Consider the following 144,179-nt stretch of genomic DNA (forward strand, 5'->3'; position numbering starts at 1 on the left):
CCTGAACAAAAACATTGTAACCATTTGACATATTTAGAAAAAGTGATGAAGGACACAATCCTTACTTTAAAATATACTGGGATGAGAACATACAGAGATAAAAGACAAATTTGGGTTACAACAGCCACCATCTTTTGCCAGTTAAAACCACATGTTGACTAGTGACTCCGATATCTCCTAGCAGAGAGATTTACATGTGGAACAGGAAAAAAAAAAAGGCAAAAAAGAAGATGAAAAAGGCAGGACAGTAGAAGAGGAAGATTATACCAAAATCCAGGTGAGAGAAAAACTCACATCTTCTATTCCCTTCTTCTGTCTGGGTTGAGAGGCATTTGTATTCAGCCAGTATAATATTAGTTCAAATCGCTCCTGGATAAGCTGATCACTCAGGTCCAGTTGCAATCTTATATACACATATTTACCTGTGAGGTCTACTGAAGAGAACAGGGCTTGCCTCTAAATAATAGGTATAGAACTGCATTCAAAATATTTTTCCAACTTAGTATTCCTGTTTTCTTTTTTAAAAAACAGACTTTTCTCATTTTACCATGTCTTAAATAAATGATGCTGAAATATATTATAGTGACCCATGCAGCTTAATGGGAGGGGAAGGGGGAATTTGAACCAGGCATTTGTGAGCCAAGTCCAACATTTCATCCAACTTCTGTATCAAAACTCTGAGCTTTGTAGTGCTAGAAAAATTCTTTCCAGCATACAAAACCAACAGTTGGGGTGGGAGAGAGGGAAACTGCCTGTCATGCAGCTGCTAAATTCAGAGGGAAGACTGTTTTCTTTTGAATAAACCACTTTAAAATTCACTTTAAATTTCACTTCATCTGAAATGTGATGAATATCCATTTTATTATTAATTTACACAGATTTCACAAATGAGCCCTGGTATGTTATCACAAATTCCAGCTCCTGGGAGCCCTTACTCAAATTAGCCCCATTTTTTCTTTGCTAAAAAATATAATTTAATGAACATTTATCTTGCACAGGCTTTACTGGAAACAACTAGATTTTAGACTGCAGCAGTACTAGTCAACACCAAGGTTCTCACTGCTGTGTGCCTGGGCTTAAATCAGACTGGAATTTGAACAGTCACTAAATTTATGAAAAGCTTCCACCAAAAAAAATGTCATTTTAATTTATTTTTATCACAGAGATTCCAGGTGCTAGAAATCCAAAAGAGCTTTTAACAGCCCAAGAACAATGTAAAGGCAAGGGTGAAAATATTTAAAGAGGATTTCAAATCCATTTTACAGCTGCAGCTGTGGTGACAGTTTATTAAGCTTGCAAGGAAAAGGATATTTTTAAAAATGAAATATTTACTATAAGCCAAATAGAATTGTCACAATGTCTTGACTAACTGCCATATAAAGCTGAGCATTAACATTTCAAAATGAGAACATTATCTGATTGATCAGATTTCTGCCTCTTTTCACTTAAAGAATCAAACTTAAAATATTTGGAAAAAGTACCAATATACAGAAAAATGGAGGTTAGAAATACAGTGAAGAGTGTAGAGCAAAGACAATGAGAACAGTATGGCACTTTATTCATCATTATCCACTTTTTTCTTATAGATGGAAGCATTATTTATTCATTTATGTATGAATTTAATAAAAGGTATGCTTTGCACTATTGTACTAGAGTTCTTATAAAAATCAATAGGTGACATTAGTTAGAAACCAATGGTTATGTTTGAGGCATAGTTTTTGATCAGTTGTTTATTTCTGATAATAGAAGAAGGGCAACATGATTTATTCCCTTCTGAAAACTACCTTCACATCAATGTGCAGGTAGTACTGGGTTTTTACCAGTGTGGAGGGAGAATTAGACAATCCTCTTGCTTGTATCAGAAGCACCTGCAAGATCAGAAGGTTCCTTGCAATAGAAGTGGTAAGGATGGCAAAGAAAATTTTCTTCTCTACCTCCATTGCATCTTCTCAATGTCACACAGCAGAACATGGTGGAATCTGGCCAAAATAAAGAGTTTGTTGTACTTTTGGTGGCATGCTGTGAGAAATTTGCAAAACACTTTGAAGATAAATTTTATTTGCCAGTGTTAATATAATTCCAGAAGTAGAAATTTACAGAGCACCATCCTGGCCTGTTTTATTGGATGAGTTGCAATAGTTGAGGCCTGAGGGGGTGGAAAGGTGCTTGGACTTGTTCAGTCTACTACTTGCATGCTCAGTACTTACCCTCCTTGGCTTATGAAATCAAGTAAAAAGGAGCTGTCTGGCTGGGTCCAGGAGGTCACGAATGCCTCATTGAAAGAGGGACTGGTTCCAAACTCTTTAAAAGAGGTAGTGATTAGGCCACTTCTGAAGAAAACAAATCTGGATCCAGAGAATGAAAACAACTATAGGCCAGTGTCCAATATTCCCTTCCTAGCCAAGATACTTGAGCAGATAGTGATTGATCAACTCCAGGCTCTCTTAGATAAAACTGATTTTCTATATTAAGGGGCTGGACTAGAAGACCTCCAATGTTCTTTCCGATACTATGATTCTATGATATCCATTTACACCTGTTTTCAGGCATGCCAATGCTTTGGTCACCCTCTGGGATGACTTGTGCCACAAAAAAATGGTGAAGTGCAAATGTACTGGTTCTCCTGAACCTTTCATATGCTTCTTATACCATCAACCATGGTATCTTCCTGGATAGACTGTCAGAATTGTGGTGTGTGTGGTGGGGGAGCATTGTACTATGATGGTTCTGCTCCTAGTTGGGTGGAAGTGTCCAGAAGGTGCTTTTGGCTCATAATGGTTGGATTATGCAGTCCCTCAGGGCTCATTTTTTCCCTGTGCTTTTTAGCATCTACATAAAACCACTAGAATAGGACAGCCAGGTATAGTGGGTGAGATGCTATTACAATGCAGATGATACCCAGCAATACGCCTCCTTGTCCTAGATGAGGTAGTTGGCATCCTGAATCAATGTTTGAGCAGGGCATCCTGAACCAATGTTTGGGCAGTGTAATGGACCATACAAGAGTCAATAAACTAAGATTCAATCCAGAAAAGATGGATATATTGTTTATGGGTGGTGTCCTGCCAGTCCTGGAGGGGTTCACACTCACCCTAAGAAAAGAGGTTCATGCTTGAGGATGTTCCTAGATTCAACATTGTCACTAAAGGCCGAAGTGCTTGGTGGCATGGTGTGTGCTTTTCATCAGCTACAGTAAATCCTTCTTTTTAAGAATCCTATGTTCTGTCTCATTTTTAAAAAGAGCACTTTTCAGGTATTGCCTTTGCTAATGGCTTAATTGTAGAACCTTTTAGGATGAGTATTTACTTCAGATGACTGATTCAGCTGTTCCAAGCTGAAGCTGTGCATTATTATGGTCTCTACTTCATATATCCAAAATTGCTTTTTTTATTTTACAATATTGCTGGATCAGGTGGTATTTCTATTGCAATAAATCACAACAAACCAGGTGGATTATGATTATCTAACTGAAGTTCTTTACATACATGAAATAGAGAATGCATACAAATGAAATGCTTTGAATATGTATATGTGCATATTGCAGTTTTTAGTATTTAAATCTCATGGAAGTGCTGGATAATAAACTCAGTGCTGTGTTTCCAATTAAAATTATCCGCATGTAATCACATTAATAGATTCAGCCTCCTAAGCATCTGTGATTCTAATAGTTATCGAAAGAAACCAGTAAAATGCCACAAATGAAATCTAAAACCATAGCTACAAAAGTTGTTATACTATATGTTTAGTTACTAGCATATTACATTTAACAATACAAAAACAGCATATTTTGCATCACTTATGGTACAGAGATCTTGTCTGAAGTGGAATGCCATGAGAATTGGAGAGAAGAGGAGAGGTGGCACCATACCAACATACTTGTGAATTTGCACAATTATTTCAAGAACTCAAATCAAACTAATGATTAAAAATCTTGTATCTGTCCAACAGAAGCATCTGCACTCTGTTTCCCTTCCACAAAGCTTAATCAAGTAAATTGTAAGTCCTGTGCAAATGAGCACAACTATGCTGCCAAGAGCTCCCTCACTGGAGCAATTTACTTAAAGGCAGGGAGTCTTGACACAAAAAATGAGCCATCCACCTTGGCATCTCCAATCAAGGCAACAGGAAAGGCCATTTCTGCTAATTACTCTATTTGGCCCTGAAGTGAAGTAAGTGCTTTGAGCCTCCAGTAGATATTGAATGACACTTTGCTTTTTGGACCCGTCCCAGAGGCTTAGTTCAAATCACCCTTCTATGGATTCACATAGTCTTGAAAACTATTTAATGAAGCTCATTGTTCACTTATACAGTATGTAGAAATCAAGAACTATAATTTGCAATTATTAAGTTTATTGTATATTGCAATCAAAGTGGTGAATAGTAATCTTAGTTTGGGTAACAATAATCCAAACATGATGGTTTAATGAATCCATAATTTGCCAACCCTAGTGCAAAAGAAAGCTCTGGTTTGGTCAAAAGAATTACTCAGTGTTGAAGCCACAGACATATGAGGTAGGGAGAAGTGCAAAAATCAGAAGGAAGACACAACCCTATTTTCTGATCCTCATAATCCTTATTTGATGCATCCTCACTGACTAGCTATCCTTTCCATATGTTATAATTTTGCTACTTTTGTTCAAAGACAGGAACCTTCCAAGGGACTTCTCACCCCAAATGTACCTATTTGTCATTGTTTGGAAGATTCTAAGGACATTCTGCTTATTCTACAATTTTTCCTTCAGTCTTTTCTATTTATAAAGGTATTGGAAAACATGTGTAGGTGAAAAAGGGAATAGGCCTCCAAATTATGCCTAAAGGAGGTTCTTCTCAGAAAGAGGAATAGAGTTTAATCTTATATGGAAATTTTTCTTCATTATATATCTTCTTATTTTATTTTATTTATCAAATTTATATGGCTGCCCATCTCACACTAGGTAACTCTGGGAGGCATACCGTGCTGATTAGTAACCTACGAATCCCACAGTTTGACTGCAGGATTGGATTTTGTATATTTATGTACTAAAACCAGTTCATGGTCTTTTTGTCAGGAAGAAACATGAAAAAAAAAACCTTTTCAGTGTAGAAAAAAACATACAGTCAAAGTTTCTGGGTCACTTGGCCTAAATAAAGAGATCTTTGAAACGCAGAGTGGGAAATAGATGAACAGAAATATATAATAGCAATAAACTTTTCTTAATTTTGCCACATAAAGGAAGCTATTTCCCATATGTGCTGATAGAATATTCATATTGCTGTAAAACTATAGATTTTAATGTGATTACACCACAGCTGCAGATGTTCATAACATAAATCTATTTTGAGGTTCTTCTGTGTTTTGTCCAGAGAGACTGAGATCTAAATCGTTTCTTTCAGAAGTCCACATTATGGAATCATCCTGGACTGTAGAATCTGAATAGTTTTAGTTAGGCTTTGATTGCCTTCATTGCTACAATCTGGAAGAGTCAATTTGTGAGTATAGTTGCAATGCTAGGAATTCCAGTTATAGTCCCATACAAATAGCCAATGAAGAAGACTTTTTCCCCACCTCAGCATTTAGAGCATGCATTTTAAGGACACTGTTGAACTGTGCAGATGTTCCATTCAGTGCTGTTGCAATGAGCATAGGGAAATAGGATTGTGTCCATTGTCTTAATTATTCTTTGTATATTGTATATTGATCATTGAGGAGAGGGCTAAGCTGGCATGTATTACCAAGACTTGGCTAGGCCCTGAAGGGGGGGTGCCCCTTTTGGAAATGTGCTGAGCCGGGTTCATAGTATGGCACCAACCAAGACCCCAGGGCAGAGGAGGAGGGGTGGCTATTGTCATCCAGGAATCTCTAGTGGCCTTCAGGGCCAGTTGTGAGACACTGTTTTTAAAGTTGGGCTCCCAAGAACAGTTGGGATTGTTGCTACTGTACCAGCCTCCCTGCCACATAGCAACCTCCCTGCCTGAGCTGCTGGAGGCCATCTTGGGGTTGTCAGTTTCCCAGACTCTGGGGGACTTTAACCTGCTGTTCCTGGGGCATGCCTCAGAGGCGGCTCAGGAGTTCATGGCCACCATGGTGGCCATGGGCCTGTCCCAGATTATTCAGGACCTGACTTGAGACAGTGGCCTCACACCAGACTTGGTTTTCTTGTCAGAGCAGTGGCAATGTGATCTGAGGGGAGAGTTAGATCTATTCCTCTTGTCATGGCCAGATCATGCCCTGGTGACCTTGAGATTCCCCTATGCCACCCCCTACACAGGGAGGCAGGACCTTCAATTAGTCCGCTCCTGGTGACTGATGGACCCGATGGGGTTTCAGAGGGAGCTGGGGATTATACACGAGGATCTGCTACACGGTCCAGCGGAGGCCCTGGCTGCCACCTGGAATAGGGAGGCAACCAGGGCCTCGGACAGGATTGCACCCATGCAACCTCTCTTGACCCATTGAACCCAACACTCCCCATGGTTTACAGAGGAGCTGAAAATTCTGAAGAGAATTAAGAGACGTCTAGAGTGCCGCTGGAGGAAAACAAAGATGAATCCGACACGAGCTAGAGCCGCTACTAAGGCCTATCTTGTGGCAGTAAGAGTGGCAAAACATCACTATTTTTCCACTCTTATTGCATCCACAGAATGCCATCTGATGGCCCTGTTTAAGATCACTCAAACCCCTTTTGGGGAAGGTGGGCACAGTGACTTGCCTACAGGGCCGTGCAGAGGAGTTTTCTGGGCATCTGAAGGATAACATAGCTCAGATCCATTCCAAGTTGGATGCCAAGCATGAGGCATGGCCTGTGGGGATGTCTGGGGAATGTATTGATCCTGTTGGGCCCAAGAAAGTAGACAGGGTCCTCCAGACTATAAATGCCACCACTTGCCAATTAGATCCATGCCCTTCCTGGCCGGTGAAGGCGCCTGGAAGGTGATGTATGGGTGAGTCCAGCCCATGGTGAACTCATCCTTGAGGGAAGGAATGTTTCTGACAACATTTAAAGAGGCGCTGGTGCACCCCTTCTCATGAAACCATTGCTGTATCCCACTGTACTGGACAATTTTCATCCAGACTCCCACCTCCCCTTTTAGGTGCACTGTGCCACACCACACCACGCCAACCCAACTCCCCCCCCCCAGCAGAAAGGCAAGTCCAAACCTGGTGCTCTGCACTGTGCTGCACCAACCCCCCCCCCAGCAGAAAGGCAGTTCAAACCCACCTTTTTAAAGGTAAGCCCAAACCCACCCACCCCCTAGAAAGTGACCAGACTGGCACAGCGCAGCACACCAAGCCCAAACCCACGCCTCTGCCAGAAAGGGATCGGCCGATTCCTCTCTAGCAGAAAGGCAAATCCAAACTTGGCAAGCCTATTTTTAATAGTAACCCTCAAGCAAACAGAAACTACATTTATCTGGCATCTACTAATCCCCATGGGTGCCGGTTAACCAAGATTCTACTTTATATGGCACTGAATTTATTTCAGGGTTTGTGGGAAATTCATTTTAACTATGTGATTTTTTTTTCTTTATTGCAAAGCAGCCTCATGGATTCCTTGCTAGCAGAGCAAAGACCACCCTCACTCTTGTAGTCTTCTTTTTAGAATGATCACCTAAGTATACTATGGTTATACAATCAGTGTAAGGAAAAGAAAAGAATTAGGATCATATCATACATACTTTCTTAGAAGTCTTGCTATGCCCAATGAAACTTACTCATTACAGGTCTATGTAATGAAGAAAAGTATTTATAAAAGTACCCTGCAATTACCAAACCCTGCCCATGACTTTTCAAAATCTAATAGTAAATATACATGAAAATTCTAAGTGGAAAAAAAAAATCACTACAACTACTCCATTGCTTCCTATCTCTGAGTGCCAATCTGTGTTTATTATAGTCTATCATGGGGTTAGACAAAAGTAGTATTAATAGAAAAACTAATTCAATTTTATGCATAAACTATCAGATGGCATATTTTAGGCCTTTGAAGTGTTTTCCTCTTTTCTGTTAATTATCAAATAGCTGACTGATTGCTTGAAACTGGTAACTGATGAGAGAGTTCAGTGATTGGTTAACCTAAGTATTTTTAACAGAGGCTGTGATCCATCACATAGGTCAGGCAGGCATTCTTACCGTTGCTGTCTCTAAAAGGTGCTTCCTGTGGTGATGATGAATTTAGGAATTAGCATTATAACCACCACCACTCCCAAAAAGTAAACATTCTTATGTTTCATTTTAAAGGGAACATTTTCTGTATCTGATCTCTGGTTACTAAAATAGCCACTCTGTTGAACTTTCAAGTGACACAGAAGACTAGTCAAGTTTTGTGAAAAAGTTTTAATTGAAATCTTTTTTTAAAAAACTGCTCTAAACAGCATTCAATATGGGAATATTTGGAAATATCATTTAATTGAAATGAAGTCCAACTTACTAGAAACTATCGAATACCAATAGTTTTCAAAAATACTGTAAGTCATGGGATCAGCAGCAGTTCTGACATTGTGAGAAGGGTATTCTTGGTTTTTAAAACGCCAATTCTTTCCACTCTGTTTATGAAGAAATATGTGAATTGTCCTAACTTCTTCTGGAAAAAATATTCTAAACAACTTTGAACCTTTGATTTTGAAAATTTTCTTATATTTTGACCATTTTTTGCTACTTAACATAATTAGGCTAATAGTTTAAAATAAATTCTATTATCTTTTCTCATTCATTTTAATTGGGTGGTTTTAGGTACATGTTTTATTAATGAATGAAGTCTGTAAAACACTTTTGTGGATTTTCTGTCATTTTAAAGCTTCATTAAAATTATTAACGTTATTGTCTTCTTTCCTTCCTTTCTTTTTCTAAAAAGGACTTATGGACTAGATACAATATAAGCTTTCTTTAACAAAAGAGCCTACCAAAAGTGAGTCATGAGAACTCCCTACTGTGAGTCATTCATGAAACTGAAGAAAATGACAAAAAAAATCAGTTTACCTTTTTGCACAGGGACAAGTCACAGAAAGCAGTGATCATCCTGCATGCTTCAGAATCAGGGGAAAATATTATCTAAATGCTGAAAGCACCAAGTTTTATGTTTATACATAAAGACACCCATATGCAGAAGCTTTTTTGATTAATTTTAATGTAACCACATTGTGATAACAAAATCTGTCACATATTTCTTTGACCTTTTAATCTCAACATCATGCAGAGTGAATCTTGCTTGGTACATATAGCAGTATCTGCCCTACAGAAACAAGTCAAAATAAAGAAAACTAAAAAATTGCTTCAGTATATATTAATCTTTCCAATTAACTAGCAACTACATATATTATGCTCAAATATATCTCTAACAGCATACTAGCTAAATATGTAATTCTTTGTATTTCATAGTAACTTCATCAATCCAAAAATAAAATACTGCATGTTATGTATTTTAATAATATAAACTTCATTGTTTATTAATTTCATTATTTAGAGTTGTTTCCTTTCTCTTTTGGAATACTTCTGTACCATTCTTGCAATGGGTTTCTAATATCTTCAGTTTTATTTATTTGTTTTTATTTGCTAGATTGATTAATTAATTGATTGATTGTGTGACCTCAAGTTAATGTCAACTATTAGTAAACATAGGTAAATTTTCTCCATGATGATCTGTCCCTAATTTGGTCCTTCAAATCTTCCAAAAGTGCACCCATCACTACTGTAACTGAGCCCATCCACCTTGCTGCTGGTCTTCCTCTTATTGTTCCTTCCACCTTTCCCAGCATTAGAGCCCTCTGTAGACAGATAGGTCTTCACATAATGTGTTCTAACTATAATAATTTAAGCCTTGTCATTTGTGCCTCAAGGGAGAACTCTGGTTGATTTGTCCATTTGTTTTCTTGGCTGTCCATGGTATTCTCAAGTATCACAACTTTATTCCAGATGTCAAGTTGTTTTATATGGGATTTGTTTTCATTTTATCTTCAAGACAGTAAGCATGTGAGGTAGGTTGGGCTGTGACTCAGTGTATGACAGAGGACTTCAGCCTGTATTTCTTAGTCCAACATCTTTATTGCTACATAACTCTAAGGCTCAAATCTGGGCTTACTTCTTGCCTTGTGATCAGAACTGACATAGATCTCTATTAATCTTCTTCTCGCCCTCCCAGTAATATCCGTATGTTTTGCCCCACTTCAAAAGTACATTTTTTCCCCTATGCCAGCTTGAGTGCCTCTGTCCATTTAGGCTAGAGTGTTTTAATTTGCTCCAGGCTAGAGGGTTCATTTTTGCTATCCTGGAGATTGGGATGAAATGAAAAACTTACCATATTATATATTACCTTATTTTTGGAATAGGCTGTTTTTCCTCCTCTGACTTATTTAAAATAAGTCCAATTTTTTTTAAAAAAAGAGGAGGAAAAACAAGTTGCTTCAAAAATATAGCTAGCTAGCTATCTGTATCAGATTTTGAACTGGCAACTTTTTCTCTGCTAAGTAAAGAATTTTTCAGCTATGCTATTTCCTTACACTCCTAAAGAGATTAGGTATAGAATCTATTAGAGTGCATGCCAGAAATAAAGTGTTTTTTTAAAGGTGCTTGTTGTGCCTCCATGTATCTTAATCTTATAAATGATAAATTAATATAATAATCTTGAATATAATTATAATTGTAACATTAAACTTCATTTTTTATAACTGTGCATTATATATGCATGTCTGTGTCCAGGAAGAGCCACCCACAGGGAGGAAAACAATTGGTCGTTGCTTTATTGGAACAGAAAGCTAGGAGGGCATACCATGCATTGGAAGGCCATGGTAGCCTGCACTCCAAACTGAATGCCTTGAAAGTTGCTGCCAAAGTTATGTTAACATCTATGGATTATAACTTTTCTTGGCTGCTGTATATATTTAATTTTTTCGTTGTTGTTGTTCTGTGATTGTAATTGATTTTATAATTGTTCACCACCCAGAGTCACTTGTTTGAGATGGGTGGCCATATAAATTAATTAATTAAATAAATAAATAGTCTCGAGATTTTCAAGCCAAGATTTTCTTTAGTAAGCTTAAATCAAGTCAGCATGAATACAGGACAGGAGCAGCTTAAACTCTAAATGTGGATATGCTGTAAGTCAAATTTATGTCCATAAAAATGTTGTTTATTAATGATTTCCTGAAGAGTTCATGGTGAATGAAGTGTATTTAAAATGTGGCTTATTTTTAATATTTTAGTACATTAAACTTAGTTGTCTAGTATGACATCTTAACCCTAACTATATCAATAAGAAAATAAATGATTACATCCCAAAATAAACTGAGCTGTTACCTTCTTTAACTTTTCAGAGCAATGCTCTATTTTGACTTTTCTCCAATTTCATCAGCCCTCCCCTACTCCTGACCTTGTTTAGTTATGCACAGAGATCTAAAGGGATTGTTATGTGCATTGACTTGAACGTGCATAGATTTTGTTACTTGATTAAAACCTGATAAGCAGGCATTCCCAACCATGTGGATGAGTAGAAGCAGCATCCTTAAGACATTTCTTTGTTCCCTAGCAACTAGTAAAGGTGTACTAAGTGGGCATGTTCTGCTTTATTTTGAACACTAGAAGCAACACACTCTTCTCAGCAAAGCACTGAAGTGAAGCAAATCTGCCTCAACAGGCGACCTCACTTTGAAGGAAATGATTTGAAGGAAGTGCTTCCACACATATCCACCAACCATTTATTTCACACCATGGACACATGGCTCAGTTTGCTCTAGGCATACACAAAGGCAGCTTCTGCACATCTTTTATTGCTTCTTTTCAAAAGAGGTAAGTGTATGATGGATATTTCCAAGGCAATCTTATGGGCAGAAGCCTGCCCAGCTGCTATTGGAAACCTAACTCAGATGCCCCCTTTTTGTGCCTGGCCATGAATTTTCAGAACCATTCATTCTCTCACAGAGCCAAAGAGCTATCTTCCACTTTTGCAGCCTGCATTCCTCTGGGGAAGGGTGAGAAGATATACTTCCCCTTCTTTTCTCCCCTGCTTCAATGGTTACCCATTGTCAGGAGAACTGGGGGATATTGCAGGGGGACATCAAGTCTCTTCTCTCTCCCCACCACAACCGGGTGGCAGGAACAGCAAAGGAAGAACAGTGGGGAGAAGAAAAGCAACCCTAAATTATTCCTTTGATATTATTTTTTAATCCCACCTGTGGAATTGGAGAAAAGATCTGCAGGTACTTGTCACAAAAGGAGGCATTCACCATAACCTCTCTCTCCTCTCCAGGTTCTCAGTGTGTCCAGCACTACTTTTCTGCTTTGTGCTGGAGCAAAATAGGGAGTCAACTTGCATTCAGCACTTCCTTGAACTGCCATCCTTTTATCCTGGCTTCCACACTTAATAACAGCATTTTAACTCTGCTGTCAGGAGGAGCCCTGAGTCTTCTTTAAAAGTAAAAAACAAAGCAAAATTTGCCTGAGAACTAAGTTTCACTAGTTTATTTTTACTTCCATGCAGTAAGAGAAGCAGCACTTAGGAATCAAGTTGAAATAATTAGAAGTATGACTGGCATCATCCCTGTTAACTTTCCATAAGTTCCTCAAAACTTTGTTGTGTCAACAGGCCTGGAGGTCCCAAGGGAATGGTGAGTTGATGAGGTGGCTCCATTGTTGTTAATATCTGTTGCTTTCTCACCTTTTGATCATAATATTAATGTTTTTGAATTGTCAATTGTTTTTTATATCACTATTTTATAGTTTTTTATTATATGCCACCCAGAGTCACATTCTGTAAGATGGGTAGCCATATAAATATGATAAATATATAAATAAATAATCCAATAGTTTCATGATGTGACATGGAGGAAGCTTTCTTTTTGCTACACAGATATATGATCTGTGGAATTGCACAGTGTAGCTTGGTTATAAAAAAATAATATTTGCACTATAAAGAAGGGAGATCATTCTGATTGACAACTTGGACAGTGGAAGTGTCTGTCCTGATTTTTCCATTGTTTGATGGCTTTGACCTAAATCTGTAGATTAAAGCTTTATATTTTATAAAAATTGGGATAACAGCTTAAGTGAGTATCTTATCTAAGGCATCTTTTGCTACTAGCCTAAAGAGTAATTGGCAATGTCAGTTCATTTAAACCAATTTTCTGCACAAAAGATGGAGATTCCTACATGAATCAGACAGAATACAGCCTGCTGTCTGTACTATAGTTAGACTTTAAAAAAATATGAAAAATAAAATATTCTCTTTCCAGGCCCTGATAGAAGACCCAAGGTTGAGGAAGACACATGCCACCCATAGGAGTGAGAAGAAAAATATAATATACAGTGCATGTGTGTGTGTATTGTTTGTGTGTGTGTGTGTGTGTATATATAATTTTTATTGAGAGTTTTAACAACAATAGTAAGAACTAATGCAAACTAAAATAGAATTAAAAAGAAGAAAGAGAAAGGGAGAAATAAAAGAAAAAGCAAGAAGAAAGTAAAGAAAATATAAAGAAGAAGAAAAGTAGAAAGAAGATATTAAAAAAATAAAGAAATGGCTTCCGATCTTCACAGCAGTTATAAGTACAATAATATTTAAATTTCTCTCTCTAAGGTTACATCATGACTCTGTTCTTTCTATAATCTATCCTGTCTAATCTTCAAAACCATAAATCACAAGTTCTTTTTTCCTTTTTTACACAAAAATCCATAAGGGGTTTCCAGTCATCAGTCCCAGGAGAAAAGTTCTGGTTTCAATTGAATATTAATCTTTAAAATCCTCTGAATCACTATATGTATTTGAACCCAAAATTTTCTAGTGTTTCTATATGTCCACCAAGCATGATAAAACAACCCTTCTTGTTGTTCACATTTCCAACATAAATTTGAAGTAGCAGACGGAATTATTTCAAGGTTCAGTGTGAAATCCAAGCCAAACAACAGCTGTGGAGGAAAAAATGAAGAAGGATATATTGTGACTGGGGAATTTAAGCATATTCTTCCTTCCTCTCAATTTTTTTCCTTAAAAATACTCCTGAATGTAAGCCTTTTTTTAAAAAAATAAGAAATAATCACATGCTTTCTTTTCTTCCAGTAATCTTTTTTTCTACAAATAGCTGCATCTGCTTTTAATAATGATGCCTTCTGTTGACTATAATGGAGAGGCAATCTCTAATGTGTGCATTCAAGGTTAGAGTTTCAGACTCCTCATTAAAAAATCTGCTGTTGTACCAAGATGATTCATGCTACAATGCTTTTACTAATTAAATTAATAGTTACACTTGCTTACTAAAGAGATTAACTTCTGTATCACCTTCACTAGATGGGTTAGTTGCTAGGCAGCCCACACTAGGGGTTTATTCCATGCTTCCTATCTCTAGGGATGAAAGCTGTAATACATCTTTCATGAAGAAAATGAATGCTTTTCTGCCCTCACTAGCAATATCCATCTTTATATCTTAATTGCCTTATTTTCATTATTTTAATCACTTTTTATATTGTAGCCTTGCTTTTATTGTTTGTTATTGTCTGGAATATGTATTAATGTATAACAATGTTGAGAATTCATATTTAAAATATGTCCTTTTCCTTACACCCTAGCTTCCATTTCCTACACTGTTCTCTTAATTCACTGTATCATTTATGTCAGCTGCTTGAAAAATACTTTTACATCATCAGAACAAGGATTGGTAATATTTTAAGGTTTGGGGTACAAGGGCACATGCACAAAAATCTTGTGATATTAACAAATTTCCCATGTCTTTGACAGTATCAGAGATATCATATAATCTCATGTGACAACACTGATATCGTTTGCAATATCTTGTAAAACTCTGAAATGTCACATTTTAGGGTGTTTACCTGAAATGAGATTTAACAGCCTTCTTAAAAAATTAATTTTAATCAGTGTTTATATTCCATGGAGGTCATCCATAAAGAAATATCATGTATTGCTGATCCCTGTGATAGCAACTTGGATTCATTACCTCCTTCTAACTGGAATCAGACACAAGAAAACCTATATGCTTTTTAAATTCAGTTCTATGAACTTGGTTAACTCTTTTTTAATGGTAAGGTAACAAATTAATACACAGTTGTATTTCTAGGCACTATATTCTTTCACATAATGGATAAACTCCAACCAAACCTAACTATTTATCCAATTTATTTTAATTGGAGAAATTTAAGCCCAGGATACTTAATTTTGCCTTGATTGCATCTGCATAAATCAAGAGATCTCATAATCCACTTTTTGCCAAAGTTCTGAACTTGCAAACTTATATATATATATATATATATATATATATATATATATATATATATAATTTGTAGAAATAAACATCTGGATTTATATTGTTTTTGCCATATAAATTATATTATGTATTAAGCGTTGTGACTTCTCTCTGACCTACAACTGTAGTCTTTATAAATATGGTTAATTATTTATTCACTTCTATTGTTCTTTTTATAGTGTCTTGCTATATAAATTCCAGGGCCCTGTTCAATAAACCAACAATCATAAAATATAATGTACACTTTCCCAGATATTCCCGTACACCTTACTGATTGAACACAGCCAGGAATGCTTCTGAAGTGACGTAGACAGGATTACATTGTACAGTCCTATGATTCTAATGGTTCCTGTCAGGTTCACAGTGTTCCAAAGGAACTTGGGAGGAATGAGCTTGGTGGGGATCAGCTGAGAATCTGCTAATCATCTCAGACTGTCCTGTATGTCCTTAACCTTGGACTAATTATAATTAGCTGAGAAAAGACCTAAATGTAACCCCTATGCACATTTTAAAAAGGGAAGGGAGGAAGAATAATTAAGACAAGTTATTTTTATGTTTGCCCTGCCAATCTAGAAGCAGTGGGATTATGTGGGAAGTATTCAGTGCTGGCAGCCATGTAATGGGATTGTTACAATATGCAATTGTTCTTAAATTACATCCACTCTAAATAAACTTTTTGCTTATGAATGAATTGGAATACAGAGGAAATAAACTTAAATACTTGCTCCTCATCTGTTCTCTCTCTTCTCTCCAAGTTTCTGAATGGATTTAATGACCTTAAGATGCTAAATGTCATTTAGATTTCTTTTAGTTAATGCTCAGGAATCAATATATAGTCCTAAAGGTCATATGATAATATACTTCAGACAGCATTATTTCAGTGAGAGTTAGGTGCTTTTCTTCACTGGCGGAGCATATTTCATGGTGCCATGCCTAGAAGACTGGGAATGAGAGGACTGTTTTTTAAAGATTCAATACAGCAATTATCAAATGTCTGAGCACTATGTTGTTTACCCTCAGTGGGCATGGGATCTTCCTTTTTTAAAAGCATACTTTATTGTATGTATTTAATTATAATGCCAATACAACTTTCCAAGGCATTTTTGAAGGATGATGTGATTATAACAGGAAAAAATATGTATAATGATTTATTGTTCAGTGCTAAGAGTTAGTTATAATTGGTACAATCTATGAGCCTTGCTTACCTGCTCGTTGGCTAGCTAAATAAATATATAAATAAAAACAATATTGTGGCCAAAAGCTTTTTTTTTTAAATGCTGATATATAAAGTTATGTATAGCCTCTAATAGTAAAATACTAACTTATTGTAACAGAACCTAATATATATCATACTTGGTTAACACGAGGACCTAAATGGTATAGTTTATTAAAGTCACATATTATTAGCGACAGTCTGGATTCAGTCTGGATATTTCTGAATGTGAAATATATTGAATACTTTTCATTCAACAAGATTTTAAAAAGAGGGCAGACCAATGTTCCCGTCAACTTTTTTTCCTTAATTTATAATACAAAGTTCTATTTTCCTGACACTCTTCAGCTAATTCAAATTGCATGTCAGTTTGGAATAAATGCTTAATTTTCATTACTGATGTTGAGAGTAAATATTATACTTAAAACTATTGCTGTTATTGTCTTGTTATAATGATGGGTCCTTCTATTCTACAAAGAATGGGTCCTTCTATTCACAATGCACATTTCAAAGCTTTGAGAACCATTTACAAGCTTAAGCACCAAAAGTGAATAACATTGACGTGTTTTAGGTCTTCCTTAGCCTTATATTTAGCACCTTAATATAACCAAAAAACAAAACAAAACCATGCTATTGCATTATTTTATACATGGTAGGTAATATGATCTCATCAGTCCTCCCCCCACCCCACCTTCAGAATAGGACTGTATTCTCCTTCATAAAGCATCTTCCCTTCAAAGACTTTTGGATCCAAGCTTATAGCATAATTCTAGAGAATAAACTGTATTAGATACACTTTGTATTAAAAATATCAGCTGCATCGAGATTCCCCTCCCTCTAAAAAAAAATAGTATTTCTGAATGTCCTTTTCTTTCTTGTGCTGACCAATTACTAATAGCAGGAATGTTTCTTCAGTGGAAATCAGTGAGGGTGCTTTGTGAATTGGAGAAAGGATTCTTCAGGTGGTTCCACCATTTAAAAAAATTGTTCCCTTACACTCATCTATCTAATTTCTAAATAAACTTCTAATAAGAAAATAGTGTTTGTCATTGTTAAGTGACTTATTTGCTGTTTTTTTTTACTTACTTTTTTTTTTAACTAGAGCTCAAATTTGTTTTCAAATTTAAGTAAGAAGGCAAAGATAGTGTATTTACTATGTGGATCTTCTTAAAATAACTTCATTGCCATGAAATAATAGCATTTTTTGTAGGAATTCAAAGTGTGAACAATTAAAGAACAGTAGACAAAGGCTTAAGAAGAAATGCTAACCATGATATCATAGTATGAAAGGACAAAATGCATTAACTTATACTCAGGTTGTAACATACTACCTTCTTCTGTTGGAGGGAGATCCACTGATCTTAGAAGGATTTTTTAAGAATTAATTACACAAAGAATTTTCATTGTTACTTTTATGAAAGTGATATAAATTCAAGAAATTTTTATTTTATAAAATGTGGCATTTTAAATGCAGATAGAATTTCCTTCTTTATGATTTTTAGTATTTGTTAATTATAGTTGAATTATATTTGTATTATTTGTATATTATATTTATTATTTGTTAATTATAATTAAATTTTTATTTCCTATACTTAAAAAAATAATATTATGTGAATGGAATTTTGCTACACATGGTTATGAATAAAAATATAACCTTTTTTAAACACCCACATTTATATTTAATTGTGCAAACAAAAGGCAGACCTTTTATTCTTTGTTAGTTCAATAAGACATACAACATTATATTCATCCTATACATAAGTACTGAGAATACTAATCTGGAATCATGGGAAAGAAGAGCTAGATGTGCCATAATTTTTGCTTGGAGATGAACTCAAAAGAGATGAAAACCCAACTGTGGATAGAAACTCCATTCAAAATGAACACATCATACCTCTGTATAAGGTCATCCAGTCCCCAGTCTCTTCACCTTCATTGAAACTTTTCAAAGGCAAAGAAAACAATAAATATCAAAGCCTTTCTATAGCTGTGTACTGCCTTTTCAACAGTTCACGTTTTGGACCTTTTTTAAAAATGCAATGTCAGCAGTAAATCCTTTATGGATACAGTAGGCTTTTAAATCAATCTCCCACAGAGCATCACACTACTGTGCTGTCTGTGGAGTATTTAATACATGAGGGCAGAAACAGGACTGAAAGTCTGAAACACTCCCTTCAATGGCTTTCATCTGCTTTTTCAATGCTGTGACCTTTGAAGAAAGAAGACTACCTAGTAACCATGCTTACAAACAGCTATAGAAAACTACATGGATGAGTCCATAAAGTCACTAGAAGTCAAGCTCTATTTGAAGGGACTTTATCTTGTTATCTTTGAAAAGGAAGTGGAATAAGTACAAATGTCCAATGATTTTGGTTTACTTAAAAGTTGATAAGCCTTAACTTTGTCCTTTGCTTTAATACTTGTTCTAAATTTTGGATTTTTAAAAACCCTATCCTTTAAAGATATTTTATTCTTATGTCTGAGGATGTTTGCATCATCAGATTAGTATTTTTTGATAAATAAATTGTTAAACAAGTCTGGTCCTGGTTCTATCATAAATCAACCAGTGATCTATAGAGTCATATATATCTATTACCTACTTTTGCCTTAGATAATGATGATGTTATTTATGTGATGAAATGCACTTAAAGTTTAATGGATCTTCTTCTTCCTCTTCTTCTTCCTCTTCCTCTTCTTCTTCTGACTATATAAGTCCATACTTATGATTTTAGGAAAACAATCCCCAGTTCTATTACCTGATGCCATCCACGTGGACTGGGACTTCTGGAACATCTTAAACCCAACTATATCCAAAGGCTGCTGAGTTGGGGATCATTTAAGATACTTATTTTTTTGACAACCACTTCAGTTCTGCTCTTAGGGTATTGTTACTGTATAAAGATATGTGAAACTGAAACATTAATGCGATGTTATTATAGTAATACACATGCAGGATTCATTGCAGAAAAGATACAATCTGCCCAGTACTTTTTGCACTTATCCTTAATTTTAAACAATGCAAGCTTTATACAACCAGAAGCGTCCTTCAGCTACTACAATGTAATGGTTGCCTAATCCCAAATACTCAGTCTCACAAGCTCGGGCTTAAAGATAACTGATTTATTAAAGGAATAGTATGCAAATACAGAGAAAGCTGAGAATGAGCAAAAGCGCGCCAAATACAAACTTAAAAGCATTGCCTGTGAGCAAGTTCCGCCCCCATCCCTTGTCAGTGCCTACCCCCTCCCAGGTGCTAGGAACCGTTAGACGCGCCTGGGAAAGTAACCTTGAGCAGGAGCGCAAACCCAAACATACATTCCAAACCCTCAAAACAACGGAGGGCGGAGGAATGGAAAAAGCCTGCATGGACGAAGTAACACGGAACAGAAGATGACATGTGAAACGTTACAATGTTAACAGAACACTGAAATGGGTAACATGACATATCACCCCCTCTCCAAAAGAATGCTATGGAGCAGGTTTGTCAGGATAGGCAGAGTGAAATTGGGCTACTAGGCGAGGTGAGAGTACGTCAGGAGCAGCGACCCATTCAGGATGAGGGAAATGTTTCCAACGAACGAGGTACTGCAAAGTGGAGCGCTGGCGGCGAGAGTCTAGGATAGATGTCACTTTGAAATGTTGCTGGTTATCAATCATGAGAGGAGGTGGTGGAACGGGTTGAGGATGCCAGCGGTCCGACGGCAGGTAGGGCTTGAGTAAACTACAATGGAAAAGAGGATGTAAACGTTTGAGGTTGTGAGGCAAAGCAAGTTTAAAAGTAACAGGGTTAATTTGTGCCACAATTGGAAAAGGACCCACGAACTTAGGGCCAAGTTTTTTAGAAGGTTGTGGGGACTTGAGAAATTTGGTTGATAAGTAGACTTTATCCCCGACAGTAAACGATGGTTCAGGTGAGCGCTTGGCATCGGCATGGCGTTTGTAAGTAGTCTGGGCATGGAGGAGAGCTTGTTGAATGTTAAGCCATGAGTGTTTGAGAGAGTCGGCCCAGTCAGTGAGGGAAGCTGGCAGAGGTTGTGGATGGGGAAGGTCAGGAATAGGAACGAAATCGCGGCCGAAAACTGTTTTAAAAGGAACTTGACCAGTGCTTTGATGAACAGCATTGTTATAGGCGACTTCTGCAAAGGGGAGTAAGTCAACCCAATTGTCTTGCTGGTAATTAACAAAAGCTCGGAGATATTGTTCAAGTGTAGAGTTAACCGCCTCTGTAGAGCCGTCCGTCTCCGGATGCCACGCAGTGGATAGGGCTTGCTTGGTGCCTAGAAGTCTCAAAAATGCCCGCCAGAACTGTGACGTAAATTGTGTGCCCCTGTCACTCACCAAACGGGCGGGGATACCGTGGAGGCGGTACACGTGGATGAGGAAGAGGCGTGCCAGCTGTTGTGCGGTGGGGATAGAAGCGCATGGGATGAAATGGGCTTGCTTCGAGAAAAAATCTTTGACCACCCAAATGACTGTTTTACGTTGACTAGGGGGTAGATCAACGATAAAGTCCATGGATATGTCCTGCCAGGGGACAGATGGGGTGGCGACGGGTTGAAGGAGACCCTGAGGTTTGCCCATTTTGCGCTTTGTTGCTGCACAAACAGGGCACGATGTGACATAAGTTTTAATGTCTTTAAGCAATGTTGGCCACCAGAATTGCCGGCGAACAAGGTGAAGAGTTTTTAAATAGCCAAAATGTCCAGCCAGCTTGTCATCGTGGCAGCGCTGGAGTATCATTTTTCGCAAAGCATCGGGTACATAGAGACGATCGTTGTGCCAGGCAAGATCGTCGGTGAAAGTTAGAGTGTTTCGATTAGTTTGTAACCAAGTATCTGTTTTAAGGTGGAGGAGCAACTGTTGTTGCAAATCTGAGGGAATTGACAAGCCTGGCGAGTGGCTGGGAGGTGGAGCGGCTGGAGGTTGTGTTTGCTGCGCTCGTGTCTGACTGCGCGTCACCGCTGCCAAACTTAATTGTTTTTCGGTCCAGACGGTTCCTTGGACCGTTGGCCCTGGGCCAGCATCTTGGGGTCGGCGGGAGAGCGCATCAGCTAAAAAGTTTTTCTTGCCTGGTATGAATTTAAGGGTGAAGTCAAAGCGGCTGAAAAACTCAGCCCAGCGAAGCTGTTTGGGGCTAAGTTTGCGACTGGTGCTTAGAGCTTCCAGGTTTTTGTGGTCAGTCCAGACTTCAAAAGGGTTGGAAGTCCCTTCTAATAAGTGTCGCCATGTCTCTAAAGCAGTTTTTACAGCAAAAGCCTCTTTTTCCCAAACATGCCATCTCCTCTCTGTTTCGGTGAATTTGCGGGAGAGGTAAGCACAGGGTTTTAAGGCGCCAGAGTGGTCAGATTGTAGCAAGAGTGCTCCAATGGAAAAATCAGAAGCATCCACTTGTACAACGGATGGTTTAGAGGGGTCTGGATGCTGTAAAATTGGCTCTGTGGTGAAGATTTGTTTGAGCGCTTCGAACACCTGTTGACAGGTCGGAGTCCATTTAAGGAGCGCTCCTGGGTTCTTTGAACGTCGCGTATCCCCCTGTCCTTTGGTTTTTAACAGTTCAGTAAGGGGGAGGGCGATTTCAGCAAAAGTTTGGGCAAATGCCCGATAAAAATTGGCGAATCCGAGGAAACGTTGTAATTGTCTCCTGGTACGGGGAGGCTCCCATGCCACAATAGCTTCCACTTTTGCAGGGTCCATTTCAATGCCCTTAGCGGAAATTCGATAGCCTAGATAATCAATTTGTGACTGATGGAAGGCACATTTTGATAGTTTAGCATACAACTCTGCTTTTTTCAATTTAGCCAGCACCTGACGCACCAAGTGGATATGTTCTGACATGGTTTCAGTATAAATCAATACATCATCCAAATATACCAGTACCCCCTTAAATAGGTGGTCATGCAAGACCTCATTGATTAGTGCACCCCAGGTGCTCCCGATAAACCAAAGGGTAAGACTTTGTATTGGAAAGCCCCGAGAGGACAGTTAAACGCTGTTTTCCACTCATCCCCTTCCCTTATATGAATATGAAAATAGGCTTCTCTCAAATCCAGTTTTGAGAAGATTTTGCCTCTGGCCAGATGTGACAACATATCTTTGATCAGGGGCAAAGGATATTTATTTAATATTGAGACCGCATTGAGCCCGCGAAAATCGGTACAAAGCCTTAATGACCCATCCTTTTTTGGCCTGAATAGGACAGGGGCTCCTACCGGGGAGTTAGCAGGCTCAATGAAATCCCTAGCCAGGTTTTTGTCAATGAACTCCCTTAGCGTAGTGAGCTCTTTGGGAGACATGGGGTATATTTTTGGGTGAGGTAACTTTACATTTGGTAAGAATTCAATGGCACAGTCCGTTTTTCGGTGGGGTGGCAAGCGATCTGCTTCCTTTTCCCCAAATACCTCAGCAAGATCCTGATACTGACTGGGCAGTCCCTCAAGCGGTTGAAGCGTTTGTACAGTAGTATACGCTACCCCTCCACCCTCCATGTCTTCCAGTAGATCTTTTTCAGGTACCTTGTAAAATCCATCCGCAAAAGTCACAGTTCTATGTAGCCAGTTGATAAAAGGATTTTGTTGTACAAACCAGGGCATACCTAATATAACCAGAGGACCCCCCACTGGAGCTACAACAAAGGCCAGTTTTTCCTGATGGGATCCCATCTGCAAGGCGACTAGCCCCGTGGAATGAGTGACTGCTTTCCCTCCCGCCGTAGTTCCATCCAATTGGGTGAAGATCATAGGTCTTGGCAAAGGAAACGTGGGCAGTTCCAGAGCCGCTATGACATCAGGGTGCATAAGGGGACGGGAGCAGCCTGAGTCGAGCATGGCCCAAACTTCCACAGTTTTGGTTTTTGATCCCAGTTTAACTTTTACAGTCAGTGTAGGGAAGTTTCCACTCACCGAATCGTGGTTACGCCCAGTTTCTTCCACCTGCCCTAGGGCGCCCTTCAGGGCAGGTGGTAGGCTTTTCCCGCCGGCTGTTCAAATTGCAATTCTTCTTCCTCTTCTCCGAAGGGTAGTTCTGGGGGGTCCAGTTCTGCGACGGCAGCTTTCAGTTTCCGCGGCAGAGCAGGCAACTTTACTGCAGGTTTCGTCTGTCGTTCTTCTGGACGGCGTCTGGGGCACGACGTGGCTCGATGCCCTTCTTTTCCACATCTCAGGCATTGACCTTTGGAGAACCGTCGTTCCCTTTCCTCTTCCCAGGCTTTTGGTTTGGGGCGGCTGGCAAGTCCAGTCGTGCGCGCTCCTCTGGCAAGTCGGGATTGTCTAAGCTCTTTGGTATGGGCATAGGTTTGCAGGGCATTTTCTGCGCTGCCCGCCAACTGAATCCACCCGTATAGTGTTTTAGGATCGTCTCTTCCTAGTGCCCAACGAAGGATTTCTGGTTCTAGCCCCTGCTTAAACATTTCAATTAAAGTTGGCTCAGACCAGTCTTCTACCTTCCCTGATAAAGCTTGAAATTCCAGTGCATAATTGGCAACTGAGAGGGACCCTTGGTAGAGCTTCCTCAGGGCGTTTTTAGCTGTCTCTTGGGCTAGAGGGTCTTCGAAATGCTGTTTAAGTGCCCACAAAAAGTCATTGAAGTCCTCTAACTCTGTTGCCTCAGTCTGGCACAGTTGCACATACCAATCAGCTGCCCTCCCTCTCAGTTTGTTGGCAATAAAATTGATTTTGCCGTGTTCTGACCGAAAGTTCTGGCCCCAATCCTCCATATAATGCTTAGCATTAGTGATAAAGAAGGAGAGTGTAGTGGGATCCCCATCGAACTTCACTCCAAACGGTGGGAAGTTTCTTACCGGCTCAGCTGGCTGTGGCAGTTCCGTGAATGTCAGCGTACGCCGAGCCCCCATGGGTGGCCGATCCCTAGGAGGTCTTGCCTCTCGCCCCCCCCACCTGATGGGATGATCGAGTCTTGCTTCTCCCCCTGGGTGGCAGGGTGCTATGCCTTGGGTACTGTGACGGCTCTTCCTCCCAATCTTCCGGGGTGGGCTCTGCACCCCTGGGGAGATCCTTAAGGATTGTCACTATTAGATCCATTTTGTCCTCTAATGCTCTCATACGAGCAGGAGTGACTGGCTCTTCCAGGGGTTGGTTGGTTACCACCACCCTCGGTGACAAGGGGATTTCGGGCTCCCAGGATAGTTGTGGAGACCCCCTCCCAGGTGCTCTTTCCATTACAGTTTTGTGTTCACTCCTGAGGCTCTCCTGCATGGATATCAGCAACTCATCTAATTGGACATCCCGCATCTCCCGACGTGCTGCTCTTTGTGCTCTCGAGGTTAGAGCTGGCCGGATCCTTGCCGACTCCTGCTCTTCCTCGCTCCCTTCACTTGCGCGAAGCTGATGTTCGGTCATCGCTAGCGTTCCCTCTTATCCAACGATTGGATGGGGCTAGCGGAAGATGGTTGAAATGATTCTCAGCTTTATGTAATGGTTGCCTAATCCCAAATACTCAGTCTCACAAGCTCGGGCTTAAAGATAACTGATTTATTAAAGGAATAGTATGCAAATACAGAGAAAGCTGAGAATGAGCAAAAGCGCGCCAAATACAAACTTAAAAGCATTGCCTGTGAGCAAGTTCTGCCCCCATCCCTTGTCAGTGCCTACCCCCTCCCAGGTGCTAGGAACCGTTAGACGCGCCTGGGAAAGTAACCTTGAGCAGGAGCGCAAACCCAAACATACATTCTAAACCCTCAAAACAACGGAGGGCGGAGGAATGGAAAAAGCCTGCATGGGCGAAGTAACACGGAACAGAAGATGACATGTGAAATGTTACAATGTTAACAGAACACTGAAATGGGTAACATGACATACATATTGAATCAAGTTTGCTTTATAGATTATCTACAGGAACATCTAAAAGTAGATTGGTCAGGAGTCAAAATAATCCATCACTGTAAAAGATACTTTGAACTATTAGTCTGGAGAAATTAACTTCATTCACTAGATATGTATTATTCATGAGGTGTTCTTCACAAAATCTTTGCTTTTAGAATCTTAAGAAATACATATGCCAAAAGGGAAAGGGGATTTCATGAATTATATCCTGTTTGCAGCTTCAAGATCATGACAAAATATTTATCTGGTCAATGGCACATCTTACCCATAATCAACATAGATCCTCAATCTTTCCAAAGAATCTATTCCATGATTTTCTTTCTGTTGTTCTTTTTAACCAATGATAGTCAATGTGCTGTCCTCCATACTGTATGGTGATAATTGCACTATATTGTTAATAGTGTTCTTTTATTTAAAAGTCCTTAAGATTTGACCATTGGAACTATAGAATATCTGTAATACTACTGTTCAAGTATTTATGGTATTTGGTATTCTACAATATTTCCTGTCAGAATATCAGACTAGTAATAATGTGGATCACTGGAAATTTGATCTGTATCAGTGCCACATCCCTTCAGAGTGTGTACCTCAAATACCATAGCAAATTATTTTTAAAAATGAGGAAAGTTACATACATACAGTATGTATGTATGTGTGTGTGTGTGTGTATGTGTATATATATATATATATATATATATATAGAGAGAGAGAGAGAGAGAGAGAGAGAGAGAGAGAGCGCATGCCTGGATTTGTCATAAATTTTTATTTATTTATTTATTTATTTATTTATATTTCAAATTTATATCACCACCCATCTCTCCCGAAAAGGTGACTCTGGGTGGTTTACAATCAGAATTAAAACACATTAATTACAACATAGATAATTCTATAAAAATAAAATAAATATAAAATATAAAATCCAAGCAGCGCAGATCTTGTTTGTTGGGGAGAAATCTATAGTACATTTACATTTATTTCTGTTTATCTTGCTTCAAATACTTTATCTAAATGCAATTTTGCTTTTTCATTTTTTTCTTTTTTACACCTTTCTGAAATATAACTTTATAAAAAAATCCATGTCATTGATATTCTATCACATTAGCATCATAACTATTTTGATATTCTATCACATTAGCATCATAACTATTTTGTAAGTCAAAACACTGACAAAGTGAAACATGTACCATTTCACCAAAAATAAATTCCACAATTTGATGTTCAAAAACTCCTAAGGCTATAATGATATTATCTGTTCTTATTTCCAAACAATAATGTGAGTGATATACATTTAAATCTAAGATGTGCCATTATAAGTCTCCAAGCAATAATTATGGAACCGTATGCTGATACTGTATATGAGAGCCAGTTTGGCGTAATAGTTAAGGCACCAGGATAGAAACTGGGAGATGTCAGTTCTAGTCCTACCTTAGGCACAAAACCAGCTGAATGAATCTTAGTATTCATTTTTTATTATGGAACGTATAACAGGTTTTAATCTTAAAAAATGTCTCTCACATAAATTCTGAGACTTTTAATAAAATAGGAAATTAGTGTTTTGTTGCTACATTTAATTTGATGGTTCTTAATGTGTCTCTTTATATTATACAAGGATGATACAAGAATAAATCACCACCGTGGGATATTTTAAGTATTTATAGCATCAGTATTGTCATATAAACTGTTAAAAAGTGAAAGCATCTGCCTCGAAGGGTCAGATTGGTGCCAAGTTAATAACCCCTGCCATGGCTTGTGAAGTATCTGCACATTTTTAGACTGCCTAAAGAAAAGTCATGTGGTAAATCTTCAAGTGGATAAAAGGGAAAGCAATCCATTGCAAAAGGCACCGTTTATCTAAATCAGCAGAGACACTTCCCACTGCATTGACCTTCATTGAATCTTGACTTCAAAAGCCTTAAGTGCTTCTTTTGCAGGAGGATAAAACCCTAAGGGATCTCCCTACTGCTGCCTTTCTTCCTGTTGTGATAAAATAAAAGGGAAATATCTGAACTAGGGATCACGGCAGCAAGGTATATGTAGGTACCTGTGTTTATGTTAAGAAAACAGAAGTCCATATTCATCCATATTCTCCTTTTTGTGATCTTGCGCTGACTGTTCAGTTCTAGCAAATGGTAAAAAACTGCAAGTTTCCTGGCATTTTTTCCTACTGCCTTCTTGCCTGAACTATAGCCATTGGCTAAAGAATCCAACTACTCTTAGCTGATCCTGTCAAACTTCAGGGAAACAGCATACAGTATTCAGGGTTATATTTTTGGCATCTGGTGCTATTCAACATCCTTCAGAATGAAAATATTTTCTCCAGCTAATATATGGCTAACTGTTACTGAAGATAACAACTATGAAGGAGTGTATGCATATTCATTCTTCATGGTAAGTGAGTTCAACTAGCAAGAAAGTTCTAGAATTTTTGATATGCTATTTCCAAAAGCAAGAAGCAGTAAATCCTGCTTCACTGCATATTTTCATAATATCTTCTAATATGTAGACAATATAGTACATAATGATCCCACAATTATTGCAACTAATAAAATTACTAGTAAATGGATAGGCAGCAATTATACATATGATTGGGAGTTATAGCTATACAGCTTTGATGTTTAATGGAAGCATTTCTCTTATTTTCTAACATGGCCATGTGTTTGCAACTCAAAATGTTAATACAAGTGCATTATTATAAAAAAAAAAAGCATGCAACATTAATAAAACAAAACATCAGCCCTGATATAAATACATTGTAATTAACTCCATATCAGATGTAACACTGACCAAATATGAATACATGGAATTTAAGAACTATAATTATAACTATAGCATAAATGATTGCATTTCAATATATGTGGTATAATTTCTGTCTCAGTACATGTTTTATGAGTTTGTGAATACCATTAATAAGAGCACCAGTGATGCATTATGCATTATTCAGCTTATGACTATTTCTTTTGGCTCATTATTCAGTTTGAGTTTTTGTTTATTTATTACTAAGTTTGGGAACATAAAGATTTTTTAAAAAAATTGTCATGGAAACATTACCAAGGCATTCAGATATATGGACAAACAGAAGCCTTGTTTAGAAGACTATGCAAGATGGCTACTGAAATTTAAGCTTTGTTTGAAAATGGTTTAAATTTATTGCCATTTATTATTGGCATCCAGCTTGTTTGTTTATTTGTTTGTTTGTGTTTTTATGCTGCCAATTTTTTTAAAAAATGAATCTGGCAGTTTACACATATAAACATATAAATATAAAATATAAAAACATAATAATATAAAAACATAATAAAACTATAAAAAACAATAAAAATACATGCAGTGATTAAAGCAGCAGGCACAGTGGCGACCATTCACTCCTCAAGGCCCCTGTAATGATTGCCTTAATCCAAATAAAACTCTCAGACTCAAAATCACAATTCAGGTTCTGGGTTTATTTAGAATAGAGTGCAAACAGGTAAAAAGCTCAGAATGAGAAAAGTGTGCCTAAACTCAAACTAAATAGCATTGTTTCAAACATCAGCCCACCCCCTCCTTCGCCTCCAGTACAACCCCACATTCCCAGGTGCTCCTAACGAGCTCTGCTGATCAACGGGTAAAAAGACCTTGACATTTAAGAGATAGCCGAAACACATTCCTCCCTGGCACAGTCCAGCACGTCTCATGTACAAGGCTCTCAGCAGCACCCTCCCAGCCAGCACACGTATCAGCACTTTGGCAAGTGAACCATTACGATGCAGAAACATCGCAACGGAGAACATGACAGCCCCTCTGTAACAACATTCGGCCCTGTTATCTGGGATCTATTTTGGTGAGTGAGGTTGAAAGAATGGTCTTCTGGTTAACCCTAGCCACTAACAGCTTGATTCCTGCCCCTCCTGGCTCCTTAGGAATCACAAAGAGTGGTGATACTTTGGATCTGAGATCCATCCATGCCTCACTGTGTGAAAAGATGTTGCCAGTGACATTGAAGAAGGTACACTCCCTCCTCAAGAGGCCCTCCCTAAATCCATCTGTGTTTCATAGCTATTGCCCTGTCTCTAATTGCCCTTTTTTGGGGAAGAGTAATGAGACTATGACAAAATTCAACTGCAGAGCACCCTAGAAAAAGTGGATTACCTAGACCTTTTTCAGTCCAGATTCAGGTCTGGACATGGTACTAAGACGGTATTGATCATCCTGACTGATGAGTTTTGTTCTGGCCTAGATGGGGAGAATGTATCCCTCCTGATCCTATTGCACGTCTCAACAGCCTTCAACATCATTGACCATGGTATTCCTCTGGACTGCTGGCAGGGGTTGGGAGTTGGAGGCACTGTACTGCAGTGATTCCACTCTTTCCTTACTAAGCAGGTCCAGTCTGTGGCATGAAGGATCAGAGGTCAGCCAAGCATCCCCTTGTTTGTGGAAGGCCTCTGGATTCAATCTTCTTTCCTCTACTCTTTAATAACTACATGAAGCTGTTGAAAGAGGTCACCAATTGCTCAAAGTTCAATATTACCAATATGCTGATGATACCAAATTGTTTAATACCTGATTATTTTTTTTTAAGTTGGAGTAGGACATTTTCTGCATTAGTGCACTGAGCATATTTTTAAGCAGTTCACTGGGCAGTTTGTAATTTCTCGTGATATCCTTTTCCTTGTCTATGTTATGTATCTGGCTATACATACATATATCAACACTTAGAAGTAACCAGCTGAAATGCGGAGAATGTAATGTCCTTTAAATATTATTTCAGCAAAGAAGAAGGAAAAGCAATTACGATTGCTTCTACAAGCATTATGATGCTTCTTTATTATTGCCTATGGCAAATCTTTTCCTTTTTACCTGAATCTTGAAGCAGTATGAATTGCTTCCATATTTCAAAGTGGAAAATCAAATAATACCATTTCTAAATCTCAGTTTGAATTGGATCCAATTTGTGTAGGCTATTAAGTTATGATTAGGTTTAAGGTGAGGCCCATCCCTGACTTGTTGGATAATAGTACCATCTGATTTTCAATGTCATTTCACATCTTCTAGGAGACATACATTCAGGCAAAGCGCACACATTTTTTCTTGCTTTGTTTGTTCATTTTTACTTCTTCCCTGGATTGCTACCATTTATAGATAGCTTTCCTGTGCTCCACTATTTGTGCCATCTTTAAGACTATCTCTTGTATATCATAAATATATGCAACTATGCAGGTTTTTATGGTGTATCTTGACATTTCCAATTACATTTTGGAGAGCCTTGAGTACAGCATTTCTCAGTCACCCACATAAATTTCCTTAGGTCCTATAGAGTACTCTACATGATTTATTTACTTAGTGGCTAGCTCTGGTTATACTGTCAAATCCAAGCTATGAGATTCTACTGATTATTTTGTATAAATTTATGTGTAAGATGGTATACTTAAATGTAAAGCAAAGACAAGGTCATATTAGTAGTTTTGTTTTGCATCTTTAAGATTAGGGAATATAAGGACTTAAATTCCTTCTATTCTTATTCATTTTGTAATACAGTGTACCTTATTAGGCTACTACAAAAAGAATAATTGGGCATTATCTAGTATCCAATTCATTTTTTTTTTCTAATTCACTGCCAAAATGCAAACAAGAAACAAACTTCCTGGATATAACCACGAAGAAGAAAGCACACTTCTCAAGATAGTTTGTTTGTTCCATACCCATCTGCTTTTGGTCCTCACAATATGAAGTTTTCCACCATCACTGTTCATATTTTCCAAAAGTGGACACTTTTGACTTCATTGACCCTTGCAGAGTTGAGAATCATTTCTACTGTTCTGGATGGGTAGATGTGATAAAAATATATCTTTGGTTGAAACTTGCCTTCCATGTGCAGAGCCTCAAATGATGTGTGAGGTTTGAGCCTGCTTCTGACTTCGAAAATGAAACTTATCCAGAGTCAGAAGGGGAAAACGAAACTTATTAGGAAGGATTTGGAGAATGAAAACCAAGAAGTGACTCAGCAGAGTGGGAGAAATTGCAGATGCTGCTTGGACAAACTCCAGAGGGAGATTTGAAGCCTCCAATCAGTGCTCGAGAAAGGAGAGCAGAGAAGCACATGAAAGAGAAAGAAGCCCAATTGGCTGCTAAAGGAAAACAGTGTGAAAAGGAGTGAATGAAAAGGCAGGTGTTCCAAGAGCAAGTTGCTGGAGACAACCAATCCTTCAAGCTCACAGCATCTGCAGAAGAATCCTTACCAGTGTCAGAAGCCTTGCCTGTAGCCAGTGTGGAACCAGAGCTAGTGCCTTTTGCCACCACAGACCTGGTTCCTGCACTAGTCACTCCAGTTGAGCCTCTCCTTGCCATCCCTGCTGAGCACAGCCTCATGTCCAGTTCCAAGCCTCGATGCATCGCTCCAGCATGATCCAGGTGTGCCTTCAGGTCTCAGCCTTGCCTAGACACTCCAGTCCAGTCCAGCTTTGCCTCCAGATCTGAGCCTTGCCTAGACATTCCAGCCCAGTCTAGCCTTGTCTCCAGATTTAAGCCTTGCCTAGATGCTCCAGTCCAGTCCAGCCTTGTCTCCAGAACCAAGCCTTGCCTAGACACTCCAGTCCAGTCCAGCTTTGCCTCCAGATCTGAGGCTTGCCTAGACACTCCAGTCAAGTCCAGTCTTGTCTCCAGAACCAAGCCTTGCCTAGATGCTCCAGTCAAGTCCAGTCTTGTCTCCAGAACCAAGCCTTGCCTAGATGCTCCAGCCAAGTCCAGCCTTGCCTCCAGAATCAAGCCTTGTCTAGATATTCCAGCCCAGCCTTGTCTAGCCTCTGTGTACCAGCCTGATCCAGCCTGTGTGCCAGGGCACAGATCTGAGTGTTCAGCCTCTTCTTTGCCACACACTCTAGCTACTTACAGTCTTGCAGCTTCAACCAGAAGATTGGCCGTGTCCTGCCTACTGTCTTGCCACAGTCTGACCCTGCAGTGTTGCCTGAGTGTCCTTTGCCAGCTGGGTAGACTTGATTGATTTACATGGTCTAATCTATTGCAAGAACTTTTACTACTGTAAATAATTAATTCAATAAAGAATTTTATTAGTAATTTTGCCTGGCCATCTCATTGTCTGAACAGGACCCTCTTATCACAATCAAAGCGAATATTTGTAGCTTAGGGTTGAACTGTGGAGTCCTTGGTGCTCTCTGAGCCTTGTTGTTTTCTTGCAGAGGTTTCATTGACAGATTAGGCAATATCTTCACAGCTCTTCACACTGAAGATGTTGCCTAGTCTGGCAATGAAACATCTGCAAGAAAACAACAAGGCTCAGAGAGTACCAAGGACTCCATTGATATCACAGTTTTACTAAGTGTTGTACCTTCCTCATTTTTTTCTACTTTTATCCACTGCCTGGTTTTGATCATTTGTATTATCTTGCTATGCTTCCTGCTATAAAATTTGCCAGTTCTCCCATTTTTCAACAATAACATTGGTTTCTTTCCCTCCCAAAAATCTAGACACTTATTGTATTTCTATTTTCAGCTCCTGTGATCACTACATTTTTCAATTATCATTCAAATTTAGATTGACGGCTGTGAAAACAGCTGCTTTTCAAGTCTGCCTTTAATTCTACCCATGTGGTCCAGTTGCACTGCATGTAAACTGGCTTAGCCTGTGGAGTGTTCTGCCTGTCAATAAAGTTAGTTAAGATGGAATCTTCCATGAGGTAGCTGCACTCCTATTTTCACTTACAAGTGAACTTCTGATCTAACATGAAGTCAAGAAAAACAGTTTTGAGAGCATAGGGATTGGGTCACTTTATTTATTAGGCTACTGGACTTGGAAAGAAATTTGTCTACCATGTGATTTGGGCTGCAGGCATATTATACTTCCAATATTGTGCTGACTTTTTTTTCTAAAGAGTACAACTATTTATGTTGTTGATTAAGCTAAAAACCCCAGCAGATTCTGCACAGTTGGGGGACAATAGTTCAGTAGGCTTGTAAAACTGAATTCCAAATCAGCTACAGCAGTATTTCTGAAAAAGGTGGGAAAAGGGGGTTGATTCTATGAAAAAAAATCCACATGTGATGTAAGGATGATAAGAATCCAATCATACTCCACTCCTCTCATTTCTGCATTCATTATTTTTTTCTGTTTTTGTTTACAACTCAGATGTTTTCATTCCGGATGCAAGTTAATGAGTTCTTCACAAAAGATAGGTTGGTGAATCTTTGATCCACAATTTTTTCTTGAACAGTTCACTTTTAGGGATATATTAATAATGCATATCAACATATATATTTGTATAAATATTTATGAAGCATTAATTCCTTAGTATTATACAAAAACACAACTCTCGTATTCATTTGAACTCAGTTTTGTGTTATCTACTTAAGCTCATAAATTTAGTCTTGAATAGCTTTTTCTATTTCAGAAGACATTATTCTTTTAGGAGACATCACTCATTGCCATTTCCAGTCTAATGTGATTTTATTTAAAAGTCAGAAAATAAATCTGATCCTTTTATTTTTGATCCATAAAATTTCATCTGATGCTGTTGATCTCAGCTTCTAGCATCACTTCCATGTTCATAGTATAATCCAGTGATGCTATTATTTAGGTAATATTATTCAAAGACAGAGAACATAATTATATTTTTACATGGAAATACCCTGATAGCTTAAGCTTCTATTGTAACTCAACTACCAAAAGCATTCAAAAACATCCTTTCCATTGGGAAGGAAGTTGATGATATTATATCCATGACAATTGACAGTGCAAAGCATTTCTCTGCTAATTCAAATATGCAAAAATAGCATCTGGTACAATTTTTCCTTGATTATACCATTTCAGTTTTCAAAAAAATCAGATATTTGAATATATTCCAGAACAAAAACTAGAAGTGCATGAGTCCAAAGTTATATTACAACTCTTATTTTGCTCTGCAGAAAGACTGATGCTATTGATAAGTTTTTTTTAAAAAAAATGTTTTTTTTTAATTGTATGGCATAGCAGTTCAGTGTTCTTGCTGCTTTTTCTTGCTGGGAAATCCTTGTGAGGTCCAGCAGCCAGATGTGTAGACTATTTAGCCTTGACAAGTCACATTGCCCGGGATGCACCATGAGGAGGCTAGTCTACATTGCACTGAGTTGGGCTGAGAAAAAGTGACTGGCCACCCAACTGGTTTTCATGCCTAAGGTGGGACTAGAACTCACAGACTCCTGGTTTCTTGCCCAGAACCTTAACCACTAGACCAAACTGGCTCTCTCTTGATAAGTTGAACGACTACTACAGGTTATTTTAGAAGAATGAGAGAAAGAATTATTAACATAGGATTCTTACACAATGAGATAGTCCACACTAGGTTCATGAGCATAACCTAGTGCCCTCCAGATATATTAGAACTCTAGTCTTACTACATTATTACAAGGACAAGAACAAATATCACAACTTAACTCAGAGTGGTCTGCTCGGTACTAACACTTTTGCACAGTTCCAAACAGCTTAGGATAAACAGATGACCTCCTAAAGTCTCACAGAGTAAGTACCATGAAGTCTACCAAACATCTCCCAGCACCATCGTTTGGAGATGGTCAGCCCAGTATAAGAGGAACCACTTCAAGGCTGTTCCATGGACACATCTTGGACAATCTCTCCAGAATAATACCATGATTAGTGCTAACAAAATCACTGAGAGTCCCAAGATAATCAACAGAGTTGTACTTTGACTGTACTACTAGTCTTTCTCTCAGAAAATATTATCCAACAGGTCAAACAAGACTATTTCAATGCCAAGGCAGGCAATGAATCATGCACATAAAATCCCTGGGAAAATGTAAACTATGAAATCAATAGAACAATTGATTAAATTTGATAAATGTCAGACTTGTAGCTTGAGAATAGCTGTCTATATTTAGAAACACTATCTTTATTGCATTTTCCACTGTCTACTATTCCGTAATTCTATCTGATATGCATAAGTTTATAAGAATAGGTTTTTCCTTTGGGCTTGATTCTATTATTGAACTTGTTTAATTTTGGAATATTTTTCACTAATTGCTAGACAGTTCCTATGAGAATATTACACTGCTCTTTAGGTTTCCTTCTTTATAAAGTCACTATTTACACTTTTAGTAACTGGACATTTTTAAATGCCCTTACTTGCTTACATTTTTAGATACATTTTCATTCTAAAAAGACACATAAAACAAATACATAAAACAAGTATGAATTAATTATTGTTTTCTTATGCCATCAAAGCAACATGAGGCTAGATTATATGCAAGCAGCTGCCCTACTCATTGGATAATTAGTGTTGTAGCTAGGACTGAAATCCATGCCTCACAGCCTAGAGTGCTCACAAATCTGCCCAGAGCTAGTAAATCATTGGAGAAATGGCAAAGGTACCCATGAAAGTATATGAGACAGGATGTGTATGCTGGGACTCTTTGGAACCCATATTAACTGCAAGAATTTCCTTCCTTCCTTCCTTCCTTCCTTCCTTTTTTCATTTAAAAAATATTTCCCAGTCAGAAATGGCTGTATGGACAGGCAAATAGTTATAGATGACCCTTTATTATTTTTAATTAACAATATATTAATAATATCTACAACCAAATGGTTTTATTACCAAGCAAATATTTCTAAAAATTAGGTCAGGAAAGACAAACACTATTTTAAACTCAAGTGGCAATAATGCCATGATTTACCTCAATATAAAATGCAAACATGCACATGACCTGAGTATTTCATCTTTAATCATTCAACTTTCCTTTTTTCCTCCTTTTCAGTGTATCAAGAATGCACAAACAATTGTAAACTGTTGAATGGTGATTGCAGGAGGTAGAAAAAGAGAAATGTTAATTATACATTTCACAATTGAAGTAGCAGCAATCTAAACAGTGTCCCACAAGACCATTCTAAAATCATCTAGCTGTTTCACTTAGCACTTTTCTATGGTGTAAGGACTTTGTATTTCTAATTTTTTTTCATTTCTTTGATTACTAAAAGCCTTTTATTATTCCTCCTATTTTGTGCATTATAGGCCTGTTATCTATTTAGAAGCTGTTTTCCCTCATCTCCATTGTTAGTAGGATTCAGGAATGTTTCATTTTATCATTTAATTGCTTCTAGTATGCAACTCTCAATTCATCATCTCTGTATTTCCATTTTCCATTAACAAAATGTGCTATATGTACATACAGTACATACATATACATGCACACACATATATATATACATACACACAGATGCATATATGTGCATACACATACACAAATATGCTGAAGGCTAGTATGTTAGTTACACATAGGGTTTTATAAGAGCAGTGTAACACTCCTTCTGATGAAAACCTTTTTAAAAGAATGGGGTATGCTTATTCATTCAGTGGTAATGACAGAAACTGTCAGGAGCCTGTACTTCATATACCAGTATGTAGATAATGAAATGCCTCAAAGCTAAACAGCAACTACAAAATTCTTCCACTCTGTGAAATGATAGTTTCTATATGCTAATGACTCAAAGTTTTTTTCTACTTTGAGGTTGAAAAAAGCTTTAGCTGTACTATTATTTTGCAAAGAAGAAAAAAGCCACCTGTAAAGTTCTTTGAATGTGTCAAGTGCTCAAAAGTATTCCATCTTTGGACAGCCCAAAGTTGGTCTTAGAATTCAGATAATGTTCACAAGCTCAGGATGGTGGAGAAAAAAAAAATTAAAAAGCAATTAGGACAAGGGAAAAACGGAAAAGCCCCATGTACAAGATACTCATCTTTTTAAAAAGATTTTTCAAATCAACTCTTACTTCAAAGGCTGGGCAAAAAGTGTGATATAGAAAATCTTAGGGCCAAAATAGCCTGCTTTGTTTTGCAGTAGCATAAAACATTTCATAAAACTGTTTGGAGATATAATAGATGAGAGAGGGGGGAGGAAGAGGGGGAGAGAGGAAGAGAGAGAGATCCCTCTTTTGTGTGTGGTTCTAAGAGCGATTACAATTTCATACTTCCCTCCTTCAGTCTGTTAGTTGTTGCTTTTCTTGATTTCACTTTCATCAGTTCTACATCATCAGCCACTGCCTTCCAAACAGGTATCATTTCAAAACGTACTCTTCGTTAGTTCAATCTACTTCTTCCAGTCTTATAATCTGCTTGTGATAGCTCGTCCCTTTTTGTCCAGGAACAAATAGGATCGTTTGGTAGTTTTACCTAGTTTTCTATCTGTAGAACTTCCCATCTCTAATTATCAGAAGGAGTCTGGAAGCAGTTTTTAAGACTATTAGATTTTATTAAGGCATAAGATTTTGTGAGCTCAGTAATAAAATTTACTAGTTTACTATTCTGAAAGTTAAGTAGTCTGAAAACCTGCTACCAAACTCCTTCTGATTTCTTTGGCTACCATAGTCTAACATGGCTATCCTCCTACCATATCTAATTTTTTCTCAGATGCATCATGATAGGCAAGAAATATAATTTATACCGTTATTGTTTCCTTAAATGTTAGGATATAGCTTCTTTTCTTTTCCTCTTAACCTAAAGAAGTTCCTGGTTATTTCCTTCTTTGAAATCTATTGCTGCTCTCCCTCCAAGATCCCACTGTTGAAATTCACAACAGTGGCACAGTCTTCTGTTATACTTAGATCTCTTATTGAACCTAGTTTTTACAAAAGCATACAAACAAACCCCAATAAAAGGGGGCGTAAATATTCTATCTCAGCCCCCTCCAGAGCCATCACTATGCTACCACCACAACCTCTAAGATTCTTGGCAATCTGTGAATAAACGAAGTGCAGTCCCAGACCCAATTAAAATAAGGGCAGGACATAATATTCTCTACTCTGACTCTAGTGTCTTCTGCATAGACAATACAGATGAGCAATGTCCTTGTTTGTGACAAATTCCAAATCAATCTTTTCTCTTGACTTCAACCTTTGAAGAGTATGGTAAAAACAGGGATACGAATTTAATTTATTTCCCATTTCATCTGTGAAGAAGAAAATGCCTGAACATAAAAAATTGTTCCATTTAAGTGCTGCTTCTCAGAATATGGTTTAGTTTGATAGAAGTATCTATATTAAACATGTCATCTAAGAAGGAAAGAGACATAGTGTATTTCAAGTGTATTTCTTCTTTTAAAATTGATACAATTGGCAAGCAGGTAACCACAAAACCCTAATGATTGCAGGCTTATGGAAACGTTATAACAAACACAACAACATATATCAAAATTCACCAATCAATACAGATACAGAAAGCATAAACGAAAAAACAATTCTGAAAAATTATGCACAAGTAATTGAATAGATAATATTTATATATAAAGAACCCTTCTAAATATGATGTGGTATAAAAGGATAGGTTTAATCTTGAGACAGAGAGTGACTTTTTTAAAAAGTCGTCTATATCAGAGGCGTATTGCGTATACTCAACAAATCTCCTAGGGAGGTTGAGTGACTTTATCTAACAGATGCCTAGAACAGTCCTTGCAGCAAGGGCTCAACCCCCTGCACAGGACAGCCCTAGTCTCCTGAAACAGGACCATTGGCAGGCCATCTGTGGATGCAACAAGAGTGGAGAAGTCAGCACTTCACTGCTCTTACCACCACAAGATAAATCCTAATAAAGGCTCATACTTGTACTTGGTTGGCTTCATCTCTTGTCTTCCTTCAGCAGCACTTTAGGCATCTCTTGTGTCATTTCATTTCCCTGAAGGCTGTAAAGCAGCAATGTTTAAATTGTCATCATGATCTACTATTACTAATTTTAGCAGTGACTACATTTTTTTTTTTTTAATTCACTGAAACAATATATTTTAAAATGTTTTTAGTTATAACAGTGTCTTAGATGATAAACAGCAGTGATCCCCTAGCAAGCTTATGATATGCTTTTGAGACCTGTGTCTGCCATCCACATGCACAATCTCTAGAGCCATTCAAGATAATTTTTAGATATCACTCATACAATTAAATCTTTAGGTTACATTAGTTATAGCCAGGCTTCTTTCTAAAAATACACTGAAGTAGCAAGGGAAAGCATAAGTTCCAAAGGAAGGCAAAAGTTGCTATTTTATAGTACAGATTTTGTTGCATTTAGAGTGGACCCTTGAAAAAATTACAAAAATACATTGCAGCAAATCAGTTATGTATATTTAAGCCTTACAGTGGAGTCATAGACCCAAGTATAGAGTACTTTTCAGATATTCATATTTCTCATCAACCATACAAGCAAAATCAGAAGTTAATAAGATGTTTGTATTCTTTGCCACTAGCTGGACAAAATTCATCAGTCATCAACATATTTCTGTTTTTTAAAGGAAGTTTTGGCAAATGAATGTCAGGTTCTGGAGCATACATACTTAATCATGATTGGTATAATATTTAAAATAAATTCATCTCCTTTATGGAAATGCATCATTTATTCAGCACAATAACTCTGAATATAAAATATTGCCAATTTTAAAATGGTGTTGCTATAAAACAATCAAAGATTGGAGCAGCATATAAGGATAGATGATAGACAGACAGACAGATAGATTTAACTCAATAATACATTTCACTTTTATATAGGGCAGGAAGGAAAATTCAACTGCTCATAGGTTATGAATATTTACTGACCCTGGTATTTATATTATTTTATTTAGATATGTAACATAAACGACATTTTTTTCTTTGAATTCTGTTGTCTATGTGAACATACTGTCATACAGATATTTGGTTTTAACTGAGCATATTACTATTTTTTTGCCTTACCTTTATGTTATGCTTTTTAAAATTATTATTTATTTGTTTGTTTGTTCATTTTTCAAATTTCTATCACTGCCCATCTCTCCCAAAAAGGGGGACTCTGGACGGTTTACAATAAAATCGAAATTAAAAACATATAAATTACAATATTAAAAAAAAACAATAAATAAAGATAAAATAGGGTATAAAGATAAAATCCAAGTGGTGAAGACCTTATTTGTTGGGGAGAGATCTATGGTACTAGCCACCCCCAAGAAGAACTGGTGCCTCTCCCTCCCCAAGCAAGGCAGCAGAACCAGGTTTTCAAGTTCTTCCGGAAGGCCGGGAGTGAAGGGGCCTGTCTCACCCCCAGAGGCAGAATTTTCCAGAGGGCAGGTGCCACTGCAGAGAAGGGCCACCTCCCGGATGCCACCAGGTGGAATTGCCTTATCAGCGGGGTTCGAAGCATGCCCTCTCTTCATGAGCATGCCCAGGTGGGATGGGTCGATGTTAAGGGGATGAGATGGTCCCTCAGGTAACCTGGTCCCATGGTATGTAGGGCTTTAAAGGTCACTTTTACATGTATTTCCTTTAAAACATTCTACATACTGATTAAATAACCTTTAAATAAGCTTTCCAAACAAAATTGAAATATAACAATGGCAGCATCTCATGAGATTGTCATTCTGAAATCTTCTGTTATTTCTGTGAGAATATCAACAACCATATAATTTTATATGAGAAAATTCTGTTTCACTACTCATATCTTGAATATCTATACCTATTTAGAATCTAATTTCTCCAGTTTCAAATAAGTAAAATTAGCTCAATCAATTTTAACCCCAGTACAAACAAAAATAAAGAAAAAAGGAAATGATTTATAAATTCTTATATAGGAAACTCAGATGCATCAAAATGGATTAAAGTAGGTTATAAAATATCACAGATAGACAAAAACAGAGACAGAGATAGAGATAGTTATGATATGGACATCAGGAGTGGAAATGTGGAAGCACTTCTGAGGATATTGAACTCCCACTCCCATGGTCAATGCTCATCACATTAAGAGCTGAGTATGAATAGCTAGAAATGGCCCAGGCTCAGCATTAACTCTCAGTTACTTATTAAGACTTGAAGATGTTTATGCCTTGGTGTGTACATGCCATGTCAGCACTATATTATATTCTTCTCAGGTTTGTCAGGGGACTGTAAGCAAAGTTTATACTGTCCAAATCCCTTCTGGATGACTTCATTGCTTTATTTATCAATATTTACTTGAATTTTATGCTACCATTATAAAGTTTATACTACTCTGATTGGTAATTTTAATCCCTTTTCTCTTTTGTGACATATGTGTAGCTGGAGCAGAATTTTAGGATTCTCTATTTCTAATATTGCTCTTAGCCAATTTTAAAATTTAATTTTCAGCCAATTTTTATCTAACTATTCTGATATTGGGACGCGGTGGCGCTGCGGGTTAAACCGCTGAGCTGTCGATCGGAAGGTCGGCGGTTCGAAACCGCGCGGCGGGGTGAGCTCCCGTTGCTCGTCCCAGCTCCTGCACACCAAGCAGTTCGAAAACATGCAAATGTGAGTAGATTAATTGGTACCGCTTCGGCGGGAAGGTAACGGCGTTCCGTGAGTCATGCTGGCCACATGACCCGGAAGTGTCCTATGGACAACGCCGGCTCTTCGGCTTTGAAACGGAGATGAGCACCGCCCCCTAGAGTCGGATTCGACTGGACTTTACGTCAAGGGAAACCTTTACCTTTTTATTCTGATATTGTCAATTCAGCTTTGGATATTTGCATATTGATTTTTATCATGCTGGTTAATGTCCATAATACAGTCTTTCAATTTCTTAGTTAATGCTAAGTGTAAAGAAATCAAAGATTTCTAAGCAAGTTCTGCAGCCCACTTAAAAACTTTGATTTCTTTTATATATATACATATATATTTTATTAAAAGTTTTAAAGAGAACACAAAAATTAACACAAACTAATACAGAAGAAAGAAAAGAAAGAAAAAGAGAAAGAAAAAAAAGAAAAAAGTGCAGAAAGAAAAGATTAAAGAAATAGAAGAAGCATCTGTTTCGTTTTGCAGCAAATACAAGTGTAATTACAACGTTCTCTCTTACTCTATAATTACAAAAAAGCTCACTTTTTTCTATTATCCTTTTTTTTCTAATCATCAAAAACATAAGTCAGAAGTGCATTTTTTTCTGTTTCATGCAAAAGGTTTATAAGGGGTTTTCAGTCAGACATAAACATAGATACCATTTTTTTCTCTAATCAAAGAAGTTAATTTGATTAGTTCCATCATCCTCACCAACCGTTCCTCTAATGTGGGTAATGTCAAACATTTCCACTTCTGAGCATATAATAATCTCACTGCAGTTGTCATGTATAAAAATGAAGTTCCATGGCTTTTTTCTAGCTGCCTGTCAATTAATCCCAAGAGAAAACCCTCTGGTTAAAATGGTACATTAATCTTTAAAATCTTCTGAATTAGTATATTTATTAATGTCCAAAATCTTTGGCTTTTTTACATGTCCAACAAACATGATACAATGTCTCTTCATGTTGTTCACATTTCTAGCAAAGATTCAAAGCTCCTTTACACATTCTAGACAATTTCTCTGGGGTCTATTTTTGTAAAATGATACATTATTTAATAAAAATTCTCTTTAAGGCTAGAACATAATGTAAATTCCAGTCCTTTCAACCACATATTTTCCCATTGATCCATTTGTATATTGTATCCAAATTTTTTAGCCCATTTTATCATACCTGAATGTGGTTAACACATGAGCCATGAAAAGAGAGGAATACCACTTTGAATGAAACCCGTCGTCTGGCAAAACACCACAGTCATGAACCTTTTCTTCTTACTTTGCTTAGAAATATTGCTAGGAATTCAAGATCTTGAAATGTCACCACAATAAATAGTCTTGCCTATATTCTAGCTTTCACACTGACAACAAAGGTCCACATAGTTAAAGCAATGGTATTCCCAGTAGTAACATATGGCTGCAAGAGCTGGACCATAAAGAAGGCTGAGAGAAGGAACTGTGGTGTTGGAGGAAAATTCTGAGAGTGCCTTGGACTGCAAGAAGATCAAACCAGTCCATCCTCCAGGAAATAAAGCCAGACTGCTCACTTGAGGGAATGATATTAAAGGCCAAACTGAAATACTTTGGCCACATAATGAGGACAGGACACCCTGGAGAAGGTGATGATGCTAGGGAGAGTGGAAGGCAAAAGGAAGAGGGGCCGACCAAGGGCAAGATGGATAGATGATATTCTAGAGGTGATGGATTCATCCCTGGGGGAGCTGGGGGTGATGATGACCAACAGGAAGCTCTGGCGTGGACTGGTCCATGAAGTGAAGAAGAGTCAGAAGCAACTGAATGAATAAACAACAACATATTATAGCTTGCCTATTTTCTGCCTCTTTCCTTCAGGGACTACACCCCACCAAGAACTTCACCAAAGTACAGCTGGGCACAAATTCCCTTTTCTATTTCTCCAATTTTGACCAAAGAACCTTTATGGATAATTATTCTAAATTAGTTCATGGGGAGAAGAAAATCATCAAAAATATGTTCAAGGACACCTTAGCAATGACAGTAATAACATGATTGACAGGAGACTTTCCTCAAAATGTATTCTCTTCAGATTTAATTAAAATATTTGCACATATCCAGTCACTGCCACTTAAGTAAACAAATTCAGGAATATCATAATCTGCTCTTTCAGATCATAATTCTATTAAATTTGAACAGAATGAGAATTTGTATGGAAAAACTAATGAGAATTTCTCTGAAAGCAGTAGGCAAAATTTGATTCCTAAAAAGTGAAAGTGCAAATAAACTCTGGGACATGTGACCCTACAACAATTCCAGGGCCAAATAAAATGGTTGAGCTTGACTTCAAAATATATTTGCCTATTTGTGGAAAAAAAAATTGTAGCTCAGTCAGATAAAGGTCAATCTGATGTACAGCTCTGACATGGATCTACATATTGCTTCTACAGATCACAGTTCACATGACAAGAAAGCCTTCCAACCTATATTGCTGATAATATACAGAAAGAAGACTGTTAAGTAACCAAAATACTGTAAGTCATCAGTAGGTTTCCTTCCAAGCAGAACTTATCTAGTGTTCCTCATTAAAACTCATACATTCCCTGTAGGATCTCTGTATCACTGCATTTCAGTTTAACTACACCAATTGCATTTGATAAGACAAGATGAGGTACTATCTACAGAAGATGCCTCAGGAAATTATGTGAGAGATTTTACACACACACACACACAGAGAGAGAGAGAGAGAGAGAAAGAGAGAGAGAAGGAAGAGCAAGAAGAGCACAGTGTGGAATTTAACATAATGGACAAATTATCTATATTATAAGAAATGTTAAGTAAAAATCTTGGGCAGTGAGAAAAGAAATTCAAAGCAAGTTAAATTGTTCTCCAATTGCATGAACCACTTAGAGCTGACAATTCAGCAGTTTTGTATTTTTGGAGAAGATTCCATATGCAGCAATCACTGTCTTGCCCTAGGCTGTGTGCAGCGAATTTTATGAGCATACTATGTCTGATGAGGAACAGGTGTTCCAACTTTTATTGAATAGCTTCATGCCTAGTACATGCACTCAAAATAGCAAAGACTTAAAGAACACTTCTAAAATATACATGGCTAGGACTTCCCAGCAAAATTCAACGTTTGCTAAAACAAGGAGATTCCACTATTCACTATTAAACTCTAAATAGCCCCTTCGACTTGGAAGTCAGGTAATGCTAACGGGTACATAAAAGTCACCATTTGCATTCTATATTTCGGTATCACTTGTCCTTTTCTGGAATCTTGGCAAATTGCTATCAGTCCATTCATATGATGTGTAGGCAACTTTTTTGCAGCAAAGGGTAGCACTTAAAAAAAAATCACTCTTCAGCCTCATTAGAGTGGATGTTCAGGGATGAAATTTTTAGCCCTTTTATTCATGATTATAAGGGAGAGTTGGAATTAAGAAAAAGAGGCATGTTAAGGCCACTGAAAGCATCACATACTCAATTTGCTTCTTATTTCCATGAAAAAAAATATTTTAAAGTACATTGATATATAAAGTACTTTATAGTGTAATACCTGGGTATCTGCAGGACCATCTGCTTCAGTCGGAATCAGCCCAACCCACTAGGTTTTCTAGAGAGAAGCTGCTTATAGTCCCTTTCTTACAAGAATTGGGGGGGGGGGTAGTTGTGAGGCTAGAAGACACTGCATTTTTGAATCTCTGGAATGGCCTCCTGATGGACATTTTGATAGCTTCCTCCCTGCTGGTCTTCAGGAAAATGTTAAAAATTGAGTTATTTCAGAATGCATTATCCTAACCTAAGCACTGTGTCTTCTTTTTATTTTTTTATTTTGTTTTTGCTGTTTTTAGGAGGTGATTATGCTGTTATTGTCAGCTTTTAACTGGATGTTTTAACTTCTGTTATATACTATGTAAAACACTGAAAGCAGGCAGATTGCAGCAGAGTATAAGTTGAAAATTAGAGAAGAACAGAACAGAACACTGATGATTTGTTGCAATGTTAGTGGCACAAGCTGAGGGAAGAAGTTCCTTGGGCTATTAACAAAAGGAGAATGAACGCCATGAATTTCCTACCTTGGCACAGATAATACAGTACATGATAGAGCAAAACTGGCAATCAGGTCAAGCCATTTTCATATGTTCCTGTTTAAAAATAGAAATTGCTTTTTTGTTGTGGTTGTTTTTTTTTCTGTCTCTCCATATGCATATGTCAACTCCATGCAGTGAACACACCTAATACTCCTGCCTCCTATTTAGCCAGAAACCAACTGAATGTATATGTAAAAAACATTTTTCTCTGATCTGAGAAAAAAAGAAACAATTAAGATTCCTAACAATTGGTGTTATAAGTTCTGTCTCCATTTATTCTATAGAGGGCACTCTAACAGTACACGTGAAACAGATTCATCTTCTGAATCAGAACATATACAAGTGCATTTTCATAGGGCTACTGATGTATCTACCAGTTACTGCCCTTTTAGTAATTTACTAATTCAGGTCAAGGTGAAGAATATTCTATGTAAAACATGGGTGATTACTGAGCTGTAATGGACATGGGAAACTCTTATCTGAGATCTAAATCCCAGATCCCCTGCTGAAAGGTAACTATGGCTTTATCAAGGGAGAGACTAACTAAAAAAGAAAAGCTGCAGTGTCAGGGATGTTATTTCCATGGCAAAGCAGTCTGGGAAATGTAAGAATGCGAGGCAGAGAAAAAGTGCTGTCTAATGGTCTGATGCAATGTCCAGCAATGTCTGATGCAATGTCCAGCAATGTCTGATGCAATGTCCAGCACAAGACAGTCACAAGACAATGACAGAGCAGGCTGATGCAAGGTGACATTTGATTGGCTAGCAGCCACATAAATATGGAAGCAAAGCATAGGCATTCTCTCTCATTTGTGAAAAGTCTTCCTGTTACTCTGCCGGTTTGTTTGACAATTTAACTGCTGTATTTGGATATTGGATTTACTGTACACTGGACTATGTTTATTGGATTATGGACGTTGGTTTCTCTATGGAATTTGTATCCTTTATATACCAACAACTTCTAGAATGCTATGCGTAAGTGTTATTGTTCTTTACACATTTTTCTGTAAATAAACGGGTAAATAGTGCACCACAAGGACTGATATTTTTTAACCCCAGGGACATGATGCTTAGTGGAATTCTCTCCTCAACAGGTTATGGGCCCAGAACGTGTATTTTGTCTGGGTTAATATAACTTATTGCGTGGCGAATTTTTTTTGTGGTGCACGATTTGTTTTTCTTTTTTGAGCACGTTATACGGAGTTGTGTGTTCACTGTCAACATGCAGGTTTTTTCTACCATGTCCAGTTCTTTCCCACTCACCCATTTGAATCGCACCAATTATCTTGTCTGGTGTGTTAAAATGGAGATGTTTCTCGCAAAGAAAATCTATGGCAAATAGTGCGCTCTCCCCCCGAGAACATGAACAATGAACAAATGCTGGCAGATGAAAAGGCACTTGCCAACATCATACTCACACTGGAAGACAATCAGTTAATGCACATCCGGGGGTTACAGACATCGGTGGAATGCTGGGAAGCTTTACGCCGAGTGTATGTTCAGGATACAGCAGGCAGCAAAGTTATGCTGATGTGGCAACTATATCGTGTGTGGCTCCAGGCAGGCGAGTCCATGGAGGAGCACCTCCAGGCGATGGGCAAGCTATTTGTCACCTTGGAGGAAAGAGGCATGCGGCTTCCCGAAGCACATAAGGTCTACATAATATTGTCCTCGTTGGATGAATCCTGGGACATATTTGTGGCAAGTCTCGAGGCTTTAAACGAATGAGACCTTACCGTTTCATATTTGGCTGGCTGTTTATTCGAGGCGGAGCAGAAACAGGTGGACAGAGTGTGTGAGCAGCAGCATATCCCTGTGTAGACGGGCCAGAGAGAGGTGGTGCAGCAGCGTTAGCGGCTGGTGATGGACAGCGTGAATACTGTAAAGCACTGTTATATTTGTGGATCGGCACAGCATCTGCAGCGGAAGTGTCTGAGGAAGCGCCAGGATGGAGCCGGACGGCGTAGGGTGGGTCCAAGGCAGCGGACGGACGGTGGCAAGATATCGGTAGTAAAGGCCAGCCACACAGATGATGGTGCTGTTTGGCTCGTAGACAGCGGGGCGAGCGAACACATTGTCAACGACGTAAAGCTGTTTACTTCAATGACCCCGGCCAACAGAAAATTTGTAAGTTTGGCAAATGGCCAACAGTCGTTAGTAACAGGGTTAGGCTCTGTTGTAGTCCCTGGCACTAAGTTCTCTTTCCATAATGTATTATGCATGCCAGAATTGGAGCAGAACCTAATTAGTGTAGCCTGTCTTGATGAAAAGGGCTATAATATCAATACCATTTTAACCATGGTATATGTAATATTGTAAAAGAGAATAATGTGTATGCAAAAGGTCGAAAGCACAACAATCTCTACATATTAGAAATGGAAAGGCAGGAGGACACAGCCCACAATTTGTTTACCAATAGACCAGAATATGATGAGTGCATACATATGCTCCATCAACGTTTAGGGCATGTACATTTCAAAGCACTCCAGAGGATGCCAGAGCTGGCGAAGGGGGTAAAATTGAAAGCATGCAGCACATTTCTTCGTTGTGCTATTTGTAAAGAAGTTAAGTTGCATGTATTCCCTGTTTGTAAGAAAAGTGACAGAATATCCACTGAACTATTTCAGCTCATACATGCAGACCTAATTGGACCTCTGGCGCCCTCTATGGGAGGGGCTCAGTATATCATGGTCATTATAGATGACTATTCTCGATTTAGCTTCTGCTATCTGTTAAAGAACAAATCTGAAGCATTCATGACATTTAAACAGTGGGTCACGTTCGTAGAGCGGAAGTATACACATAAAGTAAATGCTCTACAGACAGACAGGGGCTCAGAATTTATGGCGAACTATTTTCAAAACTGGCTAAGGCATAAAGGCATTGCGCACAGGTGCACATCACCGTTCTCGCCAGCCGAAAATGGTGTGGTGGAGAGAAGAGGAGGATGTTTACAGACCCTATGCACTCCCTGTTGACTGATGCAGGCATGAGCAAAGCCTACTGGGGAGAAGCGATACTCACTGCCAATTATCTTATTAATAGAATCTGGAATTAATAGAATCTGTCACCATACTGTTGGGGAGAGAATTCCACTAAGCGCCCTGTCCCTGGGGTTAAAAAATTCTTTCTCTGTGTCCAAATGAATTCTCCTGTGTGTGTGCGTGTTATCTCTAATCCTAGATAATTCTCTATTTTGCCTTATTTCTTTAGCTGTATTTCCTTTCCCAATTGAGTGGCAAATGTGTCTACTTGCTCCTGTAGTGCGTGCTCCCCCCGAGGACATGAATGATGAACAAATGCTGGCAGATGAAAAGGTGCTTGCCAACATCATACTCGCGCTGGAAGGCGATCAGGACTGATTTGTCTTCTTATGAAATATTAAAACCTAATAAGGTGAGGTAGACCAAAGATATTCACCAAGAATTTGCTTTGATTCAACAAGGAAAGAGTTGATCTTTCTAACTTTTGTGCATATATTATCTGACTGACAAATTATTGCTCAGTTCATGCAAGTACCTCTACATTAAGTAATCTAGAGTTTTTGCAGGAAGAATGGTCCAGTCCTGCAGTAGACCCACCTCAATATGTGATTACAGTAGTAGTCCAGCACTCCTTATAACTTTTGTTTTGCATATTATGCAATTTTTTTCCAATATTATGGCTTTTGAATTGGCAAATTATATTTAATTCAGTTGTCTTCTTCATCCTATGGATTGAATATCTGATCCCAGAATCAGACTGTGTGCCAGTAAGTTGAAAAGACCCTTTTTAATAAGTAATAAATTTGGCTAACTTGCAGGAGGCGGAAGGCATGAGCAGACAAATATATATAGAGGTACATACTTTCTGACTGCCTTGTTCAGCAACCAGAGTTACGACAGTGCTGCAAAAATAACTTTATGATCAATGCCCACATTTACAACCTTTGCAGCATCCCTCAGTCACATGATCATCATTATAGTCAGTATGCGTTGTCCTGTGCCTGACCTGTTGTTTTTCCTCCCCCCACCACCACTTGCAAAGTGGAGATATTGAAGAGGAAAGGATTATAAGAGAGTAAGCAGGTACACAGTAGGGAATACCCTGGGCTGTTTTGTAGCATGCACAAACCTCCCAGCCTTGAGCACACTTGGCTGCTGGTGTCACCACACTTCTTTCAATGTATATTTCCCATTGTGTGCCTGCTTACTCTCTTGTAATCCCTTCCTCTCCAATGAATGTAAATACAAACCTTAATTCCATTCTTGCTAATTATCCCAGTGCTAATTACAAAGGGCAGGGGAATGGGGAAAAGGAAAGTTCAGTTGCGGGCACATGATTTCCGACTTAGTGACCACTTCGCTTAATGAAAGAGCTGCTGGTCCCACTCGTGATAAGTAAACGAGACTACCTGAATCAATTTTAAACCCAAGCTATAACAGAATAAGATCAAATCATGTGACTTAAGATACCTTCAAATTTCTTATATCATCAGCATAAAAAGTTTAATGCCCATCCCTTTTTAAACATTACTGGAGAGGTCCAATTGACCCAAAATAATACTTTCTGATGAATTAGTTGAAGCTGCAAATACCTTGGAAGCTACTAAGCATCTGTTTAGTTAATGCAGTGCATATGCTGAAAGCAAGTTAAAAAATTATCTCTCAAAATTTCACTTATACCACAATCTGTGTCTTGTGATCCAGAATCAAATCATAATCACTTATCTATTATTAATCAAATATGCCTAGTTGCTTTCAAAGCAGGAGATGAAGATTCTGGTTTAAAATATCTAGACCTTAACACCAGCCATAGTTTCAAAGTTTTTGCACATTAGCTTGCCAAATGGGCCCATAGGAAAAAAAAATGATCCTAATAAGTCTCATTCCAGAAAAATATAGATGTTAAGATAAAAGCCCAATGATGTAGTTAAAAATCTGGCAGGTTAAAAGGTAACCTCAGTTTTGCCAAAGATATTCTAGGGACTTAGACTGCCATAAAAATTTTCTCATTAATTTATAACTCTGTGTGAAACATCTACTGAGAATTAGCATTGGAATCTCTCTTAAAATATACATTAATCTCATTGTAATATTCATTTTAATAACATTAATATTGCCTCAAAGGCTTAATGAGAGTTTTTACCATCAAGTTAAATCAACTGAAATTACATTAATATATTTAAACATATTTAATCCAACATACTATGGCGAACTTAAGGAGAGAAGTACAAATTGTAAATCCTAATTTTCCACAATAATTTATGGATATAGCAGATTCCAATGGCAACAAATTAGACTTATTCTAATTAATACTATAGCCAGAATGTAAACCATATTTCTATATAACCTCAAGATGTATTGTAACTTTGGTAGTTACAGTATGTTAAACAATCGTACAACCTTGAGTGGTTATCCTTAGGGCATTTTTTCCTGATTTTTCATCTCGAGGACAATAAACACCTTTAAGCTAATTAAGCTACATATATATTCTGCTTTTTCAAATTTATCAGATGCTACTTTCAGTATTAGAAAGTGCAGGCTTTTATTAGTTCTGTGGATAGTGGACAGTTAAAGTATATTTGCAATTTTAACTGCTTTAGGTTAACATGTTCATACTAACTTCTCCAAATACTGTTTTATCTGTCATGGGTTTGTCCTGTTTGAGATTACATTAATTGATTTCAAAAGAGAATTCCAAAGGTTTCCCCAGTGTTTTTTTTTTTTTAAATCTCTTAAAAGTGTTTGTTCTTTTTCATGTTGATTACACTGATACATTTTTCACCTTTACATGAATTTGTACTTATAGAAGTTAGAAAAAGCTCTAAGACGTCTGTCTTTTCCATTATAAGATTTTTCCCCCATATTCATCTATAGCTAAGTATCATATCAGCTGATAACAAGTAAGTTGACAGGATTGAGTGAAAGTCACATTTCTGTCCACATACAGTATATTGCCAGAAAAGAACTTTTTATGCATTAAAGTAATAGAAAGGTTTAAAATTCTAAAACAAGACAATATAAAGTTGGGAATAGTTCTGTTTCCATTTTTCAGGTCAGCATGCAATAGTAGAATCTAAGTGTTAGTGTCCTTCCTGGACATAAGCTTCTTTTTGGCCACATGATCTGCTTTTGAAACAAACAGAAATTTAAGTTAAGATTGCATTTCAGAGGACTGCTGTGGGGAAAAGATTTTGCCTATGTAATAGGTCATTAGCAATTTATCATAAAACAAAACTAAATTAAACTTTCCTCCCTCAAATGCACACTTATTTACAAAGGAATATCCCAGTTCCCAAACCTGTCAATAGGCTATGAAAAGTAGAAAAATGTTGCCACGTGCATTTTCTTACTTTGACTGCAGGATGGTGATTCTTGTGCCTAATCCAGCAGCCCAGCAATGAGTATAATCTAATTTAATTATCAGACATAGAAGCAATTAGGTACCCAGAGATCAGGAAAAGACTGAATTTAGCCCTGCCTCTCCCTCTTCCTATCACAAAGAAGTTTGCTACAATTTGTACATCCTGGCTGTGTGCTTGTATGGCCAGGCAGAAAGAGGAAATGAAGAGGACTTACTTACTTTCATAGTGATAGCCTCATTCTTGAGATGTAAAATTCTTGGAAATGACATCAAAAAATGTAAACTTTCCTTTCAGTTCTGACTTTTGCTGCTAATTTAGTAGAGCTTGCTACAGCTAAAAAGCCAAATGTTGCTCACTAGCATGTCTGTCTTATGTGCTGCACAAAAGAAGGTGGGGGAAGAAGAAAGAAAGCAAATTAACACATATGATATGGGGAAAAAAATAACCTACAGGCAGAATTGAGAAGAAGTGGCAGCCTAACTAAGAGAACATAAAGTAGAAAAAAAAAGATTGAAAGGGGAGTATTATTATATTTTATATATATTATTATATTTTAATATATTTACATTTTTATATTATTGACATTATTGTATATTATTGACATTATATTATGGTTAAATGTTTTTATTGTGAACCGCCCAGAGTCCGGCCTTGTGGGGGAGATGGGCGGTGATAAATTTGATAAATAAATAAATAAAGATGAAGTGACACTAATAACAGAACAACACATATTGTTCAGGGCTGGCACAGGATATTCCACTGAGGATGGGCTTGAACTTAAATCTCCCCAATTCTATTCCAAACCATATATCACTATGCCATACTACTTTTCAGTGAAAATGGAACTAAAAGGCAACCTACACTAAAGGCAATGAGAGTAATGAGGATGATTCCTTTCTCAGAATAAGGTATTAAGAGTCAAGGAGACCCTAGTAACTTTAGTTATTTATTTCGAATTAGATTTATACCCCACATTTACTTTGAACAACTCAACGCTTCATACATAATAGTCTGACCTTCTAATTTCTCTATAGCAACAACCTGTGTGGCAGGTTGGTCTGAGAGAGTGACTGCCCCAGACTCACCCAGCTGGCTTTCATGCTTAAGGGAAGATAAGCAGTCACAGGCTCCCAGTTTCTAGACCAGCACTTAACCTTTCTGAATGTAATTGTTTTTCTTGTCCCACTCATCCACAGAAAAACCAGCAACACTATTTTGTGTATCCAAGTCTTTGTGCAGGCTAATAGACTGAACCTAATAGAAGAAATCGGATTTCATTTTTTAATTCAGCATGACAAAGTCTGCTCAGAACACCCATTACAATCCATGTGACAAGACTGTTGTTGGCCAGTGTCATTGTTACATGCTTTAAATTAAACATTATTGGTTTTACTTGCTTGTTCTTAGTTTTATTTTGTTCTTTTGCGGATTGCCAGAAGATCCTCTGAATAGAAGGTAGCCTATAAATATTTAAATAAACAAATTTTGGAAGTGCTTTTTTCTGCCTCCCACAAGATGTAAAGTAACTTTTAAACCAACCAACATTTGTAAAAATGGGTAAAAAAATGTCATTTGTTACCCTTTGAGCTCGGAATTTCTTTTAAATTTGTTTTTTTTAAATTAGTGGTTAAAGCAATGGGTTAGAAACCAGGAGACTGAGAGTTCTAGTCCCACCTTAGGCATGAAAGCCAGCTAGGTGACCTTGGGCCAGTCCCTCTCTCTCAGCCCAACGCACCTCACAGGGTTGTTATTGTGGGGGAATAGGAGGTGGAAGGAGTATTAGGTATGTCTGCTGCCTTGAGTTGTTTATTAAAATAATAAAGGCAGGATAGAAAATTTTCAAAAAAATAAAGGACAACCCACAGGAAGAAAAATAATTGCCCATCCCAATATTGTGCATGCAGACATTCCTCCTAGTGATACATCCTCATGAACAAGAAATTTACCCCCAGAAGTGATTTGTTAGTTATAGCAGCCAAAATAAGTGTGCTATGATGTGCAAGCTGTTGTAAGAAATATGGGACCAAGTCTGAATCTCCAAGTCTGGAACTCATGTCTCTAGAGATGTAACATTTAACACATCAAATATGTAAAGCTGTGGGCTTCAAATGCCCACAGCTGGAACAGAAATATTATGCTAATTATGTCTTCAATGTTATCATTTCAAAATACATAATTGCATCTATACTACAGAAGTCATATGAAGCCAGTTGTTGCTGTTTACTCTTGTACTGTTGCATTTAATTATTAATTGTACCTTAATCTGTATTCAAGCTCCTAATACAGTAAAAAAGGTAAGCTTTTCCACTCCACCTTTAAGCAAACCTTTTTAAAAATTAGATATTTCTTTTCCACTCGTTAAGCAATATATTTGAAGATCTTAAAAAAGAACTCAAGAAATAGTGGAATAAAACATCTGTCAGACTAAATATGTAAATTATAAAGTTGAGACTCTGAGCTGGAGACTTAAGTCAGAGTACTAGTATATCAAGAAGTTGATGAAGGCTGTTATCACTGTTAAGGAGGCAGCTGATTTTATCTGTGACATTTTTAGCCTTCAGAAGCCTACTGATTTTTTTTTCTTGTGAGATCAAAGAAAATGCAGTCAGATTTGCATAGGGTTTCAGAATATATTTCTCTGCATGTATTCTTTCCTTCTGTTTGCTTCTCTCCTACTTTCTTACTTCAAACATTGCAAAATAGTAAAATCTTAACTAAAAATTGTGAAGAAAACAAGAAACTAACCCTCTGTTTCAGACAGGTAAAATGTCCAGTAAAATCATTGATAGGTATATGGGTTTATTTTTTAAATCAAAATACAAAATCCTCCTCCTCCTCCTCCTCTTCCTCAGAGTATTTTTAAAAGGACACAGTCTTTTAGTGCTTAGCAAATCTCCAGTGAAGATGCCCATTGCCAATTAGTTGTTTTGTTTAAAAGGATTGGCCATGGTAATATAAATCATACAGAGAAAGATGGAATATTTATACAGCATGGAGTGGACACAGAGCACCAATTGGATCTAGCCAGGATCCCAACCTTTATTGCCAGTGAATCCAATACATAACTAAACTCAAAGTACCTAAACACTGGAAGGCCTTTACTCTGGCACGATGTCACGACCTCCCCTCAGCTGTCCTTGTAGGCTGATACAGGAAGCCTCCTCACCTGGAGAGACAATGCCCCTGTGACTCTGGACACACAGAAACAACAGAGCATGTGCTACAACAGAGCATGTGCCTGTACTACAGAGACATTCATATTAGCCTCATCTCACCATTACTGCATAAATACCCGGGACACACAGGACACCTCCCTGCTGCTTTCACATACCAACCCTGCTACAACATACAATGTTGCCAGGTTCTGTGCAGCAGTGCTTAAAATTTGTTGGATGATGACCTGTACCATAAACTGGGCTTAATGAGCATCTAGTAGAGTTCTCTGTAATTTGAGATATAGTCTTCTACATACTAAACTTTATGCTCTCCTACACCCATCTAAGGGACGCGGTGGCGCTGTGGGTTAAACCGCTGAGCTGCTGATCGGAAGGTCGGCGGTTCGAAACCGCGCAGCGGGGTGAGCTCCCGTTGTTCGTCCCAGCTCCTGCTCACCTAGCAGTTCGAAAACATGCAAATGTGAGTAGATCAATAGGTACCGCTTCGGCGGGAAGGTAACAGTGTTCCGAGTCGTCATGCTGGCCACATGACCCGGAAGTGTCTATGACAACGCCGGCTCCAAGGCTTAGAAACGGAGATGAGCACCGCCCCCTAGAGTCGGATTCGACTGGACTTTACGTCAAGGGAAACCTTTACCTTTACTTTACACCCATCTAATGCTCCTATCCTTCCTTTTAGACTCTTTTAGACTCTTGTTTTTTATGTATATTTCTGTTATAATATATATTGTGTGGAAAAGAGAAGGAGGAAGGAGTATTAGGTACGTTCGCCACCTTGAGTTATTTATCAAAATAATAAAGGCGGGATAGAAAATAAAATTATTATTATTAATAATAATAATAATATTTCTTTATATCTTCTAGCTTTTCATAATTTTTTTAGACTCTGATGTCTTTTCTATGCTTTTTAATTGACTGTACCCCACCCTCCTTATGCTGGTCTATGACCATAAGAGCACAATTTAAAAATGTACAGAAGACAGATCTTTTTTATAACTTTCCTAAAGCTACACAAGATTAAACCAATAATTGTGGTTGACAGATAAATACACTTGGGTTGCATTGACTTATTTATTTCAGAACAATATGCAAACTAGAATAAATTATCCTTTTGACACATTATTTGGTGTTATATTAAAATTATAAGAACAATGTGTACATTCGAATAACTTGCATCCAAAAAGGTATATTCTCAACTCCCTTCTGATCTGCTCCTCCCTCTTAAAAATAGGGCCTCTGTGGACCATGACTAAAGTTGAGTGCCAGATTTTACTCAGTTTTGCCATTTGTCTCTTCTTGGTGCATTCTGCCTTTTGTCTCTTCACTTGAATGTTGATTGATACATGTTTATTCTTGATTCTCAGCTCTGTCCCTTACAATTTTGGGTTAGGGTTTGGATATTGGGCTAGATTGTTTGCATGGGAGCAGATATTAATCAGCCTGTGACTCAGGAACTGGGGGTCCCCATAATGGACCTAGGATGGGAATACCAACCTCCAACCCAGGAAGGTGTCTGAAAGATTAGCCATTCCCTAAATTTGCAAGGTAAAGCACATGATTGGTTCAAATCAAGATGGAGTATACAGCACTGTTTCTTTGGGGAGCCCCCAGCAGGCAAACAAGGAAGCAGGCAAGTTGGCCAATGATCAGATCAATGCCCTCTGCTATGTCAATACTTATATTTGATCCAATAGCTTTGAACTTCATTAAGACCAATCTTAAAAATAATGAGGTTCTTTTCTTTTGCACTTCCCTCACCTTTCCCCATGGCACACTAAAAGTTGTTGATGTAATTGGTAATTTTAAGAAATTAAAAAGATATAGAAAACAAAGCAGATTTATTCATTCCTGGTATAATCTCCATAATTTGAAATTTTCACACTTAAATTTCTCCTATAGAAAAGGCCCTAACTTGTAGCACTTAGAAAGACCTGTGAATAAAATGTTCATTTCAGTGCTCTCCTGTTGCTATAATCTAAATTAGTGTAATTTTTTTCTCTATTAGACCTTGTCATTGAAATCAGTGGCTCATTAAATTGGAGGATTTGTGGAAAGCCAACATACTTAAGCAACTTTATTTTATTTTAGCTAATTAGATACATATACTGACTTGGTTTTTTCTTTATAAAAATGATTCATCTGATCACTTCATTCAAAGAATTACATTTACCTTGGATGGAACACCTTTTATATGGAACCCCAACCCCATTCCCACCACTACTCCTAAAACACTCCCAGTCCATATCTTGTACCTACCAGCATAGCTTACTTCGATGATGGGACATATAATTGCACTTTTATTTTTCTGGTTATTTCTATTATAAGCATTCATTATTCTGGTTACAATTAGTATAAATTACTATTATTCATAAATATTATTCATTAGTCCACTTCCAGCTATAGACCATTAGTATGCATATCACTGTTCAAGATTATGGACTAAGGTTTATAGTTTTAACTACCAGTTATTTAAACTATAGTTTATAAAAGCTCTTTGGGGATTTAAAAAAAAAATTATGATACAATTTATGCACAAATTTGAACGATCATGCCATTTAAATTCTGTTTAATATAGTCACATTGCCATCTACTGACAAGGCTTTAGAAAAACTGCTACTTGGTGCTTTCTTTTGCAAAACCAGCCCTCCAACTACATACCACTGATTTAACTCTTGAATATAACTATGTGACAAAAACAATACATTTTATATTTTGTATCAGTATAATCACCTGTCATGATCCCAAAACAACCCATTCAGGGTCTTGTACTTCAGTTAGATACATATTAATTAATTAGAACACTGAACTGTATTTTAGAGGAGCAAAAGCAGGTTTCAGGCATTTAACTACAGAAGGCTGAATTAGTAAGACTGGGTTGTAGGTATACTACACAAGGGATGGTGAATAGAAATTTGTAATACCAATGTTTGATTGTATCTGGCCTTAGGGCTGTAATAAACTTTATTATTATCATTATCATTATCATTATTATTTATTATTATAAATAATAATAATGATAATGATAATAATAAAGTTTATTACAGCCCTAAGGCCAGATACAATCAAAATATCTAGTAGTAACAATCTTACCATATATTTTATACAATCACTGAAAATCTGTGAGACATTAAGAATATGATTTATGGATTAAAAACTAGTTGAACCATAGTATTTTATACTGAAGGCCTTTTGTTTTTATCTCTCTGCTTCAGAATGTAGATGCCCAAAATCTGCATATAACCTACTGCTCTAAATAACTCTGAGATATTGACCCATCATCTTTCTACACAGAAGGAAAATCTAGATCAAGCAAGTGGCCCTTGGCCTGAACTGTGTTTTCTGTTCAGATGCAGTTTCTGTTTGCTTACAGTTTTGTCTCCTGTGGCTGCTAGTAATATTAATCTCATGTGTAGTTTAGGTCCTATTTTCACACTTCTGCAACTCTATTCATCTGAATTTTCTATTGCCTGCTGTTCTGTAGATTTACACAAATGTACTAAGGTAACAGAAGAAAGAATCAATTACTGATTAACCATAGAGGTCTGGTTCAGTTCAGATTTTATTATGTTCACTGACCAGCAGTACAAAAATAATAGAAGCAGAATGCAAAATACTGATGATATAATTTTAAAAAGTCGTGAAATGGCATTCACATATAAATTAGTTCAGATGCTATTTACTATCAAATTCTATTAGCTGCCATACAAAATTTGGTTAAATATATGATATATAATATTAGTGCAGCCTAAAAATATTATGTGTGTGGGTATGCGTATGTTATGAGAAACTGTATGAAAGATGCAATAAAACTTGAGTTACATTTCCAGTTCTCTAAAGTCATGAGGCCATACCCATTTTTCATTAGGATTTTTTTTAAAAATTCTGCCTCTAGAAATGATGATTGTATGATATTAAAAGGTGTTATCATGAACATTCAACAGAATTTGGGGATACTGAGCAAGGTAATATATTTTGCTATTTTAGAACAATATGGTTGATTTTTTTAAAAAATAACATTATTGGAAATATTACTTTGTTCACTCTGATGTTCCAGTTGCATGTTAGCTGGAGGAAACTGCATTTAAAAGAGTCAACTCTTTTGTAGGGAGGAATAAAAGAAAAGCTAGAGAGATGAAGATGTTTTGAGGTTGACACAGAGCACTAGTACGTCTGTTGTAAGCTCTAGTTCAGAATATAATTAACTTTTTGTTTTGGAAATTGATTGTTGAGGTGCATCTAAAAAATAGGTTTTAATCACTTGTGCTCTGGTCTGGTCTTTTTTTTAATTGGCTCATTTCATTTAGTATGGTGGCTTTCAGTGAGACTGGCAAAAATTGGAAGTGAAGTTAAATGTTCTCTATAGCTTAGCAGATAATGGCTGCAAAGCACTGAAGAAGATTTGTACAAGAGCTCTTCCTGGGGGTGGCTGGTGATGTAGAGTCCTCCCTACCTTATGGAAATTTCCCACTTGGATTCCATATTTATATTTATTATTTTAGTATTGTAGGTGTTGATTTTATGATGTTGAGGTTTTAAGAAGAATTTTATTGTAAACCGCCCAGAGTCCCCCTTTTGGGGGGAGATGGGCGGTAATAGAAATGTGAATAATAAATAAATAAATATAAATAAATAAACTTCTATGGATCAGGGTCACAGTTTGATGGCAATGTGACAACAATATATTATATAAGGTCTGTGAGATTGATTTAAAAGGAAAAAAAAGAAAATTGGTGGACAAAAAGTTGAATCACCTAGAATTTTTATGACAAGAACTTGAAAGGATAGAGACATAAGCATTTTTAAAAAATATTTTAGTTGGGTTGGGTTAAAGAAATGTATTAGTAGAGAAGGTGTTTCCTAAGACAATAGGAATATCAAAGTGAATTGAAATGAAAGCAGAGCAGACAAAGAAAGATGCTCAGAGGGAGCACGAAATTGTTCACTGAAAGGGAAAGGACCATAACAGGATTCACTGAGAACTACATATCTAGAACACTCCAGCATCTTCAAGAGACTGTCACATACTGTATATCTATGAAAACACATGATCTATCAATATGCTCAGTTACCCTGGGAATATTTGAGGAAAATTTGGACCCACTTGCCTTGAGGGATGAGGGACTGGGGACTGCCCCATAGTATAATACAACAAGCTTATAAACATTTGAAAAATCTTGACATTCTCCAAGAAAACAAACCTGCTGAGCCACAGTTTCCTTACAGTTTTATTTTTTCAAACAGGTGAATTTCATTGGAGAAATTCACCTTCATATATTCTAATTTTCACACACTCTCCTCTGCATGTTGTAGAAGATTCTTCTTTCAAGTATTTATGCTTCAAAGAAAGCATGGATGAGAATGTTTAGGGAGGCCTAGAAGTTGTGGCTCTACTTCTTTTGCCACACATTCTTCTCTAAACAAAATTTAAAAAGCAATTTCATCTGTCTACAGCATTTCTAGGTGTATTGGCTGATCCCACTGAACTTTCATTACTTCCTGGACAAAAATATTAAAACTATACCCTTAGATTTTTCTCATGCTATTTTGGTATGTTTTAGCAATAGGTAGAAATATTAAAGTACTTGATTTATCACTTTCTCTGAATTTACACAACCATTTAAAACATTCCAAGTTTTTTCCCCCTTGATCTACATCTAAGATTTTTAATAAACCTATTAACATTCATGTATATCCTGATGATGTGATTCTGATGGCATATTCTCAAGTTGGCCTAAGAAGGATTAGTGATCTACCTATTGTGCTTGCATTTGTTGAAAATTAATAAGGTCAAGTCCAAAGTGGTAGTATAAGGAGTCTATAGTACAAGTTAAATTCTTTTCATAATAAATCCTTCTTCTATACTAAGGTCAAAATTGCCCTTCTACTAACCTCTGGGGCAGACTGGAGCCTATTAAATGCTACCCTATCTGTACAAAAGCAGAATCTTGGGAACGGATAAGAGCACCCCAGGCATGCATGTTATACAATGTCATACCCTAATCAAAGCCTTTAATTATTGGGAAGGACTCTACAAATGAATTGTAGATTATCCAAACTGCCTAGAACAACTAGTTCATTGAGACCCTTATATTATCTCCTTGTAAATGTTAATGTAGTTAGCAGAGCCACCAAGTTTATAGTTAAGACTGCCAAATGAGAGATCATTTTTAGAACAGATTAGAGTTGCTTGCAAAAGGAGATGAACTTATTTAAGCATATTTTATATAGTAAAGTAACTGTACCTATTCTGTTTTGTTTTTGATGTGACAGTGTGCCTTGAGTTTGATAAAAAAAAATCAGTAAAACTTCAATAAAAGCATACTACTGCTACCACTACAACTACTACTGTTTATATCTTATTTATTTATTTAGCCAATTTCTATGGCTGCCCATCTCAGACAAGTGACTCTGGTCACCAGACAATCATAAAATCAGATAAAACCAAGTATAAACACAATACAAATATATGCATGTATATATCAGCCAAGAAAAATTATATCCATAGATGTCAATAAAACCAGGAAACAGGATCCTTAACATACCCAGGCTGAGGCACATAACTAGGTATTCAAGGCCTTATGAAAGGCCAACAGGGTCAGGGTCCGGAGGGAGAATGTTCCAGAAGGCAAGGGCTATAGCAGAGAAGGGACACCTCCTAGTCCCTGCCAGCTGACACTCCTTGGCAGTAGCATACCCAACCTGCTGGACCAAATTAGACAGGTAGAAACAACTTGGAGAAGACAGTCTTTAGGTAACCCAGCCCCAAGCCATAAAGGGCTTTAAACCAGCACCTTGAATTGCACCCAGAAACACAATGGCAACCAATCAGCTCACAAAGTAGTGGTGTTACATGTATCAAATATCCGACACCATTTACTACCCATGAAGCTGTATTCTGGACCAGTTGCAGCTTCTGGATGATCTTCAAGGGCAGCCTCATGTAGAGCACATTGCAGTAATACATTTGGGAGGTGACTAAGGCACACTTGGCGCACAAGATGGATTTGTGCAAAGGATGCCCCTGGCCACAGCTGCTACCTACTCTTCCAACAGGAGCCATAAGTCCAAGAGGACCCCCAAATTGCACACTAGATCTGTACAGGGGTGTATTAACCTTGCAATAATCCAGACAAGAGGTCGTGAGGGCATGAGTGACTATGATCAAAACCTCCTAGTTCAGGAATGAGCACAACTGGAATACAACCCAAAGGTCTGCATAGGCCCTCCTAGCCACATCTTCCAGCTGCTCTTCTAGCAGGAGCCATGAGTCCAAGAGGACCCCTACTGTGCACAGGGTCCATCTGAGGCAAGTTTTTACTTTTAGAAGTAGAGTTATGCTTAATTATTCCTTACTGATATATCTATAATAAGTAGAATGGCTAGTCAAGAGGAAATGATTTGTTTTCCTCCAGTGAAGGAAAACCATTAGAAGAAAACAGAGTTAAAAATCATGGTGTCTACAGGTAACTAACACAAATACATTATATACCTTGAAAATTAGGGGATTGGAATGCATTTTTGAAATTACTAGTTAATGTTTTTTAATGTTTTAACTAATGACTGTTTTCTTTGCATTTTTAACTGTTCATCTAATAGATCAATGCATATCAGATCTGATCTGACTTGTATAGAAAGTCAAATCTATTTGGTTCATATTTATTGAATATGGACCATTAATTTGGATTGTTAATTTGCTTTAGAAAAAATTTGCTTTTACACACATGCAAAGGCCCCCCCCCCCAATTGAATGGATTTAGAGAATCTGATCTGATTCAATACTCCCAATGAATTCAATGATTCAATTTGGAAAGTCAGTTTGTTTTCTGGATTCAGTAGAATTACTTTTGAGTCAAATCTTCAAGTCAAATACACATCTATTGATAACTTTTTTTGGATAATACTCTAATCAAATAAAATTATAGCTAAATAAAGGAAACAGAGTTACAGTACAATAGAAGATAGATTATTTTTAAATGTTTGATTACTTTTTTTGGTAACATCTTTCACAGAGTTTGATCAAAGGCTTAAATAAAAATATTGGATATCTCAGAGTGTACGCACATGTGTATATGAGTGTGTGCACATGTGACAGAGAGAGAAAGTGACAGATGTAACCTTAGTATGTAATTTCAAATATAGACACTGCTCAAAATGCAGTCCCAAATGAAAGCAGGCTGAACAGATTGCACAGTATATGAACTTATGAGAACTGACATCACCTTCTTTCAACAGAATTGTTACAGATGTGCATATAACTAGTACTACTCTTTACATTTTCCTTGGCTACTCTAGGTGGCTTTCAAAACATCTACTTAATGATCTATTCTTTTTATTAAACTATTGGTAATGTGTTCCCAAATGATTTCTAGGCACTGTTAGCAGTGATAATTTACAAATACAATTAGGGTATACCAAGGAAAACAAGAAACAAAAGTAAATTTATCTATGAGAAAAGGAAAAAAAATGGTTTCTCATTTGTAATAAAACAACAAATACTACATATTTTGCAACACTCATGAAGATTATAAATGTAAAAAAAGAAAAAGACAGAAAACTTGGACATTTGGGAAACTCTGTATGGTTCCTTTTTATATTTTAAACACTACTCTTAGAAAATTTGCTCAGTCCAAATGGTAAACAAAGATAATAATGTACATGACTGTTCAGCAGTCTACCTCTAGATTTTCAGTTATAAGAAGTTTACTGTGACTGTTATAAATCCTTTACAACCTTCATTCTTAAGTACTTTATCAATTGTGATTCTTCAGAGGATCATCACTGATCAATAGAAGATTTGGAGCATGAAAAGGAAGGTTATATGCTGATATTTCTGACTATGATTGCATTTTTAGAGCTTCTGAGTCCAACAATACTTAGATGCATATATACAAAGAGAGAGAAAGAAACTTGAAAAAGGTAATATGCAAATAAAGCTAAACTAAAGCCAGAGAGTGGTTAAAGGCAGAAAAGAAATCCAGTGCCTCTGATTAAGAGTCTGATTCTAGCACAGCACAGAAACTCTTGACATGGTACACAATAACTTTCATTGTAATTTACCATGTCATACTATATATGTCACAATTACTTGGAATCATTCAGTGCCATATATAAGGGACTCAATAATACATTACAAGGAACAGAATGGCTGGGAATGATTCATGGGAAGAAAACGTAAGTATATTCTAGTCTAAACATTCACACTATTTTCAGCTATTTCTTTATGAGGAACAAATATATAGCTTCTTTTAAAAGAAAAAGAATATTGAAATAAAACTTTCCATCTAAGAAATACAAATTCTTCCTATCACATATGGGGACCACAATCCAATTATAATAATGTGGTGTTCTGAAGAAAAATTACCCCTCAGATGGAAGATGAATAGTAGCTTGCTAGTCCGTGATGGTGTCTGTAGAAATTCAAAGAGGAATTTAAAATTTTCTTCAAATAAAACACTGGCTGTAGTTTTCAAGGAACTATGTTCTATGGCTACCCTTGATGAAGCAGCCATGAATAAATATATTGAAAAGTCTCTGCTTAAATAATTTAATGGCCAATATAAACAAATATTATGTAAATATCTAAGTATCCAAGAAACAAAAGAGACAATAAAATTAATCAAACTTGGGAAGGTACTAGGTCCAGATGGGCTGATTGTTCAATATTACAAAGTACTCAAGGAGGAATTGTTGGAACCACTAACAAACACAACAAATGAAATTGTAGACAAAAGTGATACCGCAGACAGGGGAAGAAGCATATATAACTTCGATTTAGAAAGGAGGGAACGATCTGGAGAAACCACAGTCACATTGATGAATTTCTTTGCTGAATGTAGATTATAATATTTTTACAAAAATATTAGCTGAACAACTGAAGAAAAGTGTTCCACATATAATACATATCAATCAAACAAGTTATATTCCAAAGAGGAATGAAACGAAATGAAACGGGAAGGGGAAGGGGAAGGGGAAGGGGAAGGGGAGGAAAGGAAAGGAAAGGAAAGGAAAGGAAAGGAAAGGAAAGGAAAGGAAAGGAAAGGAAAGGAAAGGAAAGGAAAGGAAAGGAAAGGAGTCTAATCTTCCTAGATGCAGAAAAAGCCTTTGATAACCTGCAGTTGCCATTTTTACTTGTGGTATTGAAAAAAATAAATCCTGGAGAAGAGTTCAAAGCCTGGATTAAGAGTTTGTATCAATGGCAAAAGGCAAAGCTAATGGCCAATGGAGCACTTTCCACCTATTTTCCAATGAGTACAGGGACTAGGCAAAGATGCTTGCTCTCTCCCCTATTATGTTTAATCACCTTAGAAAATTAGCAGAAAAAGTTCAAGGTGAAAAGTCCCTGGCCTCAAAATTTGTAGAAAGGAGTATAAGCTTGAGAGGAGTATAAACTTAAATGTTACACAGATGATATAGTATTAACCATCACAGAACCACAAAGTGCAATAAGATAGCTGATGAAAATAATCTAAGGCTTTGGAGAATTCTCCAGATATATATAAAATCAATGTTAAAAAAAACAAAAATAATTGCAAGATATTTAACACAAGATTTCCTGATGAAAGAATGTGGCTGCCAGATAATTTTGTTGTTTATTCGTTTAGTCGCTTCCGACTCTTCGTGACTTCATGGACCAGCCCACGCCAGAGCTTCCTGTCGGTCGTCAACACCCCCAGCTCCCCCAGGGACGAGTCCGTCACCTCTAGAATATCATCCATCCATCTTGCCCTTGGTCGGCCCCTCTTCCTTTTGCCCTCCACTCTCCCTAGCATCAGCATCTTCTCCAGGGTGTCCTGTCTTCTCATGATGTGGCCAAAGTATTTCAGTTTTGCCTTTAATATCATTCCCTCAAGTGAGCAGTCTGGCTTTATTTCCTGGAGGATGGACTGGTTGGATCTTCTTGCAGTCCAAGGCACTCTCAGAATTTTCCTCCAACACCACAGTTCAAAAGCATCTACCTTCCTTCGCTCAGCCTTCCTTATGGTCCAGCTCTCGCAGCCATATGTTACTACAGGGAACACCATTGCTTTAACTATGCGGGCCTTTGTTGTCAGTGTGATGTCTCTGCTCTTAACTATTTTATCGAGATTTGTCATTGCTCTTCTTCCAAGGATTAAGCGTCTTCTGATTTCCTGACTGCAGTCAGCATCTGCAGTAATCTTTGCACCTAGGAATACAAAGTCTTTCACTGCTTCTACATTTTCTCCCTCTATTTGCCAGTTATCAATCAAGCTGGTTGCCATAATCTTGGTTTTTTTGAGGTTTAGCTGCAAACCAGCTTTTGCACTTTCTTCTTTCACCTTCATCATAAGGCTCCTCAGTTCCTCTTCACTTTCAGCCATCAAAGTGGTATCATCTGCATATCTGAGATTGTTAATGTTTCTTCCAGAGATTTTAACTCCAGCCTTGGATTCCTCAAGGCCAGCTTGTCGCATGATGTGTTCTGCATACAAGTTGAATAGGTAGGGTGAGAGTATACAGCCCTGCCGTACTCCTTTCCCAATCTTAAACCAGTCTGTTGTTCCGTGGTCTGTTCTTACTGTTGCTACTTGGTCGTTATACAGATTCTTCAGGAGGCATACAAGATGACTTGGTATCCCCATACCACTAAGAACTTGCCACAATTTGTTATGGTCCACACAGTCAAAGGCTTTAGAATAGTCAATAAAACAGAAATAGATGTTTTTCTGAAACTCCCTGGCTTTTTCCATTATCCAGCGGATATTGGCAATTTGGTCTCTAGTTCCTCTGCCTTTTCTAAACCCAGCTTGTACGTCTGGCAATTCTCGCTCCATGAACTGCTGAAGTCTACCTTGCAGGATCTTGAGCATTACCTTACTGGCATGTGATGCCAGATAATAGATTCAGTGAAATACATATTTGACAGGAAATAATCAGGAAATATATCAAAATAATTATGTCAAACTATGGACAGAAATTTAAAAATATCTTAAAAGATGGGGAAAAAGTAAGGCTTTCTTGGTTAGGATCTGTTGGTATTTGTTTGTTTGCAATGAGCAAGCCACTGAGTTACTATGGTAACAAATCACTTTGACAGGGTGAACAGGTCAAACTTAAGTATCCTCAGGTTGGGGTGTGAAAAGATGACCATGTAAGTTAAATCTGCTGCTTTGCCTCGGGGGAAGCTTGCCACCAGAAAGTTTTATAGTTTCTGTTTTAGCCCAGCAGCAGCAGCTCGTTTCTACTCAGAGCACATGTGTGTGTGTCTGAGCTTATAAATATGTTTATGTAAGAAGCTTTTTGAGCCTATCCACCTATGGATATGGAAACTGCTTATGTTTTATGCTGTCTGTAAATATACTTATTTTTATAGAAATGCCTGGTGTATGTTTTTTTTCTGATCTCTTGGGCCAAATGCTTTCCAGCATTCTGCCACAGGATCAAATATATTATTAATACAAATGTGCTACACAAGATAAATTTGTTTCAAATGGCACCAATTACAATTACAGAAAAGAATTACAAGAATGGTAAAAAAAAAATTATTAAATTTATAAGAAGTGGGGGAAAGTCCAGTTAAATTCAAAATTTTACAAGACTCAAAAAAGAGAGACAGAGAGAATGAGAAAGAGGTGGTCTTGTTCTTCTAAACATTAAATTATATTGTAGAGCAAGCTGTTTGTCATGGCTAACAGAATGGATAAACCCCCTGAATAGTAGGACATCTGCACTGGAAACCGCCAGTCTAGTCAATGGGCTTTATATAAATACTTATGATACAGGGACATGAAGAAGGACAAAAAATTAAAAGGACATATTATAAGACAAAGCTTGATAAAAGTATGGAACATTAGAGGAAAAATAATAAATCCAACAATCTCACTGCTAGGTTCTCCTTTAAATGCTTTTCATGTCAGAGACAACTATAGTAAGAAAAGTACAATTACATATTGATGTAGATTCCATGAACAGACCAAAACATACCAAGAAATACTTGGTGCAGGCTGAATCATACCATGATTGATGTACTTACAAATTTCTGGAAGAATAAAAACTCAGGGCTTCTTTTAAAAAATTATTTATTTTGAAATGTTCTTATAGAATCAAGACCACAGTTTAGGGCACATATTTAATTTTTTTGTCAGATATGACAGGGAGAACAAATTAATATTTTCATGATAGAATGTTTTAAAGAAACAGAACACAGCAATGGGAAGAATTATAGAACAAATCTATACAATTTACTCAAAGTTACAACTTAAGATAAAACTGGTATAAAATGTTATGGATGATATACTGTACAACTCTGTCAATAATTGCCAAGATAAGCAGATAATATAATAATAAATGCTGGAAATGCCAGGAGACAGAAGGAACCTTTTACCACATGTGGTGGACATTTAAAAAACTCAGAAGTACTGGAAAGAAATATATAGCACTATTCATAGAATTTTAGAAATCAATTTTGAAATGAAATCACAATTCTTTTTACTAGATATAATTCTAAAACATAACAACAACAACAACAAATCACAATTTACTAAGATACATGTTTACAGCAGCAAAGATAAATTGACCACAACATTGGAAAAGAGATACGTTGCCAAAGATATCAGACTGGAAACTTAAACTTGGAGAATATGCATTAAGAGCAAAATTAACAACATATATTCACAATATAAGTCTAAGTAAATTTAAGCAAGAATGGCTTCCCTACATACTACTTTTTTTTCTTTTCTCCTTCCGTGTTGTTATTTGAGTCTTTCTTTTTAAAAAAATATTTTTAAAAATATTAACAAACAAATTGAATGCAATGAGAAAAAAAGAAATAAAACATGTTTTAATAATATTCTTTACTATCCCTTTATATTTAATGCATTAATTATACATTTAATTTGACCTGTGAGCTTTCATATGATGGCATATTTCATCCATGTCTGGAATGAGATTTGTTAGACTCCACATAACTTTATTTTAATTATTGCTTTTAATTTTGATTTTAATTTTAATTGCACTGATTTTACTGCAGTTTTATACTTTGATTTTTATAGTTGAAAGCCACCTTGAGCTTTTCAGTAGACAGAAAATTGGAGTATAAATAAGTGAAATTAATATTTAGTTTTGACTTTACCATCTGCTGAAAATCCAAAGTAATAAAACCGTTTTTATTATTATTTATTTAAAAGTTCATATTATCTAACATTTTAAAGGGACGCGGTGGCGCTGCGGGTTAAACCGCTGAGCTGCCGATCGGAAGGTCGGCGGTTCGAAACCGCGCGGCGGGGTGAGCTCCCGTTGCTCGTCCCAGCTCCTGCACACCAAGCAGTTCGAAAACATGCAAATGTGAGTAGATTAATTGGTACCGCTTCAGCGGGAAGGTAACGGCGTTCCGTGAGTCATGCCGGCCACATGACCACGGACGGGTCCTTAGGGACAACGCCGGCTCCAAGGCTTAGAAACGGAGATGAGCACCGCCCCCTAGAGTCGGACACGACTGGACTTTACGTCAAGGGAAACCTTTACCTTTACCTTATCTAACATTTTAATCCAAAAGATTTCTAATGATTTTTTTTTCTGTTCTTTCAGTGTGACATCTAAGTAGGAACATGAACAAATTATTTTCATTTATGAATCAGTACTTGCTTGGTCTTGAATGGACCAAAACCTGGAACATTTCACACAGCACCTTCAAGTTATTTAGGAAATAACTTGAATATGCCAGCAAAGGAGTAAAATAAAATAAAATAGAACTGATTTAAAATAAGTATGCCAGCAAAGGAAACTTACTTATATGTTTATTTTGCATTTTACACCGTTATTTGTATCCTGAAGCAATGATGGAACATTGGGACAACTGGGTCAGACCAAACCATCCATCTAGTTTAGCATCCCCCTGAGGTGGCTAACCAGATATACTGTATCTATGAAGTCCACTTCGTAGCATAAAGCATGGTTCATCTTTGTATATAGCATACAGTGCCTTATTAACTCTAATTTTAAGCATCTTCAACTTCCAGCCCTAGCTTCTCAGACAATCTGATGATGGGACAAATTCTTCTTCCTTCTGTAGGCATTACATGTCCCCCATATCTGCTATGTAAAGTTAGAAGTAAAATTTAAAACTGATTTAAAGGAATACTGAATAAAGGAGTGAGGAGGAAGAAAAGTTCATTTGGACAATGCTGAATGAGCTCTCTTCTATGAAAATGCTTAAAGATGTTTCTAATCTATACATCATGGACTTATTGTAATGTAAAAGCAAGCCACAGTCTTCCTTTTTGTTTATCATTGCTATATGATTCAAAAAAGCATGTATTTATAAGAATTTCAATTATGTTTTAAACTGGTAACAATCATTTATTCAGAAACCAATACATACAGTAATTGAATGTATCAGATTGTGGGAAGCAGGACATCAAATTCCATAGATAATGCACAAAGCCATCAAAAGATGTGCAAGAAACTGTCAAAGAGGCTGCTTTACAAATATGAACTATTATCAGAGAGCAAGACTGGCCTACAAAGTTCAGGCATAATTCCTGCTTCATTGACGTATTTCCTTCACACTGCCTTGACAGGAGGTGAAGAGCATTCAACCTAATCAGAAATAATACAAAAATTGGTGAACACTTAACTCTAAGAGCAAAAGTCAACAAATCTCTTCCTGCTATCATTTGCTATGAAATCAACAAGAAGGCATTGAAAGAAAGTGAGCTGAATATGAACTACTTAGAGACACCCTTAAATGTTGATTACATTGGCACAACCTTTTAACTGCTACAAAGGTTGGTGTGTTTGCAGTAGCTGGCAAGTTTATTAGGCTACTGCCACAGAAAAGTTTGGGACAAAAAGGGGTCACAGCATATAATTTTACTGAAGCAAAGTAATAAAAGTCTATGCCTGTAGCACCCAGTGTGGTAGTCTCTTCTTCAGTCTCTTGCTGTATTTGTATTTGTATTCTTTCCTTTTGATCCACTTGCATCTCCTCCAATTCTTTTTAAACCTTTGAAAGAAATTTCTTCTCAGCCTTTTGAACTGAGTTAAGTTAGAATCTTTGCTGCTTAAAAGTTAAAGTTAAATCCTATTTGTTCCAGCGGAATGATATCATCTTCTGTTTATCAGTCAGGAGAGTATATTCTTTTCTCTTATGCAATATTCTAATGGGTATTTCTTTTCAAAATTACTTCTGAATTATTTATCCTTAACTTAGTATTAAAATGTTGTTGTACCTGGTCTCTTCTCTTCTTCCTGACAGTGTTCACAAGTATATTTCTTGGTACTTTTCTTAATTTTGCACATTTGATTTAATACTGTTCACCTTGTCCACTTCTGCATCCATATCTTCTTCACCCAATTCCAAAAAAGTTGTTAAAGATTCTACAACCCTCTCTGGTATCTTCACCAGGTTTCTCTGGAACTGCTCTCAATCTTAAATAAAATTATTTCCCTCTTAATTCAAATAGTGCCACATTATCTAATTCATTTCCATCTCTCAATTCATTATTTCATCTTATTTTCCAAAATTTCTATATTCTCTTCAGTTTGTTTAATCACTCCACTCATCTGTACTACAGATTCTTCAATTTTTTTATTCATCTTTTCTTCCATATTTGCAAATCTTTCCTCCGTTTTTCCTTCAAGTGTAGCCAGATCTCTTTTTACTAATGCAGTCATAGATGCCGTTACAGATTCATTCACTGATACTTTTACTGATTCTGATACTGTGACATTCTTCTCCAGTTCTTCAAACATCCACTGTAAAATCTCTGGGATAATCCTTTTTTCTTTTATTTGCTCTGTAAATAATGAAGCTTAAAAGCTTCCCCTCGGTAATTTTTGCTTCTTTTCTAGTACTGGCCATTTTTCTTTTTTAATTTATAATCCAGAGGGAGAAGTGAAAAATAAAAGAGCAGCTTTTCTCTCTCTCTCTCTCTTTCTCTCTCTCTCCTTAACCTTTTGGCACTCCATAGTTCTATAGACACATGATCTTCCACAACTTCCAGTCTCTCTTACCTCTTTTTTTTTTTATGAAATCAGCTAATAATCCTTCTTAATAAATTTAAACAATCTTCTTTCCCAGAAAGTTTTGTATTATTAATTGATTCAAAAGTACTTTAAAATAAACAATATTCCAATTTCATCTGTTCCCTTAATCCATTTTTAACTTTTATAATTAAGACTCTTGACAAGATTTTTGCTTTTGATTCTTTTTAAATCCATATAATTATTTCTTTACTTTTTGCTTTGATCTTGCCCATGGATTGAAGAAACACTCACCAGGTGGTTTAGGTGCTCTGCTGCTTGGAAGACCTTTGTAACTTTTAGAATTTTTCTACTCCAACATGTGGTAGAAAGTGGAGTGAGTGAACCAAGTGTCCTTTAAGCAGGCTGTGCTTGAGGCTGTGAGCTTGATATTTTCTTTTGCAGCTCACTGGCACTCCGCTCACAAGTCACCCACAACTTCCCTATGAGGAGCTGCCTTCCAAAGCAGAAGTGGGTGATCTCACAGCTTCTTTTATCTGGAGAAGCTCCACTAGTTTGGGCTTGCCACCTGGGTGCCAATCTCCAACTCAGCATTATCCCTGCTGTTTAGATATGTGTTAGTCCACAATTTTCTCCATATGGAAATCCAGATTTCATTAAAAATGTTATGTCCCTCAGCATTTCTGTATGAAACCTTAAGCCTGCATCCATTGTAGAAAGTACAAAGGTATGTGTTTGCCAACATACAGGTTTTTGCCCTATCTGTAGGAATAGAGCATACTTTTTTGTTCTGCTCTGTAGGAGATTGGAACATGGTTATAAATTTATCCAGAAACAAGGAGTAGTAAGATCAAACCCTAAAATAAAGTGTTTCACCATGACAAACTGATTTTGTGTAGGGATAACTCAAACGCAACAACAGCCCTTCTGTAACATGGATGTTCTGGATCATATATCCATTTTTGTGCTGGCAATAGGTGCACCCAGGAATGTCCATGGAACTATTCACATGATTGGAAGAATCCATATGGTAAAGTGGTGTTAGGAGTTACACTGAAAAAGCAGTAGTTGTTATGCATAAAAAGTTTGTTACATATGTAGAAAAGGAAATATGTAGCCAGGCCTCATTCTGTGCAGAACTGAGTCAGGGAAGGCAGGATAGTGAAGAAGATTCAGTGAGCAGCCCAAAGGTGACCAGCTAAAATTAAAACTAAGACTAAAACTCATAATTTCCACTGTCTCTCATTAAAGAAACTACTGAGTTAAAATGTTTTGGATATTGATTATGAAATATTATATCTCATATGCAAAAATTAAGAAAAACCTACCAAAGAAGATTGAGAATTTTAGAATTTTAGAACAGCTGAAAACTGGAAATAAAATGCTGAAGCTTGACAAGATTATTAAAAAAGAGAATTAAAGATTGCAAAAGGAGAACAGGGTTGCTTATTTTTAGAAAATTGGAATATTTTCCAAATGATAATAAAATGGAACATAATTTGGAAGAAAGAAATGCAATGAAGCAATAAATTATATTCCCCTCCTAAAGCCATGTATTATCAAGCAAATTGATAAAACAAACATAATATGTCTTTAAATATATCAGAAGAAAGATGGCTGGGCTGTTGGATGACAAGGATGTTAAAATAACACTAAAGAAGAATAAAGAGCCAGAACACAAACTGAATTAATTAATTTCATCAGTCTTCACTATATCTGAACTGATATTTTCATTAAGGGTTCTGTGGAACTCAGACAAATAAGCTCTAGGCAGATGTTACAAAACTGCAGAAAGAAAGAAAAAGAAAATCTTCATTGAGGAAGATTTCCGTATAGGCAAGTTTCCAAGCCTTTGCCCAAACCTTAATAGAGAAATATGAATGCATTTGTATATTAGACTAATACCTGCTGCTTGAGTGCTAAATTTGACCATTTTCGTAATACCAAAAGAGAGTTGTAGTGAGATGAGAATTTATATCAGCCTTTCTCAGTCAGGGATCCACAGAATCCTGCGGTTCCATGAGTAATAATGGAAAAAAACATTTTTTAACCTCACATACTTCACAATGCATTGGATTTTTTATGTGCCACAACTCAGTTTACTTATCACACTAATGTACCATGAGCTGTAGGTATAAAGATTTTTATGCCGGAGTTCCCTGAGACCAGACAATTATTTCAAGGATTCCTCCAAAAAAAAAAAAAAGTTGAGAAAAGCTGGTCTAAATGTTATTGACAAGTTAGAATTAAACCAAACAAATCTTGAGAGCTCTTTGAAGAGTTGGTGGGCTTTGGAGAAAAGGATTCTTTCTTTTCAACTTCTAGGACTAGTCAAAACACAATGTTAGTAACTATAATCATGATTTCATTTATTTACAAAGCAAGATTATTTATTTACCAGATTGACAAAGATTATTAGTGGTTCTAGATTCAGAAATTCTTTTTGGTATTTGTCACATTTTCATTTTTGGCATATAAAATTCCTACCCACTTTCCCCAAGAAGCCATATATTGATCTTGATAGGAATATATTAGTTTTAAAGTCCTTGTTTAAACTGAATGCAAAATATTTGCAATTTTACTTTGAAACATGATTGCCTTTTTGTATTTTCACTGTCCTGATTCAGCCTTTGGAGTTGATTCTTAGACCATATGTCAAATACATATCCTATAAAAGCCAGAGCTACTTACTGAAACATTTGTCATTTTCATACAGAGACAAATTTTCAGAGAAATTGATGACAATCAAATGCTTTAGCTTATTGCAGTTTTCATTTGTCATATAACCCATTATGTCTGATGATTTATTGAGTCTCTCTCTTTCTCTCTCTCTCTCTCTCTCTCATTCTCTCTCATACACGCACACACATGTACAAACACACACACACACTACTTACAGATCAGCAATAGTGACAGAGAAGCACAAGCTCTAAGTTCACCATACTAATCATGTCTTTTCCAGTCATGGTGCATACCAAATATGAACATGGATTTGTATGAGTCAGCTGAATTTATATATATTTTATTTACTTTATTTCCAAAAATAAACTTACTAGGTTGTATGCTTTGAACATCAAAGACCAGTTCTGGAACACCCAAACAAATTTCTCTTTTAGTGTTAAGTGCTTTGTCATACAAAAGGCTTAAGGTAATTACCTACTGTAACTAACACGTTTCATTTTTTAAGAAACTCAAGTATTTCTCTTAAATATTTGCACATAACCATACACAAAGCAAGTATTCATATGAATGTGTCAGAGGTCTACACCTACCGAAGACTGAAGATGCTAGGTGACCTGGACATCTTCTTGCCCTTTCCTTTGATCAACCTAGTCTGTCTCCATCTGTCGTTTATTGTTGTAACCATAAGATTTGCTATGAGGTTATTTTTCATTGACTTCTACCATTGTATCACATTTAAATATATTGATCAAGTCAGATTACATCTTGAGATAAACAGCTAGCAATTTCTGAAGTCTCATTTACCTTTCTTTCCATTGGGAACCTTCCAAACTATGTTGTTTGAAATGTGTCCTGGGGCTTGTCTTTCTTTGCTGTTTCACCAGAGACATTTTCAAACAATTAAAAAAAGTGTCAGGTGTAAAAGAAATAAGAAAGCTACCATTAACATTTGACTCTCATAACTCACAAAAATAAATGTGTGTCTTTATTTAGCTGTTGATATACATATACCTGGTAGTTCTCATGAATAGATAAAAACATGCACAAAGAAGCCATAACAGGACTGATAATGCTTAAGCCTTCCTTCAGTTCACTCTTGCCGAGAGCAAAAATTGAATCCCTGTGGTAATGGTTATGTAGAATCAATTAGCAATGTCCCAAGTAGCATTCAATATTGCTTTCCATATAAGTAAAAAAGAATTGTACTAAATATAAATGTTTATATCACTGAACCATCCTGAGGATATCCCTCAAGTATCACAGTTACAGCCTATATCAGTTGCAGTATAGAGTCCAAGAAGACTAGAATGTTTCATGAGAAGATTCTTTTAGAAAATATCACACATTTTCAACCGAGAAATCCATTGGCTACTTTTGCTTTCTTCTTACAGAACACTAAATCAAATTTAATTTAAATATAGTTTAGTGAAGGTTATAATTAGCTACAATTGGCTTGGTGTATACAGCATACTAATGCAAAACAATAGCTATGGTCTAAAAACAGCAAGAGCTATGTTCACAAAAGATAGTAAGCCAAAAACAAACTAATTACTTTATGACTTAGCATGTTATGTGAATGAAATATGGTCCATAAACAATTAGTGTGGACCTACCAATTTTTTTTTTTAACCATGTTCCTTAGCTACAACAGCAAGTTGGTCAGCCTTTCTGAAAATCTTGTGTCTTGTTTGGTGAGCTAGTAGATTCAAATTTCTGCACATTATGAAAAATCTTTGACAGGTTGTTTCCATTTAAAAGCTATTTATGGAATGGAAAAGCTATAAGATAGCAAGGCAAAAGCAAAATGTGTTAAATATAAAGGCAACCTATTGCAGTGGTAAGTGATAAAGACCAACTAACTTGGTGAAAAGGTAAACTAAACCACAATGTTAAAGATATATAGAGTTTCCAAGTTACTAAAAACATTCATCTCTCCAGAATATTCATTTCTGAATGACATATTTGGGCCTGTAGATGCTCCGCTAGCTTTTTAGCAAATGGATCAATAGATTATATACAGTAAGTATTACTATCTTTTTGTGTGTGTGTTCTACATATTTTCCAGAATAAGACAACTACTGATAGTCCATTCATTTTTAATGATCCTTACAAAAAACATATTCAACAAGATAGATAGTGTGAGGAATGCCTAAGCTAAATAGAAGACTCAGACTATAAGCAAAGTTAAGTTCTGGCTTTTATTCAGAATAGAGTGCACACCAGTAGAAAGCTGAGAGTGAGAGAAGCGCGCCAAAAGTTGAATTAAATAGCCTCGCGCCAAATAGCGCTCCACCCCCACATTCCCCAGGTGTGCCCCACGAGTTCCACGGGGTGACCGGCCATCCATGCTTGCTAGGTGAGAGGTCGTCCAGCCCCAATCGCCTCAGGCATTGCTCCGTCTTTCTTTCTGCAACATAATGGCTCATTACCGGGCGATTAGGCTTCGGAATTCCTCGAAAGCGTCCAGACGCGCCCTTCCGATCTTCGCCCTGATCTTCCCCTTGCTAATGGTGTTAATTGCCAATTACCGGGCGATGAGGGCTTGTAGATCTCCTAGACCCATTACTGTCTTTGTCCTGTTTTATCGCCCATCCCTCTCCAGTCATTAGCAAGCCTCCGTGCTTTGTCATGTGAGCCGTTGCGATGTCGCTAACATCACACCGGCGATCATGACAGATAGATAGATAGATAGATAGATAGATAGATAGAAGGATAGAAGGATAGATAGATATAGATATAGATATAGATACTGTATACTGTTGATTTAGATATACTATGATAAAGCCATTCCCATTCCCTAATTTATGTCACCACCCTTCCCTAATCTTATTCACTAGAATGCTAATAATTTAACATAATTATTTTAGCATTCATAGCCTTGGTATATTTGGAACAGAACTAAACATTGCTAGCAATATGAAGCTACTTGAAGATTTGGTTTGGATACCCCTAGAATTTTAGAAAACCATATGATCATAGAGGAAAAAACATCATTTCTTTGCCTGAACACCATTGTCTTAATAAACATTTTCTTTATATCTGTGATCTACCACTTGCTTCATTGTGCTCAAAAATTTTTTTTTTAAAAAAAAATCTTGATATTATGTTATCACTTCATAGACCCAATTCAAACATTTAACAAGATGTCTTCACTGTGATAGCAGATAAAGTCGGATCTAGGCTGTTGAAAGACAGATTTAAATCTACCCTTAGCCATGGAAACTCACTGAGCGACTTTTGGCCAATAACTCTCTCTTAGCCTATCCTTACAGGCTTGTTGTTGTAGGGATAAAATGAAGGAACATCTCTGTGTAAGCTGCTTTTCCAAGAGAAAAGACAAGATATAGATCTAACAAACAAAAATATAAAATACTATTTTCGCCCTCCCATCATTTTTGTAGAGAAGAAACACATAAAAGAAATACTTCTACTCAGAGAAAAGGCTTTCCATTTTCTATCTATACCTGGAGAAAAGGACTAGACTTCCTTTTTGAACCTAAGAATGAAACAATGTATTTATGCAGCAATATTCTAGAGTTCCTTCACCAAAGTATGCAAGTACCCTTTCTTCCGAGCCCAGAGGACTGTATCTATGAATAAAGCATGTAAATAGTGCTTGTCTTTGAATGAGTATGCAAATTACTGGTGAGAGTAAGAGTAAGAAAAAGAAGGAACTTTTTACTGTGTTCTTCCTCTCCTCATACCAATGCAATAAACTCAAATTTTGCAAAATTTCCATACAGATTTATAAAACAAAGTCTCTTGAGAATTAACTTTAAAAAGTATAATCAAATGTCAATCCTCCAAAGACCTCAACCTTGTTTTCTGCCTTCATCCCTTCTACAATGAAAAGTTGTTGTTAGGCCTACAGTAAGGATGGAGACCAGAACTAATTTGCCCAGTCCAGACTATAGTATTTCTTATTTGCAGATAAAGAATTTATCTTCTAGCATTTTTTTTCTTATTTCTGAGATAATGTAATTATGTTGTTTACATTTATATGATATACAGATACAGATATTCAGTTATTTGTAGAGATACAGAAAAATGGTTTCACAGCTCAAAGAATACATATATTTTACAAAAATGATCAGTGTTTAGGTGATAGAAAGCCAAGAATCACAAGGGATACTTGAACCCAAGGTGGTTGAAGGTTATTTATTACTCTATAGAAACCTTTGGAAAGTGAACTTTCAAACCTGATTCCTCAGTGAGTAGTTAACAAGCAGGACAAGTGAGAGCAATTTAAGAAAGAAGACTCCAAGAGATAAAAGATAATTGGAAAGTGTCACCATTTCCTTGCCCTCATGGGAAATGTTAAACACAAGAAACAATCTGAAAATGTCACCATTTTCTTGTACCCAGTGAAGTAAACATGGAAATTAGTGTTTTCAGCACCACAGATTAGAAGACCAAATAAAAAATATTTAACTGAAAGAAAGGCCAGCTCCTCAAAGGCTATATTTACCTTTCCTTCCATGCTCTGACCAAATAATTCATCCAGTAAATCAATTATGTCTTCTTGTTTGCAGAAAAAAAAATCCTATTGTTTGTTTGGAAGACTGGAGTACAAAGCCTTATTAAGCTGATTTCTTCCCTTAAGGGCTCATTATCCCAAACTGCATATTAGGTGGTAAACGTATTTCAGTGTTACGCTGTTTCAAACTATGGACACTGGTTCACACTATGGGACAAGTCCATTAAAAAAAAGAAAAGAAAAGATTCTTTACATAGAAGACAGATATAGCAGGGAAAAGGCTGAGCCAGGTTGGAACAATTTCTATTCTTATTTATATATTTATATATTTATTAATAAAGCATTCTAGCATGCAGATCTGTCATCTGAAGCCTGATGTCTTCTTTTGAATGTGTACCAATGTGAGTCTTCAGTGCATATTTATTTCAGATGTTTTGAAGGATGAAGGCATAGAGGACATTGCCCCAACTTTATGGGTGTACATCACCATACAGAAAAAACACTGAGATGCATACCAACAATAATAACTAGTCCTGAAGCAGAATCTTTTATGAAAAAATAATTGTATGTGTGTATGCTTGTGTATATATGGAGAGAGAGAGAAAGAGAACAATATACATATAGTATTGTACCAAAAATCAGCCCCCATAGACATTAAAGTATATTAAATGTTTGGATTTATTATCATGTTCCTCTAACCATTTCCTTGCTTGTATGACACATGACCTTTGAACATTCCTAAGTATGGTAATATTCTCTATCTATCTATCTATCTTACTCTAATTGCTCTACGGGGCCTGAATTTTGTAGACCCTGTATATGGATATGTCTGTGTTTGTGTGTATACACACATGTACATATATATGTACATGTACACACACACACACACACACACATACTGGTTAATACTCCTTCACATTGCAGGAGAATGCCTAACGAAACTCATCCGTGATTCAGGTATCTCTAGACCACAGACAAGAAAACTATAGATGTCCTTTCTTCTCAACCACTCTGAAACACACATTGCTTTATGCCCTTGAAGTGGCAATTTATTTGGGCAAGGGGACAATGCTTTTAGGGTTTTTCAGGCTCCAAGGTTGCTAGAGGCATGGCAGAAATGTGGTGACAATATTAATTGAGACAGAGCAGAATTTGTTACTCTTTTTGCATGTTCAGTTGGAGCTTAATGAAATGACTGCATGACATATTTGTGGAGAAAACTGAAAAACTGCGTTGTCATGATTTGTAAGTTTGCAGTTGAATTTTGGTGGCATTATTTGGCTCATATATCACTGACATATGCAGTGTTCATCTCAACATGAAACAGAGCAAAAGCAAGCTTAGACCCACAATATGGGATAGTTTATTGTCTCCAATCATGACAAATCAGAAAGACACTGGCTGTGGCCTAGCCCCATGCATATGTAGGAAGAAAATAGCCCTCTTTACTCACCATATCGCATCCCAATAAAAGTGTAAGTTATGATAATTTGATAATATGCTTAAATCACCAGCCATACAAATTAAAACTAAAATACACAATTTCTTTCCCAGTATGTTTTGTACTCAAGATATGCATAGTAAAAATTGAATTTACAAAGACTTGTTCAGCATAGCAGACTACTTAAGTTTAATGCATCAACATTTTTTTCTGCATTAAGATTACGTAACACTCCTTTTAATTTCATCTTTGTCTTTTCATATTATCATTTGCAAAAACTCATGGCCAAGACTTTGGCCCTGGTAGTAGCTGACTGTTCTCTTTGATAATATCACTTCTTGTTGTTTATGGGAAGGCCAGTATTAATTGTGATTAGCAAGGGACAGTCCTGTCTGTCTAGATTATTCATAAATAGTTAGCAGCTTACTACATTTATCATCCGTAACTGCTGGACAGAAAAGATCTGTATAGAAAGCAAGTGGGGGGGGGGGGAGGAAACCACATACATTTTCCTCTACAAGTTACATGGTAACACATTGAAGTCATAATACTTGCTGGATGTTATTTATGGTTTTCATTTAAAGGAAAAAAATATGGTTCTAGCGAGTGCCATGTTTCTTGTCAAGGCAATTTCTTCTCAACTTTATTTTTAACCCATGATTTTGAGACTGGATTTCCATGCTGCAAAGTTAACAAAGGGAACCAGCAACAGTCCTTGATCCACCTGTACAAAGTTGCCTTTTTCCCCTTCAGTAGATCTCACAATGTCTTAAGAGGCCAGGGAAATCTAGAAGATGAAGACACTCACGTTGTTTGAGCCAGAAATGTGTGTAGGAGCATGCTAAGTTATTATGGAAGGGAGGTAGTAGAATTAATAAAGAGCAACCAGAACCTACTGTAAATACAAATGTCTCAATAAGTCTAACTTAATTTCTTTTTGTCCAATAATAAGTGTCCAGACACTTTTTAGAATGCCTTCATACACATTTGCCAACATTCTAGAGGCATAGATTAGATCAGTTCTTACTGAACAGTTCTGTAGAATTCAGCTTCCATCAGGGTGGATGAGTTGCTTGTTGTTTAAAAAAAGACTTTGATCTTCTCCATATGAGGAATGGAACTAAGAATGTCTGAAATCAATAAGAAAACAGCATTTTCATAAGACATGTATAAGGTCACAAAGTACTGATCAAGCGTGTTAGCCTTTGACGTTGTCCAGACCAGGAAACAGACTCCACAGGAAGACTAGAACTAGAATTAAGCTTTATTAACAGAATCTTGTAATTCTGATTGTGCTTTTCCTCCCTTCCCTCTTATAACCCAGTAAGTTTGTATAGAGAGTAAGGAAGATAACCTTAATTGAGATATGCAGAAGCTGTTGTCTAGGCATTTTTAAAGTCCAGAACTATATAAAATATTCAGAAGTGGTTCACATAGCCTTCCCAATTCACTAAATTATGAGGAGGAGGAAAAGGTGCAGCAAAATCAGACTTGTAAGTTTCTGTTATTCTAGCCAATCTCAATAAAAGGATTCTTAGCATTCCTTTGGAGTTGATTTCCTGGTCTGTTCTACCTAGTGAGGTTGACAGTCGGGAAAGAGCAAGCCTGAGTCTTTTCCTAATACTGTCTCCCTTCCCAGGGTTCAAGATATGCTTCTGCCCTTTCTGGTTTTGCAACAGCTTCTGAATATTTCCTTCAAGACCATCTCCTGGCTCTCTGCAAGAGTAGTGATCATTATCCAAAATTCTTTCAGACTGGATGTTAGCCAAAACAAATGCAGTCAATGGGAAAGGAAAAGCTGAGCATAATTTTGCTTATTACATTTTTTCTTCTGCAATTCTGTATCTCATAAGGGCCCACGCATTAAAGTTAATGCTGGAGAAGGTATGAATAACAGCTAGGTTTTATAATATGTAATTGTGTGGGATAGGCCATTCATCTTTATTTATTCCTGAAGTTCTTAGTAAATATTCAAATGAAATCTAAAGAAGATTTTTGAATTTCATTTGGATTCTTGCAAACAGAAGAATTTGGAGCATCAGCATTGCACCCAGCCTTTTTTCTACTTGCCCCAGTTCTTTTGTTTAATAACCAACCTGAAAAAGAGATCTGTATAATTCAAACAACCCAACTTATTAGTTGGATATAATTTCCAAGAATGCTGTCTGACATCTGTACTTCATGGTGCAGGTTGAGACTTACATTAGTGCAAACCTAAGGCCCTCTTTCCTTTGTAGTTATAGCACATAATGACCATGGTAACCTCATGGAAGCTAGGCAGGGTCTAATCTGGCTAGTAGTTAGATTTGAACAGGACATCACCAGAAAAAAAGCAATTATATAGACTTGACTGGTTAAATATATATATATATATATTTAACAATTCAAAAAAGAAGGCAATGGCAAAGCATTTCTGTACTGTTGCATATACAAACATACATACATACATACCATGAGCTCCCTTAGATTCAGACTTGACTCAGTGGAGACTTTTAACATCCTATTCAGGTATTCATTTGAAATTCAGAGGATGGGGCACTTACACTAGCTTTATCTTTTACTGCGACCAGTTTCCCTATGTTCAATCAGGATATCTAAAGGAGAGCTGTACTTAGTTTTCTTTCTTTTATTAGTGTCCCAGATTGCATGAAGATCTGTACCCACATTCAAGAAAACACAACTACGACTCCTCTCTAGATCTTTTAACTGAATGGACCCTCAGCCCATCCTCTACCCACTTTCAGGTCCTCTTGTGCTGAGGCAAATACTGTAAAAGAGTCTGTATAATGAAGTATTTTGCTTGCATTTAGAATATCATTTTGAAATGAAAAATGATTTATTATGAGAAGGCAAGCAATCTTTTAATAAAGGTCTAAGAAGACCTTTTCAGTGATGCTTAACGTAAAGCTTTCAGATCTATTCAGCATCAGTAAGTGGTTTACTTTTAAAAGCCTACTATTTAGCAGCAGGTTCACTTAGTTGCTGGCTAAGTGTAGTTAAACTTGACCGTTACTGTCCAGAGGTGAATAAGAAAGAAAAGCAATCTTTATTCTTGTCATATTTTCTGCTGATGTATGTTTGCTGCTCATAATTGAAGTGTTCAAAATATTAGTAAAGAAACATACAAGTTCAAAGACGAATACAGTATATCATTTAGAAATCAGGAAAACAGGACAAGGTTTGCCAAATAATGGCATTTCCCATTATTATTGAGGGTCACTTGCTTTCTTTAATGGGCCAATTTTACTTTTAAAGGAAAATAACAGATATGCACAAAAGAAAGTATCAAAATTAAATTACAACATTCAGTTTGAGTTGTTTGTTGAAATAGAGTAATATCTGCTTTTATAGGCTTTAGAAAATAAAGCTATTTATTGGTTGCTAATATATTACTGTTACTGTAATGTATAATGGTAATGGTAATCTGCACAAAACATTGTTATAATAGTTTTTTATTTTCATTTTAAAATATATTTTATTGCTTTTACATTAGGGAAAATGAAGACCAAAAAGAGGAAAAAGGGGAAAAGTTACAAATACAAACAGAATTTAAAAACACAAAAGAAAATATCAGAAACATGTTATATTACAAACTGAAAATAATTTAATTTAATTCTTCAACACATCATTAAACATGGACCAAACAGCATAATATTGATCAGTATTTTCATTATATTGATAGTCAACTCATAAATGGAAAGCAAATGTATGTTGGTGATCCAGAATTGTAACTCTGGGGTTCTGCTATCTTTACAATACAGAAGAGTATTCTCTTTTTTACAGGCCATCTCTCATACTTGATAAATCCATAGTTTTACACATGATTCTGATTTATATATAATTCAGAAGTACAATCACATTTTAAAACCATATTAAACTTTGTAACACCATATTAACAAATGTATGGAAGTTAAACCAAAATAGGTAGTAGCGGGAAAGGCCCACATCATATGAATAAGTGTCCTCACACTTATCTTATACTTCCAACATAATGAATTTAGCAACAATCTTTTAAAACCATTCTCTAGGATGTCTCAATATATTCCTGGTTAAAACACATTCATAACGTCCAATATATTTCTGAGTACAGATTAAATAACTGATAATAATAACCTTTGACATTTTCAACATTCAGAATATATACATTGCCTATTTAGTCATGATTCTGCCTACTTCTATGATATTCTGAAGTAGATCTATTCTTCATCCCATCTCCTTCTGAGGTGGACTGCATCCACCACCACCAGTTCCTTTTTTTTTTTTACTAAATTTATTGTATTTTATAACAAGATTACAGAATAACAAAAATTCAAAATATAAACCAACAGTGAAATACAAAAGACAACTAATAAACTACCCCCCCAAAAAATCCCTGAACAAAAGATGGGGTAGGGGTGGGGAACTCAAATATAATAAATGAATAATACTAAGCCTCTAAATGTATGTATTATTATGTAGAAATTACTGGTTTACAGAAAATATCTTATAATGCTGTATTATAATCAAATAGAGAAAAAATAATAATCTGATGATACTACTCTATTGTAAAATATCATAAAAATCTGTAGAACAGAAAACATATTGCTTCCTTTTCTGTTGGGTGGAAATGCCTTTTGCAAAACAGATAAATTTCAAATTTCCAAAAGCTAATCCTTATGATCTGGAATAATGTCATTTTTCCAATTTGTCAGAATAATTTTTTTGGCAGCCTCCCTCCCATGTTTGATAATTCTTCAAAGAACATTATCTTCCAAAGTTTTGTGGTACAATTCAACATAACATTAACATCTTTAATCTTTAGGGATTCCTCCATAAATCTGTTTATCTACAATAAAATGTTATTTCAAAAAGATACAAGTAATTCACAAGACCAGATCACATGAGTCAGTGTACTCTCAATTTTGTTACATCTCCAGCAAAGGAACTCTGATGTCCATCTTTTTATTCTTTGGAGAGTTCAATAAACTGAAATACATTTTTGTGGTGAATAAATTTTAATCTCAAATCTATTGAAAACAACATTCTTAAAGACTTAAGACCAGTAATGTGGCAATATTGGACATTCTGATTCTTTAGTCCATAGTTCATACATTTCAGTGGTATCCACTTCAAAAATGTTCTTTAACTTTTCATAAAGATAAGATGTAGGTTTAAATTTGGTCATGGATTCAATAAAATAAGACAGATACCTTTGCAGGAGCCAAAGCATCTGGCCTATATTGAACTGCCAAAGCATGCTTGATTTAAAGATACTGCCACTGTGGGGAATAGAAGACCAAATTCAGTTTGAAGCTGGGGAAAAAGACTTGAAAGAATCATTACATATTAATTGATTTAAATAATTACCCTGACTTTCACTCATACTTTCCAATAAAGCACTTTTTCACCTATTATTACAGTAGAATTCTTCCAAAAAGTTAAATACTCATGACTCTCAAAATCAAAATTCAACTCATGTCCCAATAGAGCCCAAAGATTTCTTGCACGATACACCCCTGGAAATAAAACACCACCAGTGTCATCCCCAATGTCATGATGGAAGGGACACACAGTAATTGGTGGTGTGTCATATATCTCTTCTGCTCTGAGGCAACATTATGTAATCATGATGTCTCTTCCCCCCACCCTAAAGGTGGACAGGCTTGAAAAAACTTTTGCATACAGAGCCTATTGTCAGTGGTGCTTTTTAGCTTCCATTTAGCACAGCTTATTAAAATCATTTAGACTGTTTTTTTAGAGTTTAAAATCTAATTATGACCTGTAACTTCAAACAGTATATTATCAGTTAAAATGATCAGCAACAGCTGTCTTCTATTTAATGCTGCCTCACACAGGCAAATGAAGTTTTTTATAGATATCAGCAATTCATTCTTTTTTCCAACAATTAATAGATAAATGATTCAGCATGAACAAAACAAGTACTCTCTACTCTGTTAGACTACCTTAAACTTGGCTATGATTTTTGGACCTTCTGCTCCACTCCAGTCAACTCCAGTCAACTCAACAGGTAAACCACCTGTGTCATAAGACAATGTCCTTATCCATGACCCATTTCCCACCCCTGCCCATAGTATCACAAAGTTTCCCTTTCATTCTCCCCCAGCCAAATATTTAAGGGACAACACTGATACACTAGAATGAAATTACAAAGGTTCAATGAATGCTAGTTTTTTTTTTCTAGGAAGCTGTACCATCCGTTCTTCCTTGTTACACAATTATTACTGTATATGGCTACAATAGAATGTAGGAAAGAAGAAACAAAAAAGTTCCCTTTTCTTTCATCATTTTGTAATGGTACAAAAGGGGCAGGGGAGGAAAGGGTCTGCATTAGTGCAAAGGAGGGAATATGGGAAGCAGGTGTGAAGGCATCCCTATGTGCAAACTCCTAGGAAAGCAAAAGAAAAACAACAACAACAAGAGGAAATAGCAAGGAAGGAGTAATCCCTGAAATAAAAATAGCAGGCACTGGAAGACCTGCCCACACAAGCCCCAGGTAGCCAGGGTTGCCTTCACTGCACAGAAAGAAAGGGAAAGAAGCAGGGAATGACCAATGGTGCCATAATACAGACTGAGCACCAACACAGCCCAATTGTTAACCCACTGCAACCCAGATGAGAGTTTTTAAAGTCAGCTTCAGGAGCAGCAAGGAAGAGAATCAGCTTATGCTGCCAAACAAAAGAAAGGGCAGACAGGTAATCACAGGGGCAAGAGCAGATACAAAGACCTTGCCAGGATCCAAAATAGGAAGGTGGCTTTTTCAATATGCTAGTCAAAACTTCCATTTACTACAACCAGTTTGCTGTTTATTTATATTCACTGCAAATAGAAAATTATGCTGCAGTTTAAAAGAAAAAGCAAAAAAAATACTTCTGCATTTATTCAATGCACTGTCTGTCACTACTTGTAAGAATTGGATTAAGAGTTCATTATCACTTCAGAACTCTTTTTATTTTCTACATTTATTCTACCTAGGTAGTGGGGCTATGGACTATCTTGGCTCAGACTAATGCTATTGAATGCCAGCTCTACCAATAGTAAATCTGTATTTATTCATGATTTGATCCTAAATGAGATGCAGATTTGGTGTGTATTGCTGAGACCTTGGATCTGCCAAGACCCCAAGGTTAGGAATATGGGGTAGCAGTTATTATCTGGGAGATTCAGCAGGTAACCAGAGGCACTGGTAACTGAATGTAAGACATTATATGTAAGGTTGGACTTGAGAGACTAGATGGGTCCTGCTGTTCTATCAGCCTCCCTATTGTACAGTGTCATCCTTACCCAAGCTGCTTAATGTCAATTACAGCTATAGCATTAAAAAAATTAAATAGCATTTTAGAAAACACTCTTGCCTGATGTCTGTACTAAGAAAGGCCTTTTAACAACCATTTACTCAAATAACAGAGTCTACTGCACCTTGTGGCACCTCATGGCCAGAATTATGTCCCTGGGGCAGATGGCCCTCGGGGACACTGGGTCCACCATTTGAAAGCAGCCCCACTCTCTGGTCCCTGGTTCTGCCCTCAATGCCCAGCTATTAGATCCTAAGTGGGCCTGGACTCCGGCTGATGCTTTTGAATGCCAGATTAGTTTGTAATAAGGCTGCCCTCATCTGTCATCTTATCCAGGACAAGGGCATCAACCTGGTATGACTCACAGAATCCTGGCTTGGCCTTGAGAGTGGTGTCCCTCTCTCAGAAATCTGCCAATCCAGCTTGAGGTCTGGCATTGACTGAGATCCCACAGGAGGGAGAAAGGGGTGACTGTTGCTATCCATAAGTCATTGAAGGTTCTCAGAGATTCTTCTCCACAGTTGGGAACAGTTGGGATTGCAGCAGGTGTACAACTCTGCAATCGAGTCCCTGAGGCTATTGGTGCTCTGGGATATTAAATTGCCACTCAGTTGCCCTGGGCATTGAGTCCAGGGCAGCTCGGGAGTTTGTGGGCTCCTTGGCAACCATGGACCTGTCCCAAACTATCGATAACCTGATGCATACTGGTGGTCACACACTGAATCTGGTTTTAGTCTCAGGACAGTTGTGACATGATCTGGTAGTGGAGGACATTAACATCATTTTCTGATTGCCTTCCAGCTTACTGGTGCCATCCTCCCCTCAGGAAAACAGGGCCTATGTGGTCTACCTGTCCCAGGCACTTGATGGAGCCTATGGAGTTCCAAATGAAGCTTGGAGTTCTCCCTGAAAATCTGGTTCACCTGAGCCCCTGGTTGCACCCCTGGAATGGGCAGAATGGGAGCACATTGCCCCTGTGCAGCCTCTCCTTGTGTGCTAATCTCATGGCACTCTGGGAGATGAAGCACCAGAAGAGATGCTTAGAATGCCACTGGAGGAAGACTTAGAGCAGATCTGAACAAACATGGGTGAGAGCACACATTAGGGATTCTTCTGGGGCAGTAAGGGTGGCAAAAGTCAATACTTCTCTGCCCCTGCAGTCCTTTCTAGGATGAGCCATGGATGAGCCACCAGACTGTCTTCTGTGGCTGTTTGGTGGATAAAGTGCTCAGTTCTGTGCCAAGTTGGACTCTGACTGGGCAGGTCTGGCCAAGGCATAGGGGACAAGGCCTGATGGCATGTTCTGAGATGCATTTGAGCTGATGACTCTTGAAGACATGGAACAGGGTTTTCTGCACTGTTAGTTCAGCTGTCTGTTTGTTGACCTGGGCCCCACATTGTTAAGGTGGTCAGGGTGTGAAGTGTAGTTGGGTCAATGTGGTGGCATTGGCATCTTTGAGGGGGAGTGGTGCCTTCTGCCTTGAAGGAGGAGATTGTGGGCCTCCTCCTCAAGAGACTATCCTTTCACCTAACTATTTTAGACAACTAGTGTCCTGTCTCCAACCTTCCCTTTTTAAGGAAGGTTATTGAGAAGGTGATCGGGCTGCAGCAGCAGAGGATCCTGGAGTAAACAGATTATCTAGACCGATTTCAGTCAGGGTTCAGGCCAGGATTCCACACATATGCTTGTTGATGATCCATAGTGGAGCCAGATAGGGTTTGTGGGTCTATCCTTGTGCTCCTTGATCTCTCAGTGGCTTTTGATATCATTAACTATAGCATCCTTCTGGACCAGTTTCAGGAGTTAGGAATTGGAGGCACTGTATTGCAGTGGTTCTCTTCCTTCCTTCAAGGCTGGCTCCAGTCAGTGTTGGGGCAGCAGGGATCACTCCCTAGCCCCTCCTTTGTGGAGTTCCAGAGAGTTTAACACTCTCTCTCCTCTTGTTCAACTTCTATATGAAACCACCGGGTGAGATCATCCTCTGGTTTGGGGTCTAATATCATCAGTATCAGTAAGTGCAGCTCCTGCAGCTTTACCATTCAGGAGTGGTGCACAATCAGGGGGTCCTCTTGCGCTCACAGCTCCTGCTCAAAGAGAAAGTGGTGGCTGTGGCCAAGAGGGCCTTTGCACAGCTACATCTGCTGCACTTGTTGCATCCCTTCCTGGATTGGGTGACCCTCCAATCATTCATGTCCTTGTAACTTCATGGCTTGACTATTGCATTTTGTTCTACATGGGGCTACCACAGGTCCAGAATGCAGTAGCACGAACAATGGTGGGCCAGCTTTGGCATGCCTACATGACTTCCTTGCTTCACAAGCTGCACTGGTTGCCAGTATGCTTCCAGGTTCCATTCAAGATGTTGGTTATCACCTATAAAATCCTACATGGCCTGGAGCCCAGTTATTTGAGGCACCACCTATCTCCTGTGGTTTTTGCCTGGCTGGTAAAAGGCAATAGAGTGGGTGCACTCTGGGTCCTCTCAACAGTGTCATTTTTTGAGATCCAGGAAGCATGCCTTCTCTGTCACAGTACACCTGACTGCTCTCCCAGGACTTGGAGTAGGGTACATGTGACTCCCTCCCCCCTTGTTAGAGGTGATTTTATTTATTTATTTATTGGCATTAACACTGTTGTATGGACTGCCATTGTGCTACTTCTCTTATATTAACTTACTATTTATTTATGCTATTGTATTCTGCATATATTGTGAGCTGCCCAGATTATTCTGGAGTTGGGCAACATCAAAGTTGAATTAAATAAATAAATATAATAAAAATTTAGAATATATACTTTAATATATGCTTCAGTTGCTACCCCCTGTCTCTGACAGCACATGTAAGACAGTTTTGGCAAAGCATGAAGCAAAATTCTACCCCAATATGCATCCTTTACAGTGTGGCAGTAAGGAAAAAAAAGCCAATATGGCTTTAACCACTCTTGCTCTGAGAACTTCCCCATTCCAGACAAGAGCACAGTCCAGCAACAGCCAACTGGAGTAGGATAATTACCATAATCCTAGGATGTAAGAGGAATTCACAGTCCTAAACTGTAATGGGAACTGCCCTGTAAAAAAACAGAATAATCCTGTTGGCAGATACCACACAGAAACACAGAAATAAAAAGGAAAATATTGTATAATCGTAAATAGAGGTAGTGAGAGATGGACAGGAACAAAACAGAGATACAGAAAAATAGAAAGTGACAGTTGGACACCTGAATGCACATTCACAGAGAGAAAGTGGGGGACAGTGAGATATGGCCATTATATTTATCACTTGACTCCTCTGACTCTCCAATTCTAAATCCTTTTATTTTTTTGTTCCTTCCCTTCCTAGCTTTCCTCACTGTTCATATGCAAAAGATATATCTAGATCTTTTTAAATAAAGGTTTATCATTGGTTTAAGCCCATAACCAAGTGCGTTCAGGTGGCCATAATAGCAGAACCTATTAAATAGGAGATACTATTAAATCAGTCAAGTGTGAGGCATTCTTATCTGTCAGTACCCATCTTAAGCAACAGGTAGCTTTTATATAGCTGAGACTATCCTGTTTCCATTCCAGGCCAGGTGGCAAAATAACTATAGGAAATAGAGCCTCAGCCTTGCTAGACACACAGCCCAGCTGTCTGGGGCCAACTAGAATACTACCTCTAATTCACTGAATAATAGTCTAGGTAATGAACACCAACCATCCAGATAACAAGATATTCCCCCAAAGTCCTGAAGCTAAGCAGATAATTGTGTACAACGTGCTGTCCATCTGCATTCTTCAATACTTAGCACCAGCTTGCATAGCTGTGACAAAGATTGCCTTGATTGCAAGGATGCTGAAGAGTCCCAGATATTTAATTCCTAGCACCAAAGCACTTCTGTTAGTTGCTTACTCCCAGAGCTCAAACATGTGATTGCACTTCAAAACAACTCATACAGACCACTCAGTAACAGGCTTGTTCTGACATTTGCTAAATCAGGTCGAAATCACCCTCCTTAGAGATATGCATTGCATCAGTTAAAGAAAAATCCTTCTATGTCAGTCACTCACCGAGTTGCATGGATAATGTATCTAAGTTAGATGTTTTCAAATACAGCACTACAAAAGATTATCTGTGTTCTGATTGTTCACATTCACACTTACTTTTTGTTTGCTTTGCTTTCTTTCCTCAAAGGAGTTCCAGATTCAGGAAGGTTGCTTTGGACATTTCTCCTATATCCTGATGGCAATATAGCAAAAGTGAAATACTTTCACATTCCACTGGTTCAATGTCCTCCCATTAACTCTTGTATTGAAATTAATGGGACTTTAACTTGGTTGGACCAGACCCATTTCTCTTGAGATGGCAATACTCAGAAACTGAAAGCATATATAAGTGAAATTAAGCATGTCCTTCTGAAAACACTGAAGAGACTTGGGAACAGAATAAATAACATCAAAAGTTGTAAAATCTCTCTTTTCTTCTTTCAGCAAACTAATTTAAATAATATGGGTAACATATTATGACATAAATATATACTAAACTGGTTCATTTTACATGTCAGAGTTGTATTGGCACTCCTACTGGTTACTTGCTTTTTTATCATGTGTATATACACACATAAACATACATGAGAGAAAGATGTATATACATGTATATGTATATGTATATGTATATGTATATGTATATGTATATGTATATGTATATGTATATGTATATGTATATATATATAGGTTTTGCTTAACTACTGTATAGTTATTTGAATAAAACACAATTTACTGTGTTTGTGCAACATATTGTGAATGAAATTGTTATGTTCACATATTATGCTAAGACAAAACCAAGCAAAATATCTTGTAGCTTGGTATATTTTAGGAATTCCACCAATCAACTTGCATCAAAAAATACATTCCCATATCATAACAAAACATTATGGAAGTATACAACAGGAAAAACTAGAAGTGGTTTGGAAATTTCCCCATTGCTTTAAAAAAATATAAATATTAGCAGATAGATTTGATCCTTATGCTGCATGCATCCTTAACACTTTCCAAACAGGATTTGCCAGCTGCAAATGCAAAGCAGTTTCAGTTGGGTATTAAAGCTGCTGTTGTTTTCAAATTCTAAAAGTTAAAGTTACTGAAATAACCTGCCAAGTATTGATGTACGATTATTGACAAAACAGAATCCTACACAGTAAGGACTTCATCTTACATGGCTTTATACACTAACTTTGCAATTACTGTTTCAATCTCTGTGCAACAGATCTGTATCTTACCGTGCTTGATTTGCTCAAAAAATAACACTAATTAGCTGATACAAATATGAATAAATTACCTGAAACAAATAATCCCTCCAGGCTGAAAAAGTAAAACAATATGGTTTTCAAAAGTGAGGCAGTTACTTTTTCAACTGGGCTTTAGGAATAAAAGGAGATAGATGAGCCAGTTTGGTCGAGTGGTTAAGGCTCCAGGCTAGAAACCAGGAGACTGAGAGTTCTAGTCCCACCTTAGGCATGAAAGCCGGCTGGGTGACCTTGCGCCAGTCACCCTCTCTCAGCCCAACTCACCTCACAGGATTGTTATTGTGGGGAAAATAGGAGGAGGAAGGAGTATTTGGTATGTTCACCGCCTTGAGTTATTTATAAAAATAATAAAGGCGGGATATAATAAATCAATTAACCTTCTGGCTTGATGTAGCTTCTGCTAATGTTGATAACCTTTCTTTGCTTGGAGGGGAGGAAGAGTTGCTAATATGTGGCTCCTTCCCACTATAAGTAGGTAATGCCATAGGAGAAAAGGCTGCATGTTCTTTTCCAGCCTAGTGCCCTCCAAATGTATTTGCAGTACAGTTTCCAGATTCAGACTGACAACTGAAATCCCAACGTATTTGAAGTGACCTGTTTGAAGAGCTGGTATATTCCCTATTTCTGGAAGGAGGAAACTATAAGAGATAGCAATTCCCACATTATGGACATAGCAGGAATATTTCATACATAAAATCACCATGTGATAAGAGAATTTGCATACTGTAGTCAGTGCACACACAGGGCTTGAACAGAGCTCCATATGTCATTCACATATACACATGGAGCTCTTGATTTTATTGGAATTCTTCCCCCTGTTAGAAGAGTTTATGTCTGCATACCTGGATGCGCACACTTGGATGTGCATTAGCCATTCTTCCATGTGCCTAATACAGAAGAACTATGCCTGTCGCTACTAGATGTAATCTTGTTTCCAATCTCAAAACATGCAGTCATGTTAACACACACCAAATGTAAGAAAAGAATCCACAAATTATGAGAAAATATGAAGCAACTCCAGAATAATGTAAGATGACTTTGATCTTATTTATTTTGAAAGTTTATTTGGAACATCTACATGTTGCCCACAGCTATCAAGGTAAACTTTACCTAACTACAGATGAATTAATTTCTTCATGTTCTATTGCATTCTAATCAATCATACTGGACACATCCAGTATGCTAGCCTTGCCACAGGTACTTCTTCTATCTACTTCTTCCTCTAGTACTTATTTATTCAGAAGCTTATTGCACTCTGGACACACCTCAAAGTCTGCTCATGGGTGGGCTTACTGCTCATCTCTGATGGAATGTTTCTGTATTATAAGCACATGATAGGGGAGTTAACATTTCAGGTGGCAATAGGAATTGGTGCCCAAGCTAATGCTGTTGAGAAATTGAAGGCAGCCTGTCTAGGATTCTGCAGAGCATAGAACTGGAAAGATCTTACACTAAGTCAGACCTTTGGGCAATCTATTCAGCACTGTCTACATGTCTAGCCACAATTTGCAGGGATTCAAACAAAAGACTTTGAACTTTTTGAATGCAAAGCATGTCTTTTGCCACCAAGCTATGGCCCATTCTCAATTATAGCTGAAATATTAAACACATTCACGAGAGAATAAATGCTAGAGAACTCAGTCAGATTAAGTCTGGAATTGTGCTGTAGGTATTCCTGATCAATTCTTACAAACATATGCTACAGTATTAAGTAACATCATTATATTCTGCTTAATTATTTAAGTGATGTTGTTGTTTATTCGTTTAGTCGCTTCCGACTCTTCGTGACTTCATGGACCAGCCCACGCCAGAGCTTCCTGTCGGTCATTTAAGTGATATTTGCCTATATATTTCTTTTAATTCAAATTCAGATTTTCCATATTTTACTATGTTGGAGTCAATTTACTTTTTATTCTGTGAAGTAAAAAAAAACCTCTCTGCCTTACATTTGCTCATTGTAAAACAAGAACAACAACAAAACCCTTTATATTTATCTTTGTAGGATTTTTTTCTCTATACAGCATAAATCATCCAGTATTACAGATCACCTATCGATATTGGTGTATTATTGCAGTTAACACTGCAAAAAATATCTAATATATATTAACAGCTATCATTTTAGAAGGCCTTTAATACTAGTTAATTAACTAATTAGTATGTAATTAATGTTTGAATTACATAGCAGATTAATTAATATTTGAGGTAGCAGCTAGATGTGTCTAGAAGGAAAGTTCAGATAAAGATTTTTTAAAAGTGCTAGTTGATACCTTCTAGGCAAAAAGGGTTTTCCAGTGAGAAATAATCTTTAAGGTTTAATGAGGTCACATTAATAGCCCATTATTTTGCAAGAGTGGAAAGCCAATATCCCAGATGTGAGCCAGGGTATATTGGCCTTTGCTGTCCAGTGAAAATGTATATTGCACAAAATTACAGCTAGAAGTTTAAACTCTAGTTTAAAAAAAAATCTTGAATGTATAGAAATCTGGATCTCCCAAAACACATTCAGACTCACAATACATTTTCAATGGGAGTTAATATTTAAATTTAACTTGTATATAAATATGTATTTTATTTAATTTTGTGTTACTTATGTATCTTCTTTATATTCATGATGCTATGAAAATAAGGGGGAGGACAAGATCTAAGAAGGATTTCTATTATATTAAAACTTAAAAAAATATTAATGACAAAGAGAGCCAGTTTAGTCTAGTGGTTAAAGCAACATGCTAGAAACCAGGAGACTGAGAGTTCTAGTCCCGTCTTAGGCATGAAAGCCGGCTGGATGACCTTGGGCCAGTTACTCTGTCTCAGCCCAACCCACCAAACAGGGTTACTGTTGTGGGGAAAATAGGAGGATGAAGGTATATTTGGTATGTTTGCTGCCTTGAGTTATTTATAAAAATAATAAAGGTGGGATGATAAATAAATAAATAAAATAAATAAAATAATCTTATTTAAAAAAATATTGCTCCATACTTCCAAGTATTGGGGAGGGTAATATCATTTTTTTATTAGTGAAAATATCATAAGATATTAGCTAATAGTCCAAAAAGGATTCAGGATGCATACCTGGGACTGAGAAACCAGTGGTGGTGATAGAATGAAATAATTCTACATAGCTTAGCTATGCACTGCAACAATTGTTGCACATTCCATTGTTTCTGCAATGTGGAGGAAAAACCAAGTGGATCTTGGAATGTGGAAAATAAAATTGGACTACCTTATCTGTGGTGCAAAAAATATGACAGCAAAGAGATACAGAATATTCCAACTCTTTGATGCAATTGAATGATCCAGATACGGTAACCCTAGATTAAAAATTTGATCAGGAATTAGGAAGAGGAAGACAGAGGAAGGATTCAGAGAACAGACACAGCTGCTGGTTCATGTTAATTTTCTGGAAGTGTATTGGGAAGGAGCTGCTTTTTTTTCAGTGAGTGAATAAATCAGTTTCACAGTTTCCAATTTTCCACAGCCAATTATCTGAAAATAACAGCTGAAACATTTTAACAGGGAAACTGAATGGAAGGGAAACCAAGGGGGCTGCAGAAAGGAGCTGAAGGTGCCCATGGTCAGTTTAAGCTCTTTGGGTGTTATCTTAATGGACATTTGGAAGCCCTGTGAAGTAAAAAAAGACACTCATGTGTCATTAAAGTTTAGTGATAAATAGCATGTGATGCATACATTTTGGCTTAAATCTTAGAGAAGCAACATAAGACCGCCCAAGGTATCTCCCTTCCCATGGATGGAGCCATAGGAACCACAAATAAATGTTAACTTTGTGTCACACTAGAAAATGTAACATTCATTTCTAGTGTGACAAGTAACTACAATATTTTTTTTTACCTTTCCAATTTAAAAAAAATGTCCAAGACCATTTATGTGTGTGTATGTATGTGTGAATTGAGAAGGGAGGTATAAGAAATGAAGCTAGGAAGGTAGAATCCAACATTTCCCAGGCTAGAGATATCTGTTATGTAAACATTATGCAAAAATAGATCAAGTGTCTCCCAAGCGCATCAAAAGAATGATCAAGTATCTAATGACTTGGAAAGATGAGAGGAAAAAGTATAGAATTAGCCTTAGGAATAAATACAAAGGCTTTGAATGCTGGGTTATGCAGTGAGCAAATATTCTGTGTGTGTATGGCCTCATTCTTTTTTTCAATAAAGAGATTTATCTAGCCAAGTTGCATGTGAGCCTTTTGCCAAATAAACCAATTACTGAACTGGATTAAATAAGTAGAGTGCTAAGATTTACAGCTGAAATGTCTACGAAGCCTGACAGGAGACAACAGATAAAAGTATTAGTTCATATGTCAGGGAGATTAACACTAATATCTACACAGGTCAAATACAGGTCATAAAAATGTATTTCATATCTGACAGTGATGTGAAACAAGTCTCTCTTGGCAGAAAACTGAACAGTCTATTCTGGGCTCAGTGATGTTCAAAAATTATTCAATCCTTTCTCCATATGAATGTAAAGAAATTTTGGAGGGCTTTGAGAAGTGAAAGGTGAACCAAAAAAATGTTACATTTGTTTGCTGCCATCATTATCATTGCTGTTTTTTTGATGGAGAAGCCAGAAATTTTCAGTTCTCCTCGAAACATGTCTCACAAAGATGGTGAAGTATTTGTTATTTTATTTCTATATGGTTCTTTCAGACAAGTCCAGAACAGTTTACAAGTACAAACAATGCTTAGAACATTAATTTTAAAATAAAATAAAGTTCAATTTACAAAACAGAAAGGCAAAATTAACTTTTTTTAGAATCTAAAAACCAGTCTAGTCCTAGAATAATTGTTATCCTACTGTATATTATCCTTGTTTGAACAGGGTTGACTCTGGGTTTTGCGAGAGGAAACATTCCACAGGAAAGAGTTAAATAACTGGTTTGCTGCCAATGAGATGGCCATATTCCTGGTTACCACAGTTCAAGCCAAACTTACTAATGGAACAATTTTATATACTCGGGCCTTTACAGACTAATAGCAACATCTCAGATTGACAATCTCACAGACAAGTGCAGCACTGAATTATAAGATGCCATTTAGCCATTCCACTTACCACTTGTGCAGGTTCATTTTGCCCCAGTTATGAATGGGAGATGGAAAGACAACTGCCACCTAGGGGAAATATTAATGAGTTCACACTTCTCTGAAAAGAACTGAGATTCTGTACATATTTTAAAGTTCCCTTGAGTCAAGATGGATGTCAGACTCCATGATCAAATGATCGATGAATTATTGGATTGTGTTCATCTGCCATGAAGAGTCAATGTGTGTCAAGAACCAGTGGGGAGGGGGAACACCAGCGAGTGTGGAAGTATGCTGTCTGGGCTAATAGGGAAAGTCATAAAAACTTAGAAGCATTGAAAGCTCAAAGGAAATTAAACGTGAAGCTGATTCACTGGGCTCAATTCTTTAGCCAGTTCAACTTCACTTTAAAGTATCTGCCTGGGGGTAAAAACTTTCCAGCTGATGCTTTATCCCACTTACCACAACATATTAGCCAGAGAGATGAGGTAGTGGATACAGTGTTTCCAAAGCAACAGCTAGGTCTGGCGGTAGTTACTCGAAGTCAGAGAAAGGTAGTGGAAGTCCAGCCGATTTAAAACAAGCACTGAGCCAAGAGCTATCAAAGGACATTTGGCTGCAGGAGAATAAAACCTCATTGAAGGAGAGTGATGGACTGTGGTGGGAAGAAGAGAAAAAATATGTTCCAGAGATTTTACGCAAAGAAAAAATTTTAGCACGTAGCCATGATGCCAAGTCAGCTGGCCATTCTGAATTTCTGAAAAATTTAATTTACTGTGCAGGCAATTTTGGTGGCCAAGACTAAGGCAGGATGTCAAGGAATATGTGGCTAGCTACCCAATTTGTGCCACCGCAAAGAAAAAAGAGGGAAACCTGAAGGGTTGTTCCAACCAGTAACCAACCCAACTCAACCCTGGAAGGAGATGCCATGGATTTTGTAGGAGAGTTACCTGAAAGCAAAAATAAAACAGTGATTTGGGTAGTGACAGATCTCTTCTCTAAACATGCCCATTTCATCCTGTGCGCTGGGATGCCCACCACCATCCAACTTGCCAAGTTGTTTATTCATCATATTTATAAATTACATGAGGTTCCTAATAGGGTGATCAGTGATCATGGCGTCCAGTATATTTCTAAATTCTGGAGATCATTTTTAAGATTAATTGGCACCTCCCAAGCCCTCAGCTTGTTGAACCATCCACAGATGGACAGGGGACGGAATGATTGAATGGCATCCTCAAGCAGTTTGTAAGATGTTATATAAATTACCAACAAGATGACTGGATGGACCTTTTATCCTTTGCCGAAGTTGCGTATAATAATTCAGTTCACCAAAGCATGGGTCTATCTCCTTTTCAAGTAGTACACAGCCAGGAATTCATGCTAATCCCTGAATTGCTGCAGGGGCCATCCAAATTTCACTCAGCCAGTGGATGAATCAATTACACTCATATTGGCCAGTGATACAAAATGCATTAGTGGAAGCTAAGGAAAGTTACAAAAAATATGCTGATCGCAAAAGGTCCCCAGAATGGGAGTTCAAGGTGGAGGAGAAAGTTTAGTTGTCCATGAAATTCCTGAGATCCCTGCAGCCATCAAAAAAGTTGGATCCAAAATTTGTAGGACCATTTGAAATTGAAAGGATCATAAACCCTGTTACTGGGCAACTGAAACTTCCTAAAAAACTGAAACAAATCCATCCTGTTTTCCCTTGCAGCCTGTTGAAACGTGTGCGAGAATCATCTCGTTGGCACCCAGAACTGCCTCCTCCTGTGCCCACAATGATCAAAGGGGAGCAACATTTTGAAGTGAAAGAGATCTTAGATGCTCAAAAAATCCAAGGCAAATTACAGTATTTGGATAAACTGGAAGCATTTTCCTGAGCACGAATGGGTAGACAGTAAACACGTTCATGCTCCAGAGCTCTTTAAAAAGTTAATATCCTGACAAACCTAAATGCTAGTTCCTTTCTTTTCTCTGCAAATTTTGAACCTTTTTTCTGCAATTGAAACTAATCCATGTTAAGCTGAAATATTAACTGTTTAGATTGTAGTGTGTGTGTCTTTTTTCCAGCAGGGGCAGTCTGTCAGACTCCACAATCAAATGATTGATGAATCGTCTGATCATGTTCATCTTCCATGATGAGTCAACGTGTGTCAAGAACCAGTGGGAAGGGGAAAACCAGGGAGTGTGAAAGTATGCTGTTTGGGCTAATAGAGAAAGTCAAGGTTGTACCATCAGAGACATCTGTGCTTGGCATGCATGGCCATTGGAATTAGATGGGAAGAGAAGTAAAAGGGGAGTGGGGTGGCTGCTAACTTTTAATTAGGTAGTATGGGTGGGAACCTTCAATTGCAGGTTTTCTCTTGATCTGTACACATTCACAATAAATCTGAATTCTGCATATTTTAATTGTGCTTGAGTCAGGTCTTTATTGGAATTCGAAGTGTCAGCTTCTTACAATGGACTCCTGGTGACTCTATGCACACTGATATGTCCATGTTGTTTTCTTGGCAATAGTACAGAATTAGTTTGCTGTTATCCTCTTTTAGGTTGTTTCTTCAGCTTCCTACTCTAACCTATGCCTCTGGAATTGCTTCAAGTTCTTGATCCAGTCCTAAACAGGTCTGATCCTGGTTTGTTTGTTTGTTTTCCCCCCAGATCAGGACAAGTTGGCAAAGTGTTGTCCCCTGTGAATTTAGTAATATTCAAATGATACTAAGAAGTTGAAGAAGGGGAATTTTGGCATAACACTAGCAAGGGTTTAGCTTTATCAGAGTCTTGATTATATCTCATTGACATGTAACTTAAAGAAAAGCCTCTGCCTACCTGTTTCTTAGCAACACTTCCCTTTATCAACATGGAGAAAATAAGAATATGAAGTGCTTTGCTTCTTTTCCTCTTGGGATAGAAGCTAGGCACCTGCCACCAGCAGTCTTATCTCTAATAATATCTCTCAGATTATAAATACGTATATTGCTTATATGCATAAAAAGGAACAGCTTCAGTTTGACAATATTAGTTGAGACCTCCTAATATGGCATTTAAAATGAAAATAAGAGACAATATGGATGTGTAGCATATTAAATAGGGTCAGGGAACCTGTGTTCCAACTTACCACTGAAATGTATCATCCATAAATATAAGGCAATGCTGGCTGAAGTTCTAGGAGTTGTAAGTTGTAACATCAGAAGACCATAGTTTCCCTGTTCTTAATATTGATGTATATAGTATAGCATAAGAAGATAGTATATACTGAATATAGTAAAGGAAGATACTGAAAATGAACTTAAGATATGCTACACTGAAGGAATGGCAAATTCACAATCATTGTTGGCCTATATTATGGAATAGAAAAGGCAAATATTTCCATGCACATCAAATCTGTGGATAATGGCCAATGCAGATAAAGGGATACACATAGTTGCACAAGTTGCAACTCCTTAAGACTGGGGGGAGGAATCTTACTCCTTAACTGCCAATAAGTTTTGGTAAATTAAAATTAAAGCTTAGTGATTTTAAAACTAAAACAGTTAGGAAAAGAACCTGTGGGTTGGGTTTAAACAAAATAGTGATTTACTCTGGATATGCCTGTTTCTTACTTCAATCACTCCCATTTCCTCTTGTTAACTCAGTGTGCCATCAATACATTTTAGAAGACAATGGCTCCCAACCAAAAAGGTTCTATACTCTGTACAAACAAAAGAAGATACCTTCAGTTTACAAATGGCATCTGTAAACGTATTTAAAGATTCATTGAGTAGCCATGGTGCACCTAGGACTGATCATTTTTGTTCGCACATATTTTATGTACTGTCATCAGACATTTATGTCAGATGATGCAGGGGCTGGGCAGAGATTCTGAGTAACATGGGCATGCTCTTATCGAAGGTATAATTAAATGTATACAATATGGGAGCTACTTCTGTAGTATGTAGTACATTGCCCTCAGAGATCAAGACTGCCTGCAGCTAGATCAAACATAGTCTGTAAAATTGGCTCTATGTTCATAATATTTTTTTTTTTAAAATGAACTGTCTCACTCTTTAATGTCCCTACATCTTAAACAATTTTCTTCAGAATTCTATTTATTAATCACTAGGATAACATAGGGATCCTTTGATTCCAAACAGTTAGTTCTCCATCCATAATTCATGGCCATCTAACTCAGATCCCAGAGGAATCTCTGGTGCACCTTGACATCAGAAACTAACAGCATTCCTCAGTGGCACCAATATGCAACTGTCACTTTCTTTAGTTGTATAAAAAGCCTGTCATTTAGAAAAGTTTGTATGAGCTTCACATCTGAAAAGAAAAGCTATTAGAGGCACCCTGGGGCTTTAAAATCCATTTTATTTATTTTATTTACATTTTAACAATGTTGGACGGGATAAACTTCTTAAGAATTACTGTATCATTTGTGAGGAGAGCCACTGAATGTTAAGAAGGCAAATACACTCAGCCATAACAAATGCTTGAGTCAAAGCGGAGTTTCAGAAAATTGCTATTGTCAATCATGAATATGACTTTATCCCTAAAATGCAGGAATAAAATTATTGTTATTCTTCAAAAGTATTATCATTATCTATCAATTTATAGTACCAGGCTCAAGGAGAATATAATTGAGAGAGACCCTAGAGGCCCATAGTCATTTTTCAGGGAGGTGTAGTGGTTCAAGTGTTAGAATTGGATGTCAAAAAGCAAGCTTTGAACACCTCGTTAAGTATGATCCTAGTCAAGTAACTACCTCTCAGCATAAACTGACTAAGTAAGTGAATGTAAGGCTTAAAACCTGATCTCCTTTAAGAATGTGTAACAATGTAAATAGACTCATGCTTTGACTCGAACATCTCATTCAAACTTCTCATGACTTATGAGGCAACTGAAAACAATTCATCAGTTGTTTGATAAATCAAAGTAGGAAAGGAATGCAGAGCATGACTTCTGGAATTGTTTCCAATCTCTTATCAGCAGTGGCCATGTGCTTTTGTATAGGTGTACACTGGAAAATACAATGGAATGCATCTGTTCTGCTCTTGTCACAGAACTAAGAAGGAAGGAGGAGGGGAGGGGCTTATAAGGGAACAGTTTCCCACAGGTTGCTGCCCAGCTGCCTTTTCTGTAGGGATGCATTGGGATAGATTTATTTATTGTTTGCTTGTTGGTTGGTTGGTACCCTTTCTGTTCTGTTTTTGGCCATAAAATGTTGTCAAATTAACCATTTATTTTTTAAAAAACAAAATTACACCTGGTCTGCAATGTCCAAAGCATTTATACAGATTCCTTCCTGAAAGTCAAACACCTCTCTATTCTTCTATTAAAAATATCTTTTAGCCCTGCCTTTGCAGCAGTTAATGTCTATTAGCTAAATGACATATTATTTAAACTTGATACTATAAATATATTATTTTGCTCTACTTTTGTGAGCACTCCTATTTATATTTATTTGGGCTATCACATTGGATGGAACATGAATTGCAACATATATCAGGTTCTAGGAAACTGGGCAGATGGCTTTAATCCAACCCATTTCCATTCAAAGCCTTCACAAACTTTCTAATGGTACTATAGCAACTATACTAAAAAGAAAATAAATCACTTCTCACAGCGAAGAGAAAGTTGGATTCAATGAGTCTGACTCAATTCATTGAGACCCTTGTTACCACTACTACCATCTATCACTTCAATCACAGCATTTGGACAGGTGGCAAGATCATGTGGGCACAGAGAGGGAAGATGTTGGGGTCTTCATTTGGCATCACTCTACACATCTAGTACAAACTGCAATGATGAAAAATGGGAAAATATATACTGCAATATCATGATACAAACCCAGCCTTTCATACTTATATCCTGACATTATAGACAAGCATAAAAGTCATCGGCTTGATTCATGGATCATGTTTCATCACTTGGCCTTATTCATATACCTAGGAAGCACAGGGCCAAGCAAAGAGAGTGAAGAACAGTACAGCTAGTATAGGACTCAGTCAAATTTCAGGCAGTAAGAATTACTGGGCATTTTTGTGAACATTGCAGAAGTAGTCTGAACAAGTGGTTACCAGAGTCTGAGATGAAAACCCAAAATACAGTATGTGTAATCCATGATTAGTCATGGTATTCAGTCAAGCGTTTGCATTCCAACTTTGGGGCATTTGGATTATTATCATCAAAAACAATGGCCAGGAGAGAGTAAACATGGTGTTCTGTGTTTACTAGTACTTGAAAGGAGCTCTTATAAATGTGTAGTTATCTTATTTTTACATATGCTTTTGGCTAACTCTGCAAATCTCCTCTCTCTGCAGTCTAAGGCCTTTTCAAGCCTCATTCCATTTTCCATCTTATTTATATTTTGGCTCACTCTATGGTGGAGAAATATACAAATCCAATTAAGGATTTATAGGTCCTAACCATAAATTCAACTGTATTTTACACACACACAAACACACATACACACACACACTGGAACACTAATGTGAAGTTCTTCAAAGATGAAATTACAAGTTAACTATGCTAGGTAACATGTACTCTGATCCTTGCTAATTTTTCAGGTGGCAGACTGTGGTGATTTATAATGTAGATCTTCCTAGCCATTGCCAAATATACTCCTGTCCATAGCTTCCTACTATAGAAGTACGTAATCAACCAAAGTTCATAAAAATGTAAACATAAGGAGCTATACGGAATCCGATAAAAGCCATGCCCATTCCAATGTTCATTGTAAAAAAAAAAAAAAAGCATGTGTGAAAATGATAAACTTTAATTATCTTCAAAGATAGCACTTAAAATCCATTGAATTCAGTACAAACCATAACTTCGTTATGTTTGTTAACTAGCTACTCTTTTATTTTGCATAGTTTTGTTTTGTTTTTAAAAATATATGCTCATCACTATTATTCTTCAAAGAAACAGTAAAAGAAACTGGAAACCCACTTACTTGGGAGTCAGTACGTCAACTTGAATGGCATCACTGCATTATCTCTCTGGAACCTTGATTGTGAGCTTCTGGTTCCACACATGTCCTCTAGTTTAACTGTTTTATTAAACCTCCTTGTTAGGGGTTTTAATCAGGGCTGTTGCAGGGCAGCTTTTCTTTTATATCAAGAAAAAAGAGTAGAGTAGATAAAAGTAGATTTTGAAAATTAAGTTGTACCTAGGAGACAGTACAGAATTAATTCTCTGTGAGAGAACTAGACCCACTTCTTCTAATGTAAAATTAGATTTATTTTAACAAGGTAGCTACCCAACATTTATTGCTTTATGTATGCATTGTTGTACAAAAAAGGTTGACCCAAATATTTCCAGACCCTCTCTGTAGTAAATTGAATTTTATTTAGTATGAAGTGTGTACTATTTCCTCTTATAAATATAAGGGACACTTACATCTTCAAACTGAGTAAAAATCAATTTACCTGATGTGATGAATGAAAATACATCTCCTGCTTGGTGTTCAGTAAGTGTCTGAAACCAAATCCAAATACAGCTGTTTGAAAAGAAGAAAGCCTAACAATGACAAGTCTGGGTGAAACGTTCAGTTTAATTTAGAACTTATCCCAATTGATGTTTGAACAGTATATAAAGCGAATATTCAGATTTGGCTATAGATTTCAACAAAATCATCCTATTTGGGAAACTACTGTATGTGTGAGAAGGCAAATAATGAATGGAAGCACAATCATAAACGTTGCATCTATTCCTCTATTAACAGCCATTATGGCATTGGCATCCATAATATAGAAAGCTTTTTAATAGAGTTTTATATGAGAGACCATTATGCATCATTCAAAGGAGACAATAAAAAAGCTAAGGAGGAAAGAAAAAGACCAGAACACATCTTCTCCAGCAACCAACACCCAGATAATCAGGTATTAACACTAGACAAACAATCAAGCAAAAAAACATGATCAAGTAACTACCAAGGAGAAGAAGCATTATATGTATGGCATGGATATCTGGGTTTATCCAGAGAATTATTACCTTATAAGCATACCAAAAACCTATTACATGAACTACTATATCTAATTTAGCTCATCTTATAACTCTGCATCTGAGGCTTCATAGAAATAAAGTTTATGAGTTAATTCTCTTTCTGTAGTATCATAAACTATATCCAACCAATTTAACTGATTTTCATAATTACAATAAATAAGTTATCTGATAGGAAACTATCTTGTTTTACTTCAGACCATTGGTAAAATGAACTCAGTATTGTGCACACTGGCTTGCACTGCATCTCAAGGAATCTCATATATTTTGCAATGAAACTTGTACTGTATCACTCAGATATCTACAGTACTATTTGCAGCCAATAACTGAACTTTATGAAAGTATTTGTGTGCAAGTATTGATAGTGTAAGAATGACACTGACTACCTTCAAGTTCTGAGTTTGACAGACCAACCTGGAAGAGTTGGATTACAGTAGCCTTTGTGCTAATGCAAAATGTGAGCAGCCTCTTTTGAATACCTTGATGTCAGGGACCAATGCCTTTTCTGCCATAGCGCCTGCCCTCTGGAACATCCTCCCTCCTGAGATTAGGATGGCCCTGATCCTGCTAGCCTTTTGGAAGGCCTTGAAGACCTGGCTATGTGCCCGAGCCTGGGGTCCTGAGTATGTGAAGGGCCCTGTTTTCTGGCTGGGCTGACACCAATGGATTATAGTATCTCTTGGCTGTGATTTGTATTTAATTTCTTTTTGTATTGTGTTTAACTGTTTTAATTGTTTTTATTATTGTTCACTACCCAGAGTCACTGGTTTGAGATGGGTGGCTATACAAAATGAATGAATGAATGAATGAATGAATGAATGAATGAATGAATGAATGAATATTAGGAGGACAATCTAAATAAAAGGTTATCAAAGGGAAGGGATTGTACTGATTTCCTTACCCTAGTGCGATCTGGTCTCCTGCCAACAACAGTAGAAACCAAAATGTTGAACAAATTTGTTTATTAAACTTGAGAGTACTCATGTGAAAGGTGAACAGTCCCCTGTGCAAGCACGGAGTCATGTCTGACCGTTTGGGGGGAACGCCGCTTTCGTGATGTTTTCTTAGCAGACTATAGCGGGGTGGTTTGCCGTTGCCTTCCCCAGTCATCATCTTCCCCAGCAAGCTGGGTGCTCATTTTACTGACCTCGGAAGGATGGAAGGCTGAGTTGACCTGAGCTGGCTACCCGAGAATCCAGCTTCTGCTGGGATCGAACTCGGGTCATGAGAAGAGTTTTGGTTGCAATACTGCTGCCCACCACTCTGCACCACATGAGGCTCTGAGAATACCGATAGACAACATAATATTCTAGAACAGGTTTTAGTCTCATCCCCATTATGTATCTGCAAGATACACATTGCATTCACAGACTAACAGAGTAAGTAGTTGTTGATTTGGAATATTTTCCATTTTCAGAAAGATATGAACCTTTTTTTCCTGTTGAAAGAATGCTAAAAACCACACTGCAACTTTTCTGAATGGTGGCATGAACCTTGAAATAAACGTCTTAATACAACAGCTGTGTAGTCAAATATATTTTGTTTTTGGAGAGAAAAAGGGGAGATAATAACCACCTGAAAGCATGTCAAAAATAACTTGATTTCCTGTAACCTACCATTTCCTTTTTTACAAAGGATAAGATGTGCAGGCCATTCAAGGAAGCAAAAGTAACATTTTACAGATGGATAATCATGCAATTTTGTTTATTTTGTTCATGTTGTTTACCTGCTTAGGCTGTTTCTCAAGTTATAAGCTACAAATTGTAGGGTTAGGCTACCCATAACCACTGGAGAAATCTTACATGGGAATGCTGTCAGTTTCATGAGAGGTAAAGCCAATGGGGACCTGATGATGATGTTTCTCAGTTGTGGTCCCCACGCTATCAAATGGTTCATTCCAAAAGTGTCTCAAGACAGAGTTATTCCATAGGGCCTTTGAAAGCTAATTTTGGTTTGTGTTAGATGACATTATTTGACAGTTGAAAGAATGGTTGTAGTGAATCTGATTTTTATTGTCCTTTTATCTGCATGGGTTTCTATTTTTATAATTGTAAAGCTCCAGGAGTCTTTAGATTCTGAAAGTACCTATATGAGATAGATAGATAGATAGATAGATAGATAGATAGATAGATAGATAGATAGATAGATAGATAGATAGATAGATAGATATAAAAATTGCATTAAATGCAAAAATAATTGAACTAATAATTAAAAACTTGTTTAAAAGAGGTTATGCCATTTTCTTAAATCCTGGGAGAGGGAGGCAAGGCAAATTCTTTGAGAAGTATATTCCATGACCTGGGGGCACATAGCAGAATGCAAGCTTCTGGCAGTGGACAAATTCTAAAAAAAATAAGCTCCTGCTTATCTAAGTAACCAGGAAGATCCACAGCAGAAAGATGGTCATTTGCAGTACATATTCATAAGCTTCTTAGGATCTAAATACTAGTCACTTAAATTGTACCCAGTAGGGAATTGGGAATCAGTGCAGATATTTCATTACAGGGCCTTATGAGATCCTTGTATACTGCACCAGTTAGCAACCTAGCTGCTGTGTATTACACCAATTGCAATTTCCAAACACTTTGCATGGGCATTCCTCTATAAAACACATCACAATGATTAATATGGGATGTAACCAAGGCACAGATAAATGTTACTCAGTACAGCTGATTGTAGTTATGCAAAACACACTCTTTACCATAGCTGTCATCTGCAAATCTTTAACAGCTGAGCACCAAGGAGCACTTTCAAAATATGAAACCTGCACTTTGTAATGGAATACAACTATATCCACAGCAGCCTTCACCTCTATTCTTGAATCTAGATTTTTCCATCAAAACAGCACCTCCATCTTGTTTTGATTTAATTTTAGCTTGTTCTTTGTCATTCATCCCATTATTGAGCTCAAGCAATATTGAAAGATGCTGATTGCTTCCTGGGGAATTAGATAGTAAGAAGCAATAAACTGTGTGATCAGCATACTAATTCAAAACTCAGACAAATTACAGCCTGGTTAGATAATATATGTCAATGAATTAAGATTTGAACAATTGTCTCCTAGCATCATTTTCTGGGTGCATCCCAACAAGAAAGATCAGAACCATTGTTGAACAGTGACCTCAAGCCCTAACCCCACTAGATGGCAAAGAAGGATACTATGCCTGATGATATCAATTGCTGCCAAGAGATTCCAAAGAACTACCAGGATTGCACTGTTCCAATCAAGTGTACATCAAGTGATCATCCATCAAAACAACTGAAGCAGTTTCTGGTCCATATCCTGGGCAAAATACTGATTGAAATGGGTTCAGATAATAAAATTCATCCAGATGCTTTTGGAACTGCAAGGCAGCCACTTTCTCAATTGTCTTATCTAAAAATGAAAAATAGCAAATATTGTTATGTTCCCCCAAATCCTTTTCAAAATCTGTTTTTTTCATGAAAACCTTGGCACATAGCCAACTCATTCCCATGTCCTGCTACAACTTTGCCTTATGTTCCTTACCACATTTCCCTGTTGTCTTTATTTCACTGCTTCCATTTTTATGTATGCTTCATAGTGCCTCCAGTACAGTACATGTGTGACTGCTCTCTCCATGGAAAGCCAAGATTCGCAGTGCATAAACTCAATTGTTTTGGTGCCAAAGGGCAAAATAAATGCAAATGCAAGTATGGAATAAAAATGCTATCATAACTAATAAAAAAAACAATATTCAGCCCTTTTATGAAAAATCCTGCACAATGATGGCACTGTAGTAGTAGCAATAATGATAATGCAAATATTTCTTTGAAACATTTTCAGTAAGTAAAAGAAAAATGCAAATGTTGATGTTTGCTGAAAAATGTATTTGCAATTCTTATCATTATGGAGGGTTTTTTTTTTTTTGCATTGATGAAACCTAAAGGAAAAACTTAACTGAAGAGTTTTTAATATTCAGGTTTTGTTCAATATCTGTCAATCTATCATCTATCTATCTATCTATCTATCTATCTATCTATCTATCTATCTATCTATCTATCTATCCTTGTTGCCTGGTTACACAAATCTAATTTGCAAACAAATTTACACTAAATATTTGTTGCTGGTTCTCCTTCACTAAATAAATGTTTGACAAGAAACACGTTTCCAAAAATAAACTAAATTATTTGGAAGCTGCAGTGTCGCCATGTGAAAAGGTTCTCATGAACCATGAAATGTTCTTCGTTGCATTATTTAGTAGTTATAAATGTCAGGTTAGTGCTCAGAGAGCACCATGGATGCTACAAATGGCATTTGCAGAATAAGATCTGCCAGAGTTCATGTCAGTACTCCTGTCAATGTCATCTTAAGTAAAATAAGTCTTTGTAATAAAGAATGGAAAAAAACTGTTCAGTTTTAAAGAGCAAATTTGTAGAGGGAAAGATCTCATCAATGAATTTTACATGAAACTCGTGATCCAAGATAATTATTTTAACAATAGACAGATTCAATATAACCATTCATCAATATGTTATAAAGCATGAACACGTTTAAAGAACTGTATTTTTTCCTTCTCTCTACTAATATGGATCTTCCAGGCAAAGGACATTGAGGACATTGTTTGCTATATAAGCCTATTAATGCCAGTGGTCTTGTTTTAGTTATATTTTGGATTTGTGTAAGAATATTAGGAACTTTGGAACATTAGAAAAACCGAAGTCCTATTCAGTACAGAATTCCAGTGGTAGCTAACCTGTTCCCTATGGTATATCCAGAAGTCAATAATATCTCACCATCTGTGTGTGGGTGTGGGTGTATGTCTGTGGGGGTGTATTTCCTGTTGCTATCATATAAAGTTTTTAAAGTGTGGTATGGTATTTCTGGAAAATAGCACTTTGAACCTTTTTTCATATGAAATGAGAAGATCCAGACCTTACAAGTTTAAGCGAGATTTGGATGGCTGTTTGGATTTTCACCTGAGATCATCTATTGGATGACAATGATGATTTTTGTATCATTTTCTATTAAATGGTAAATACCATTTGTCCATTGCCACCCACTGGCAATATTTACAGTTTCAATAATTATTGACATCTTGATTTGGACCAGCAGCATTTTCAGCTTCAGAGACACAAATTTATTAGAAATGATCACTAAATCTTATGACAGAAAAAAGCCCACAATTAATATTTATAAATACCTGCTACCAATAAATCAATCTGACATGTAAATTAAAAAGACTAAATGGAATAAGGAATGGAAATTCCCATTTTGTATAAATAACAAGAAACTCTTTTTACAGTCATTATCAAAACTGCCAGTCATTATTAGATTATGACTTATTCAATAAAAAATAACAATATTTTGGACATTTGGACCCCATGTGTTTGTATAGGAAAGGAATAAATAAATCATTGTGTTGGTGATGTGATGAGATTGATAGATTGATTGATTAGGAGTTATTAAATCATTAGCCCTTCATTAAAACATGTTTTTGTGATGTCCTAGCAGTTCGAAAACATGCAAATGTGAGTAGATCAATAGGTACCGCTTCGGCGGGAAGGTAACGGCGTTCTGTGTCGTCATGCTGGCCACATGACCCGGAAGTGTCTACGGGCAACGCCGGCTCTAAGGCTTAGAAATGGAGATGAGCACCGCCCCCTAGAGTTGGACACGACTGGACTTTACGTCAATGATGAACCCCACATAGGGAGACTTTACTTTACCTTAAATTATTTTCTATATATAATTATGTACATTAATTTGACTTTGACATGAGTTACTGTATATTAATTTGACTTTGATGTGAGGTTTAATATATGCATGTATCCATATTATTTTGTACTACATACCTATTACATGGGAATGGATGGCTGGACAATGGACATGGATTCTCCATGCCCTTCTTTGTCAGATTCCCTGATCAAAGGTTTCACAGAAACCCTTATCAGGGCATCTCCCATTGTGTCATTCTCATAAGTTGCAGGATGGGAAGAAGATGGGAGGGGTTGTGTGAAGTTGGAATGTAAGAGGTTGTTTTGGCTATAGCCACATCAAGGACAGGAGATTGAGATATGACAGGAATACCATCTGGTTGGGAGGGGGAGTGACACGTTTCATGGGAAAGGGAACTAGCTAAGGGGATGTAGTTTAAAGTAGGTTTTGGCAGGAACCTTTATTCGCAGCTTGCCTTCTGTACCATTCATTATGCTTCAATAAAACAGTTCAAAGAAATCCAGTTTCCAGATTAAAAACAAAATCTATTTTTCAATGTGTATTTGAATTATGTTGTTTAGTAAAAGAATATAGCTTGGGGAGAGGGGACATTTGGTGTGAAATCCAAGTCTTCAAGGCTCATTTAAAGGATAGGAAGGTTGGGGCTTTTCCAACTCTGGGGTGGGGCTCTGGAAATATTGTTCCAGAGGGCAGATGCCTTGACAGAGAAGGCATGGCTCCTAGGCCCCATCAGATAGCATTGCTTAATAGAAGTTACACACTGTTGGATCTTACAAGATAGGCAGAAACAGTGGGAGAAATGTGGTCTCTCAGATAGTCATGCCCTATGCCATGAAGAGCTTGGTAGGTGATTAACAGTATTTTGAATTGCACCCAGAAGTTATTGCTAACCAATGCAGCTTGTGTAGCAAAAGAGTTAATGTGAGCGTACCAAGCCATGCCCATATATTTTCATCCTACTGAATTTTTCAAGGCTTCTGAGGGATCTTCAAAGGCAGGCCCATGTCAAGCACATTGTAATGGTCATCATATGTGAACTGACTTAGGCATGAGTGGCTGTGACAAGGGACTGCAAGTCCTGGAGAACTACTGCACCATTCTGTCTCAGTGCAGTCCCATTCAGAATTGAAAATGTAAAAATTACTGCACCAGAACTATGAACCACAGCCTCCCAGTTTTATCAGGGTTGAGCTGAAGCCTGTCCCTCCCTATAGCTTCCAGACTCTGGGCAACCCCTTGAAAGCATCACTTGTATGAGCATAGGTCAAAATGTACAACAGATTATCATCATATTCACGTTACCTAAACTCAAGCCAACAGATTACCTTCTGGAGCAGCTTCATGTAAACAGGATGTTAAAGAGATGTTAAAAAGCATAAAGCCTTATAGCACTCTGCACACTAGGGGCTTCAGGATCCACCTTTCCCCCTGCCAAATGCTCTAAAAGAAAGAAATAGCTAATCAGATCCATATTGTTACCAGGAACACAACATGGATTTGTCTATGTAATAAAAGGAATTGAACTCTGCTTGAGAAAGTGTTTACCTTTGACTTTACTTTTATAATAATGCAAATCATGATTAATATTCCTGTTCACAACCAGAGGGGAATATCGATTCCTTCATATATTATTTGCAAGACTTCCAAAAGAATCTAGTTGGCTACTGTAGTTCATTTGATTAGACAGTAGTAACCTTTGATGCAGACCATTTTTTTCATTTTTTTAAAAAAAGCATTTTGCTTTGAACAAAAATCATCCTGAACCAAGAAAGCTTGGGATAGGGAAATCTCAAAAGATACTAAATTCTAAAATTATTATTATTGATTAAATTTATCATGGCCACCTAGTCCAAAAGACTTCATTAAAATTGAAGTTGGAACAGGAAAGGAAAGGAAGGAAAGAAACTGATCAAAATTTATTAATAAAATTTTACTTCTAAGATGGTAAAAAAAGTCTAAATGCTAGCATAATAAAAACCACAGCAGTGCTATGAAGATACAGCAGTAGCACTGATGATTCAGAGTAAATAAATCATTGATTTATATTCCATTTTATTAGTAGCAAAGAAATGTGCTTGTGTTATTATGGAGACACGACCCTTATAGCACTATTTTTCTCAGTTTGGTAGGATAGATATCTTGCACAATGCTCTGCTTTTTCCAGTAAAAGAAATAGTAAATAATATTTATTACCATTTTAACAAATTCTGTAATTTATTAGCAGCCAACATCCCAGATCACAAATTATTATTACTACTACTGTTAGTAGCATCATTATCATTTTCGTCCACTTTGGTAGGACCCTACAGCCAAGGTTCTTATATCATTTCTATCTGGAGAGAGAGAGAGAGAGAGAGAGAGACAATAAACCACCATAAAATAATTCCAAAAGCAGCAATAAAACACTGTTTACATAGTAGAAAGTATTAAAGTAACAAATATCCCCAAAAGAACTATAAAATACCTATCCAGGAAGAAACAGTTTTAAAACACCATTTAAAATATACAATGGTTAATAAAATAGATGCATTAAAAGCCTGAGAGAATTAAGAGGTTTTAGCTTGTTTACTAAGAGACTTTTTCATTAAAATGAAATGTGTACTATACATCTGATAGGATCACAGCTTAAAACCCCACTAGTATATAATCAGATTAAATCATTGGCAAAATGTCATCTGGATAATGCTGTGTGAGACAATGAATATGTGCTAATGTTTCACTAGCCATGCTGCCAGCTTCTTCAAAGCAGCTCTCAAACTAAACTTGGTAGCAAATGTGATGTCCTTATTTACTGCCTATATTCCCTAACTGCTACATAAATAACCTTTTTCCCTATTTAAATTATTGCGGTATGTATCATTTCTATTTTATTTTATAATCTGATCCTTTTGAGTGGTTTTTAGGTGTCCTGTTGTTCTCTTAGATCTGACCCTTGAAGATTTGGGATCCTCTAAAAAATATTTGAATTAGTGCAGAAATTCAGAAACACACACACACAAATAAGGCATTGGCCTTTGGATGATAAATCCAAATAATTTAAGCCCAGTCTCAGAATGGGCTATGGAATGAATGACAAGGGACAGAGCTTTGTTTGGGAGACTCTATATTTACATTTGGATTGTGAAAGCATGAGCTAATTGTGTTTGTTTTCTTTTCTTTTTTTTCATAAATACCATTCTGTTTTAAATTTTTCATATTCAAAATCTATCAGAAAATATGGTGATTTGCATTCTTCAGGCACACCTGCATATTTAACAAAGAATTTTATTTAAAAAAAACATGGAAGAAAAATTCTGTCCCTAGCTGATTCCACACTGAACTAGTTTTTGCCTGAAAGAAAGTGCTGTTCAGGTCTTCCCTGAACTTGAGAGGAGTGATAAACAGCCCCCTTCCCTATCTCAGAGATGGATTAACCATTAAATTCAATGGACATTGCTCCATGTACCTACAAAAGCTTCCAAGGACCTGCAAAAAAAAAAGTTTTAAGGATCAAAAAGTCTATATTATATAGATTTATGATTATATTAGAATTCATGTATTATATGCACAGCAAATATTTATCTTTCACTCTACTTTGGGAAATGAATGGTTTACTTTACTTCATCCCTCACCTAATCACACTGGTGACATTAGTGAAGAGAATCTACACAGTTATCTGCAACTGGGATCCTTATTCCATACATGATCACTTTTCATCAGATAGCAATCACAGATAGAGTACATCCCCATTACATACGATCACATTGTATGGATGGAGATTGTCTCTTTACTTACATTACCAGCAAGACTAGGAGGGGATATAATGGCAATGCCTTCATAGAGCTGAAATTTGTTAAGGAATCAAATGATGCTGAAGTATCTGCATGAACCTTGTTACCACAGTTCTTTGTAATAGACCATTCCTACACTGAATATGTCCTCAGCTACATTTGTCTGCAAGCTTGACAGAGAATCAGTGATTTTTAATTAGTATATAGACCATTTATATTAGTTTGAAATCCTATGTCAAACTATATTACTTCCAAAGCAATATATGCTGGGTAACAGGTATATTGTTACCCAAGAGGGGTACCAAAAGGGTAAAACTCTTCTGGGAATATTTTCTGTGTCAGAAATACCTTTGACATAGGTAAGTTTTAGTATTTGTCCTCCCTATTATATTTCTGGTCTATCTTTGTCTGATGTGAATAATTTGTCCACTGTAGGTGACAATTGGTTCAGAATTTTAGCATTTACCTTACAACATTAAATCAAAGCAATGCAATACAATACAGTTGCCAGACTCTATTAAACAACATATTCTAATGCACATTCTAATGCACATGGTAGTGCACAGTCTGAGCTCATAGATTCTTATCCAACAATTGATCCATGTACTTTCACCATAAACCTCCTCAGTTACATGGGGTTTGTCTCTAAGGATCAGTATCTATATTTTACGCATTATCAGTGCAATCAAGCTGCGATATATGACAAAATTTTAAATACTTTACTTATTGAAAAGAAAACTATGAATTTAAAATGAATCTTCCCTATTAAAGGAATACTAAGGAGGGGAAAAATAGCTTTTATCCAGAACTGTATTCTCGGTGAATTTAAAGCAACCCTCTCATTTTAAAGTTTAGGGGAAAAACTTCCTGTCAGTAAACTATTTACCCAAATGCTGGGTATAAATGGCCATAACAATGGCTTGTGGTAATAAAATTCTGTTATAGTTCATTGTAAAAGCCTTATTCATATACGTGTTGTCATTTTTTTATTGGAAGGACACATAGAAGCTTTTAAACAGGTCTTTAGGTCTCTGTATGTAATTATACATATGAAAACTTGTATATGAGTACAGTCCTATCAGTCACTTTTTCAAGCACTGCCTTTCACTAGTAATGGATGTCTAAGCTAGGGGATTCTGGGATTTGCATTGAATTTAATTTTTACTGGAAATATTAAAAAGCTGTCCTGGTTGTTGTGAAATCTTTTTTTTCATTCATCCAAACTAATCATTTCAATCTCACTAGAAAAAAAAGTAAGGAAACAGGAAAGAACAGAAATATCTAAGAGAAAATAATATACAACTGTGCCCTAAAATTGCTTATTATAATTTTTTAAAAAATTGATTTCTATCTCCATTATTTTTTCCAGTGGAGAAATATTGAAGATTTTTTCATCTTGCACAATTTTTTCCTTTCCAATTTGCCTGTGGTTTAAATTAAATCTCCTTTGTGATGATAATTTATTCTCTAATTTGGTGATTAAAAATTATAGAGATATCAGCCATATTTCTTTGGTTCTAAATCTGGATCTGAAATTTAACATTTTGGTGGTCAGTAGGGTCAAAGGAGGGAGAGAATGGCTTCCTAGTAGAAGAAAAAACATTATTTATATATAATATTCATCACTGTAATTCTCTCAAAAGATTTAATTATTTCTCATTCTCTTTTCTAAAGAATGACTAAATATTAACTCTGGAGTGGGGGTGGGGAGAGAAAAAAAAAGAAATGTTATCTGAATGAGTTCTATGTAATCCTTCCTCCCACCTAATTAACTTTATAAAGAGTTCAAACTTATTTAATGGTTTAAAATTCACTGCTTTTGTGAATCACACATTCTTTGCTTATAGATTTAGTCTGTGATAAATAATCATGTCATATTAATGATAATATTTTAAAATTATGAGATAAAGAGAGAGAAATATTTCCACACATGCACACATACACATACACATACATAGATGCACATATTTCATATTAAGACTAAAGAGCTTTTCGTCTGAAACATTTTTTTAAAGACCATAATTGAATACTTGACAGTTTTTGTTAAACTGGAGCTGATAACCTGACAAAAGGATTTGTTTTTAGGGCTACTGGCTGACAATCTAGTATTTTTAGTCTCTTTGAAAACCAACACTCTTGAAGGGCACCCTTCAGATTACTGAGACTGTCTGACAGTTTAGACAGGCTATTATAATAGTTTAAATTGTATTTCTGAAGATTCCTTAAGACAGACAAGTTAGGCTGCCTTGGAAGCTCAGATTTCATGAGACTCAGCTTTTGATCTCAGGTCATCTTTTGTTAATGCAATTAACCCATGCCAAGATCTTTCATATTAACATTAAAAAAAGAAACTTTTGAAGCACTTCTTTGTTCATGCCCTTCATTCTGTATAACAATATTCAACAAGATGAAGTGTATTATTCAAAGATGTTTCATAATTACTAAAGCAGTAATTTCTTCAGCAAAGGATTGTTACCTTGTCGTGGTGCTGGAGCTTGAGTACCTCAATGATGCCATGAGCTAAACCGTGAAGGGCCACCCAAGACAGGAAGGTCATGACAGAGAGGTCAGACTAAATGCGATCCCTGGGGAAGGTAATGGCAACCCATCCCAGTATTCTTGCCTTGAAAACTAAATGGATCAGTACAACCAGAGATATGTCGGTATACCATCGGAAGATGAGACCCCCAGGTCGGATGATGGTCAAAATGCTACTGGGGAGGAACAGAGGATGAGTTCAACTAGCCCCAGACGTGATGACGCAGCTAGCTCAAAGCCGAAAGGATGGCTAGCAGCCGACGGTGCTGGTGGTGAACGGCGAATCCGATGTTCTAAGGATCAACACACCATTGGAACCTGGAATGTAAGACCTATGAGCCAGGGCAAATTGGATGTGGTTATTGGTGAGATGTCAAGATTAAAGATAGACATTTTGGGCGTCAGTGAACTGAAATGGACTGGAATGGGCCACTTCACATCAAATGACCACCAGATCTACTACTGTGGACAAGAGGACTACAGAAGAAATGGAGTAGCCTTCATAATTAATAGTAAAGTGGCGAAAGCAGTGCTTGGATACAATCCAAAAAACGACAGAATGATCTCAGTTCGAATTCAGGGCAAGCCATCTAACATCACAGTGATCCAAATAAACGCCCCAACCACAAATGCTGAAGAAGCTGAAGTAGAGCAGTTCTATGAGGATCTGCAGCACCTACTGGACAACACACCTAAAAGAGATGTTATTTTCATCACAGGAGACTGGAATGCTAAGGTGGGCAGTCAAATGACACCTGGAATTACAGGTAAGTATGGCCTGGGAGAACAAAACGAAGCAGGACATAGGTGATAAAATTTTGCCAAGACAATTCACTCTGCATAAAAAAACACTCTCTTCCAACAACCTAAGAGATGGCTTTATACATGGACTTCACCAGATGGACAACACCGAAATCAGATTGACTACATCCTTTGCAGCAAAAGGTGGCAGACATCTGTACAGTCAGTAAAAACAAGACCTGGAGCTGACTGTAGTTCAGATCACGAACTTCTTCTTGCACAATTTAGGATCAGACTAAAGAGATTAGGGAAGACCCACAGATCAGCTAGATATGAGCTCACTAATATTCCTAAGGAATATGCAGTGGAGGTGAAGAATAGATTTAAGGGACTGGACTTAGTAGATAGGATCCCGGAAGAATTCTGGACAGAAGTTCGCAGCATTGTTCAGGAGGCGACAACAAAATACATCCCAAAGAAAGAGAAAACCAAGAAGGCAAAATGGCTGTCTGCTGAGACACTAGAAGTAGCCCAAGAAAGAAGGAAAGCAAAAGGCAACAGTGATAGGGGGAGATATGCCCAATTAAATGCAAAATTCCAGAGGTTAGCCAGAAGAGATAAGGAATTATTTTTAAACAAGCAATGCACGGAAGTGGAAGAAGACAATAGAATAGGAAGGACAAGAGACCTCTTCCAGAAAATTAGAAACATCGGAGGTAAATTCCAGGCAAAAATGGGTATGATCAAAAACAAAGATGGCAAGGACCTAACAGAAGAAGAAGAGATCAAGAAAAGGTGGCAGGAATATACAAAAGACCTGTATAGGAAGGATAACAAAATCGGGGATAGCTTTGACGGTGTGGTCAGTGAGCTAGAGCCAGACATCCTGAAGAGTGAGGTTGAATGGGCCTTAAGAAGCATTGCTAATAACAAGGCAGCAGGAGATGACGGCATCCCAGCTGAACTGTTCAAAATCTTGCAAGATGATGCTGTCAAGGTAATGCATGCTATATGCCAGCAAATTTGGAAAACACAAGAATGGCCATCAGATTGGAAAAAATCAACTTATATCCCCATACCAAAAAAGGGGAACACTAAAGAATGTTCAAACTATCGAACAGTGGCACTCATTTCACATGCCAGTAAGGTAATGCTCAAGATCCTGCAAGGTAGACTTCAGCAATTCATGGAGTGAGAATTGCCAGATGTACAAGCTGGCTTTAGAAAAGGCAGAGGAACTAGAGACCAAATTGCCAATATCCGCTGGATAATGGAAAAAGCCAGGGAGTTTCAGAAAAACATCTATTTCTGTTTTATTGACTATTCTAAAGACTTTGACTGTGTGGACCATAACAAATTGTGGCAAGTTCTTAGTGGTATGGGGATACCTAGTCACCTTGTATGCCTCCTGAAGAATCTGTATAACGACCAAGTAGCAACAGTAAGAACAGACCACGGAACAACGGACTGGTTTAAGATTGGGAAAGGAGTACGGCAGGGCTGTATACTCTCACCCTACCTATTCAACTTGTATGCAGAACACATCATGCGACAAGCTGGCCTTGAGGAATCCGAGGCTGGAGTTAAAATCGCTGGAAGAAACATTAACAATCTCAGATATGCAGATGATACCACTTTGATGGCTGAAAGCGAAGAGGAACTGAGGAGCCTTACGATACAGGTGAAAGAAGGAAGTGCAAAAGCTGGCTTGAAGCTAAACCTCAAAAAAACCAAGATTATGGCAACCAGCTTGATTGATAATTGGCAAATAGAGGGAGAAAATGTAGAAACAGTGAAAGACTTTGTATTCCTAGGTGCAAAGATTACTGCAGGTGCTGACTGCACTCAGGAAATCAGAAGACGCTTAATCCTTGGGAGAAGAGCAATGACAAATCTCAATAAAATAGTTAAGAGCAGAGACATCACACTGACAACAAAGGTCCGCATAGTTAAAGCAATGATGTTCCCCGTAGTAACATATGACTGTGAGAGCTGGACCATAAGGAAGGCTGAGAGAAGGAAGGTAGATGCTTTTGAACTGTGGTGTTGGGGGAAAATTCTGAGAGTGCCTTGGACTGCAAGAAGATCAAACCAGCCCATCCTCCAGGAAATCAAGCCAGATTGCTCACTTGAGGGAATGATATTAAAGGCCAAACTGAAATACTTTGGCCACATCATGAGAAGACAGGACAGCCTGGAGAAGGTGCTGATGCTAGGGAGAGTGGAAGGCAAAAGGAAGAGGGGCCGACCAAGGGCAAGACGGATAGATGATATTCTAGAGGTGACGGACTCGTCCCTGGGGGAGCTGGGGGTGTTGACGACCGACAGGAAGCTCTGGCGTGGGCTGGTCCGTGAAGTCACAAAGAGTTGGAAGCGACTAAACGAATAAAGAACAAAAAGCAGTAATTTACAATAATTAATGGATGTAGCATTTGCTTGATAAAAAGGCAACCCAGGAGTAGTCTGGTGGAAAATAAAGTTGTTTGCTTTATATTATTAAAAAAAAAAGATAGAGGGAAAATGGATATTATAAATTCTCTCTGTTCTTTTTTTCTTTGAAATGTTAATCAGCATGCATGAAGAACAGTGCTGAAATAAGGAGCAAATATTAGGAGAACTTACAAAATGAATGAGCGTATTTGGGAATCAACAGGTATGGACCGCATTTGCCCAATATTTATATCAGTGTTTGTATCATAATAGTAGTATATATTTTTTAAAAAGGCATATATTGATATCAGGCTAAATCATTATTATTATCATGATTATCATCATCACTGACTGCTACTGTGCAGCACTTTGGATATGAAGGCAAAAGGGTATTTGAGAGTATGCAGCAATGCTTACATAGCAACTGTCTGCATATCCTTAAAGCAGTTGCATCTTTTCCCAGGATCACATGAACTACAATACAATCCTGAGAAAAAATAGGTTACATTTAAAGATTTGCAACAAGTGCTGCATGCCTGCCCCATGCCTTTGGGCCATGTTTGCCTTTGAAGAGTTGCCCAGTCCAGTTGACTACAGCAGGAAAGTTAATTCAATCCTCAACAATAACTCTGATGAAGATCACATTTTAAATAGGTGAGTGTGAAAGGAAGGCCATGCAGTGGCCAACATGAACTGATCCTTCCTTTTGTTCTCTCCCCAGAGACTTTAAGGCAGCCTGAAGAGCATTGTACCACACCTGGTTTCCAATTATAAAAGGAAAATGTTGAGAGCACCAGAGTGTAAGTGTGTCTGGAAGGAGATTTGTGTTTTGTGGGAATGGAAGAAGTTGCAGCTGGCAGAGTGGAGCAGCTGTCAGCTCAAGAGACAACTGATGGTAAAGGAGGAGCAGGCTTGGACTTCACCAAACTAGCAGCAGATAAGCTGAAAGGAGAAGCAGAGCCCAGCAGTTTCACCACTCCAGCAGAAATGCTGAAAAGCTACAGCCAGTCAGCAGCTGGTAAAGCACCTTCCTTTTCCCACCCAGCACAGACTGAGAAACTGCAAATCCAGTGGTTCAGCAGCAGTTTAGAACAGCAGCTGACAGCAACAGAAGCCAATTAACTTGAAGGTGACTAAATGGTGGCTAAAGACATTGCTCAGGCAAAAAAAGAAGAACAGAACTATGGTAAGACTGTTTAGGAATAAGATATACATATAGATGTAGGTATTAGTATAAGGATAATATCATATAGCATAGGCTTAATAATATGTGCTAAGGTACAGTAGAAGTTAGGAAAATAAGTAAGTTTGTTAAATTTTATATAATAAAAGCTTCCCTGGAAACACAGGGAAGAGAAAAACTGTCTGTCTGTTGGTGGTCTGTACCATTCCCAAAAGGGGCACCTCACAGTGAGCAACATTTATTCTGCATTTTTTTAAAAATTCTTCTCATGTAATATGATGTGGGAATATTTTAAAGAATAGAACATGTCAATGAAGTGGTCCCTCAGTGGGGAGTGGGCTTCAGACTCATACCTTAGTTAGGAGATGGCTAAAGGGCCTGTTTTGTACACTCCCCAGCATTCTGTAGTTTCATTAATTTTACAACTTTTAATTAATACCACAAGAAATTCTAAAGCAGCTTTGAATAATTTTTTTTTTTTTAAAAAGCCTCCTTCTTGGGGACAAAATCTTTTGAAAATTGGAAGATGTGCTTTGACACATTATTAATTCAAAGAGAACTTCGTTAAGTACCAGTGGGAAAGCAGTCCATTTCTCAGATCAGCAGCCCTCCTGCCTCATCCACATGTTCAGTGCAACATGAAAAAAGGAGACAGATGGTGCACATACAACATCCCAGAGGTGTGGGACCAGGAGCCCTTCAGATGCTGCTGAAAATAACTGCCATTAGTCTCAGCTAGTATGGCCAGTGTTGAGGGCTGCTATGTTTACTGTATAGTTCAGTAACATCTGAAAGTCCAGAGGTTATTCATCCTGGTGCATACCATAATTAATATTCTCTTTCTGATATTGGGCTACATGAAGCAAGACATTTAAGACAAGCCAGGAGCTTACTTCCTGTTACTTTCATCTGAATAATCTGGAGATGGCCAGAATTTCAACAACTACAGTAAGATTCCATCCATTTATATTCCTTAGACATTAACTTGCCCCCTGCATAGCAAAATACTCTAAACTAAAAGAAGATACTAAAACATGAAAAAATGTCATAGAATTGACTGTGAGGTGGCAACAGTCAGACACAGGGAGATACAGTTATCTTGTAAATGGGACTCCTATTGGAAACTGGTCCAAAGTAAATACTTATTTACAAGGAAAGAATTTCATTCTCTTATATTTAGATAATGTTTTACAAATATGTTTGCTAGTTTCTATTTCCTATCATAATTTACAATTTATCTTGTATTATTTTGTTATGGTCTCTATTATTTATTGTTGTATAGTTTTCAATACAACATTATTTCTGTGTTCAATCTTTGCATTTTGTTCTCTGTCCATTTTGTCTGTTCTTATAGCCTACATATATTTTGTTAAACTTTTCCTTAACTCATCCCTTGGAAGAACAAGCCTATCTTTGATCCTTGGCCATCTTCCCTATCCCTCAGTCACTTCCCTAGCTTGTAGGAGAGCTGCATTAGTCTATGGCAGCCAAAAGCAAGAGTCTGGTAGCACCTTTTCAGACTAAGAAAAGGAATGTTTTTGTGAGCTACACACACAGAGACACACACACATGTAACTGTAGATGCAACTGTGTGGCAATGGTTTCCATTTCCTTCTGTTTTTCTTATTTACAAAATGGAAGGCAAAAACATCAGTAGGTACAGCAAAAGGCTTGCTCATGATCACTGAGTTGAAGTTAATTCTAATATGGTAATGTGGATCCACAACAATAATTCAGATTTATAAAAGCAAAAGTATCTAACAAATATTCAATTTAATTCCTTTACCAAATAATGAGAAATTCAATATATCTTTTGCAAGATAAAGATTTGGGTAGTTAGAGTTGAGTCAAAGTTTTGTCACCACAGTGAAACAAAAAAATTTCTTTAGCAACAAATTCAATTTGCCAGTTCCTGAATCTTAAAGTGAATTAAAGGACCTATATATTTTCACAGATTGTAAAGGCTAGACTGAACTGACTGAGATGTCCTTGCACCCCTCTCCCCTGCAAAAGATGTTCTGGGGGTTTTAGACAAATAGCTTCACCTTTAATGCCATGGTGTAGCTGCTTGGTAGCTACTGCTGGTGCTATCATCTTTCTGCCAGGGTGTCAGGATCGTCTTACCGCAAATAACACGCGGACGCTGGTTTAGGGAACACAGGTTCAGGGTTTATTTGGATAGTTGCCGTCCAAGAGAAAGCCGAGAGTAATGTGGTGTGGTTACAGTTTCAAATATATTGCCTTGTTCCCGCCACTGTTCCTCCCTCCCCACTCTTGCCCCGCCCCCTTCTGGGTTTCCTTATTTGGGTAGTTGCTACTGCGCATGTCTTAACCACGTCCTGCTCATTCCTGCCCTGTTCGTCGTTGGGATATGGTGTTAATGGTCGGGTGCCGGCTCAGCCCTGCTAAGGTATTTCCTGGCTATTGTTTCTTTTGTTTTACTTAACTACTTCTTTTCTTTTCTGTGCTTGGGGCTTTCTTTTGTCATGTGTGTACTGCCATGCTTTTGCCCCATGGCAGTGCACTCGTGACATACCACCCCTCCACAGCGGACAGGTGAGGGTGGGGGGGGTAAGTCCCAGGGGGGGAGAGGTCTTTCCAGGCTGCTGGTTTGGGGGGCCCTTCCCCCGTAGATGGTGGGGTTGTGGGAGGGTAAATTCCAAAGGTAAAAAAGTTCTTTTAAACTGTAGGTTTGGCTGGGTATGTGTTGTGGAATTCGCGAACTAGGTCGGGGGCTCGCATGTCGCAGGCTGCTACCCATTTGGGTTGGGGAAAATGATGCCATTTTATTAAGTATTGGAGGGTGCCCCTGTATTTGTGGGAGTCCAGTACCTCTTGTACTTCAAAGTGTTGCTGCTCGTCGATCATGATGGGCGCTGGGGTTGGTTCTTGTGATTGCCACCACGAGTGTTGTGTTGCTGGTTTGAGGAGGCTGCAGTGGAATACTGGGTGCAGCCGTTTTAGGTTGTGCGGGAGCTCTAGTTGTACCGTGACTGGGTTTACTATCCTTGTGATAGGGAAAGGGCCTATGAATTTTGGTGCTAGTTTTTTGGAGGGTTGGGTTGACTTGATGAATTTCATTGAGAGGTACACCAAGTCCCCGATTTGAAAGTTCAGCTGTTCGCGTCGGCGTTTGTCGGCGTGGAGTTTGTATGCTGCTTGTGCTTCAGTGAGTGCATCCTTTATAATTGGCCATGACTCCGTCATTTTTGTGCCCCATTCTCCGGCATCTATCGCTGCCTCTGCTGGCTGCGGGAGCTCAGGTATGGGCATGAAGTCTCTGCCCGAGACTACAGCGAATGGAGTTTTCCCCGTGCTTTAGTGAACGGCGTTGTTGTATGCCATCTCTGCTAGTGGAAGTAGGTCGACCCAGTCGGATTGTTGGTAACTCACGTAAGCGCGTAGAAATTGTTCTAATGTTGCATTAAGGACTTTGGTTGCACCGTCTCCCGCAGGGTGGTTCGCTGTTGTGAGGGCCTGTTTGGTTCCGATGAGTTTTAGAAAGGCCCTCCAGAACCGGGAGGTGAAGTTTGACCCCCTATCCGTGATTATACGGGATGGGCAGCCGTGTAGGCGGTACACGTGGGTCAGGAATAGCTTCACCAGTTGCTGTGCCGTTGGGATGGAGGCGCAGGGCACGAAGTGTGCTTGCGTGGAGAAGAAGTCCTTGACAACCCAGATGACCATTTTCTTTTGGCTTGGGGGTAATTCGATGATGAAATCCATGGAGATTTCTTCCCATGGTCGGGCGGGGCTGGCTACTGGCTGCAGTAGTCCCTGGGCTTTTCCAGGTAGTTGTTTGGTGACTGCGCAGACAGGGCAAGACTTTATGTATTCCTTGACGACTTTCCACATCGACGGTCACCAGAATTGGCGCCGGAGCAAATGGAGAGTCTTGAGGAATCCAAAATGCCCTGCCTGCTTGCTGTCGTGCGACCGCCCAAGCACTGTCGCTCGCTGGGTGTCCGGGACGTACAGCCGCTGTCTGACCCATGCGAATCCCTGTTCCATTGTCACTTTCCTGGGGTTTGCCAGGAGCCATGGGTCAGATTGCAGTGCGGACTTGAATTCTGCCTGAATTCCCCCCAGTTCTCATGCATGCCTATGGCCCGGGTTGGGTGGCTCTGCTGGTGTTCGTGCATCGTGAGGGTTGGTCCAAGTCGTGGCGTGGCTTCTGGTGTCGCCGTCAGGCCCAGTTGTGATGCGGAAAAGACCGTTCCCATGACCTCGGGGGCAGGTTCGTCATCCTGGGGGAGTCGAGAGAGGGCGTCTGCTAGGAAGTTCTTCTTCCCCAGGATGTATTTCAATGCGAAATTGAACCAGCTGAAGAATTGTGCCCAGCGGATTTGTTTAGGGTTTAGGCGTCGATGCGCCCGAAGGGCTTCCAAATTCCTATGGTCTGTCCATACCTCAAAGGGGTGGGTAGCCCCCTCCAGGAAATGGCACCAATGGTCTAGGGCCGTTTTCATGGCGAAGGCCTCCTTCTCCCAAATGTGCCAGCGCCACTCCGTTTCAGAGAATTTTTTTGACAAATATGCGCAGGGTTTAAGGGTTCCAGTGGCGTCCCTTTGGAGTAGGATGGCTCCGATGGAGAAGTCGGAGGCATCTACTTGTACTACAAATTGCTTTTCAGGGTCTGGGTGGGCTAGAATGGGTTCGGAGGTGAATAGAGTTTTCAATTGGTCGAATGCTGCCTGGCACTCAGGGGTCCACTTGAGCATGGCCCCCGGGTTTTTCACTCTGCGGGTCTCCCCCATGCCTCGCGTGCGTAGCAAGTCCATGAGTGGTAGTGCAATTTCGGAGAACCCTGGTATGAAATTTCGGTAGTGGTTAGCGAATCCTAAGAAGGATTGTAGTTGTCTGCGCTTTCGGGGCCTTTCCCATTCGAGGACAGCCTGTACCTTGCCCGGGTCCATTTCCACCCCCTTTACAGAGATTCTGTAACCTAGATAGTCTATGCTAGATTTGTGGAACTCGCACTTCGAGAGTTTAATGTACAGTTTGGCTTCCCTGAGTTTAGCGAGTACTCGTCGTACGAGTTCCACATGATCCCTTTCATTGTCTGAATAGATTAAGATGTCGTCAAAGTATACCAGTACGCCTTTAAACAAAAACTTGTGTAATACTTCATTGATAAGTTGCATAAAGACTCCCGGGGCTCCCGCTAGGCCGAATGGTAGTACTTTGTATTGGAAGGAGCCCAAAGGGCAATTGAAGGCCGTTTTCCATTCGTCGCCCGCCCTGATTCGTACCCGGTAGTATGCCTCCCTCAATCCAATTTAGAGAAAACCTTCCCCGTGCACAAGTGTGACAATAATTGCTTTGCTAGAGGCGTTGCGTATTTGTTACATATAGACACAGCATTCAAATTACGGTAATCAGTACATAGTCGTAACGTCCCATCTTTCTTTTCGCGGAAGAGTACGGGCGCACCGACCGGGGAGCTTGCCGGTTCGATGAAGCCCCGCATGAGGTTTTTATCAATGAATTCTCGTAAAGCTGCCATTTCTCATTGTGACATTGCGTACGTTTTTGGCCTTGGGAGGTGGACATCGGGAAGGAATTCGATGCGACAGTCGGTTTTCCTGTGGGGGGGTAGTTCGTCGGCTTCTTCCTCCCCAAATACGTCTGCCAGGTCAGCATATTGTGCCGGCAACCCTTCTAGTGGGGAGTCCTCTCCAGGGTTTTGAGCGATCTCTCCCCTCCCCACTAACACAGCAGAGTCCTTGATGTCAGTCGGCACTTGGTAGGTCCCATCGGTGAATTTGATCGATCGGGCCTTCCAATCGATACGGGGGTTGTTGCGAGTTAGCCATGTGATGCCCAAGACGACCATGGGCCACCTTACTGGGGCGACCACAAATTGTATGGCTTCCCGGTGTGTCCCCAGCCGAAGGGTGACTACCCCCATTCCCAGGGTTGCCGGTCCCCCTCCTGCTGTGGAACCGTCTAGTTGCTGGAATTCCAGTGGTTCCGGAAGGGGGATGCAAGGTGACTTCAAGGCAGCGGCTATGGAGGGGTGGATTAGGTTTCTAGAGCAACCAGAGTCTATGATGGCCCCTGTTGCGACGGTTTGGCCCTGGAAAGTCAGTTCAATGCTGATCCTGAGGATCGGGGCGTATTTACTCACTTTGGTAGCTCTGCGCATCTCTCCTGCCACCTGTCCCTCCACGCTGTTCAGAACAGGTGGAAGTCGTTTCCCACCAGCCGCGTTGGTGAGTTGGGGTCGTCTTCCTCCCGGTAGAAGTCCTCCATCCCCATTGTGGCGGCGACTTTCCCGGCGAGTGTTCGCGGCCGGGGTTGGGGTCTGGGGATCAGTTTCGGCATCTCTTTGGGCGGTTGGTTCCTCGTCCAAGGCTCACTGCATTCTGCCGCTCTGTGGCCCTCTTTGCCGCATTTGAGGCATAGCCCTCGTGTCAGCCACCATTGCCGTTCGTCATCCCAGGTCGTTCTCGGTGGAGGTGTTGGTCTTCTGTCACAGGCGGCCATCTCGTCGCTGTGGGTTGCCATGTGGAAGACGTCCTTGGCATTCTCGGTTTTCCCAGCTAGCCGTATCCACTTGTTTAGCAAGTCCGGGTTGTCCCTATACACCGCCCACTGCAGTATGTCGCGGTTGAGGCCCCATTTGAATAAGTCAGTTAGTGTAGCCTCTCCCCATTCCGGGACCTTACCGGCTAGTACTTTGAATTGCAGTGCGTATTCCGCTATGGACTTCTGTCCCTGTTTGAGTCCCGTGAGTGCGATTTTGGCCTTGTCTTTGGCTAGCGGGTCCTCGAAGTACTCTCTCAGTGTGGTTAGGAAGGCATTGCAGCTAGCTAGGGCAGGGTCTCTGGAGTCCAGCATTTGCACATACCAGTCTGCGGCCCTGCCTCTTAGTTTGGTGGCCATGGCCGAGACTGTTGCTCTTTCCAAGGTGAAGTGATGGCCCTGTTGTAATACATAGTCTCTCGCATTTGCTAGAAAGAATGATAGATTTGCCGGCTCACCGTCAAACTTCACCCCGAAGTCCTTCGCGACACCACCTCTGGGGTTATTGCTCGGGTGCGCTTGGTCCGGGGTAGGCGCGGGCAGGGGGTTTGCATGCTGGTCAGCTGCGAAGTTTTGCACCCAGTCTCCATTCCTCGGGGTCGGCGGTTGTTGGTGTGAGTTGCTGTTGGGCCCCCTCAGTCTTGCTGCCGCTACGGTTGTCGCGATGTCTCAGAGTGCCTGTGCCATGGATTGTATCATGACCTCGATTGACTGTATTTGGGTCTCGATTCCTTGGCACCAGTCTCTTTGCGCTTCTGCCGCCTACTACTCCGTCTGTCGTTTGGTTAGTACTTTTGCTGATGTTCCGACGGGGTGGAGTTGTTCTGCTCCGCGGGGTGACTCTGGTCGGGGTTCGGAGACGTTGTCCCATTCTGGCGTGTCCAGCTCATCTAGGACTACTTCTAGGTCCCCCAGTTGTATGGAGTCTTCTTCGTTGTGGCGTTGTGCCATTGCTGTCAGGGACCACATCGGTGTCGCCATCGCTAGCTTGTTCTCTCGCAAAAAAAAATTTTTGGTAGAGGCTAGCGGGTTTGGAGATGACTCTCGGCTTTATGTCAGGATCATCTTACCGCAAATAACACGCAGACGCTGGTTTAGGGGACGCAGGTTCAGGGTTTATTTGGATAGTTGCTGTCCAAGAGAAAGCCGAGAGTAACGTGGTGTGGTTACAGTTTCAAATATATTGCCTTGTTCCCGCCACTGTTCCTCCCTCCCCACTCTTGCCCCGCCCCCTTCCGGGTTTCCTTATTTGGGTAGTTGCTACTGCGCATGTCTTAACCGCGCCCTGCTCATTCCTGCCCTGTTCGTCGTTGGGATATGGTGTTAATGGTCGGGTGCTGGCTCAGCCCTGCTAAGGTATTTCCTGGCTATTGTTTCTTTTGTTTTACTTAACTACTACTTCTTTTCTTTTCTGTGCTTGGGGCTTCCTTTTGTCATGTGTGCACTGCCATGCTTTAGCCCCATGGCAGTGCACCCGTGACACAGGGGATGCCTTAATCCTGTGTTCAACGGTGAGAAAAAATAATTATTAATCCAGACAACATTCAATTGGGATGCCAACTAAAGTGCATTTTATTATTATAAAGAGATTAATTCTATTTTATTATAAAGAGATTAACAGAGTGAATAATTTAGGATGCTAGTATTCAGTTGCATAGGATAGCTATCCCATGTGTCGTGTGTTTAATTTCTTAATTGCAAGACTAGCTTGCACATATCTATTACACCATCTATAAGGCTTACTTGGAGGTCTTTAACTGCTTTCACACCCTTCCTCTCTCATCCTTGCTCACACAGTTACTAAACTTCATCACTGGGCCTTGCTACTTAACTCCCTCTCAATAGGCTTGAAAGGAGACTATCTTTCCTTCTCTCCCTCCTCTTTATCTGATTAAAAGCTTGAATAGCATAAAAAAAAAATAGCTTCCTTTCAAGCCCTCTTAGAATCTGGCCCCTGGATCACCATTTGTTCTTTTTGGCTGTCCTTCCAGCATCACGTCTTTTCTGAGCACTATCCAGTTCCTTTGCCAGCTAGTTAGATCCCAGATCCTTTTTCCCAGATTCTGCTATTGTTGGGGGGGAAGGGGTTGCACATCCCTTTTCCTCTACAGATCCTCTCTCCTTCCCCTTCTCTCTTCTGCATCTTTGCTCTGTCCCATATTAAATTAATTTAAAAGCACTTCCTGTAACACATACATAAACACAATTTGCTTTATAAACCTTGACTAGAAATATACCTGATCACAGGTGTTCCAGGGTGGCTTAGACTTTGCTAAGCCACCTGATTTCAGGCCCTGCACAGGCACACCATCAATGGGAAAAAACAAAACAAAGTTTCTAAAAGGTAAAGAACAGTTTCTGTTAAGGTACCTCATGTTGCCAGCAGGTGACACAAATACTGTAGGATCACAACAGTGTATGATTTTACCAGCAGACACAAAGGGAAACATTTAATCAAAATGGTTCTATAGCATTTTCACATGGTCCTCCCATCCCTACCCAATTCCTGTAAAAGACCTATTTGATGTGGATTTTTCTGTCTATGCTTCTATCATGGTAATCCATTGTCTTCCCATGGTCTTCAGCTTGTTAGAAATTTTATGTTCTATCTTTATCACATCTCATAATCCAGACAATGAAAATCTTCTGCATGAACAACAAGCTTGCTTGTAAATTCAAGTTTCATTCCATTTCATTCCATAACTCTTATTGATATGTCTCGCAAATAAACCTAGATCCCCAAAACAGGACCTAAGAAACATAAGCATTTTCCCCACTTATCTTACCCTAATTCCAATTCCTTCATAATTTTTTTCCCAAAGATATACTGCTCATATAATTTTGTTTTGGAAGTAATTAAAACAGAATGAAATATTTCTAATATTTCAGGATTCAACACTTTTAAATGACTCTTCTTATCATATTCATTTTCATTATATTAATTATTGCTTTTTAAACCTGAAACAAAGTCCTTACAATAGTACTTACTTACCAGGCAACTGGTGTTGCACTCTGGCTTCCAAACTCAAGGTAGGGAAAGGTAGGGAAAAAAAGATGCAGATGCAGTAAATGGTTCTAGTAAGGAAATATCCTTTTCGTGGATATAGAGTTTTCTGGTTCTAGGTAATTGATGGCACAAGACCTAGGATTTTTCCTCTATAGCTGACTCATAAAAATTACTTACTAACTATATGACTCTTGATAGCAGGAATTAACATCATTCTGATTCTATGCAATGGTAGATATTAAACAGTACTATGGTTATTACTGCATGAAATTGCATTTTACTATTATATGAATGATATCAACTAACGTTTAGTGATCATAAGACTAGGAGATCATTAAGTCTACCAACTTAAAAAAAATCAGATAATGTTAACTTTAATTACATTTGAGTAAATGCTTAAAAAGACAATATGAAAAGAGTCATGTCTAGATATGAACTAAACTCAGAAAAGTTTGATACATTAACAATCAAGCAAAGTTCAAGACAATTATTCTGTCTATCCATAATTAAAGAGTAAACATTTCAAAAAGATAATTAAAGCAACAGTTAAATTATTAACTTGAAAGTAATAACTTTGTCCTAATAATTAGTACTATCATTCTTAATAGAATTTACATTGCAATAGATTGTATTCATCTGATTTTATTAACATTATTACAAACTATATTCATATGTATGTCTAGAAAGCTAAATTACTGTCCTTACAGTTGCTTTATATTGACCAATAGAATATATAAAATATTCTATTAATATAATATAAATATTCTATTCTATTCTATTCTATTAGTTATTTTTAATAGTTTGGCTATTACCTGGAATGAGAAATCTGTGTCTGTTTGAGGGAAAAAGATTAATCCACCCAAAGTTGCTGGGACTCAGGCAGCATATAAAGTTAATATATTATTAATGTATGATGATGATGATGATGATGATGATGAAGAGAAAGAGTTGCAAGACAGGAGTGTTGTCTAAATTAATGGAAAGGTACTATGAAATGGGGATGCCAATCAGGTAAACATTTTTTTTATAATGTTGTATTAATAACATCTAAAGAACATAACCTACATATTTAATGTTCTTTAAAATTCTAATTCAGGATTAGAAAAAAATTATAGTTAGTAAGTAAAAAAATTACTATATGACTCTCTATAGCAAGAATTAACATCATTCTGATTCTATGCAATGCTAGATATTAAACAGTACTATGGTTAGTACTGCATAAAATTGCATTTTGACCAGGATGGTCAAAGGACTATCTTCAGGCAACAGGTCCCCTCAAGCAGCACTAGGTTATGACAATTTCAATGTCCTCCAGAATGGTACTACTTTGGGTTCATTGCAAAATTAATAGGGAAGGTACACTCAGCCATCTAGTAACAATTAGAGTACCAGTCTGGAAAGGGGCAAATGTACACATCAGATTGCAAGGATGCTGGGCCCACAAAAATGTTCATGGATGACATTCAGGCAGAAACCTACTTCCATTGTTGTTCACAGTAGGAGTCAGGAAATAGAGAATACCTGAGACTCTTGGAAATTTATCCATCATGTTCAAGTGACTTTAGAACTCCCTTATTTTGTTTTATTTTGAAGCTTCTGAGTTTTTGTTTTTTCAGGCCAAAACAATGATCAATCCAAGAATTTCTTTTTCTAGTCCAAACACCTTCCAAGATTTCAGAAGAGAAGATGGAATCTAGGTTGGCAAATACAAATAAGTCACATATTTTTCAAAAGTAAATAGAAAGAAGTACTATAAAAGTAAGCCTTTTGATACACTATAGAAAAATATTGTACATCTATTCTGTCCAGATTCTACTGTATAGTTAAAAGCAACTTTATTGGCCCTGGATTTTGTATATTTGGAAAAAAACTTTGATTACCAATACATCAAAGAAAGCCGAGATCCATTATATTCTGCCACCCAGGAGTGATGTATTTGTAACCTTAAAGCCATAAACATTCTGGTTAAACTTAGTGTCACTGAAATGAAAAATAATTGCTCACTGCTAGCTATAAATTAAATAAGTTTATTTTGCCAAGGGCAACACTTACCACAAATCTGTAAATAGCTGGCAAGTTAGAAATCACAGATATCGTAACCCTAGCTAATTAAATTCTGTATCTAATGGAGTGAAATTTATTGACAGCTCACTAAAATGAATTAAGAGAAGCAATAACTGCACTTTGTTGCATGTAATAAAATGTTAGGTGGGGGGTTTACACAGTTAGAATGTTGTTATTAAATTGTTCTGGGTCAAGACATTAACATATAACACCCAATTGCTATTCTTTAATCACTACAAACATTTCTGTTATTGAAAAATAACTTACTTTGGTCAATGTTTTTAATTTTTATCCACATCTAAGAAATTGAACACTTATTAAATATTTACATTGTGGAAGGCAATAGATTGATGTCAAATTAATGGCATTGTTATATCAATTCAGATAGAATTAATTTTGTTTTCAATCACCCTGGCATTTTCAGGCTATAATTTTGTTCATACCCAGAATGAATTTATGTAGGTTGCATTAAAATAAATACTTCAATTCTAATAAAGAAGCAAGAACACCTTCCCCTCAAACACCTCAGGGGTCTGATGAGATCTTTTTATAGACAATATGCTAATATATTCTAGGGATAGACAACACATGGCTTTTGCTTTCTCCACAACTATCAGTACATTAGATGTGGATGATAACTTTGCAGGTCCCCCTGACTTACCTGTGTTGCAGCTCTTGGGTCATTTTATTGGAAGACACTAGCTATTCACATTATCTGGAACATGGGAACATTTCAAATATCCCCCCATCATTCTTATACCATCTACAGAAGAAAAAACTTGCATGAATACATCCATGTGTCTGTTCATATATTAGAATACTTTTGATTTCTCCAACTGTCACCTAGTCTTGTATATGGCTCTGAAGGGAGAAACAGAAAAGCCTACCCCTGGTAGATTCTAGGATTTAAAAATCAAACTCTCCAGTTCAAAAACAAAATACTATTAGGGATGATGATGATGATGATGATGATGACGACGACGATAGCAAAGGTTGAGAAGAGAATAATAGCATCAATGAAGACATTTCATCCCAAAACTAATAACAGTATTTTTCTTTTCATACAAGAGAAAACAAGCATTCATTCAAATAGCAATTCAAAATGCTTAATTCTAAGTCCTGATTTCTTTCATCATTTAAATTAATGTAAGAGTTTCATTTTATTTTAAAATTTTAAATAAAACAAGGCATTCACAGAACATCAAACCTGTGAAATTGTAGTGATAATAAATCCCTCATGCTGCAGTTTATGATAGGAAGAAATAACTTACTAATGCAAAAAATGTTGTTGTTGCTATTCATAATGCAAGAAGCAATGCCCTCATCATGATTATTATATCACAAGATGTTGGCCCTTTTGTGTACTGAAATATTCATTTGCTAAAAAAGTCAAATTTTCCCATAGCTGTAATAAAATTATGCTGTTTAATTGGTTCTATTTTTAAATTTACAGAGTATAGCAAATCTGGTATTGGGAGGGCAGGCTTGTTAAGTCAAGGTTTTACCAAGGTATTTTAGGAAATAATTTCCTCTGAATGATTTTGTCTGTCTTGCTCGATAGAATATGGAAGGTGGCATGCAGGAAATACGTAAAGGCTCTTTCTTTTTGTTTTTTTCTTTAAAAATGTATTAAGATAGCAAATAATATGCATGTCTAATGACCCTGATCAGAATGCATTTCCCAGCTCATTTCAGTGGATATTGTGCAGGAGAATTTTCAGGGATATAAAATGAACAGGAAAAAAAAGTAGCAGGAAGGAAAAAATGCTGAACTCCACTGCATAGATCGCTAAGGAAGGGCAAAATGCTGCAATCCATTTTGTCAGAGGCTTTATAATAAAAATAAAGAAACTGCAAAAGAGCAGTGTCTGATGGGTAGAACTCTACAAAATTATGTAAAAATTATGAATTGGAACCTACGTACGAATCACATTTTACAAACATTTATGATGCAGTTTTGTGTGGAGTGATCCACACTATATTAGAGGGAATATCATTCACAAAAAAGCGTGCATATTTTTTTGCTGAGTGTGCAGATTAATATAAAAATGGGACCAAAGCATGAGAAGCGGAGGGAAAGAAAACTGGTTAGATTCACTCTCTTGTGTCTTTTCTACTGATCCAACAAAACACACTTGAGTCAAGAGTAGGTTTTTCCCATAGCTTGCTTTACTGAATCATCAAGAACAAACCCCAGTGAGTCTGCAAGAATTACAACATATACAGTTATGCCAAGGTAATCATGTCACTATATGATCATAGGCCTACCTAATCTACAAATAACTATAATAACCCAATAGACTACACGGTCATCCTTTTATGTACGAAAAACTGCTAATTTTTTAAACTGATTTAAAACGAATATGTTGTTTAACAGAAATGAGCAGATAACTATAGTGAAGGAATGGGTGAAGAAGCAGAATACAAAAAAAAGTGAAAAAAACGTATTTTTAATGGTGCTTTCTGCAGAAGATCAGAAAACAGAGCACTAACTGTTCTGATTAGCTAATTGACAGCACTACTCTTGTAGCAATACATATGTACATCCTTTATCTAAGTCATTTATCCATACAGGTTTGGTTAACCAACCAAGTTCCTAGGAGTAGGTTCTACAGGCAGACAATAGAGTACTCCATGTAGGCCAAGAAGAATGTTTTTAGAAAATAACATTGTGAGTTACTGCTGCCAATATTCTATTCAAAATTATTTCTAACTTCCCTGAACATTCACAAGCTTTGTAGGGAAGAAAAATGCACTTTATAAGCATTGTTGATCTGGCAACATGAAATGAAAAATCCATAGCTCCCCAAAGCAGTCAGCCTAATGCACCTTACCATGTACCAGATTATACATATAAATGCTTGCAAATTATAAGACAATGGACAGATACACAATGGGAAACTTATAAAAACCCTCTCTAAAATTTTCTTCATGAATTCACAAAGCTCTAGAAGCAGGTGGGGGAAGCAGTAAACTTGGGTATCATTACCATTGAAGGGAGAATATGAGTACTGATTGGCTGATATTCACCAATAGGTTGGGCTATTAAAAGGATCATAAGCAGTCTGTGTTAAAACTGTACATATTTGTAAAGGTTAAATGTTTCATAATTTTTGTGCAATAAAGTAGAATTGTGTATTTCTTTTCCATTCCTATGGGAGTGTTTGTGTGTGTGTGTGTGTGTGTGTGTGTGTAATCAATGTATTTAGGTGGGCATGAGTCTTAATTTGACCCATATCCTTTAGTACAGATTTTCAGAAATATGTCAGTAATTGGCTGCTCTTACAGGAAAAATGAAGCTGCTCTCAGCTGGAAATCATTATTAGTTCTATCTATGGTTGGATATATTATTTCATTCACCAAGAGACAGGAAACTCCTCTGCCTATGGCACTTTGGAGGAAATGAACTCAAGATGATAGATACAAGAATTAATTATAGGAAAAAAGAGCCAGTCTGATGTAGTGATTAAGGCATCAGGCTAGAAACCAGGAGACCGGGGGTTCTAGTCCCACCTTAGGCACAAAGCCAGCTGGGTGACCTTGGGCCAGTCCCTCTCTCTCAGCCCTAGGAAGGATGCAAAAAATCTTGCCAAGAAAACTGCAGGGACTTGTCCAGACAGTCTCCAAGAATTGGACATGACTGAAATGGTTAAAACAAAAATTAAAAGGAAAAAAAGGAGCAACATATCCCAATAAGAAGAAAATTATGGCTAAAAAAAATGGTGTAGAGTCTAATAACCTTAATTATGATCTATTGATACCATCTTTACTCAGATATAATGTCTTTAGTTTTTAATGGAGTTGCATCCAAAAGTCCTTTTTCCAGTTACATGTAAAAGATGCTGGAGTTCTTTCAGAAGTTTCCCTTCCTTAAATATCCAAAAAATATAATGTTGAAACAACAATGCACTAGTCTATTTCTCTAAATGTTGAATTCTCATCATAAATCCATTTGTTCATATGTCTGTTTACAAATGCAACTCCTAGGTTTGCCATAGTACATTTAGACCTTTCTTCCAATAAGTATTAACTATTTCATAAGCAGATGACGTACAGGGGCTAAGCTGTATACAGTATGGCCATTGTCAGATTAATTGTTCCAGTGAGAGTTACTGTCCAAAGCAAAGATTAAAAAAAACTATTTCTCAAGGCTGACTGAAACAACATGGGTGGGCTTTAGCAATATGATAGATGTATTTGCATAAAGATTTCTCAAAATTATACTTGTGTGCAAAAGTGCAGGTACCTCTGATAACATTGTATATTTAAATTAAACCTCCCTGAACAGAAGCTGACATGGCCTCTGTATGGTATGGATTTAAACATATTTTTTTGAAAATTTGAATGCATCCATGCAATTTATATGCAGTTGTTTACCAATTCAAATTAAAAAAAAGAATAATGAATGCTGAAAGTGCAGAAGTAACACCTCTTTTGGCAGAAATGTTCATGTAGCCAGCTAAGAGTCTTTCTATTTTTCTTTTGGATTTTTTTCTCACTCTTCCTTGCAGAACAATTTTCAAGTCTGAGTATGGTGAAAGTCATTCCAAAATCTCCCCCTCCAAATTTTTTTTCCTAAAAATACTCCTTGATTGATTATTAGAAGTACAGTATCTTTCAGACTGTTGTCTTGCTGCAATATCTCACTTCAACTATTCTTGCAAACATTTTGCCTGAAAGGTTCTAACTCCTGCTTCTATCTGCAAATATAAGGCAACTCCCACCCCATTTTAAATATAATGATTTAAAAATCAGTTTTAAAAAAAATTGTCTTATGGGTAAATTTTTAACAGAATGGGGCTGTTTCAATATTCGATAGCCCAGTATTAGTAGTAGAGTCCTTTAAGTTTTGGGGCTCCATAATTTCTCAAGATCTGAAATGGGCGCTTAACATCAGAACTATCATCAAAAAGGCACAACAAAGGATGTTCTTCCTGTGTCAACTTAGGAAGTTTAATTTATCTCAGGAGCTTTTGGTACAGTTTTACAGAGAAATTATTGAGTCTGTTATCTGTTCTTCTATAACTGTCTGGTTTGGTTCTGCAACCAAGCAGGACAGATATAGACTTCAACGGATAGTTAAGTCTGCAGAAATAATAATTGCAATCCGCCTGCCTTCTATAGAAGACCTGTATACTGCAAGGGTCAAAAGGAGGGTGGAGAAGATATCTGCAGACCCTTTGCATCCTGGACATAAACTGTTTCAACTCCCACCATCAGGATGGCGCTACAGAATACCGTATGTCAAAACATCTAGACATTGAAACAGTTTTTTCCCTCATGCCATTGCTCTGTTGAACACCTAATTAATGTAGCATGATATAATGATTGATAATGGATGGTAAGACCTGACTGCTAAGATGTGACCGGTAATGCTCTGTTAAATGTGAACATATGTTAGACAACAGATGCAGTACATTGTCCCTTAATTCTCCCTTTAAATATGAGTGTGTGTTAGTTAATAGCTGTAGTATTATTTTCCTTCAATTCTTTTCTTTTCTTGATTGTATAGTTTTAGTAAATAACATTACTACTCTATTATTGTTTATTTTCTGATGTTATGTAAATATATTGAATGCTCTTGCACCAAAGTCAAATTCCTTGTATGTCTAATCATACTTGGCCAATAAAGTGTTCTATTCCATTAATCCTTCTGATGTTTCTGGTTGCTAATTTCTCAGATTTCCAGTTTATAATATCCTTTTTGGGGTGTAATGTTTTTAATATTTTAAGTACAGTGAGTTCATAGTTAAGTACAAAAATATTATAATATTGATCATTTTATGTTTTACTCCTTTCATAATGATTCTTCATATGTGATTTGCTTTTACAAAGCATTTACACACTGGGTCAGCACCCTTATTCTGCTATCCATTATAATTTCAAAGTTGCTTTCCAGTGTATGTCATTATTTTTGGAGGGGGTGCAGTCCAATGTTATCACTTTATTCTTGCTGGCACTGAGTTGAATTTGCCATTTTAACATCAATTATGCATTAATTGATGGTCTTCAGGGTACTATGCATTATCTCTGTAAGGACTGGAACTTTGTTTTTCTGACTTAATCCTGTGATTGAGCTGCATTGGAAAATAGACTTTTCTGTCACCTTTTTGTGTATCCAAGTCTCAAACATCCAAGTGTTATATTGTATCTCATGCCTTTTGATTTTTTTCAAAAATTAATTGAGTGCACAAAAAATAAGTTCCCAACTTCAGATGTTTCCAGCTGTTCTTTTATGTCTTTCTTTTTAGACATATTTGAAAGCCCTAGTAGTGTTTCATCCTCTACTGCTTTCTATCTTTATTCTATATATTTCACTTTTATGTCTTAAAGGGCAAAGGAAATTTCCTGTGGTTTTTCAGGGCCCAGTCATTGAATGTAATAATATATGCTCTGTGAGACTTTCAGATATCCACTATGCAAAAAGATGTGTGTATTTTTACATTGCCTTTCAGGAGTACCAGATTTTCTGTAGTAACATCTTTCACATTTATCTGGAATTTAACTGAAGAATAAATTTGAATCCATGTCCTTAAGAAATCTTCAAACTTATGCCCTCCAGATTTGCTGAACTATAATTCTAAGAATTCTCAGTCTCAATAGTCTCAACATACTAGCCCAAAAACCAGCATTCCTTCAGAATCTAGAGGGCACTAAGCTGGGAAGGCTGTTAGGGATATGCAAAGTATTTGGAGACTTGCTTGATTATGTAACCCTAGTGCCCTTCTGAACATGCTGCTTGAAGCACTGAGATGTCCTGGTGCAGATGTCTGAAGGGCACATTCATGCATGCTGAGACATTGTGGGGAAGTCTCAAAACATCCATGCTATGCCTTCTGTCAGACATGGCACTGTACACAGCTATTCAAGCAGCAGGTTTTAAACAGGAAGGTATTTCAAGCTCTTCACTAAGCAGGTCTCCAAATGGTTTGCATGATCCTATCGAACAGACTGCACTCTTCAGTAAAATTGGTAAGCCTTAACCACCACACTTCACAGACAATCCTGAAAGAAGTGTTGCCTGTGAATGCGCATTTATGCTTAGTTTAAGTGGAAGGCCCTCAAAGTAGCTGTGCTAGCATTAAACAGAATACTTTCAAGTTTCATGTTCAGACAGCCACGATGCTTTATGAAATGCCTTTATAAATGGTTCACAGAGACCTAGCAATCAGACTACATTTCTTACAGTTCATTTTATCTTAATGGACATTTTAAAATATATATGTATATTTTAACATCATTCATGGCAGCTGTAGATGTGCCTTCTTGCTTAGTATTCATATTACTTACTCAATTGTCAGTAGTCAGTAAACATCATTTAAATGATAATTCCACCCATAAAATTAAATCATGCCTACAGAATCAATGTTCAAAGAGGAAAAATCCAGCATCTGACTCAGACTCCACTGTGACCTTTCTTGATAAAACACTGGATTGTTCAGTCAATTAGCTGTACATATTCTATTCTTTGCGTGCTATCAGTGTGCTGCAAACTTTTACACTCAAGTGAACAAATCTGTGACATTCTGAATAGCAGATGTTAGTGTTCTATTACAATAAATACAAGATATAATCCAGGAAGAATCAGCATTTATATCACACGCTATGAGTACTGATTACCTGAACCAGTTTAAGCTTACTTGCTTGGATCTGAAAAACAGGACACTTTCTAAGGACAACAATTGATTTCCAGCATAGAGCAGAACGTAAAGAATGAAATACATGTAGAATAAAGACAATGGTTACAAGGGTACTAAGGAATAAAGTGACTAAGTATTTAAAAATACAGCTAGACAAAAATGGCTTTCAAAATTCTTCATCAAGTTATAAGCAGAGAAATTAGGTGAACAAAGCTGCAATTTGTTCTCCCTGAATGATCATGGTTTTCTCCTGCCTATCCCAAGTTTACTATTTTTTACCAAGAGTACTTGGAGATATATAATGGAAAACAACTGTTTATGAAAACAAATTTTTATGTTACATTAAATTGAATCACAAAGTGATTCCTTTTGTGAATAGATCAATCATCAATGCAGCAGTTATTAAATACCTTTATACTGTGCCATTTTCCATGTTAGAAAGTACTAAATATAATAAAGTAATGTATGTTATTACATCCCCATTTTGTGTAGTCTTAGAAAACTGTATCAATTGAAGCAAATATTTGTAGCTCAGGGTTGAACTGTGGAGTCCTTGGTGCTCTCTGAGCCTTGTTGTTTTCTTGCAGACGTTTCATTGACAGACTAGGCAACATCTTCAGTGTGAAGAGGGAGTGGGCCTTGCTCTCAGTTTATATACCATGGCTTGCCCTGCTTGCATTGGTAGGGGTGTTGTTCTCTTCTTGGGAGTTCTTTGATTGGGCTGTTGTTTGCTGCTTGACTGATTGCCTGAGTTAATAGTTCCAACAGATACATAGAGGTAAACAACATTTACATACCATTCAAAAGAGATAATAGAAAAGCCAAAAGACTTGCCAGCAATCAACACCCAGATATGCAAAAATCAACACTAGGATTAACATCAGATGAACCATCAAACAGCACAATACACCCTAATCAAGGAACTATTAACTCAGGCAATCAACCAAGCAGCAAACAACAGCCCAACGAACAACAAGGCTCAGAGAGCACCAAGGACTGCACAACTGTGTCTTATATTATCCATACACTAGGATGAAACGAGTTCAGAAAGAGAATATAATCAGTAGAACAGAAAAAGATTTTATGAAGAAAGATTGAATGAACTTGATACATTTAAGAGTGGAACAGAAGAACAGAAGGGGAAAAGAGGAATACTACTTTCCAAGACAGCCAAATGTCTTTTATACAGAAGAGAGAAAATATACTGTAAGTTGAATAACCTCTTAGGTTTAGAAGCAATTTGTCAATGGGACCAACTACTTAAAGTAGTTATCCCCTAATAGGGAAGTCCGTAATGTTTTGGCTAGGAGTGATTTGAACTGAAGACAAAAACATTTGAAAAGATACAGAATACTGACCCAGAGTACTCATTCACTGGAGATTGTTGAACAGTCATTGGCTAAAACATACTAGAATTCTGAACTTCCTGTTACAAGCTGGAGTTTGAAGCATCTAATCACTTGATTTTTTTAATTCTAGGACACTCTGAAATAACCAGAAAAGAGTACAGAACATTGAGGGGAGAGGGAGAGGATAAATCAATTATACAGATCAACAAGTCTCAAATGGCTGTATACTGTCAGACTTTTTTTTGTAAAGTTAATTTTAATTTCAAAATTTCCATCCTAGACCATAAGACAAGTACATTTCATTTTGGAAATTAACATGGAATGGAGATTTCAGCATAAGTCTCTAACAGAAAAATGAAGTTATTCTTTCCTGCTAAACCTGAAAGAATAAACACCCCAAAGAAATGCAGGTAATAAAATCTGACAAATGGGCAATGGGAGAAAATTTATCATAAAAAAAAAATCTAATAATGCCTGCTAGCACTTTTTAATCACAGTTACTGAACCATTGTATCCTGAGGAACACCGCTTGTTTTAATTATTTATTGGGAAGTGATGGTTTATTTGGAAGAAAATGTAATTACATTGTGACACTTTAATCACTATCAGTTTGTTTTGTTCCCTTGCCACTGCTAAGAGGAAGGTTATCTTCCTATGGAAATTGTGACATTTCTATAATTGGCTTTCTGAATCTTTCCAGAGACTGTAAAATATCCATATTATTACATTTGTGCACAAAGTGGAGTTAAGATATTATTAAGATTGATGGCTAATAATGTTGATATTCTACATGTCTACTTTTGATTAAGTTTCCTGTCTCCTTAAAGGGCTGCACTGTTGACCAAATAATAAGCACAGTATATTGTTTCAGTCAACATCCCATGAACACAAGACTCTCTCTGATGATTCTGACTTTCATTTACCCCAGGGGTCACATAGAAAAAAATTAAGTGATTTTT

This window comes from Candoia aspera, chromosome 8, assembly GCF_035149785.1.
Source record: "Candoia aspera isolate rCanAsp1 chromosome 8, rCanAsp1.hap2, whole genome shotgun sequence".
In the NCBI taxonomy this organism is placed as follows: domain Eukaryota; kingdom Metazoa; phylum Chordata; class Lepidosauria; order Squamata; family Boidae; genus Candoia; species Candoia aspera.